The 136,522-nt window shown below is 43.8% G+C and overlaps 7 protein-coding genes and 1 long non-coding RNA gene across 15 annotated transcripts in view; 3 read left to right on the top strand and 5 right to left on the bottom strand.

Moving 5' to 3' along the window:
- Positions 1-650: 650 nt before the first annotated feature.
- Positions 651-8,238, top strand: LOC121720593 (gonadotropin-releasing hormone II receptor-like). Its single transcript, XM_042106870.1, has 4 exons — positions 651-704; positions 4,140-4,722; positions 7,244-7,445; positions 7,772-8,238. The coding sequence occupies exons 2-4, from the start codon at positions 4,183-4,185 to the stop codon at positions 8,170-8,172; spliced, it is 1,143 nt and encodes a 380-aa protein (XP_041962804.1). The 5' UTR covers positions 651-704; positions 4,140-4,182; the 3' UTR covers positions 8,173-8,238.
- Positions 8,239-29,141: 20,903 nt separating this feature from the next.
- LOC121720758 (immunoglobulin superfamily DCC subclass member 3) lies at positions 29,142-52,370 on the bottom strand. The gene is made up of 15 exons (XM_042107155.1): positions 52,296-52,370; positions 43,132-43,458; positions 42,524-42,829; positions 41,553-41,697; positions 41,055-41,185; positions 40,757-40,894; positions 39,684-39,842; positions 33,751-33,916; positions 33,248-33,498; positions 32,799-32,963; positions 32,305-32,493; positions 31,422-31,538; positions 30,820-30,949; positions 30,544-30,676; positions 29,142-30,147 (listed from the first exon to the last, which is right to left on the bottom strand). The coding sequence occupies exons 2-15, from the start codon at positions 43,211-43,213 to the stop codon at positions 30,037-30,039; spliced, it is 2,223 nt and encodes a 740-aa protein (XP_041963089.1). The 5' UTR covers positions 43,214-43,458; positions 52,296-52,370; the 3' UTR covers positions 29,142-30,036.
- Positions 52,371-58,174: 5,804 nt separating this feature from the next.
- exd1 (exonuclease 3'-5' domain containing 1) lies at positions 58,175-64,155 on the bottom strand. 2 transcript variants are annotated; one of them, XM_042108248.1, is made up of 11 exons: positions 63,735-64,155; positions 63,432-63,497; positions 63,193-63,226; positions 63,023-63,102; positions 62,801-62,868; positions 62,570-62,656; positions 62,326-62,430; positions 61,929-62,009; positions 60,443-60,586; positions 60,103-60,294; positions 58,175-59,810 (listed from the first exon to the last, which is right to left on the bottom strand). In XM_042108248.1, the coding sequence occupies exons 1-11, from the start codon at positions 63,862-63,864 to the stop codon at positions 58,686-58,688; spliced, it is 2,112 nt and encodes a 703-aa protein (XP_041964182.1). In that variant the 5' UTR covers positions 63,865-64,155; the 3' UTR covers positions 58,175-58,685. The 2 variants fall into 2 exon arrangements, with proteins under 2 accessions (XP_041964182.1, XP_041964183.1); XM_042108249.1 differs by having other exon boundaries at positions 58,175-59,807; positions 63,735-64,154.
- A 275-nt stretch (positions 64,156-64,430) lies between these two features.
- On the top strand, positions 64,431-65,949 carry LOC121721374. Its single transcript, XR_006034812.1, has 3 exons — positions 64,431-64,471; positions 64,649-65,235; positions 65,468-65,949. It is a non-coding gene; the product is annotated as an uncharacterized LOC121721374 (long non-coding RNA).
- A 660-nt stretch (positions 65,950-66,609) lies between these two features.
- On the bottom strand, positions 66,610-105,465 carry LOC121720611 (DENN domain-containing protein 4B-like). Of its 4 annotated transcripts, none has more exons than XM_042106912.1 (29): positions 105,277-105,465; positions 90,711-91,044; positions 89,101-89,353; positions 88,538-88,607; positions 87,869-88,038; positions 86,698-86,939; positions 86,219-86,285; positions 85,460-85,518; positions 84,441-84,585; positions 82,888-83,063; positions 82,419-82,519; positions 80,868-81,083; positions 80,285-80,430; positions 79,779-79,912; positions 78,706-78,820; positions 77,494-77,700; positions 77,145-77,273; positions 76,740-76,884; positions 76,414-76,560; positions 75,977-76,205; positions 74,912-75,197; positions 74,486-74,590; positions 73,851-74,026; positions 72,578-72,740; positions 71,729-71,968; positions 70,991-71,090; positions 70,501-70,669; positions 70,137-70,195; positions 66,610-69,701 (listed from the first exon to the last, which is right to left on the bottom strand). In XM_042106912.1, exons 2-29 carry the CDS (start codon positions 91,022-91,024, stop codon positions 69,556-69,558), a joined length of 4,509 nt encoding a protein of 1,502 aa, XP_041962846.1. In that variant the 5' UTR covers positions 91,025-91,044; positions 105,277-105,465; the 3' UTR covers positions 66,610-69,555. The 4 variants fall into 4 exon arrangements, with proteins under 4 accessions (XP_041962846.1, XP_041962847.1, XP_041962844.1 ...); XM_042106913.1 differs by having other exon boundaries at positions 75,977-76,202; XM_042106910.1 differs by lacking the exon at positions 105,277-105,465 and adding an exon at positions 96,874-96,926.
- Positions 105,466-105,646: 181 nt separating this feature from the next.
- LOC121721042 (CREB-regulated transcription coactivator 2) lies at positions 105,647-128,394 on the bottom strand. Its single transcript, XM_042107601.1, has 16 exons — positions 128,177-128,394; positions 123,732-123,833; positions 122,990-123,103; positions 122,483-122,544; positions 121,045-121,113; positions 120,286-120,386; positions 117,322-117,348; positions 117,103-117,182; positions 116,922-116,971; positions 115,536-115,768; positions 113,575-114,074; positions 112,449-112,847; positions 112,038-112,388; positions 110,152-110,232; positions 109,751-109,952; positions 105,647-109,494 (listed from the first exon to the last, which is right to left on the bottom strand). Exons 1-16 carry the CDS (start codon positions 128,348-128,350, stop codon positions 109,292-109,294), a joined length of 2,748 nt encoding a protein of 915 aa, XP_041963535.1. The 5' UTR covers positions 128,351-128,394; the 3' UTR covers positions 105,647-109,291.
- A 1,108-nt stretch (positions 128,395-129,502) lies between these two features.
- On the bottom strand, positions 129,503-132,120 carry LOC121721238 (zinc transporter ZIP1-like). Of its 2 annotated transcripts, none has more exons than XM_042107988.1 (4): positions 131,865-132,120; positions 131,123-131,422; positions 130,893-131,023; positions 129,503-130,627 (listed from the first exon to the last, which is right to left on the bottom strand). In XM_042107988.1, the coding sequence occupies exons 2-4, from the start codon at positions 131,259-131,261 to the stop codon at positions 129,905-129,907; spliced, it is 993 nt and encodes a 330-aa protein (XP_041963922.1). In that variant the 5' UTR covers positions 131,262-131,422; positions 131,865-132,120; the 3' UTR covers positions 129,503-129,904. The 2 variants fall into 2 exon arrangements, with proteins under 2 accessions (XP_041963922.1, XP_041963923.1); XM_042107989.1 differs by having other exon boundaries at positions 131,123-131,379.
- Positions 132,121-135,223: 3,103 nt separating this feature from the next.
- creb3l4 (cAMP responsive element binding protein 3-like 4) overlaps positions 135,224-136,522 on the top strand; it is a 5,459-nt gene continuing 4,160 nt past the window's right edge. Inside the window, exons 1-3 of one of the 3 annotated variants that reach the window (XM_042107955.1) lie at positions 135,224-135,283; positions 135,436-135,571; positions 136,453-136,522. The exon at positions 136,453-136,522 is cut by the window's right edge and continues 50 nt beyond it. In XM_042107955.1, the coding sequence (XP_041963889.1) occupies positions 136,456-136,522 (67 nt within the window). In that variant the 5' untranslated portion in view covers positions 135,224-135,283; positions 135,436-135,571; positions 136,453-136,455. The other 2 variants (XM_042107954.1, XM_042107953.1) reach the window with 2 other exon arrangements.

The raw sequence follows: 136,522 nt of genomic DNA, 5'->3' as shown, positions 1-136,522 counted from the left end.
ATTTTAATTGTTTTGCTTGATGATATGCTCCACTGCATTGTATTTGAAGTGCATTAACATTACCAAGTGTTTCTTTCATTTTAATTGAGTCCTTCAACACACATTGTTATCAGTTGTTGACTGCAAAGGGTTCCCAAGTGCAATCCTATTTCCCGAAGTTAATTGTGTGATGGGTTTTGAATGGAGCGTTCGCTCCACTAACGCTCATCAGAGCTTCAGCACTTGCACGAGGACAGCTCCGCGGTGTGCTTCACAGCGCTCTCTGAAACCATGAAACCAGAGGAGTTGCCTAGGCGCTACAGCTGATGCGGCTGTATGGGAAACCGTCTTGCGCGTAGGCTACTGCACAGACACTAGCCTACCGAGCAGAAGAGCCGCAGCCTGCGTGGAGAACCGAGAACTGGGGAGGAACACCAGAGTCACAGTTACCGGGCGAAACAACAAGAGAGTTAAACATGTACAAGTGTTATATCTGGGACCATAGACGGAAATTATTACCCGGGAACTTGCTTGGCAGAACGTAGAAGCCCACGGCGCACGAAAAGACTCGAGAGGAAAGACATTGCGGTGAAGTGTCATTGCATACCATGTGGAAATATCGAATTGATTTTTTTACTTTATGCGAAATGCTTTTTAATTCAGGAAATGAGTTCTGGTTCCATTGATGATTTAGGCTACATGAAAAGACTTCAACAGAGAACAAGGTGGGGAATCAAATATGCTTTTCAATTTTGTATAGGCTACAGTGTATGTTTGTTTTAAATATGCAATGTCTGAACGATGTCTCACTTTTTTGAAATAACACTGCTTTATGTTATGTGTGAGAAGATGCGTCAAATGAACTTGAGTAACCATTTTTTGCACCACCAAAGCAGAAAAAGGTTTTACCGGTTTTTAATAATTCATAACTCCGAGTCACTGCTTTACGAGGTAAATTGCAGAGGAAGTAGTGATGACAATTAATCAATTGCAGTGTGTCAAGTCAGGGAAAAAATTCAACACATTTCCAGAAGCTATATATTGTAGCTAAAGGTTAAAGGACTGCTTTTCTGGAAAGTTTACAGTGTTGCAGTTGTATTTCTGGTGATGAGTTCATGACCAATGGGCGAAACCTGATTCCATAAGTGTCCTTCAGGCATCCTTCAAGGTGCCTGAAGACGTAATTGCAGTGGTCAACCAAACGTAATGAGCCAGCTCCTCAACAGTTACCCAGACCATTGTACTTTATCAGGAATCTCAGGGTCTGCTGTTGCAGTTGTTGCATCATTACTTTGGATCACGCTAGTAGGCTACATCTGTTCTTTGCTGTCTTCATTCAACTGTGTTCTGTGAATCAATCTTGTCCAGCTGCAGTTTAATGATAACCTAGCCCCTTGAGCCGTGGATCTGCCCAAGGTTTCTTCCTTGGTAAGGGAGTTTTCCTTGCCCCCCCCCCCCCCCATAAATGCACAAATAGGCTGACACCAGACATAATTTCACTGCATTTCTTACTTCCAGTAACTATGTGCATGTGACAATAAACTTCCTTGTATCCTTGTACCTAACCACGTATATACCTAAATTAATAACTAATAACCCTTAAAAGCTACATGAAGTTCGAAATGTTCAATCATTGTCAATTTCCATACAGTGATATTTATGGAAAATATGTAGGCCTGCTGTATTTTCTCTTACCTTGTTGAAAGTGGGTGCAAATGAAAGAATTTGCTTAACATATATGCATAATGTTAATTATAATAATAAACCTCAAAGGAGGACTATCCTCAGTCTGACATCCTGTTCATTCTACTGAGCTCAAAGGCTGAAGAGATGGATGGCTCTATTGTGTGCAGTGCACACAACATGGTAATTCAATCAGGAGTGACTCATGCTTTGGGCCTTGATGTATCTCAAAGTATTCACTCATGTAAATAAAAACGTTTTAACAACTGGACAGTATAGGCTACAACAATGGGTTTCTAATTGCAAATATTAGATTAGATTAGATATGCTTTATTGGTTGTACTTTAAAATCAGTGTAATTTAAATGTAAGGACTTGTCTTTTGGTCACAGACCTCAGGGTGAATTCCACTGCAAACTAAATAACTGATCCCAAAGAAGAACCCACTGAAGAACCAGACTTTGTAGCCTACTGAGCTGAAACAGTAATGTCAGTGTTGCAAGTGAAGCCTTTTAGTGGAACATGAAAAGACGTTAGGCCCTGATGGATCTACAACAGTGGGTCTCATTGGCAGTTTTATAGAAGGTGTCAGACAGAGGACATACTGAGACTTTTAAATCTCACAGAGTTAAGGCTGACAGGACTGACAGGTTGTCAATAATAAATGACTCAACCAAAACAGTGAGTATGTAGTAGCCTGGTTAGCACACAGACCTTCTCAATTGTATTTGAGAGTGGGTCTGAAAAAGGTTAACTGACTTATGACTTCCAGCAGGGGCGTAACTAGTAGTGAAATTAAACTTAAATTGGTGCATTAAACTCTCACTAAATCTTTTCAGAAGTAATCTCGTCAACAAAGGTTTTAAATGCAGTTGTTTACTCAATTCCAAAGAAATACACAACCATACCGCACTGGCGATTGCATTTGTGTGCCCCTGTTTTAGGGGCATTGGAAATGGGCTTCAATGACCTCTTGGCCAGACGGACCTGCAGAGCCAATCCCAAATTTGGCAAAGGTTCGAATGGGTATTCCCAGACTAGGGATGTAGAGATCAAATGTGAAAAACATTGACGTTTTTAAGTGTCCTGTTTCTATGCCTCTTCTGGTGATCATAGTGTGTTTCAGTGACTGCAGGTGAAAAGGCTGCTGAAAAGGAAGCCACCTTCCTTCTGTTCTTAATTATCTCACTCATTAGTGTCAGACAATGGACACCAAAGGATGTGCTTACAGCCTAATCTTATCGCCTTTGTCACACCCCATCTCCCCTTTGTAGGTCAGAAGGGGGTTGAGTAAGACTTCCTAAGGGAGGACTCTCTTGATCCAGCCCTTCTTATTAAAGTATTCATGAGGAGATGGGTTGAAGGAATGAATGGGTTGAGCTTTTAGGGTGATACCACGTACAATGTGCTGAATCTCTACCCTAAGATTTACAGGAGCCCTCTTTGTGAGGTCCATGTAATCTCTTCCTTTTTGGATTCAGCATATCGAAATATTGAAATTTATAACCATCTGTTTCATATCTCACAGATGGAAAGCCACATGACTAAGATAAACAGTTGCACTCATAGCGTAAAATTAAATCAGGCCAGCTCGCATCGCATCTTAGTTAACCAGTGATGGATGACGCTAACTTTTCTCTTTGGTTAAGCACTACTCAAAACAGTTCAACAAAAAGCCTCTAAAACTTGACCTGGAAACATTTCCACAGCTGGTTTTGCCACCAGACTGGCACTTCATTGTAACCTTAATTACTTAAACCGAGACACTATTGTGTTAACTTTATTTGGTGTCCTTTTAAAGCTGCAGTTGGCAAGATTTTTTTGATCATATTCACTGAAACCAACACTATGCTCCGACAGAACAACATAAATCAGCCGGTTTCAGAAAAAACCTGCACTTCTACCTCCACCTAGAGCCACAGCTCCCGATTCTTCTGGTCCAATCGGAGCAGGGCTGTGTGAGATCTGACTGTCAATCACAGTCTGGTGCAGTCTGGTGCGCACTGACAAGCACAAACTCGGTGGTAGTAGGGCAGAGGCATGAGAGTTGCAAACATTAAACATTTTGGCTCCTTAATCTGTCAGACTTGCCAACTGCAGCTTTAATATGTGATTTAATATCCTCATATATTGCATTTCCTCTCACGGAGTGAGCCTCCCTCACTGCAATGCTCAGACATCAGTCATTTCTAATTATATGCATTCCTAATGCCAGTTGCCAATGCCATATTCCTAATGCCAGTTTTTCCTTTGTACATTGAAGTTTTTAAGAAGCAAGGTCAGACTTCTAGACTTTAGATAAGATGTTCTACTGAATTGGTTGTGTGCATTTTCACACACTTAAAGAAATGACAGACAGAGGCGAATGAGATATGAGACTTCACTCAGTTTAATTTAGTCTCTCAAGCAGAGAGATCACCAGGACGAAAGCCTCATTAACCTTTAGACTTATCTTTCTCCTCCCACATCTGGGTACAGCATTTGAAGGGTTGAGAGGGAGAGAAGAAAGCGCACACTCCAGATGTCCGGCAGCGACTCACCCCCGACCCTGACTCCCGAAGAGGAGCCGGTGCGCTATGTCTCCATCTCCAACTCCAGCACCTCCCAACTGCCCCCTCTGTCCGAATGGGAAACACCCACGTTCACGCGGGCAGCCCAGTTCCGCGTGGGTGCCACTCTGGTCCTCTTCCTGTTCGCGGCCATCAGCAACCTGGCCCTGCTGGTCAGTGTGGCCCGCGGCCGCGGCCGGCGTCTGGCCTCACACCTGCGCCCGCTCATCATGAGCCTGGCCGTGGCCGACCTCATGATGACCTTCGTGGTGATGCCACTGGATATGGTGTGGAACGTGACGGTGCAGTGGCATGCGGGCGATGCCATGTGCAAGCTGCTCTGCTTCCTCAAGCTCTTCGCCATGCAGGCCTCGGCCTTCATCCTGGTGGTCATCAGCCTGGACCGGCACCACGCCATCCTGCACCCACTGGACTCGCTCAACGCCCACCGGCGCAACAGGAGGATGCTGGGGCTGGCCTGGGGCCTCAGCCTCCTGTTGGCCTCCCCACAGGTGGGTACCGGCCAGCTTACACCGAAGCCCTGAAGGGATGGTCAGTACAGTCTTTTAGGACTGGCCTCTCCATGTCTGATACAGATATGACTGTGTGAGCTGTGAAGGTAGTGGCCAATTATCCTGTTTTGTTGTGTGGCGTGCAAAACTGGGAGAGACCAGTTTTACCTCAGTTGAGTTGTTCCTGATGTCTCCTGTGCCAATGCATAGAATGTACACCTTCTTCCCATCACACTATGAGCATGTATGGTCCAGATTAGAGTGACACTGATGAGGACACACTGCATCTAAAGAAGTACTGGTAAGGAGTCATTTTACATCTCAGTACTTAATTGAAGATGTATAGCAGCATCAGTCATTTTGTCATAACAGCTGGGTAAGATAATGGGGAAAACAGTCTATAAAGTTGAGTATGGAGAGAGAGTAAGCAGAGGTGCTGCTTTTTCTTTTGACTCCATCCATCAACTGCCACAGGAATCCATGGCTATGGAAGGTCTGTGCAGTGGCAGTTCAAACAGGTTATTGAAAACACTTGTGGAACCTGCCTAAGTGTCTGATTGTGGATGGACTGGTATGGACATTGCCAAGGCCAGGGTTTCAGTTCCCCTTGGAGTGAGTGACTGCACTGACCAGTCCGTCTGTGGCAGTGTGCAGTGAAAGGCAGCACCTAAGGGGGCTTTGTCTGTGGATTCCAATGTGACTGCTGGGAGTCTATTTAAAGCTGAGGAATTCCTAGAGGAGCAGTCAGAACGGCTGACTGGTCACCGTCATCTATGGAAGTGGTGGTGCATGCATTTTGATCAAAAATAGACACCTTGCCATGTTGTTACTCCCTGAATGTGTGTACCCAAGGGCTTGGTGTCTAATTCTTCATAACTATCGCAGAAGTAATTGGATCATTGAACTGATTGTGATGAGAGAGAGTGTAATGGGCTGCTTAATGCTCCCACTGGAGATTGATGTATTTACCATTGGAGGTGCACACTAAGGAACATTTTTAAGTAAATGGAAATCTATGTGACTTGACAGGTTTGATAGATGAATGGAGTGTAATACATTTTGTTTTACAGATTTTGCTAATCTGTCTAAAGTCTATTTCGTGCTTACACGAGTACAGAAATGCCAGCGGTCAAAATGTCACTTTGTGATTCCGCATTGGCGGACAGGTGCGGTAACCTGGAATCTTGTGAAGGTCGTGGCATGCCACCTCCGCTCCAAAAATACTCCTCGTTATTTACGACTAACCTCCCTCCACGAACACTGACAGTCGGTCTACGTTGTGACATCCACCGGGTTCCTGTGTCTGCATGGTTAACTGAGACCCGTCATTGGGCTGAGGAGAAAGGCAGTTTGCTGTTCACCTGATGCCACTAATGCAGTGCGAGGCTTTTTGAGGAGGTCTCTTGGGCTTTATGTGTGACGGAAAAACAAGTCTGAATAGCAAGGAGATTCATCACTAAAAATAGAAAAAGATGAAAGGAAAGGCTCAGGAAAGGCACAATTTTTCAAAGTCAAGTCAAAAAATTTTTTTAATTTGGGATGATTAGAGTTCATCCAAAGACTTTTAGTAAACAAATCCTCTTAACATGCAGTAAAGTTATGTTCTCTAGTTATCTAGAGCTGTATCACTTGACATCATTAAATCAAATGCCTAAATCATGTCTGATTATAAACCAGTGGCAATTAATACTTTGTGATCACTCTCTCCCATAAACACACAAGAGATAGATAGATAGATAGATAGATAGATAGATACTTTATTGATCCCCGAGGGGAAATTCACAATGCTGAGAGATTTCTTTTTTGGCGATGGTTATTGGCTGACGTCAAAGGGGCCATTAAACCACAACCCCTGCCCTGTGTGAGAACAATTTACGAGCCCTTAGAGACAAATGATCTTCATTCATTGACTAGGACGCAGCCGAGGAGGTTTACGTTGGTTGTGTGTGCGTCTCATATCCACACCTGGTGGGTGGGTGGGTGGTGGAAGGTGATTCACTAAGAGTGTTGAGCCTCAGGCAATTTCACCCGTAATGTAATATTCAGGGTAGAGGCAGTGAGTGGGGAGGGCATGGCAGGAGTTATGTAATAGCCTACTGTACCCCCCAACACTGCCTCATACAGTCATGGACCATGTGACTGTGACTCCCCCCTTCCCCAGATCCACTTTCTGAGGCTAGATCCTGGATTTGGATTATGGCCTCAGGGAGATAAGACAAACAGTGGGGCTCGTCAGCCAATTCCAATTCTTAAAAAAAAAGTGTGTTGCCCCCAACAGTTCAAATTTTTTTTTATTCAGTCATTCAGTTTTTAAGACATATTGAAAATAGTTTTTTTCTTCAAAGCTTTCCATTCTGCCAAAGTATATACAGGCCACCATATCTAGATGCAGATGGCTATATTTGAATAGTGGTGAATAAGTTTGAAACAATATCCCTTTTTGTATTTTTTTCTTTGCTATTAGAAGCCATTCCCCACTCTTATTGTACGATAAACCCTGTGGTTCCTTCTTTCTTCCCAGCTGTTCATCTTCCGAGCCATCAAGGCCGAGAGAGTGGACTTCACCCAGTGTGTCACACATGGCAGTTTCCAGGAGCGATGGCAAGAGACCGTCTATAACATGTTCCACTTCATCACACTCTATGTCATACCCCTCCTGGTCATGAGCTTCTGCTATACCCGTATTCTCATCGAGATCAATCAGCAGCTCCACAAAAACAAAGGTAAATATCTCTCAGCAGATGAATACACCACAAACCAAACGTACCATATTTAGATGTTAAATATAGATTAATGTGGGGTGCTGTGAGCAGAAGCATCTCTACCAAGTTCGGGTCCAAGTGTCCACTGGGACGATTCCACCCCATGGTCATTTCCCAATCCCACCCCATCTCCCACGTTCATCCAGTCACAATTAATTGTCCTGTCTACATAAAGGGAAAAAAAAGTACTTTAACAAATATTGATTAATCATTGTTTTGAGATGAATGTCCCTGTTGTTGTTAGTATTTATGGCCCATCCATTTTATTGACTGATGTTCCTTTTCAGGAGGTGAGTCATGCCTGAGACGAAGTGGGACGGACATGATCCCCAAGGCCAGGATGAAGACACTGAAAATGACCATCATCATCGTCATGTCATTTGTGGTGTGCTGGACGCCCTACTACCTGCTGGGCATCTGGTACTGGTTCCAGCCCAAGATGCTGCGGGTCACCCCAGAGTACGTCCACCACGCCCTCTTCGTCTTCGGGAACCTCAACACCTGCTGCGACCCGGTCATCTACGGCCTGTACACGCCCTCCTTCCGTGCTGACCTGGCACGGTGTCTACGCTGCTGCCGCCGACGTCCAGACGCCTCCCCTCGTTCGCTGGACCGCCTGTCGGCCCGACAAGGACCCCACAGTGGGGAGCAGGAGTCAGATGCACCCAGTGTGAAGTGCCAGCAGTAGATTTTACCCTTCAGAATTATGGATGTTAGAAATGGAGCATGCGGCTGTGTATTTGTAACAGAGCAGAAGGAGCAAGCGCAACTGACATTTCTTCTGTGTTCATCAAGGAAAAAGCAAACAAGCCAGAATTTCCAAATGAAGAGTTTCTTACCCGTGGTTTGGTTTCTCCAATGGAGAAATTTAGAGGATCAGTCTAAACACAGAAGGCTATCACCCAAGTTAAAGGTTCAATACACTGTCCCTTAATTTTATAGACCCTTTTAATCTGTTCCTAGAGGGTTTCTGGTTGACACATTTTAAACCAACGTAGATACTTCAAAATGAAAATGAACGACAGAGTTTAGTGTAATTCTTGACAAAATATCCACTTTAATTCTTGTTTTTTATTTTTGTAACCATTAGCTCAATGTTGTTTTCTGTGCCACCGGAAATGCCCTAGGGATGCACATGTTTGAAAGGGTCTATAAAAGACTCATTTCACCACTGTATTATGAATGTCCACTCCGTGATGGTCTAAAGAGTTGCACAGACTGAGGAGGATACACAGGAGAATAAGTTAGTGAAATACATACAGTGCCTATAAAAAGTATTCACCCCTTTGGATCGATTCACCCCCCTTTTTTACAATAATTTACAAAAATCCCATCTTCAATGTCAAAGTGAATGCAGATTTCTACAAAGTAATGTTAATGTTCTGGCTACAATTTTACCATGAAGACAAAAGAACACTCCAAACAACTCAAAGAAAAGGTTATCTTCCTTTCTCTTTTGATCCCGTGAGGGAAATTTGGTCTCTGCATTTATCCCAATCCGTGAATTAGTGAAACAGACACAGCACACAGTGAACACACAGTGAGGTGAAGCACACACTAATCCCGGTGCAGTGAGCTGCCTGCACCAACAGCGGCGCTCGGGGAGCAGTGAGGGGTTAGGTGCCTTGCTCAAGGGCACTTCAGCCACGGCCCACTGGTCAGGGTTCGAACCGGCAACCCTCCGGTTACAAGTCGAGAGTGCTAACCAGTAGGCACTGCTAACCAGTAAGTCACTGAACATCCCCTGGAGTGAAATCCATCATTAAGGAATGTACAGAATATGGCAAATGTGTAAATCTGCCTAGAGCAGGCCGTCACCACAAACTGAGTGACCGTTCAAGAAGAATACTGCTGGGGGTGGCCACCGAGGCACCTATGACTCTGAAGGAGTTAAAAGCTTCAGCAGTTGAGATAGGAGAAACTCTGCATACAACAAATTGCTCAAAGTTCAACAAAGTTCTTCACCAGTCAAAGCTCTATATGGGCGAGTGGCAAAGCTCATATTAAATCTTGACCAAAGTTCGCCCAAAGACGTGAAAGACTCTAAGGTCAAATGGGAGAAGGTTCTTTGGTCTGATGAGACAAAAATTGAACTTTTTGGCTATCAGATAGATGCTATGTTTGGTGGACACCTCTTCCAACTTGACAGAGCTTGAGCAGTTTTGCAAAGATGCAAACTATGGAGTAGAATAGCAGTATCCAGATGTGCAAGCCTAATTTAGGCCTATCCACGCAGATGCCATGCTTTAATTACGACCAAAGGTGCATCTATTAAATGCTGACTTAAAAGGGGTGAATATTTAAGCAATTTTGCTATCTTTTTAGTTAATTAACAGTACTTTGTAGAAATCTTTCACTTTTACATTAAAGAGTGGGGTTTTGTAAATTGTTGTAAAACAAAAGCCAAATGAAATATGACATTTTTTGAGATTTTTTATTTTATTTTATTTTTTTTTGGGGGGGGGGGGGATATTTTAATAGGCACTGTATATATCCTTTGGAAAAATACTTTGGGTTATACTCTGCCAAAATCTACAATTCTGCTGCACTAAATTGGAATCGTTACCCTGTGTCAAACTGAGGTGGTTGTAGCCAAGTTTCATTTCATTCACAACACTTGCATGGATGTACTGTATAGGATCTGTGAACATATGTTTCTACATATAGCATTTGTGCATTATAGTGCATACATACAGGAATGTACCAACTCCTCTACTGTTTCAGTGTTTATTAGACATCACAATCTGATCAGAATGTTGCTTCACATCAGATGGGAACGTTAATAATCGAGGATCTTTGTTTTTCCTTATTCACGTCTACATTTAGCCCCTTGGTGGGTTATACCAGAGACAGTTAAACTAAAGTATCCATGGTTATACTCTACACATAGCTGAAGATAAATTGATTTGCCCTCACTTCAGAGACAGATTCATTTTTATTCATTAAGAAAAGAAACATCCCCTTTGAAGATTTCACATACAGGACATCTTTGCATAATATCGTGGGAACTACAACATATGTAGGTCCTCTGTTGCTCTAGCCCTGCCGCCTTTAACAGATGAAATAGGAGAGTATGACTTTATCATTTAGAGAGCAGCTCTGTGCCCACATTGTCCTTGTAAAACATCACATCAAAGGCTATTGTGAATCCACTAAGCAATTACATTTGACCTCTGTTATCAGCCTTACAGTGACTGACAAAGCACATTGATTTACCAACCAATAGACTCCATTCAATTAATTGATGGAAAGCTTCTCCCTGTTTTAATCAGATTATTCTGAGACTGACTTGAAACTCAGATGTACAAATATCACCTGTCTTTTCATGCAATGCATGTTAAATACTGACATGCTGAAGTTACAATAAGGATGTATTTTGGCTAAGAATGAGTTATATACAGCATATGCACATGTTTTATATTTGAATGTATGGTTTTTCCTCTGTTGAATGGAATTGACTATTTTTGTTGTTGTACAATTGAAGTCTAAATAAATCAATGCTGAATTCACCTGTAGTCACTGATTCTATTCATCTGTTTGCTATATTCTTCACTCACTCACTCATTCATTCATTAAGCAGCCTTTGTCGAGGCAATGTAAATTCCCTGACAATAAACGCTTCACTGTTCCACTTTAGTTATGTGTGCATGGCAAGGTGCTCAAGAGAGTGAGTGTCATGGTGAAGGTGCAAAAAGTAGTCCAACATTAGTCCAACAGTGCAACAGTGCAAGAGTAAGGTCTAGAGACCAGCATAAATAATATGGACAAATAGGAGAGTAAAGTATAATGTAGACAAGGTAAAATAACAAACTATTTCAGTGCAAGAACAGGTTGAGGTAATAGGGTTATAGCCATTCATTCATTCAGTATTTGCAATCCCACTTTGAGTGATGCCTTGTTTAAAGCTTTCTCTTCCCTCCCCATCATGCATTCATGGGTTTTTTTTAAGTCCTTCTCATGGAGGCATCGCTCTGAGTCTCATAGCCGCTGTGAGAGATTGATCCTGCAGCAGAGCAGAGCTGATAGAGACGGGGAAAGTAAACACAGTGGTGGACAGAGGCAAAGCGGCCTGTCTGATGGATTGGCCATGAGTGTGAGGTCTCCGTTATTCCTTCTCAGTTATTAAAGATATCTCTCTCTCTCTCTCTCTCTCTCTATCTCTCTCTCTTTCTATCTCTCTCTCCCTCTGGCTCACTCGTTCTCTCTCTCTCTCTCTATCTCTCTCTTTCTATCTCTCTCTCCCTCTGGCTCACTCGTTCTCTCTCTCTCTCCCTCTCTCTTTCTCTCTCTCTCCCTCCGGCTCACTCTTTCTCTGCCTTCTCCCTTATTCTCTCACACAGGGCCCTGAAATATCACTGTATAAATGACCCGATAAATCTTCTGCGTCTGAAAATAGAGCTGAGCGAGTGAGACTGGGTGTGTGTTTATGTGTGGGGTGTGTGTGTGTGTGTGTGTGGGGGGGGGGGTTGGCCGGGGGCAGGAATCATTGAATCTAGTGACTGCTTAGGAGGCTATTAGTGACAGGTGGGGGTGGAGGATACGTTGCATCTGACAGGCAGTGCAGGAGAGGGTTTATGGTGCCGCCATTGCTTCAATCAACCCGCGACGGGACAACAGAGAGGCCCATAACCCCTGTCTTATCAGCTGAAGAGCCAGTAATAGTTTCTCATCGGAGCCCAGTGTGTCGGCCTTATCGCTCTTCTCTCGCCACCAGGAAGCAAGCCACAGGAGTGACGCTAATTCAAAGCACAGGTGGTGCACTTGTTTTTTTCTTCTTCTTAATCATCACTTCTCTATCTCTCCTTCTCTCTCTCTTTCTCTCTGCATCAACGGCTCTTCCCCTCTTCAGCCTTCCTGCTTTCTCTCTGTCCTTTCTGCTCCCCCACCTCTTCATCTTTCTCTTCTTTTCTCTCTTGTGTTCTTTCCATCTCTCTTCTCATAGAGTAATCACGCTAATGATCTGATACTTCAAACATTATAAGTAAAGCAGCAGCTCCCTCAAGGCAAACATACCTCAAAAACATACAGCTCTTTACAAAAACAAACAGCTCTCTTGAGTTAGCCATCGAAGCTGCAAAGAGGATTTCGGGTTACTAGTCCCTCAGAGCTGAAACACACAACATACCTGAATTTAACCAGCATCACACTAAACATGCGACCCTCATCTACTGTTCAGGAAGGCATCTTACTACTGTAAACTGCCTTTTCTGAGTCCTCTGTGTGTACATGTGTCAGGAGGACGAGGAGGAGAGAAACCCCAGTGTGCTCTGCAGCAAGACACCAAATGAGAGGAGAGGGTGGACAAACGCCAGGGGATGAGGGCTGCTGGGTGTTGTTGATTACAGAGCTCAACTGTGTCAGATGGAGGAGATGGAGAGTGAAGCAGCAAGCTGTGCGGGGGTGGGGTGGGGGGGTGAGGGGGATGGGGGGGTTGGTACACAGCCGGGAGACTCCCCTGTGTGTAATGAGACCCGAAGATGCGAATGAGAGGCATAACAGGCTGTTTCTCATAACAAGTATATATATGCACTCATTCATATAAACACTCCTGGTATGTACACACACACGCACACGCGCGCACACACACACACACACAAACACACAAACACGCACGCATGCATGCACGCACGCACGCACACACATTCGTTTCTTTATCTAAATCCCAATGTAAGGCATTTATCCATGAATAATTTTGGATGTATTTGATTGGCATGATGTGTGGTCCGATATCCCTCAAGTATCACGCAATCCAGACCATCAACAAATTCATTTTAATTTTATTCATAGGACATATCTTACACCAGTTAAACTTCACCATATGAATATCATTAGTGACTCATCTTGTAAGCTCTGTTCTTTGAAGGCTCAGGGCACATATCTTCACATGATGTGGGACTGTCCACCGGTCAGTGGATTCTGGAACAATGTTGCATCCAAATTGTCTGACTTGGTTCAGGAAAGAATTCCTGTGTCTGTGTGTGTATTGATTTTAAATAACTTGTCAAATTCTAATCTCTCGAAACTGAGTAAGCGTGCTGTTTTTGCTGGATTGACATGCAGCAGCCAAGAAAATGATTGTAACCCATTGGAAGCCACCTCATACTCTTTCTGTTAAGGCCTGGATCCTTTCCTTTCTGGATGTTGTATATCTGGAGCTTTCAACGGCCCGAATTAACGTGCTTCAGATAAGACATTAGATTTTTGGCACAATCTCTCTAAATCTTTGAAAGATATGCTTTAAGCTATCCAGCCTTTTCCACACTAGTCTGCTATGTTGTTTAGTTCCCTCTGTTTTGTCTATGTCTCCGTCTGTATGTGTATGTTTTCGATATTGTGTCTTTTGTGTATGTACAGTTGTTTTTTGGTTGTTTTTTGCTTTGTCATTGTTGTCATTGTTATTACAGTATGTGGTATGCTAGAACAGATCATTTTGTATGTATTATGCCACATGCAATGCTCATTGAATTGAAATAAAATAAAAATTTGATCGCAAAAAAAATTATAATTTTGGATGCACCTGTTCTTGACATAGGCTATATTTGTCAGTGTCGTTCAACATGGGCACACACTCAAATGCAAGAAGTCATTTTTAAAAGAAAAGGGTATGTTCTGATCTGTTTTATATTGATGCCATTCTGTAAATGCATACTGTACACACATGCACTCATTCCCTTCAACTGCCAAATCCATCCCTGCTTTGAAAATGGAGAAATAAAAGGTTTTTATAATGCATTTCATCTCTAGCTTCATTAAGATCATGACCAGAGAACTGCTCTGGAGTTTGGTGGACATCAGCTCACAGAATCCACATCTGGAAAATCAGCATCCTGACAACTCACCGTTGCCTGATACCATAGCAACTTAGAATGTTAAAACAGTTTAACAAAAAGGTATACAGGGCCACTGTGTGCCATCAAAGATTCTTTATCAACCGTCTCTGGTACCATTGTGTTTAGGTTTCACCAATTACCAATTACCTTTGTGGCAAAATTGGCAGTAAAATCAATTCTCCTCTCTGGATCAGTTGAAATGAGAGTGAGTCTTGGGCACAATTTGATTTTTAACTGACTTGCTACATTTCCTTTCATGTATTTGTGCCATATGCCTCCATTTTGACGATAAAAGATTAAATATATATGCTTAGTTAGAATGTGGTATATACTGTAAATGAATCAAGTTTATTGGTAGCATTACTTATATAGTTTTCATATACGTTTTGGAAGGCCTAGATCTCAGAACTTGTAAGTCTTTTGGTTTGAAGTGGTTGCTAAAGGGAGCTTGGGAGACTTTAATATGTAATTGCTCTTTTTGAGGTCACTCACTTCAATAAATCATGCCTATAATGATTCGCATGAGAACCGCATCATCTATGCATAAAAATGCATCTCTCTGACCCAAGAGCTTCTCTCACAAAATAAATGACACACTTTCAACACACTCTTCAGACACTTCAGTGCAGCATCAACCTCTGTCAAATACAGAACTTTGAATAAATGACAGTGTTTAAATGGGCACTATGATGTGAAATAATTAGCAGTATTCAATACTTTTTAATAAGTGTATGCACCATTTTAATAACTGCCAAATAATTAATCATTAGTGTCATGTTACATTTTGTGACCATTAGCTGGTAATCATAAGACTGAATACTCACAAGCAGTTTCAAGACCAGTCATTATTATGACCGCCGCGCAGCGAAGCGGCGGTCATATAGGTTTAGTCAGATTTTTTTTTTTTTTTTTTTTTTTCTTTTTCTTTTTTTTTTTTGTTTTCTTTTTCGCATGCCCAAATTTCCGTCAATGATTCCCGGGACACTGAAAGACCGGGGTACACGAAACTTGGTGGACATGTAACCCCACATGGATAGCATGGAACCATCGTTTTTCATTTTGATCTGTAGCCCCCCCGCTGAATTGGACCCCCCGAAAGGAGGGTAGGGCAGACACAGTTTTCTGTGAATATCTCGAAAACCGTAGGGTTTAGGAGGACCATTTTTTTTTGTATGTTGATCTCAAGGGGCCATGTCAACCCATTCCATAACCACTCATTTCATGTATAGCGCCACCTAGTTAAACACAAAAAAGTAAAAATGAGGTGGTGTAATTGAAGGTATCTGTGACCTAACATAGTCAAAACTGCACGAAATTGGAAGTGTAGGATCATTATGACACCCTCTGTATGCACGCCAAGTTTTGTGGAATTCCGTTCATGGGGGGCCACACAATAAATTAATTTATGTTACTATACACCAACTGGCCTGTAGGTGGCCGGAGACAGTTTTCTGTGAATATCTTGAGAACCGTAGGGCCGAGGAGGTCCACCTTTTTTTTGTATGTTGGTCTTAAGGGGGCATGTCAACCCATCCCATTACCACTTATTTCATGTATAGCGCCACCTAGTTAAAAATTAAAAAGCAAAAAATTAGGTGTTTTCATCTCAATATCTCTGGCTGACAAGGTCAAAACTGCACGAAATTAAAAGTGTAGGATCATTATGACACCCTCTGAATGCATGCCAAGTTTTGTGTACTTTCGTTCATGGGGGGCCTTACAATAAAATAATTTATGTGTACATTTAGTGACGTACACCAACAAGGATTCCTGGGACACTGAAAGACCGGGGTACACAAAACTTGGTGGGCATGTAACCCCACATGGATAGCATGGAACCATCGTTTTTCGTTTTGATCTGCAGCCCCCCCGCTGGACTGGACCCCCCGAAAGGAGGGTAGGGCAGACACAGTTCTCTGTGAATCTTTTATGGTATGTTGGTCTCAAGGGCCCACATCAACCTGGCTCATAATCACTCATTTGTGATTTGCCCACCCCCCCCCCCCCCCCGGTCAAAAATGAAAATGCAATATTATTCTGCTTTAATCGCCCCTATCTTCAGTTAAGATGTTCAGAACTGCACCAAATTGTATGTGTATGATTGACCTGGCATTCTCTGGGGGTCTGGGGGTATGCCAAGTTTCGTAGAATTTCATCCATGGGGGGGGCTAAAAAAATTAGGTTATGTGTACATTTAGTGACTGTACACTCATTGGCCTGTAAATGGCGGTGCACACATATAAACATGCACACACACAGGCACCCACATACTATCGGTATTAGAACGGCCGATACATAATTACAAATTCAATAGGATCAAAAGAAAGCCAAAATATTCATCATCATCATCATGGCTGCATTTTCAGTATTGGCGATAAGTAGTCGTTTGTCCACTAGATGGCGCATCGTTGCAGTGAGACGTAATTTTTTTGGAAGTTAAAAGTGGGTTGAAAAAATAATGGACACTTCCTACAAGGACTGTAATTTACCGCAGCGAACATCTAATAAGGACAGGACGATGTTCACATGAAGTGTAAGTGAGGATGAAGTGAGGATGTTTATCGGACATGCTTGGTTTTTACTGCAGGTACGTTAATCTTGTAATATCAATAAGGACCTAGGTAATGTTACCGTTAGCGTTGGTTGAGTGATGGAGGCCCATTTGATTGATTGCATTTGTAGAAAACTATAAATGCGGTTATACCAAGCAAATTGATAGCAGCACTGTTTGTATCTTTCGACTGTCATTTATTGCACGTGCTACAAAATCATTCTGTGCAATGGAAGATTTACCAACGTTACACCGGTCTGATACAGTTTTGCCTATACATGCGTGAGACTGAGACGCCTGTTTATTTTGTTTTAAGTGCGTGCAGGGTGTGAGAGGGGAATCGATGTGCTTTGATTCCAGCTTGGTAGTTGTAGTCTGTGAAATTAAAAAGCACGTGTGTGTGAAGTATCCAAACAATGACACCTTCATTTCATTATGGCTGCTTTAGCAACACACCCTAAGCTACTGTGTAGTGGGTCCCATTTAGAAGTGGCTACTTCATTCGCGCTTTCCTTGACTCATGGAACTGCGTGAATGTTATTACAACTTTTCGCCACGATATGGCAGTTTAAGTCCGCTTGATACTGTAAGTCGTAAGCCATTGGTTTCCAAAGGAGATTTTATTTGTGTCGCCAGCATAGCCTATTGACAATTTATGTTGTAAATAGGCCTACCTTATAATCCTACCTGTAGCTTAGGGAAGCTAACCGCTTTCTATTAGGATCTAGTTTGTTAGTTACAGTTTTGTCATAACTCCCTAATGCATTTTTGCATTTAGAATAGCCAGAGCGTGTATATCTCAATCTGAAAATTAAACAATATCGGGTGCCTATGGACTAGGCTGGGTGAACCCAGCCTGATCTGCCCGCTATTTATTTTTTGATTTCTTAAAAGATTGAGCTTGGTCTGATGAAAGCCAGACTAGCCATGGACCTCAGTTACACAATGCAAGGGAACATGAATCGGCCTATATTTGCACGAACAATAACGGACAAAAGCTCTTCAACTTTGGCCCGTTAAAATGTGTATGAACAGTCTAGCGACGCATTTCATCAAGGCCCATTTGGACATGTCAGTTATTTGCACCACTGGTTAGATGTAAAACAGCATTTCGTTTCAGACTACTGTTACTTAATTTGTGCATTAACAATAACGTTTCAGACTACTGTTACTTAATTTGTGCATTGACAATAAAGTATTACATGAACTAAAGATGACTAAAATCTTATGTAGAAGAAGAAATATTCACAAAAAATCCATCCATCCAAAAATGACCTTTGTTTTTGATAGCTGTTGAAAACGGCATGGAACTGGCAGAGATGTTTTTGTTTATAAATACATAAAAAATAAATAAATAAATAAACAACATTATGCTGATACCTTTTGCTTTTCCCAAATACAATGTAGCCTACAGGTGTAAGTGACCTTTCATCAATCCAGTTGCAATGGATGAACTGTGATGACCTGACCTACTTGTGATTGTTTAGAGATTTTAAAGGTTTTATAACAATGCTACATCTTCTTTGGCTATTCTACAATCTATTCACCTTTTCAGCACAAGTAGGCTACTTTCTGTGCAGCCGCACACACACACTCAGGCATGCCAAACAAGCATACACAAAAGTTTCAAGAGTGGGGGATGGAGTAAAAGATGGAGACAAATTGAAGTGTGATTTATTTTCGCGGAATGGATGTACAGGACTGAGCGGCGGTCATATTTTGTACCGCTATGCGGTACATCTAGTTTAATCAGGTGCTGTGTGTAAAAAAACCTATATGACCATGTGAGTAGCAGCAGTCATATATATTGTAATGGAGGTATATTTAGAGGTGGCATCGGTCAGAATTTGGCTTGACCACTGCACTGAGATCAGACTTGGTTCCAATGTCTTGACACAACCTTGGAATATCTGCAAAAATAGGGCCCACAGACGCACACCCACACATTATCTCTCTCTCTTTCTCTCTCTCTCTCTCTCTCTCTCTCTCTCTCTCTCTCTCACACACACACATACACACACACACACACACACACACACACACACACACAGCCTGATTAGCTATTAATTACTTCTATCCCTGGCTGGCTTGTAGCTGATTAAACGGAGAGGATGTTGAGGTGGTGAGTATTTGACTCATCTCTGTGGATGAGGGGGAAGCAGGGGGTCTTTTACCAGCTGTGTGCTGCTGAGACACACGGACACCTCTCCATCTGGGCTTTTCTGGGTAACAGCCACTGCCCAGCTCAGTGGTATAACACTGGATCACTCTTGCAACCCATATTTAGGTAGTTTCCAACATACAATGGTACATACATGGGGGCAGCCGTGGCCTACTGGTTAGTGCTTCAGACTTGTAACCGGAGGGTTGCCGGTTTGAACCCCGACCGGTAAGCACGGCTGAAGTGCCCTTGAGCAAGGCACCTTAACCCTCACTGCTCCCCCGCGCGCCGCTGTAGCAGGCAGCTCACTGCGCCGGGTTTAGTGTGTGCTTCACCTCACTGTGTGCTGAGTGTGTTTCACTAATTCACGGATTGGGATAAATGCAGAGACCAAATTTCCCTCACAGGATCAAAAGAGTATATATACTATATATATACAAACAAATAGATGCGCAGACATATAAAGATGGATGGAGGGAACGTACAGTCTATGTACAGGATGTAGAAGTAGATGCACAGATGGGCAGAAAGATGGATGAAGTGACAGGAGGGCAGACAGAGGGAGATGCCAGACAGACGGAGGGTTGACATTCATCAACATTGTGACGTCTGTTTGTGAATCAGCACAGATCATGTCATAGAGCATGAGGAGCATCCTGTGCCAGACTAACGCGACACTGCTGCTGCGGCACCATCAGAATGACACCAGAGACATTCTGTTTCAGGAGGAGGAAGGCAGCACGATCACAGATCGGAGCCTCTTTGTGCCTTGTGGGGTTTTTTAGGGGTTTGTTTCAGCTAGTAAGACATTTAGTTGTACTGTATGCTTGTAAGCAATGGGACAGTTTATTTTAATCTCAGTACAGTGGTGAGTCTGCTAAGATTCACAGAACAGTGTTTGTAAATATTTCCCTGGAAAAGACTATGAAAGGTCATTGCTATATTGAGCTTGTCTCAAATGATCCCTGATCTTGCTCCAAATCTTCATTGCTAATTAACATTCATGGAACTATAAGCATAAAATATTGAAGTAATAGCCCCAAACGTATGCTAATTAAAATTTTCAGATGTTCAGTATTCAGTGTTGCTCATTAATATGTGGGATCAAGACAACCACAGGGAAAGATCATTATTCTTTGACAATGTAAGCTCTACCTTGGATTGTGTGTGTGTGTGTGTGTGTGTGTGTGTGTGTGTGTGTGTGTGTGTGTGTGTGTACATTTATGCTGTTCATACATGATTGAAATTAGGTGATTCATAGATATGTGTATACACTTTGTTATGTATGAGTGAGAGGGCTATGTGTGAGTGATAGTATACACAGTATAGTATGTACATAATTAAAATGGGATGGTTAATAGATAGGTATTCCTCCAAAGAGAAGACTAGAAATAATAATAGAGCTCATATTTGGAATAGTTATCTTAAATATAATCTATTGTCACTAAGTGGAAATGTTTTCAGCCTTGTAACTCTAACATGAGCCTTTAGATAGAGATAGATAGATGCTTTATTTATCCTGAAAATAAATGAAGCCCTTTCAACAAACAGCAAAGCAAACAGCTACAGTTCACTGTCTCCTCCCCACATTCAACACATCAAACCTTCAGGAACTCCTGTCAATTGTATCCTCTTACAGGGATTTGGTCATCTTTCAGTTAAGTAAATAATTAAAGAAAAACAAGACAAGATAAAAACAAGACAAGATATGCAGAGATAGCCATGGCAATCAAAAGCGCATCCTCTTGCCGGGCTGAGAGCCATTGATTGTGGACAGATTAAGAGTCCTACTTTCAAACAAATGCATGACAAGCATGGAGCTGCCCTTGGATAGATTTGACAATTGACACACACACACACACACACACACGCACACACACACACACACACACACAGATTTTCTCAGTGTTGTAGCTGGACAGTTCATACCACCCCTGCTGTTTTTTCCCACTGCCAGGCACCTCGTAGAACCTTGCAATTCTGCACACACTCAAAGCAAAAGCAGAGAAAGACCAGAGCTGCCTGGCGACTGCAGACTTTCTCCCCTAGTTGGTCCACTACTCAATCGCCTAGTTGGTCCACTACTCAATCGGTGAAGGAGGTGATCTGGATCATCATGTTGATCATAAGAGGACCAAGGTAATATGGTGACCGTCTACCATGTATGAAAAATTCAGGCGAATTGGACCAGTAGTTTTTGAGCACACACACACACACACACACACACACACACACACACACACACATACACACAGAGGGATGAACAGGCAAATGTTACCGATTACAATATCCTCCATTGCCCTATAGTGAAAGTAAAAATTGGCACCAGTGTGTGACTGAAGAAGCTCTAATGTGCTAATAATGATTTAATTTCAGTCTTTGCGAGTTCAATCTTTGTGTACTTCTTAATTCTGTTGGAGTATTTCATTTTGACACCATTTGACTGATATTTTTATGGGAATGTAGTCTTGAGGGCAAGTGGTTTGACAGAAGCCTTTCACTTGAACTCTTTTGCCTGAGGCTTCTAAAGAGGACAGCTGCATTGCGTGCCATTTTTTGGTGTGTGTGTGTGTGTGTGAGAGAGAGAGAGGGAGAGAGAGAAAGAAAGCGTCTACATTTCTTAATGATGAGGGCAGTTGTAAAGCACTGAGGGCTGCAGTATAAATGATTCAGCTGTAGAAGAGCAACAAACGCCCCTGATCTGACTCCCTAAACTGGAATATGGCTGCCGCGTCATTTCTCTCCGTCCAAATGCGAGTACCTCAGCCAGCAATGCTGGCTGACATCCTATGCGACAGATGAAAGGCTAACCATTTTGCACTGCCTTTGTTAATGCACTGAATCACAAAAAAATCAAACAATGCAGTTTTACATAATGCATATTCATATTAGTGAGAGATCATCAATTTGCATTGTATGGAAGACCACAACATGATTGAATAACAAATCACATTCATTCAAATTCCTACAAAAAAATCAAACAATGAAGTTTTTGAAGTTCAGTAACTAGGAATTCAGGTGAAACTCATCATTTGTAACAAAAACTCAAATGACTAATTTATGAGTTATTTATACATTTGTAGTATGAATGTAATTATAGCCTCAATATGGCATTGGTTTCCATCAGAACACCACAAGCAATGTGAAGTGACAAGAATAAATGCAAAATGTTCTTGTTAAGTCGATCGGTGACATTTCGTTTGAAGGTGTGTGCTCTGTCCTGAAAGCTTCAGAGACGAGACAGTCGTGTCATTGCTGCTGAGGACCTTTAGCTGCTCTCATGGTGTTGTTCAGAAGCTGGGCCCAGTGTTTAGTGCTGCAGTCCCACAGGGGATTCAGTCCTGCCGACCTCTGTGGATCCTGCCAGATACAATCACCATCCAATAATGCTTCAAAACTCAGCTCAGTCAAGAGCAAGGTTTGCACGTATAGGGGCCACTGCATTGGGAAACCATCAGAGAAAACACATGTGATTGGCTCTAGATTAGGTACTGCCTAACAAGTGGAGATAGAGGCTAATAGAAATAAATGATGCACTTATTTTTGAATGCTATATTTCACCAAATCACTGACAGGATGGAATCACAAGTGACAGTTCTATTAGTAAAAGTGCAGCTATCCACACTGTTTAATCATTCCACACATAGTTGTCATGGTAAATGGATTTCATTTCTCCTAAGCGCAAACACTGGTGAATAATGCAATTGAGTTGTATTGTTATTTGTTATTGGCAAGCAATAATGTAAAAAAACTTCATCAATAATCTTTAGCATATCCACCACCTCCTGTCCTCAAAGCATACAGCTCACTTCTTCCATTCCATGTTGTGTCAGCATGCCATATCAACATAATGAACAAACAGAAACACTGGGGTCAGCGATGGAGGGGAGTCGCAGGCTGGGCCACAGTCCTCCTGGTGAATGTATTCACGGGAGTCTCTGAATAATGCATGCTATCGCAGAGAGAGGAATGAGAATTCAAGGTCAACAGAGGAGAAGGAAGTCACATCCTGCAGGGGGTAATAAGCCATCACAGAGATACGGAGGTGTCCAATTACACCTCCTCTCACAGAATTATCTGTCCACCTTCTTCTGCTCGTGTTTATGGGCTAATTTAGCGGCTGTGAAAGCAATGGCAGTGAAAGGCTTTATTTACATCTTCCATAAACAAGTGCTGCTGGAAAGAGGCCGTCAGAACACAGGAATGCATATTCATATTAGTGAGAGATCATCAACTTGCATCGTGGAAGACCATAACATGATTGAATAACAAATTCCACATTCATTCAAATTCTACAAAAAAATCAAACAATGTAGTTTTACATAAATGTCACTATACCTCTGGCATGGGAAGATGATCCACATCCTATGCTTACAAAAAATCTGACTTGGTACCATTGCTTAAGCTCAATTTGTAACTTTTGTGTCATGCAGTACTCTCTGAATACTTGTCTGAAAAAATGTAACTTCATTATGGTAGCCGTGAAAGGTGAATACAACTCCTGGGATCCAAACTGGAGGAGACCTCTGACAAATTTAATGGCACACAAATGAGTAGTATGTCTTATAGGCTTTGTCGATGCGCCTCCTTGAGACCAACATACCACAGACATTTCTTAATCTTGGGTGCAACGGTTAGCAAATTATTCAGCAAAAACTTATTTTGGTCTATACGGCTTTCAGGGGGCCCAGCACAGGGGTTGGGGGGGCATGGCCCCCAGGAACCAAAAGCTTCTATTACTTATCAGCCTATGGGGGGGGTCCTCTGAGAGGGGGGCCAGAGACTTTCTAATGAGGAGACACAGCACTCAAAAAATCCTCCATAGAAATGCATAGAGTTAGTTTGGGCGTTGTCTACACATATCCCACCCTTTCCTCGGCAAAACGTCAACATGTGAATAGATTGAGCCAATCATGTGGTTTGATGTGAATACACTGAGCCAATCAAATGGTGTGTTGTGAAGACATCATGCCAATCATGTGTTGTGAACTCGCCGCTGGAACAAGGTTGGTGTCATGAAGCCTTGCGCACGCGCATTTCTGCCGAATAGGATGCCCGATGAATGCCCAAAAAGCATTGCAATATGGCCGCTGAGTGGAGGGACTTGCCTAAAAGGACTTTGACTGCGCTAGTCCCAGCTGTGGTCATAATAAACATACTGTATTAGCTTTCTGTGTCAGTAGACGCAAGTGTTGCTTGCTTGCTTCTCATTCCTCAAACGTTCATGGTGTTGCTATGAGGAAAACTGTGAGTGGTTTGGGATAGCTTAGAGTTCATGCAGGTATAATTCCATTGTTTTAGTTAAGAATTTGCTATTGTTTTTGGTGAGGTTGCATGATGTGGGCAAGATGATGACGTTCTCATCAGAGGGCAGGTTTAATAGGTAGCAGAGAAGCACACCCATACCCTCTCCCTGTCAGACGTCTACAGAAATAATTGCCTGAGGGCTTAACAAACTCGGAACACCCTGTCATGTTTGCTGACTTGGTCCAATTCTGTGGAGTTAACAGTGAAAGGAGCATTAGAGTCTCTCTCTCTCTATTCCTCTCTCTCTCTGAGTTTAGCCAGAGGGGTAATCAAGGATCTTTGGTTTAGCCGTTTAGACGGAGACGCAACCCGGGTCGTCTTCAAAACTCTACACTCTGGAAGGAGTCTTCAGATTTTTGCGTCTTCAAGCCCCGATGGCGGGGTCGCCGTGTAAACGAAAGGCACTTATGATAAAATATGTTGTTATCTTCCTTCGCAATCGTTCTCGTATAAACGGCCCCTTAGTGTTCACCTTCATCTCTCCACAGCTGGCGTCTGGCCACGTCTCCTCCCCACAGAGATCACCTGGGGGCCCGGGGGCCTCACGCCAGCACATTACCCTACAGCAGCTCAGTCCAATGACATTTACACAATGCCTGTCTAAGTCTTGATATCACTGGGCTGTCTAGCTGTCTGGACTTCTATCAACAATGTCTATTTCCTCTAACATTGTTGGGCTTCTCCGCCTTCATGGATTATACTGGCTTTTGATATAGTCTGCCGTTGATATTGATGTTGATTATGCAGCGTCATGCTATTCTATACACCCAAATTGTATATCTTGTGAAGACAATGACAAGGTGATGGCAAGACAAATTTCTAGTTTATGGTCTTTATTTTATTTGGTTCACAGTAGAGGTGTCATTTTAACAAAAAATAGGATAAGGAACAGAGAGAATGTGACAATAGAAAAGTCTGTTTGACCTGGAAAGAAATGTATCAAACTTTCCACAGTTACCAGAGACCAGAACGATATGCAGCAGTTTCTGCATGTCATGATGGAATCACACTTACTGGTGAAGACAATAGGGATGTACCGACACCTTCACAGATTCAGCTGTGCATTCCTGGGTTGACAAGTTTTGATATTCACATGTTCCAAAATAGTGACTGTTCAAATATCAATTTGACAGGATCTCATTCATGAGCACAGCTGATCTAGCCATTCCTAACGGGAGCAAAGACTAGTAAAGAAGTAACGAGTAGCAGTTGTAATAATCACACTGATGTCAAGGGAAAGGTCTCTGGTTACTTTCAGTTGAATACCGTACAATTAAATACATCTTCCATGTTAGTCACAGAGGAACCAACTATAAAGCAGTTTAAAGCTTTGAGTTTCAGGGAAAGACACACAAAAAGGAACAACATCAGAGAAAAGAAAATTACACATATTAAAGCATTGCTTTTCTCATTGGTACAAGCATTCAATTTCTAATCTTCTACAATTTTCTTAATTGTTTCTAATCCAGGGGATGTGTTGGGCAAAAGGTTGTTAAGTATGTTACTTCTGTGTTGTTGAAATCTAAATAAATGGCTTATTTCATCCCACTAGCAGCATTGAAAATAAAGTTAATGCATGAACATATCTGAGATGTGACTGAGGAAAGTGTAAGTGGGCCCGGGTGTGTGGAAATTGGTCTCCCAACACTCATATACTTAAGATCTCAGTATCACACGTATGGCTAAATCCTATATGGCTTCTCAAATCAAGTGTTACGTTATAGAGAAATCAGTAAGCTGTGAGCTAATGGAATACAATAAGGAAGCCTTCAAAGAAGAAAAGTCCTTCAAAAAGTGGCATTGGTGAAGTAGAGTTGTAAATTCCACTGCATCACAATATCAGAAAAGCTGTGTTGTCTAATAATACTAATTCAAACTGCTTCTATATTCTTTAATTTTCTTGAATTTTGGCCACTGAAAATTATGTGTGATAAGAACAAACTGAAAAAGGCATATTGTGTCACATAAAAGTGCCACATATCCTCATTCACAAGCCTTATGTCATACTACCTTTTGCCATCAACACACTAATTTATTCATTTCTATCCCAAATATTCGTATTTACCTCAAACGACTACAGAGAAAACAAATGGAATGAGGGAAAACCAACAGAAAATCAGAAAGTAGAAGGGAAACAAATGACAATAATTATAATATTAATAACAATAACATTTTAAAAATGAACTTATTAATATGGCAAATTTGGCAATATTTCCCATTCACAGCAGAATAAACAATCGGTGTGTGGGAAAACCATATAATAAGGAAAGCAAAAAGAGTTCTATAAACAAGAACAGCCAATTATTTTTCTTTTTTTTTAAGAAAGTTTTTTTTTGCTTTTGTCACTTTGTTCTGAAATGCAGGTGTATAAATCTGTGTGTGACTTCTTTTGGCTTAAATATCTATTTTTTTTTTAAAAAATCCCACATTCTAAAATTAGAATAACTGCAGCAACCTTGATGACAGAAGGGAAGTGTTGTGCTTGGTGGGGTGCGGAGGGGAACTGGGTAACAGGACCTCCCCTCACACTGCAGTGCTGAAACACACACACTGCTTCAAATGGAGGCAATGAGAGGCTGTGACTCATGACTGCCTGACAGGAACTTGGATGCAGTGTCTGTTTGAGCAAGCTAGTCTGCTTGGGCTTAATAAATCTCCTGAAATTGAAAAACTATTTAGCCAGGGGATGCATCGCTACATTAGGGGAATATTGAAAAGGACTCTGCAGAGTGTGGGCCTGGCAAATACAGACCAAGCAACAGTAGACAGACGTATCTCATTCATTTCACAAATCTGTTTCCCTTTGTTTCAGCATTGTCCCTCCTGTGATCAATGTTTGGCAACTGTCAGCAATCCTGGGAACACTAAAATACACAGCATGTAGCATACAGCACCGCATACTAATAGTTGAAATACACAAACACACTTCTGTGCTTCTGTGGTGACATGAATAAAATGGACATGTTGGTGTTAAAGAACATAATTATTTGGTCATAGTTTCGCTATTATTTGACAGTTATTTGGCAATATCAACTCCATCAACATACAGAGAAAAGCAATTATTATTTTCTTTCTGACGCAACATATGAAAATATATATTTTCACGAGTTATTCTTCAAAAGTTAGACATTAATTTTAAAACAAACAAAGTCTGTGTCATCCATCAGAAATCGACCATAAAAGAGACAAGCGCAAAGACTTGGAAAAGCTTATGTTTGCACTAATCCATGTTTCAATGCTATTAGTATCTACAAGGTATGCACCTTTGGCTTTGGTTAATGGTGGTATGCTATCCTTTAGCCTCCTGGTCTAGACATTTAGAAGTGATGGCTACACCTGAAAACATTGGAATGACACCTCATTAAAAACAGTAGAAAAAGGAAAATAACATTTTGAAAAGGAAAAGGAAGAAAACCATAACAATTTAACTTCTTTGGATATCACTCAATATGGTTTTCGCTGAGCTTTTGGAATGGTTGGTTAGAGAGAAGTCTGTAAATCGAACTAGCATCAGAATAATGCCCGGTGTTTTTCAAAAGCAACAGTACTGACAAATAGTATAAAGAAATAAAATCCCCATGGAAACCTAACCAAAGGCTTAGGGAAAATTCTTCAAAACAACATTAAGTTTCCAGAACAAGAAAACAACAGTTTAAAAAAATCTCATGGGCAAACCAGTATTGTTTTATCTTCTCTGAAGACGCAGGAAAGGGCAAGAATGCATTTTGGTGCACCAACGCTGGTGAAAGGCTTTCTTTCATGTCCATACTTTCCTGCTTGTATTTGTGTGTGTGTGTGTGTGTGTGTGTGTGTGTGTGTGTGTGTGTGTGTAGACAATCTTATTCAGTAGCTTCTCCTGGCAGGCTGTGTCCCCTAAGAGTGTCATCTCTGTCATAACACGACAATAGCAGCAGGTATGTCGTGTGAGTGTGTGAGTGCGTAAGTGTGTGTGTGTGTGTGTGTGTGTGGAACAGGTATTCTTATGGGACAGACATGTTGTGCAGATCTGCTATTCATTTCTGCCTCTCCTCCTGCCGTGAAGCGTAGGAGGGCGTCCCAGTCGAGAAGAGCCTCTTGTAACTGTGTTGAACCAGCCGCACAAAGCTTCCCAACTGACAAGATGGAAGATGTCAGAGTTGCCACTCTGAGGATGGGATCAATGAATGCTGTCAAAGAGCACTTCACGTCTTCAGCTCACGACAGCAAGGTTGGACACAGCAGCTGCATCATCAACATGGGACGCAGAGGGGAAAAAACATGGCTGTACACATCACATGACCCTCCTTGGTTTGTCACCGGATGCCCCAGATCCATGACAGCTGGCAGTGGCTAAGTGAAGACTTCCCAGAGAGGCAGGCTCAGGTACAGCTAGTGGTGGCAGAGGCAGGTAGAGAGAGACCCTCTCTACCCAGACTGTGGTAGCTGACACAGAGCACTGGCATTGGCTTGGCAGACAACAAATAATAATTAAAAAAAAGCAGTAGGAGGCAGAAAGACACCCAGGGCTTTTGGTTGAGGTAGGTATGCTTGACCAGCAGCATTACAGGCAAATGGTTTACCTTGATAGCTCCGACATTCTCGTCAGGCTGAGGTAGCTATCTTTGGAGGTAAAGAGTTTTGGTGGGCAGGCAGCGAAGGGGGCAAAAAGGGAGGAAGGAGAGGAAGAGACGGGAGAGGAAAGGAAAGGGTGGTGGCTGTGTCGAGAACTCCTCCAGACCAGACTGCCTCGAGGCTAATATGGTGAGACAATCATGCGAGTCAGGGTCCATAAGGCTTTAGTAGACCCATCAGCAATCTACAACGTACCACTTCACTTAACGACTACCATCAGCTAATTGAAAGCTGAACTAAAACCACTAAAACAACTGAACTGAAAGAGAAAAACTGAAGACTCATCCATTAATCGTATCAAGTCACGCACATCCAATAATTTGTAGAATCTGTATTAGTATTATTATAAACTCTTTAAAGGCCTCAGTATGTCTGTATTTTTGGTACAACCTGAATGTTGAAGAGTACGGCACCAGTGGCAAGAACATTTCTAAAGCGAGCAGGTTTTCAACAACTATTTTGGTTTTGACAGACACATCCTGGGTCATGCAGTATGGTGGAAGAAGAAGCGCAACGCTCATTACCTTCAGAGACAAATCATCAAGATGTCACCTTCCATTTTAATAATTTAAATGAAATCTGTTCAGTATAATGAGATACTGTGCATTGGACTAAAGAGTGTTTTGAAATCACACTTTGGCTTCAGACCAGAAGATCTGAGGTATTTTGAAAAACTGAACACTGCCTGTCTCCTCAGGTACTCCTATTACATTCATAACATTAAATGGTTTGAGGTACAAAGTACTCTATTCAGCCCATCAGGTTACATGCGCATCTCTGGCATACCCAGGATGGTCCAGAATAAGATCCTGCTCTCAATATCATAGACGCAGCTACAAGAGACTGCTCTCTCTCTCTCACTCTCTCTCTCTCTCTCTCTCTCTCTCTCTTTATCTCTCTTTCTCTCTGTATGGTCAGACTACTGCAAGGCTAAGGCTTTGGTGGGCAGTGGATGTGGAGAAGCTCTCACTGTGTACGCAGCCACCAGGGGGGTTAGGCAAAATACAGTGTGTGTGGGGGGGGGGGGGTGGGGGAGGGTACGGGATAGGTTGGGTGAAAGGGGTAAAGGGTGAGGTTGTGTCGTTGCCACCCCTAACCAGTGCCTGTGCCAAGCTGACCGCCTGGCTGCTGCTCAATCAGGACCTGGCACTGCGCCAGACCTGGCTGGGCCTCTTCAGTCCTCCCCTGACTGGAGTTCTGCCTCTGTGAGCAAGAAACAGAGAGACAGAGAGAGGAAGGGGAGGGACAGCGGTCAAGGGCTGCTGCTCAAGCATCATGTCAACAGATGAAGGGCATGCCGTTATCTTTAGTGTTGTGTACAAGTGAGGACCAGGGAGCTGTACAGGGAGTGTATCATGATATCTGTAACATTCTAGGAGTGTCCGTACGGTGTGTGTCTGTGTGTGTGTGTTTGTGTTTGTGTTTGTGTTTGTGTTTGTGTTTGTGTTTGTGTCTGTGTCTGTCTTTGTCTGTGTATCTGTAGGGGAGTACATGAGAATGAGAAACAGAGAGAGAGAGAGACAAAGACAGAGGAAGAAGGAAAGAAGGAAGAGAAATGAATAACCTAAGGTGTACAGTATGTGTGAGGTTGGTCCTTACCTGCAGCACTAACTCAATGGCCTCTGTGGGACAGACTATTCCTGGTTTGGGAACCACCTCCCTCAGCCCCACCTGTCCTCCCCCTGCTTGGGGCAGAGCCCAGCTGTCCTGGGTCCCCTTCCTGCAGAAGAAACTGCCCAAAGAACAGCACACAACGTTACATTTATGCCATGAAAAGGGAAAAGACATCAGCAACAGCAGTGTATCTTAACTTAGTGCTGTAACCTTGTAGTTTGTCTGTAGAGTTAGTCTCTATTTTTATTTTTATTTTTTTACCTGCGGCGGTATCCAAACATGAGGAAGAGCACACAGAAGATGATGCAGGCCATGCCAATGTGAATGCCAACCACAATGCCAGTCATGGAGCCGTCGCTGTCCTGCTGGCAGTTACACACACTCTGCCCTCCTGCATACGCACATCAGAGAGCAAATATGTCAGAACAGTGTCGGTGCTTGTTGCATTAAATTCTGCAGGCTATCTAAGAATGCTTTGCATCCAACCTGGAATTACAGGGTCCCCTGATGGTGTATCATGTTGAGGCACATTTAGCAGTGTCAAAAATATCCTTAATTGCAATCAGTGTTGTGTAAACAAACAAGCACTACCAGGGAACACTCAGGATGTGTGTGTGTTGTTTTGCAGAATGACTCAACATTCAGAGTAAGCAATTTGGATGAGAGTCAAAGCACATTCGGTTGAAATGAGTGCACTTAAAATCCCCCACAGTGAATCCCCATTAAACTGCCTGAGAGGCACTAACAGCACTGCAGGATCAGAAGTTGGAGGCCATTATTGCTATTTCAGTGCCCCCTAGTGTAGTATTAGGGACAATACACCAGATGTTGTTTCCCATAAGGTTTAGGCGATTACCACCTACCATTGGAAGCCTTGGCGCTGGTGCCGCTCTCAGCCAGAGATACTAGTCGCTTGTTGCCGATGCTGTCCCCGTTGCCATTGTAGGCCACCAGCTGGATTTCATACACTGCTGCAGGCTCTGAAAGAGTTTTGAGAGCCATGTTAAAATCAGAACTAGAATTCACAAAGAAGAACTCAAAATGCAGCAACGACCTCTGATACATGAACATGGAGTGCATGCTAGAAAATCTTTTTTTTTTTAAATAATGCATTTATGTCACAACATTTTTCAGGTTGCTCCATAAAGTGGTAAACAGACACTTCTTAGGTTCATAGCCTTTGTGGGTTGTGTAAACTAAAAGGAGGCTATGGGGTACACTGACTATAAGATCATTAGCGTGTTCCAGCCACCTACTGGTGAATGCATAGAACACAACAATCCTATGGTTTGCATACCCTATAGCAGTGTTTCTCAATCTTTCAGACCAAGGACCACTTAACCAATAAAAAAAACCTCACAGACCACCTAGCTAAAAAAAAGTAGACCTACTTCAACAGTATATTACACAACAGGCCTACTCACTGAACCACCTTGCTTATTGTCTTTGCACCTTGCTTATTGTGTCAGAGGATTCATATGATTTAAACTGGCATAGCTTACATAGGCAGTGTTGCAGACCTGTTAGGATTTACATACAAGTTGGTTCAATATTGCAAACAACTCATTTATATTATATTTTACCACGTCACGGACCACTTGGGATAGCTTGCGGACCACCAGTGGTCCCCGGACCACGCTTTGAGAAACACTGCCCTATAGTCTCGTTTGGGCTTACAATGGCCACCGTGTGAATAAGGCGTATTGGTATCAACATTAGAAATGGGTTTTGCTTGGCTGGACTGACCGAGGTGTGAGATGGTGTGTGTGTTGATGTGGCTGGGAAAGAGCTCCTGGGCCTTGAAGTCCTCCTCGGGCACCATGCGGTGGGAGAGCTTGAAGCCCTGCACCTTCCCCGGCTTGCTGGGCAGCTCCCAGAACACCTGCATAGCCGTCTTATTCAGCACCTTGGTGAAGAAACTCGGCATTGTGGGAACTGTGGTGGTGGTGGGGGGGGGGGGTAGAGAGGTTATAGAGGGTTAAACAAAACAAAAGTAAATAAACAATGAAGCTGAATGATATGAAATATAGCAACAGATATCAAGTAATGTTTTTTTGGGGTGCTGTTCGTGGAATAGAATATTCAATATTTACAATATGCCGTAAAAGTAATTTTATTTACTTATTATATTCACAAAATGCATTGTCAGTGTCTCAGATAATACCCTCATATCTCCATATCAACCAGAGCACACAACAACACTAGTGAAAGAGGGATGCAATCAGGAAACTGCTACATACCGCCCCCTAGTGTTGTGGTGATGATGGTGTTGGACTGCTGGCTGGCCCCCAGTGGAGAGTAGGCCTTGAGGTAGATGGAGTAGGTGGTGGCTGGCTCCAGGTTCTCAAACTCGTGCTTGAAGGTGGTCTTACTGACTGCCTCCTGCAGCTCTTTGCTGTCGGGCTCTGGCAGGGGAGAAATAATAAGGGGCTGAACAATGACTGCTTCAGGAGACAGAATTAAAATCACATTTAATATCGCATGTCGGTTAATATCGACATTAATATCGCATGGATTCTGTGCGCTCTTTTTTTCCTCTTTCCATCTCATTCTCTCCGTTTGTAAATCTGTGAATATCCTTGGGATTTAATCATTTCTGTTAGTCACACACACACACACACACACACACACACACACACACACACACACAAAGACACAAACACACACTTTCTCTCTCTCTCTCTCTCACCTCCCAGCATGCGGATGTGAAGCACATATCCAATGATGCCGTCGGTGATCTCGGGCGTGGGCTGAGCCCAGGCGACCTGGAGGCTGGTGGTGGACAGCGGGGTGGCTATCAGGTCCTGGGGTGCCTGGGGCAGGTCGTTGGACATGGACACGGCCAGACGGGCACTGGCCTGGTTGGTGCCGGCGCTGTTCTCAGCGATGCACTGGTAGATGGCCTCATCTTCTGGGGTGATGCGGGTCACAGCCAGGGTGCTGAAGGAGGAATGAGTGTGTTAGCATGCCACTGAATAAAGGCAAATGGCACTCTGTTGATATGTGTATATTAATGTCGCTCTATTGTTATAGTTAATTAAGTTGATGAATACATTTAATTGAGGCATTTGATAAGTTAGATATGAGTAAATTTCCACACTGCGATAATATGGATCTTTGCCGATGCAGTGTCATACTAGGTCACATTATCTATTTACCAGTAGCAGGATAGCTACTGTATGTGTGTTGTACCTGTTGCTGTTGGTGAGTTTGACATTGTCTCCTGGGGTTAGGATCTTGCCATTCTTGAGCCAGATGAGGTGGGGCTCTGGCACTCCCTGGGCTGAGCAGGAGAACACAGCACTGCCACCCAGTGGTCGGGACACAGACTGCGGCCACTGCAGGAACTCAGGGGGAGCTGAGAGAAAGAGAAAGGGAGAATATAAAACGCCTGAGATGAACTTCCATTGCCTTGATGCACTAGCCTAAAATATGCACTAGGGGGCAGCACAGATGTCTCCTTTCACTGTGAGAGAAACAGAGGGTGTAAAGCTTGTGAGTCGTCAGGAAGGGAATATATTATAAAAAGGCCAAGAGTAGACAACTGGTGAAGTTAGTGTAATGTTTCAAATGAAACTGAGGTAAAGTAAAGTGCACCAGAACACCATGACCCTCTTATGCCTTTCTTCTTGATTCTCCAAATCAACCAAGCACCGCAGAGCATCTAACCTCAGACGTTCTTTAATTGCAGTGGGGCAGTCGTGGGCAGTTATGGGTCCAATTATGGGGCAGTCGTGGCCTACTGGTTAGGGCTTCGGGCTTGGAACCGAAGGGTTGCCGGTTTGATCCCCAACCAGTAGGAATGGCTGAAGTACCCTTGAGCAAGGCACCTAACCCCTCACTGCTCCCCAAGTGCCGCTGTAGCAAGGCAGCTCACTGCTCCAGTGTGCTTCACCTCACTGTGTGTTCACTGTGTGCTCTGTGTGTCTCACTAATTCATGGATGGGATAAATGCAGAGACCAAATTCCTTGTATACGCAAGTATACTTGGCCTAGAAACCTGATTTACATTTATAGTGTTGATCTGATCATTTAAGCTACTGTTCAAATAACAATGGACACTGATTCAAATGCAGCCCAATCTGCCTGATTACTGGACCCCAACCAGTGACAGCAGTGCGGCCTGAGCTCCAAATTAAGGCCAAAATTGATGTGCGCTGCTGTCGAGCTCCCATGTGACACCCACCCAGCCAGCCAGTGTGGGGGGCAGATGCCTCCCCTGCTCTCATGGCCTGACACCCCTCTCAGCCGCGGCATAATGGGAGCCGGGAATCTACGCGCAACCTGGAGCATCCACATCCACATCCACCACGCCCACCACCACCACCACCACCAACGCTGCCTCCGCTACTCTCATTGTGATATACAGCCACTGACTGGCCCTCGTAAAACTGAGGCCTCTCACAAGCCCATTGTAAGGACTCTGGGAAGAGGGGTCCAGGGGTGAGGGGATGGGGGTGTTGTGGAGGAGGGGGCAAAGGGGTGGGGGTGGGAGTGTGTGTGTGGATGGAGAGGGGACATGATGGGAGGGGGTGGGTCTGATGGGAGGCCTGTTTGAGTGGAGCCCATTAATCACCTGCAGGATGGATTTTTATTCCCCTTCACCTTCTCTAAGCTCTCAAACCCGTAAGGCCCTTCTTTCATTGGGCCGCTTGGAAAAAGGGACATTCACACAGCCAAAGACTCATCAAATAATGCGAGGTATGGTGCTTTCTTTAGGGACGGGATTATGCACACAAGTGAGACCAATCCCATTCTCTCCATCTCTATCTCCTTGGAAGGATTCAAGAGAACATAATGGTTTTGTCCTTGAAAATCCCAAAGATGCCAATTAGCTCAGGTTCTAAACCCACTGCTTGAACATGTCAACGTCAACATCAACATCATGTGTATCCCTACAATCATCACTGTGATCTTTTCCCATTAGCAGGCAAAACCCCACACACGTACACAGGAATAATCAAAACAACAACCTCTCCCATGTCATAATGACCTGTGGAAACTGCTCTGTGGTTGATAATGCACTCTCCCCTCTGCATTCATATCATGATGTGGAACTCCCTGTTATTAGTCCTATTATGTACTGAAGAGTTTCAGCTGTCCATTCAGACAGCATTGTCTGCTTGGCTACTTTTCTCCTGCACACCTCTAGCTAGCAGGACACACACACACACACACACACACACACACACACACACACACACACACACACACACACACACACAGACAGACATATACTCTAACACACACACATACACTCAAAAAAAGACACAGTGCTGGCTGACCCGTTGGGGTTGTGTCCATTGTGAGTGTGTTTGCAAACGGAGGCCTCTTCAGAGCGAGAGCATGAGCGTGTGTGTGCGTGTGTGTGCATGTGTGTGTGTGTGTGTGTGTGTGTAGAGTGCGGGGGAGCTAGGGTGAGGGAGCAGGTTTGCTGGTTTATCCACTAGAGCAGGATAGATGGGTCCATTGTGAGTGTGAATGGCCACCACTTTAGGGTTTCTGAGCATGCCCAAGCTGGACGACAGTCTAGAGAGCACTAGTGGAGAAGGGGGTCTGTGTCTGGTAACAATCCCATTGTGTAAGTAAGTGTGTGTGTGTGTGTGTGAGTCGTCATGCTGTAAATCTATCTCTTCTATCTCTTCAAATCCTCAAGTGCACTTCACACTTGAACTGGACCAATACCATCTATTACATGAAGAGATGACCAAACAGAGGTGCAGGCAAAGCAAGCACAGGCATTGCTTCCCTTTGTCTTCTCAACAGCAGAAATCTGTGTGGGTGTGTGAGAGAGTGTGTAGTGTGTGTGTGTGTGTGTGCCTATTCTGTATGCTACTGCCCATATTCATCCGAGTCTAAAACACCTCTATGTGTCGATCCTAAGGCCGCCACCTTTCAGTTGTGTGACTTTGAATATGACTCCCTGCATACTGCTCCGAGGCTTTGCTGAGCCCCCTCCGGGCCATTCTCCCATCCCTGAGTGGGAATCTCCAGGTCTCACTTCTGGTGTGAGAACGTGGGTCGGGCAGGCCTGGGAAATGGGGGGGATTTGCAGAGACACGCTTTAGAAATAAGCTGTTGTGCAAACACAATGGTCGGCCCGGATCTGCCTTTGTCTCTCAGTGGTCCAGCCCTTAACCATGAACTTGGCTGTCCCCTCTGTTTGCCTCTCCCCCCAGCACAGCACAGCAGCACAGCTGACGGTGGGGTGGGGTCACAGTAACGGGGTCCCTGAAGACCCTGGTGACAAGGGTGTGAGGAGGGACCCCCCCCCCCATTTTGTATCAAGAGCCATCAATCACACACACGCGCACACACCCTCCACCCCAGAACCTCAGCCTGCTGCAACCAAAAGCGCCCATCCACTCCCTAGGCGTCCCACCCACCCCCACCCTTCATCCTAGCCCCACCCCCTCTGCACGCATGGTTTCCTGGGGGCCTTCTGTGGAGAAGGTCAGGGGTCAGAGGTGAGGGGTGATCCTTCACTCAGATGCAATTATTCCACCTCCCCCTCCTCGCTGCTTTGCCTCTATTCTCTTTTTCTCCCTTGATTTCTCACCACCACACTCTTTCTGGTGCACACACACACACACACACACACACACACACACACACACACACACACACACACACACACACAGCTCTTATTCACCTATAACTACCCATCTAAAACTCTCCTTTTCCCAGAATTTAGAGTGTGATAACTAAGCAAATGGCAACTCTTGCCATCCAGGTTAAAGCATACGTAGGCCAACACGTCATTTGTCTTCCTGTCCTCTCATCTCATCTCATCTTCTCCATTCGCAGATGGCCACCAATTGTCCCTTCCCATATTGCAACATGCCAGGTCAGGGTGGGTCAACTCACACATGCTCAGCTTGTGCCGACCCAACACCCAAATCACCATGACCAGGGCCAGACAGGATCAGACGGGGGCCAAATATGGCCAGACAGGCCAAAGGCAAGGTGCAGAGACAGGGCAATGCACGGCTGTGTGAGCGTGTGAACGTCTTCTTAAAATCACGCTGCTCTATTGTGTCTGGACTTGCATATGCTAATGAGGCCTGCCCTGATATTAAACACTGCTCAAGTTCATGGTCAGGGTGTGAATATGACAGAATTCATAGAGCAGATGGTTTAATATTGCAGGCCTATGCAATTCAGGAAAATGTCTCATGAAATCCCAATCTAATGCCATCAGAATGGGAGGTCATAATCTGTACAATGTTTTAAATCCGTTGTGGAACTGATCCATTGGATACTTCCACAATTGGAGATAGTCATTTAGCCACATGTCATACATGAATAGCCAACATTAGCCAGCATTAAGCATTATCTCATACCTAGATATTGTCTTTCATACCTGGACATATACTGTCAGAAAAATATTGATGCGGAGAATAAAGTTTCAATTCTGCATTTTGCTTCTCTGCTCTGGTTTTTACTACACTCATTTCCTGAGGATAACTCTCTTACTTTCTCTGAAAAGGACCAAACAGCTGATTGATAATATACAAGTGTGTGCCATGTTTAAGGCAACTCCACTTTAAATGTGAGAGAGCAATGGTCAGGCTCTTTGTTTCTTTACCAAAGTCAATCAATAAATTAATGAATACATTAGTCAGCACCTCCTCCAACAGAGGGGTGAAGCCAAGCGCCAATATGATTGTGAAAGACTGATAGTGAATGATATTGATTGACTGAGCAAGAGGGAATGGACAATGAAGCTTAAATCTAATGGATACAACCACACAGCCTTGAGAGAACCAATATGTGCTACATGTGAGCATGTGTGTGTGTGTGTGTGTGTCCATTTTCTTCATCTCTTTCTCTCTTTCGCTTTCTTAGTGTGTGTGTGTGTGTCTGTGTGTGTGCATGCAATAACCAAAAAAACCCTGCTGCAACAATATGCTTCTAATAAGAGTGTTATAGCCCTTTGGTTATGGCATGTATCTGACAAACAGAGATTCAGCAAATCAAATGACACACATCGCACATCCTACAACAATATGCTCATTCACCAATGCCTTCAACCACAAATGAAATTTCACATTTTTCACTACAACACCAGGAGTAGGGACTGCAGGGGCAATATAAATGGTGTCAGAGTTGAGCTGGGTAATTTCAGCATCAAATCCATATAGTCCATTATCTAGGTCCAGCTGGATCCTAGCGTCCACCATTAATTATAAAATGGGATCTGGGCTGGGCTAGTCCCCTTTGGAAAAGGTCGAAGGTCATGGGGGAAGGGCTTCAACTCACCCCTGAGGTCACGGTCACATCCAGTCCAGGTTAATCTAGCCTGGCCTGCCTGCATTCACTGCCCCCATCTCATTAATCCCCCCTTCCGTGTTACCTGTCCGTAAGTGTGTGTGTGTGTGTGTGTGTGTGTGTGTGTGTGTGTGTGTGTGTGTGTGTGTATGTGTGTGTATGTGTGTGTTTTTATGTGTGTGTGTGTGTGTGTGTGTGTGTGTGTGTGTGTGTGCATTGTATGAGTAAGATGGTTGAGTGGTTTGGCTTCAGGGACAATAATGACCACAACCAAACTGAGTGCATCTGTAACAAAAGACTAGCTCCTTCTGGCAGTAAACTACACAGTTTGAGTCAGACAGAGATGTGCATCCTCTTTGCCCATATTATATATATATATATATATATAATGGTCATCTCAGACATGGAGCAAACATACACATCCCTTAATGGTCATCTCAGACATGGAGCAAACATACTGTACACTAAGGAATAATGCCTATGCTTTGTTCAATGCATTTCTGAAGCTGAGCACTGAAAGAATTTAAGTAACTCACCATTACAGTATTGTGTTATGTTATGTCCAAAAATATGAAAGTACTCTGTGTAACAATATAAACAAAAGCAATCTAACAATATACTGTATATACGGCTATATCCACATACCTAAAGTGCTTATAGTCTCTAAATGTACATATCTAAAGGATCTTTCACACTGCTCTCAGAGAAGCTGTCCAAAAGAAATGGTCAGACAACCTGAACCTGAACACCCCTGACATCACAGCATCTTTCTAAATGCGCAAGCTAAATATATGACCTGATGTGTAGATACGTGTCTCAGGTCAAACTTTGGGTGTGTCGACCGGAGGACTTACCTTGAACAACAAGCCTGCCCAGCGCCGTACGCCTCATCCTGCTCCCGGGCCTGTTGGCGGAGCAGACGTAGACCCCCGAGTGCTGCAGCGACACGTCCGAGATCATCAGGTTCCCCGTACCCAGCACCTGGATGCCCTCCACTCCAATGGAGCGACCATCTGCTCAACGGAGGACCAGAGATGGTTAGTCTCAACATACTGACCACTGACTGATTTCACAACACCACTCTGTTTTCATAAGTCATATCAAACTATTAAAGATGAGAGAATATCCATCATGTTGATAATATCTGCTATGATGCACTGTACACATAAACACTAAGTCCTAGTGTTTACACTTAGATACAGAAGCTAAACTTATATAAATAGATATGTTGCAATTTGGTCTAGTCTATCTACCACTAGATCACATTCTCATCTCCTGTTTCTGAGTGGAGTGTCCAAATTATGGGAGTGACCAGACATTTTATAGCAGAGCTGACTGACAAAGTTCAGTTTGATGGAGAAACTCCTCCCATGTTGTGGCTTCTCTCTCAGAGGCTCTAAGTAATTCCCAGTCATGAGTGTCCACCTGCTGGTTCAGCAACGGGGCTCAATAGCTAATTGAATGGGCCAAAACACAGGGTGGCATTTTTGGGATTCAGTGACCAGTCAAGCTGCTGTACACCATACTGGCAATTTGCTGGTCACCAGTCGCTTGTCGCTTCAAAAGTGAAAATATGTTTATCTTTGTCTCCAACGGTGATTTCACCTGTAATCATTGAGTTACATGAATATCCCATGGTCTAATCTCTTGCAATCAAAATGGAGCTTCAGTCGTCTTGTCTTGTCTTCAGTATTCTTGTCTTGCCTTACTACCACCTATTATTAGTAGTATTTATTGTTGTAGTCTTAATTGTTACCCAAGACCTCCTCTACATTGTAGCTTGAATGCTATTCCTCATTTTGTAAGTGGCTTTAGATAAAAGCGGCTGCTAAATAAATACATGTAAATGTAATTGTAAATGTAAATGTCTTATGTGTGCACAGTATACAGAGTGCTGTGAGGTGGTTGGGTAAAACGTGTCTCTTACCCAGTCTACTCCAGGACACGATGGGCCGGGGGTTCCCTGTGGCGATACACTCCAGAATGGCTGTCTGGTGGACGTTGATGGTCAAGTTCTGGGGACCGGACAGGATCACCGGGTCCTTGTAACTGCGAGATCCCGCAGCTGCAATAAAAGAGAAAGAGAGAGAGACAAACAGAGACAGAGAGAGAGAGAGAGAGAGAGTGAAAGATGATAAGAAAGACAAAGAAGCTTATATTACAGTAACCAGTGTCTCAGAGGAGCCTGCTGGACGCCGTGCTCTTTTGAGAGGAAGTGGGATTACCGGTCACTATGAACTGGGCCTCGTGGCTGTAGCGCGTGTTGGCGATGTTCACAGCCATGCAGCGGTAGAAACCCATGTCTGCCTTCCGCACGCCGGTGATCTGCAGGATGCCTGTTGGGAGGAGAGTGTACCTGCAAGGAGGCAAGAAAGAGAGATATATGAGACTGCAGCCCATGATGTACACAGTGTGTGTGTGTGTGTGTGTGTGTGTGTGTGTGTGTGTGTGTGTGTGTGTGTGTGTGTGTGTTCAGAATGGCCATCCTACCACTATAGCATGTGTGCTTGAGAGTGGGTGTACTTGTGTGATTGTGTGTGTGATTGTGTATGTGTGTGTGTGTGTGTGTGTGTGTGTGTGTGTGAGAGAGAGAGAGAGAGCGAGAGAGAGAGAGAGAATGTGTGTGTGTGTGTGTGTGTGTTTGTGTGTGTGTGTGTGTGTGTGTGTGTGTGTGTGTGTGTGTTTGTGTGTGTGTGTGTGTGAGATGAGGACTTGTATCTCACCTGCTATTGTCCGTATTGAGGGTGGTCCTGTTCCTCTCCCAGGTGATACTGGCCTCGGGGATTCCGTTCACAGCACAGTGGAACCGAGCCACACCTCCCTCGTCCACAGCCATGGACTCTGGGTGTGTGTGAAACTTGGGCAGCGCTGTTGTGTTATGGGAAAAAAAAAAAACGAAAAGACGGGCACACAAAAAGAGAGAAGCTTATTTATATGCATGTCCAAACCCGGCATGAAACAAGCGCACCCTCCTCCTCCTCATATACTTAATCAGTTCATGGCCATTAACAGAACAGTGAGGCGATTTAGTGATCAATAAAGGTTGGGGCAGATTTGCCAAATGAAGGAGTATTTCCATGGCAACCTCTTGCCTAGTCAAAGCAATGGCAAGGAAGACAGCAATCCCATAAGCCCCCTCTGGCCCCTTCAGTCACTTTATTTGACCATGGGAAGGGTCAGAGGAGAAGAGGTAGAGAAAAGGTCGTTTGCTCTTCAAAGGGGTTTTAGTGTGAAGGAGAGGACATTAATATCCACGGCAAACAGAGGAGTTGCTACCATAAAGTCAAGAGGGAGGGAGGGAGGGGGCACTGTCAGGTGTGATTTAAAGCCGTGAGGTGAGGAAGAGAGGTAAATACAAGGGCATTCGAAAACAAACATCCTGCTCAAATAATGTCACATTTACAAGCCCAGGGAGTTTGCTGGTGCAGCCATGTCTGCATAAAATGTACAGGACATATTTACTGCTACTATTTTTAACAACAGTTGAATAAAATCAGATTGTATATGCTAGAAATGGCTGACATAACATAATCCATACATGTAGAGCAAATTCATGAGAGTTTTTTTTAAATAGCTAACTGGGGTAAGCAAAGCAATAAATATATTTCAAGGTAAAACAATGCATGCACACAACCTCCCACACACACACACACACTCGTTCACAGGTTGGTATTGATTTCCCCCCGATACTCACATGCAAGTTGGACGCGGGCCTTGCGGCTGACTAGCATGCCGTAGCGGTTCTGGGCGGCGCACTCATACTCGCCGGCGTCCGTCTCGTTGCTCTCCCTGCGCTTCTGGAAGCTGCGGATGAGGAGCGCGCCGGTGGGCAGCACCTCCGTCCTCACGCCCAGGGGCACGGCCACTCCGTTCCTGCGCCAGGTGATGGTGATGGGCCCCTCGCCCTCCACCTCACAGTCCAGCATCAGTGGACGGTCCCGCACGGCGATGACATCACTGGGCTCCTTCAGGAACGCTAACTCTGAGGCTCGGCTAAGCGCTGGGGGACCAGAGGAGAGACACAAAGGTCAGGTGCTGGACATTCTCTCACTGTCACTTAAACGTCTGCACCACCATCCTCTAGGTATCTTGTATTGTATGAATAGATAGTATTTATTGTACTCTAAGGTCTCCTTTTGCATTGGATAAAAGTATTTGTATAAAAGCGCCAGCTAAATGAATACATGTAAATGCAAATATATTGTCAATAGAAATGTATTGGGAAAGGCAGATGGCCAATAGCATATATCACATGTTAAACTGCTGATGCTGATGATACAGTTGATAGATGCAATCTCATACCGTGGATTGTAATGGAACTGCTACCATTACTATGAACAGGGTTCACTTGGACACCGTGGACAGGCATGCTGATGATGGTCATGTGATATCACGGATGACGGGCCTCCATGTCGATAGTGGTGTTAGGACATGGAGGGGTGCAGGTCTTGACATGCTGATGACATGATGATGCTACTGATGAATGGCGGAGCCCTGCGATGCAGTGATGCCATGGCATTGGGATGATGAAGAGGAAGATGAGGAAAGAGATGATGTCAGCCTCGGTGGTGGCATGCTGCTGATGAGGGGGAGGCTTGAGCAAAGATGGATGGGAGTGAGGATGACCTGCTGCCAAACAGCACAAAGATGTTACCATCGGCATGGAAACGGGAATGGGGTTAAGAGAGGTGGAGAGATGGAAGGGATGTTTGAGATACTAACCCCGCTGTCACTAAACTGTAACAAGGCTGATACTTAATCTAACACCACTCTGCTACATGGAAAGAGATCCTATGGCAACGTGTCTCATGTTCCAGAGGGACTCACACAGTTTTACGGCCTCAGCCACATTGTGATTCTGAGGGTCTGGCTGGCCATGTATCTTCGGTTTATGGAGCAATAAAGACTTTAAGGACATAGCTTTACGACTTCCACTGATAATTAGAATGGGAGGCAGGAATGCAGGGGTCATATTAAGAGAATTGATTACAGACACACCAGGCCACTCATCATTGATCAGGAATTTTTTCCCCATTCATATATTATTCTGAAGAAAATGACCTAAGGCCAGAGACACAAAGGAGCGTGTAATCACGGCAACACCAATTAGGGGGTTAACAAGCTCTATTAATTACACACAGAAGGTTGTAAAGGTAAAGGGTAAAAAGCCCTATCATCCGCCTGACCATTTAAAGGAAAGGACATGCTCTTGAATAAAAATGCATTTGCCTTTGAAGATGCTACCATCATTTCATGGAGGACAGTGAATTCCACTTTCCAGTGGTTCTGTGACCAAGATTAAGTTGCTAATGTTGTTTCAATGAGACATTAGTGTCTAGAACTATGTATTCCAGTCATGCAGATGACAAATGTACAGGGCTCAGGAGGGAGGAGGTTCCCGTCTGGCTTCCTTAATGCACAATCAGATACTGCCCCATGGCAGGCAAGGCTTCGGCCATTTGCTTAATAGCACCTTAATTTCAGATGGGCAATCACTATTATTAATTGGAGATTGAGAAAGGGCGACTTCATTGGAGTCACATGAGGCTGGATCTCACAGCGCAGACCTGCAGCTTAAAAGCCTGTGAAAGAGTTAGTGAATGAGGGTTAAAGGCATGACACACTAACTCATTTCCCACAAGGGCGTAGAGGGACAGAGTGGATGTGAGAGCAAAACAGCAAGACAGAGAGAGAGAGGGAGAGAGGGAGAGAGAGAGAGAGAGAGAGAGAGAGAGAGAGAGGCCGACTGCTGGGTGCACTGGTGACAGCTTCATTCTAAGAGGGGACGGGGGTGTTTGCATTAAAAAGTGGGAGACAAGAGCACAGAAGGGGGGCCCACAAAATGGATGGAGAGGGGACTGTTTGCGTCCATTTTTTCTTCCAAAGGCGAACTTGCACTTGACTTTGCCTCAGCCTGATTGATGGCTATGTTAGGGACCCCCTCCAAAGAATCCTGAGCCCTCTCATTCTCTGCGAGGCAACACCCACCCCTCAACCCCCACCCATCACACCAGCACCAAAACAGTTTCACAATGGACCCTGAATGCCATAGAGCCACTGAAGCAGAGAAGGCCACAACAATGTAAAAGAGGTGGGGGATATGTTGTGGTGACAGGGAATGTAATGGTAGAGGTGACGGGTGGAGGTGTGAGCGTGTGTGTGTGTGTGGGGGGGGGGGGGCAATTGCATCAAGATGAGGGTAGTCCAGTGATAGCACCCAATCCTAGCCCCACCCCCCCTGCATCCAGTCCCATCAAGCTCTAAGGCACCCCACCACCAGCCCACCCCACTTTGAGGAGACCATCTGCCCCCTTTCTGCGTCCCTTTCTACTCCTCCGCCTCCGTGGAGCACCCCCCTTTTCACTTGAACTTGGAGGTGACTTTCCCATGCCACCCAATCACTCAGACTTCGCCCCTGACCCATCACCGCCGACATGCCCGTCCCCCAATTCTCTCCACCATTTTGGGGGAACCCTCTGTTCTATGAATCACTGACTCAGTTCCTTGACCTTTCCTAGCACCCGGCACCCTGGTCCCCCCTTTCCCAGCGAACAAAAAGGCCAGTGCACTTGGATGTGGACTTGAACTTGAGCACTGAGATGTGAAATTGAGACCTTTTCACCCTTCTCCATGCTTTCTGATGTCTGAACTCTATGACCCGTCTGCCTTCATTGACACAGGCTGAACGGGAGCAGCCCTGTTGTGACACCATCACCCTGCTTCATCTAAAACCACCTCTACAGAGTCTGCTCAAAACAACCACATCAGGCACCATCTAACAGCTGTGTCAGTTCCATCTGGCAGAACATTACCAATCTAAAAGGCAGCCTTAAGCCCCAGTGTCTTCCCAAGTTGAATCCTGGAGGCCCAGAGCTCATTGAATAGTTTTCATTCTCCTCCTGCTCTTCCACTCCCGACAAAGATCAGCAGGCTGTGGCCAAGGTCTTGATCAGGACATCAACATTCAGCTATTAATGCACTGCTGCCAGCCCATGGGATTGAGGAGATGGAGCATTTATCTAATGCTACCCACACATCAGACTTTGACAAATTTGGGAAAGATTCTTAAAGATTGGAGTCTTTTAACTAATGAACCCCATTCAAGCTTTACTCAAAAGACTACAATCTTTCAAGAATCTTTACCATCTTTACCACCAAGTATTCTGGTGTAAGGATGGCTTTAGAGACAAACACCAACTCCAAAGTCAGAGCTCCACAACATTTGGCACCAGTCCAAGACATGCTGTTTGAGACCTAGTGCCTAAGCTTTACGACTTTGTGTGCCAATTTCACTTTCTCCCTCTCACACTGCTCTCCCCTGATCCGAAGCTACAGTCTGCCAAAACAAACAAACGCCACAACTACACTGGTTTGCTTTTCACACTAATAGAGCGCCCAGCATGTACAAGTTCAACGGTCTCCATTTCTCAGTCTCATTAAGTACACATTTTGATGGATCCCAATTCCCAAAAGCTTCTAAATGACGGAATAAAACAATGATGCGATGAAACAGAACCCATTTGTGAAATCCCAGTTATTAAAATGGGGGACATGGTTCCAACAGGATTAAGAGCTGTGTTAAAGCTCCGTTCAGTGCCAAACCATGGTGCTTAGCACGACTTTCAACCGCTTTCAACTTTCATCAGCGTTCACGAGAGACATAGTCATCTACTTCTGCAAAGTCCCAAGTGAGATCGGAGGGGACATGGTTCCAACAGGATTACAGGCTGCCTTACAGCCCCAGCCTGTGCCAAATCACCCAACACATCCCTGCTCTTAACTCCTCATCTTTGCATAAGTGTGTGTGTGTGTGTGTGTGTGTGTGTGTGTGTGTGTGTGTGTGTGTGTGTGTGTGTGTGTGTCTGTTTGTGTGTCTGTGTGTGTACCAGCATGACTCTCATACTGCAGGTTTGGGCCGTGGCCTGGCCCACAGCCCCCCGAGGTGCTAGCTGACAGCTCGTGTGATTCAGCTGTCCTGAAGGAGGCCTGTGTCACACAGCGAGCTCTGAGGACCGTGGCTTTTGTGTCTCAGTGGCTCAGTGAAGATTCAGGGGCTAAGCAGCAAACAGGCCCAGGATCTCACAGAGGGAAGGTGGCTCTTTGGCAAAGCAAGGGCCATTGCTGCTACTTCATATGGTGAGAGGGTTCAAATGAGTGTGTAAAACAGCAGTGTGGGGTGAAATCCGAGGATAAGCTAAGCTACTCAGTCATCCTTGTTATATCATATGGCTGGAACAAGGGAAATGTCAAGGGAGTGCAAAAAGTTGCAAGTTGGACCTGAACATGGACCTTGTCAAATCAAGGACCCTTGTGGAACTGCCCTGGGTTTTTTGTAAACATATACATATAGGTAGCTTCCATTTCAGAAGTGTTACCTGATTGTCGTCATTTGAGCCGATTGTTAGCTGTATGAACGACCGTCTTTGAAGAAAAATACACATATATTCACACTGAGCTGCCCTCACAATAAGCGCTGAATAAAATGGAGCCTTTGTCCAATTAGACTTGCTCTTGTCTGTCTGCAGTCCCAGCTGTATTCTATGCATTGAGAATGCAGACACCCCCATCCACTACTAAAGCCTGATAGGACCTTCATGACCCTGAGTGTGACTGAGTGATCAAGTTTAGGGATGAATTCACCACCCATCTGGGTGGTTATAATGACGAGAGGGGGTTCTGGGGGACCCCAAAGTCTGTCCCCCAACCCCCATCCACCCCATCCACAGACTGTGACCCTTGGATCCTAGAGGTCATGAGAGAGTTGGTGGAGGGGCTGCGGTTGTGGACAGCTTGCGCATGGCCGCCAATGCAGCCTCCTCCTGCTCCACCTCCCCTTTGTTTACGGCCCCCCAGACTGGCCGTGAACTTCAAGGTCTATTGTGGCCACTGCTAAACTAAACCCCCATCCCCCCCCCCCCCCCCCCCCCCACACACACACACACACACACACTCCCTCAGAAAAGTAAAATAGGCTTATGGGGTGACAAAGATAAGGTAAACAGCCCGTAAATCCTCCCATTGAGTATATGGGTTCACTGTCTGGGTCTGCAGTGGCTGGATGGAGGGGGGGTGCAATCAACTTTCACAAGCATTTGAAAATGACATGTCTGATACCCTCGTCAATGTCATTCATCATGACAGGCCAGGGAAAGTTTTAGAGAAAACCTATCCTAGTAGAATCTAGGGTGATTTAGCACACACACACACACACACACACACACACACACACACACACACACACACACACACACACACACACACACACACACCTTTTTACAGTGCCATAAAACAAGATTGGGTTAAATGCATTAAAGAGATGGGCAAACCCAGATGGCATTTATGGAACCATAAAGGCTTCATGGGGGAGTATCATAAAAAGAAGCAGTGAGACATCACTAAGGTGAGAGCCGTGACAAAATTCAACATTTGGAATGCACTTGGAATGAACGCTTGGTGTGCAACTCTGCTGAGTGTGCACATTGACATAGATGATAACAATCCCAACATGGGACCATGCAGTGTAATATCTAAAGACTGAGTGGTTGGGTTTTGCTCGGTCACCCATGTCTTATAACAGGCCCTGTAGCAGGCCACTGGTGGGCTGTGATGAACTAACATGTTCAGATCAATTATTTTGATCCACAAAGGCAAACATAAAAAAAAAAAAAACAATTAAGAACAATTGTATCCACATGCCTAACACTTTTCAAGCAGTGCTACACATAACAACCAAAATTATGACAAATTATAACAAAAAATGGAATGAATGAATATTCCCATACACCATTCATTGACAATAAAACCCCCCACCACACACTCTCTCTCTCCCCCCTAATCTCCATAGCAGTCAGCTGTGAGGTGAACTGAGACATCATCTGACTGCAGCCCATGTAGATGAATCAGAAGGGGAGGGTGTGTGTGCAGGCCTGCGACGGAGGCTCAAAGCCTTCCCACAGTGGGGGACAGTCAAGCCCAGGGTGGGGCCATTGTGTCCCTAATGGGAGTTAAAGTCCCTGCTACTGCTTTGCTGGCGCCATGCTCCCCTCGCGCACTGGCCCACAGTCCCCCAGTGCCGTCTTCCCTGCCTATTGTTTAAGCGTGCGTCCTCATTAAGGCCGTCTGCTGGCAAATTAGAAGTTTGTGTAAACACACATCCATTTCCGATTGGGACTTGCCCCAAATTGTTTCTGACGCCCACTTCTCATATCCTGCCAGCCCCCCCCGGTCACCCCCCACTCCCACAACCACTCTTTTAGAGGCTGGCACAATTACAATTAACAAGCAATTAAGATGGTCAGCATTTGTGGCAGGAGGAGTGATAGACTGTGATTGCTTAAGTAATGTCTTTTCTGGCTTTCTTTTTTCTGAAGCTACAGTGGATACCATGGGACACAACCTGAACCACAACCCCAACATCAAATCTGAACTTGAACTTGACTAAGGTCTCTGCCAACAAGCCATATAGTCAATTTCCAGTCCCTTTGTAATGTTTATCACCTATAGCTCTACTCATACAGGTCAACATTTACCATATACTTCACATTGGCATTAACATCTGACTGTAGACACACCTTTGGAAAACATGGAGAGAGATCTGAGAGAAACACTAAATATGTTGTTGTAAATATGTATCAGAATTTAAAAAAACATAGCCGTATAGCAGAGTGATATGCAATTTTACTTTAGGAGGCCAAAATCCACCCTCTAACCACAAGTCTTATTCAGATAACTACAAAGGCCTCATGTGTACAGCCAAGTGTGCATCCTTTTTCAGTGTTGTCAAGCTGTTGTTTTTCTTCTAACAAAGTTTAGAGAGAGTCAAACCGAGATGGCCATGTCTGCAACTTGGAAAAATTACATCAGAGTTGCCACTGCACAGACTGCACACCAGTTCTTTAATATATACGTCACCATATAGGCCTATAGCTACACAAAACCATCAGAACATAAGGTGCAGGAAGTGCATGGGACACGAGTAATTCTCAAAGGCACTAGCAATAGGTTTACTCTCACTGTGCTTTATTAAAGGATTTCAAAATATTTTATTGTACACTAAAAACAGAAAAACTGCTGCCTATGCCTCAAAGTATCTGTTTTCTTCACAAAGTGTCACTGATATTGTGTCTGGTGCAATCCGTTTTTTGAACATCATAAGTAACACACTGGAAGGAATTATTTTTATTTGGCTGCAATCACTTCAATAAAATCCAATCCTCTGGCATTAACGTTAGAGAGAACACCACCAAATCTATGGTTTCTTTGGTACACAAACTGTGTACAACAAACTGTGGGACAACTGCTGTGTTGTCCCAATCTGAATCCCACAGTGTGGATAGTCTGTCCCCTACTTGGTATACATCGTATACAACCTCAGCTTCAATAGCCCCTAAATGTATTCCTTCAGGGAGGCTACCATGATTCATTCACAATGGGTCATGCAGAATAGAGATGCTGCCTGCCTTCCTAGCAGGCTCCTGTTTGGGTTTCTAATTCTATCTGTGTGTGGATCTTTCGGATTAGTGCCATGCAGTCAGAGGGGAGTCTTGTTGGTTTTTTAAGTTTCCTGCTCTATGACTTACTCTCTGTGCCTGGAGCATTCAGTGTTTGTGTGTTTGAGTTGACGGTGCGAGGCAGCTGGCCAGGGATTACTGACGGCCATCCCTGCGCAACCCCCCTTTGAGATCTCAATCAGGGGGAAAGGGCCACAGTAGTGTCATGGAAATGAGGGCATAAAAGTATGGTGGTGGTGGTGATGATGTGTGTGAGTAAGTGTGTGTGAGTGTGTGTGTGTGTGTGTGTGTGTGTGGGAGGGTATGGGGGGACTGTCTGGGTCAAAGTCTGCTCAGTCGACCTCTAGGGTTGACCTTTGCAGATGGAGTCCTCCAAAAACTTGAACTTGGAAATCAACTTCAGCTATCGTCAATCAAACCAACGCAACCCTTTCTTCTGCCTATACCATTTCAATAACACACTTTCCAGAGGCAAATGTGTCATGTCTGCATTTAAAGTTCAAATGTAAAACTAGTCTTAGTCAAATATACTTGACAACATATTTGCAGAGTATTCAATTCATCCTCACAGCATTTTCACAGTAGCATATTTCATCATGGCCATAATTTCACAACACTGAGAATAAGTCCTAAAATATGTGAGAAATGAGATGAGATGAATGAATATGTCCTCATTTATATATATGATTATAAACTGATGATAACATGTCCCTAAAATCAAACTAGGAATAGCCTCTCTAACACTGCCAGTGTGTTCAGTCAGCTATAGCCTATAATGCTTAGCATACATTTATAAACTTATACACATAGCCTATATTATAATAGTGTAGAAGTAGAAATTTGGAAATTTCAAAAAAGAGGACGTGGGGATGTCGATCTATAGCCTATAGACTAATGTTTTGTCTACAGTATGTTGCGTAGCATGAGACTTCTTGCAGCCAATTTCAGCCTCTGCAGGCTTTAGACGCCACAGAAACCAAATTAGCCTATAAGATGCAAAATATAAAATGTAGCTTTCAAATTCAAATGGTCTGATATCTTCATGTCAATTGTACAATATATCGCAGTTTATATAGGCTATTTAGTTTGTTTACATGTTGGCAGTAGCCTATTCAAACTGTTGTCGAAACAAACCTGTAAATAAGAGTTGTACTTGGTAGCTCGACATTGTTAAACGGGGCATTAATTAATCTTAATTACCTCAGCCTGTTTTCCTGTGAATGAGAATGAGGACTGACGCACGAACCCGAAACTAGACTGGACGTGTAAAAGTTTATGGTCGTGGAGTGAAAAATCATGAAATCGTATGCCTAATAGGTTACCAAAATCATATCAGTTGTAATAACAGGCCGTGCATGGTATCACACTCGCATTCTTATTACAGTCAATAATTAACAAAGTTGCGTAAAAGGCCATTGGAGTGAATCTTGTTATCCAAGTCATCTTAGGGCACCTATCCACATTGTCAAGCGAAGCGCTAACAGCAAGAAGGTGGAGCGATACTGTTTTCTGCGTTCCATTTACAAAGAAATAAAAAAAAACGCAATCTTAAGAGGCTACTTGTGATATGGCGAAATAATCTCTCGAAAATATGGTTCAAATAGGCTTAACTAAAGATGAAGACGCAGACAACTCATGACATCAGATCATCCTTCGGTATGATTATTGGTTGCAATTCATCTATAAAACACTTAGAATAGACTACACTAAACCATTATGATTTCAGCACCGCAATATACACACAACTCCTCAGCCTACTTCACCTGAACTGGACAAAGCATATAAACACTACCATTCGCTCACCTTTCATTATAACGCAAGGTTCTAGCAATGCGATTATTTTTCTTAGGACAGTCATCACACAACTAATTAGACAAGAAAGTAGGCATGTGGTGTGACGAAATGACTTCCCAAAACTCGCAATTCCAAGCTTGCATATTGCTAAATTCCATTTACCTGAGCAGATGACCAGCAGGAGAACCAGAAAAGTCGTTGATCCTCTCATGTTTAGATATCCTTTTTTTGCAATCGTCTCAAACGTAATCTGCGAAAATCTTTGAAATAATTTTCATCTGCCCTTGAAATTAGTTTTCTCTTTAAATAAAAACAAATAATTTCATAAAAAATAATTCACATAACAGGTGGTAGTATGTTTCTAGGACGGAGTAGGATAAATTATCGATATTAACTTAATAGCACATTTTCCAAGTTCTTCGTTGCTTGCCCAGCGTGAGCCAGCAACCCGACTCGTCCAAGGCTTCTTTCAGAATAGCCAGGATCTTTTGGTGAACGACCCAAGCGCACAACGCCAGAGATAATTAATGCGGCGTTGTTGTTGTCTCCTTTGACACCCGCTGCTGTGAATGGACATTGATACCACAGCACTGGCGAGAGCAGGCAGGTTTGTGTAAACGAGCCAATGACAGGACGGAGGCCAGTCAAGAGGGCGGTGCCCTGAACTGTCCCCCTTCAAATGAGCTTCACATTGGGCTGTTTCTCATACTCTGAACCTCAAAATTACTCGCGTTATATTTCTTTGCCAAGCCTCTAACATCAGCAGTTAAAAATACACTTGTTTTGGGCAAACCACTGATAGGCACAGATCATCACACAGCTTATATAACCATTCTCCAATCAGAGCTTGCAATGTCCAGAATTACTGATGTGATATAACAAAAGCAATGCTTAAACAGCTTAATTTGAATCTCAAGAAAATTAAAAGCTCAGGTGAAGGGGAGGAGGTAAAGGTGAGGTCAAGGTCAGGAACTAGACACTCTGACCAAAAGATCAATAGAAGTGTCCCATTTTTTATAGCCTGTCAATAACAAGAGCTGTAAATTGACCCTCACCTTAATTAGAAGTCTCATGTGTGAAAACAAACAAACCATACCATCAGAAGCAAGACCAGTTCATCATTAAAGCCAATTAATCATTTATAATCAACACCTCTGACACCTTTCCTCAACTAGGTAAAACTGTTAAAACCTAGGTAAAACCTATCAATTATTCACAACAGCAATAGGAATAAAACAGTAGAACATATACACAGCCTTTAACAATAACACAGAATGAATTTATACAGAATCTTTTTTATCGTGACTTTAAAAAGGGCCATCTCACTGCCCAGCAGAGAGAGAGAGAAAGAGAGAGAGAGAGAGAGAGAGAGAGCAGCACGCCTGGCTTATTTAGGCCGAGAGGAGCTGAAAGAGGAGCGCTTAGGTCGCCGAGTTGTTGAAATGCTGTGTGCCTCGCAGCATGACAGGACAGCCAATTAACAAGCATTAACATACGCAGTGGGGCACCACTACCATACACAATGCACGCTCCTTCACAAGAGAACAACAGGCCAGCAGTGTGTTTTTCATTAAGTGGTCCCCCTGTCCCTCCAAAAAGACACGCAAGGAGAGATCTAATTAGGCCCAAGTCCAAACCACAGTGGCCCACCTATTATACACCAAACATATCCGAAATAAACCACAGGCTGTTGGAGGTGGAGGTAAGGGGGACCGTGTTTTCCCACTCACGGTTGGAGCAGGGCATAAATCCCCCTCATCTCTGTCGGCCCCCTGCAAACTTATTAGCAGCTACTTCATAGCTCCTCTCCACACATTCCACATTTGTTGGAAAGTAATTCAGTTTCCTAAGGATTTGGTGTCTTAAGATAAGTAAACAAGGAAAGAATAATAGCACTAAAACAGTTTAAACTCACATATCACATTGTCCTTTCCCACTTTCATTAGAGTAAACATCACATATTGGTTACAGTAGAATACCTGACACTGAGGTGAATTTAGCAGGCTATGTTGTATGTAGTAGTACAGTATGTTAAACGTTGAATGCTGAATGTCATTAGGTAACCGTAACAGTTTCTTTAGGGCCCAATAAGATTCAAGCTTCATATCTGGATGTCTGTTTGTGGAGAGAATTAAAAAACAAATACATCTAAACATAAGAGTAGAACAGCATTGTGAAAATCTTAAGTGCAATATGATCTCTGAACAGTGAAAGTGAAGCTCTGTAAACTCTGAAATGTAATAGGCCTACTTATAAGAGGATTTGTTTTTCTCACACTGGGTTCTGTAATCAGTAACAATGGCAACATAGTCCAATACATAGCCCAGGAGTATTATGTAGGCCATCTAAAGATATTTGCATTCATATTAATTATTCTGTGTGCATTGTACACTGCTGGGAAGGAGCAGGCAGGCTCCAATAACAGCACTTATCTTTCAGTTGATGCTGATTCTGTTTGTCATTCTTGGTCTCATTTCATCTAAATATATACAATTGTCTACTTCTTATACTCAAAGACTCTTTCTTACCGCATTAATGAGTGGTCTAATCACTATTGCTGTCGTTATATCATTATCATCAGTCTAATCTGAGCTATCTTTCAATAGAAACATTTGCATATTCTGCAAAATGTTTCCCACTTTCTCCAACTGACAGCTTCAGTTTTCCCACAGTTGGACTCTCTGAAGTCGCCGATCCCAGCAGAGGCTCTCCATCCTCCATGCTAATTATCTCCACTCTAATTGGAAGTGCCGCCCAACCGTCACTAACGATGAGGAAATAACGAATGGGGACCATCTCACCCAAGATGAGGAGCTTCAGAAGAAAAGTGTTCCACCAGCTGTAAGGCCTTAAGCTCTGTCTTAGCTGCAGAAGGATTCCGTATGGCAAGATCCTTCTGCCTGAAGGTCATTAAATGAATATGTGGATTTATCTGCTCCCACCAAATATCAGTAAAGAGAGCAGTGTTTACTGTCAATAGACTAAAGCTGCTATTTGCATACACAAACATAAACAGGTGAGAGGTTGGTCTGTGGACATCTCAGTAATTATATTAAAATCATAGATCACAGAAGGAATGTGTAAGTGAGTATGATCAATGAGGTGAGAAAAAATCATATACCAAATGCCAGTATTGGCCCACCTATAAAGGGAAAGTCATAGTAAAGTGTAATTATGGTATTTGACAATTACAGTGGGATTGGTCTTTAAACATCTCTATAATCAAATTGGGTATTCTATTCTCAATGTCATGGTATACATGTGATAACTTGTGCAATATGAACTTGCTGTTGCAGCTTTGTGGAACTCCAAAAGGAGGTTTACAAGTTTCAATTACTTTTTTGGCCACTACAAGAACCAAAACGAATAAGTGTGATTTTCTTTAACCGGTGTCGATTTGCAAACCCAGAATGTCTCAATGACTGAGCAGGAAACAAAGTTCCCAAATCCAAACAACACTTCCTGCCTCCAGAAGGTTCTCAATGCAGTGCTTAATGAGAACTGTTCATTGGCCCCTTTGGTTTGGTAGCATGATCCACCACCACTGCTGGATTAAGTGTTCTAGGCTGCCCATGGCTATGCAAAGCAGTAGCCCCTTATCCTATTAGCTGCATAATGGCCTTTGGACGGCTCACAGGGCGATGGATCACAGTGGCCTAATCTGAGCTGGCAAAGCCTCCTCCCTCCCTCTCCACACACCTTTCACTCTATCACTTTCACAAGCTGTTGACTCCATTATGTCGAGATGGAAGGGAGCTGGAGGAAGGGAAAAGGATGTGGATTGGCAAGGGCAGGCTTGGTAAGAATTAACTAATCGCAGAGCACAACAATAGAAGTAGAAACAACACTGTAGATGATACAGTAGGGGCAACAGGGGAAATGACTAAGAAAATACCCCTTAATCTGTCAGAGCCAAAGACGTTTTTGAAATTAGTGAGCGAAATTAACAGCATGTAATTAAATGTTGTAAGGACAATTGACACATAATAAAACATGCATTAAACCTTGTTCTGACAGTCTACAAAGAATTATTGTTTTTCTTTTTTTTTAACTTTAGAAGGCCACTAAGAACGGGTGTCATGATAAATTGCTGTAAGGAAAAAAACTAAACTGCCAGGCACTAAGTGCAATGTAACAGATGCCATGACAGAAGCGAGTGCACAGGGTCTACATGTTTCAGCAGGGCATTTCGGGGCGAGAGAGAATCACACTGATTTGTTGGTGAGTGCGGAGAGGATTTTGGGCCTTTATGTCACCCTGTGGTGTAATCTGTGTGCCCAGTTCATACAGTACAAAAGAACCTCAGGGACACTTTCATTATCGGTGTATAGAGAGAAATACATTTATCCTTGGAGGGCTGACCCCTCTCTGAACCCTACCTGCGGCTACGAGGAGCCCATACAGCTCTTTCAAAATAAAACACACGGTTACTCTGGCAGGCTGGCAACATCTCAAAAATGTGAACAAGCCTCTTCATCACAACCTTGTTTAACTGGCCCTGCTGAGCAGGCGCAACGGAGACTTCCTCCAGGAGGAACATCATGTGTAGAAAACGATCCTATCACACATTCAAATAGGTACTCTTTCAAGGTGTGTTTTGATGAAAGTGTAGTTTTTTTCAATAAATCAAAAGTTCATTAGGTTTTGTAAGTTTGTACATCATATTTCTTACTTGTCACTTGTATGTTGTTGGTGTTTGCAGTCGTAGTTCTAAAGATTTGACATGAATGCCAATAATCATGTAACATGGTTAAATCAAAAGAAGCCTATTGAAAGGTATGTTTTATTTATTTTATGTGATTAATATGATTTTAATAAGAGCATGCAGTTTCATAAACTCCAAAGAGTTAAACATATCAACAATGACAATGACCCAATTCTTAAAAAACGAAATATACATTTCAAAGAACAAAAAATGCATGCTCAACAGTGGCAAGACTCCTTAGACACGTGTACCGACACGCTAGGAAAAAAAGATCAATTGCATCTTGACCACACTATTTACGAGGGTTAATTAATCAGGATATTAGGAATGAGAGTTTGAAAGGCTGAAAGGTTCCCATTCGGAAAGCACAGGAATTAATCAATTACAGAGGTGTTGTGAACTGGGGACTGGGGCATTATCCAAGTACATGGTTTAATGACAAACCTGGATACATTAACTCAGAGTAAGAGGTAAACATCCTAAAAGAACAACCTTTTGTTTTGCTCAGAGAATAACGCTATAGGTCACTTTAGGTTTGGCACTTAACCACACTACCTGGAATATCCTCCTGAGGGGTACACAATGAAGCAAGATGATAGTGGTATGCTGAGCCAAAATCTAGACGCGAGTTCAACTTCGGCAGTGGCGAACTTTTGCAGAAAATGTTCTTTTCTTTGAAATTTCAAAGTTTTTGTGTAATCATTTCAAATTGTTTGCACTAAACTTTTAACAAACATAGAGTAACAAGGTAGGTAATCTCCTACGTCTGCCTGTGTAAGCTCAACACACTACTAATCATACTTAGTAAATACCACCCCCCCCCCGACAGAAAGATGGCACTTCACTATTTGATACATCAATATTTACAATGATTACTTAAACATAATGAACAAGCAGGACAAACATAACAGAGTTCTTGCAGCATAACTACTTGGACTCAGATATTTGTAGGACAGTTTGATGTAGACAGGTTTTGACTGAGAAAACAAAAAAAAAATCATATGCTTTTAGGCCCATGAGGAAAACTGTTACTTTATTTTTCTGTCCATGTTAACATTTCTTTAATGGATTTAGAGGGCCCAGGCACGTAAGCAAACCCATGAAATAGGGCTGAGAGAGCGAGAAAAGTGTATAAATTGCCCAGCGGTTCTGAGAAACATTGGTTATTTATCATGCCATCATTGACCTCATTTTATGTCCCGAAGCATTTTCATATTATGACAACAAAAACTTTGGATCTTTAAGCTGAATGTGTTACCTTGAGAAGACTATATAACTCTACAAAATTATACTTTTAAAGAATATAATAACAAATATACGAAGTTTCAACTTATGTAGAGAGAAATTTTTATTTTTATTCAATGTATGGTTTTGAGCTTGAGCTTCAAAATATGGTTCGGAGCTTTAGTGATTGGCAAAGCACTAAAATATGACAAAATTAACAAAATATGATTCAATGGAGAAGACGATTAAAGGCTACTGCAGCACTTGTGCAACTAGCTCTAGAGAAGCGACAGAGGACTCGTATCTTTTCTCAAGATAACAAATTTGCTTTTGTACAACCTTCTGCTCCCCTTTAATGGCAAGGAAAGCAACACAGGTACAGCTTGAAGATATTCTTTCTGAAAACATTCTTTCTGGTGACACACCATAAGAAAGCACCAGAACCTTGAAACGGTCTCCAATTAGGTAACTTCTCTGCATCAAGAACAATCAACTAGTAGTAAACAACTGGGCCAATTCAGGGCCAATTTAATGCTAAAGAGCAAAACAACAGGGAAAATAAAAAAAATACTAAACTATCACCACGCTGATTGACACCCATGATTCCTTATCAACTTCCCAACTTAGCTTGCCATTCTGAAGGAACTGAACGCAAGACTGAGAGCAGACGGGCGGATAGGACCTTTCTGCAAGACCATCTCTTTGTCAAGAGGGGGCGTCGCACTTGGTTTACCTGCGCCAATCTTCTGGGCCACCCCTGCCATGGCGGCCATCGGCTTCAAGGAGGCGTCGGAGGAGGCGACCGAACCCTTTGACCCTGCTACTTTACTGGTGGGGCTCGGTGGCACTATAACAGTGTGCTGCTGCACCTGGTTGCTGAAGGCAGCCCTCTGTAGCTGTAGGCCTCTGCCCAGGTTGAAGTAGGAGCCGATGCTGGACTGACCGGCACCCTCTGCAGCCGTGTAAGTCGACTGGGCCATGGTGTCCATGACGACCTCAAGGAGACGAGCTGGGGAGGAAGATGCAGAGCTCTCTGGGGGAAATGTCTGGGGCCACTGTTTGGGCAGTGCCTCCATTTTCGGGGTTGCTGTGGAAAGGACTCGAGGCTTCATGGACAAAATGGTCTGAGCAAGTACCGGAGTTTTGGCACCCTGGCTTTGGTTTGGAGGGTACGAGAGAACAGCTTCGGCGGGGAGATTAACAGCCGGTGCATTGCCAGGGTGATGGGTGGGTATGGTGATGCCAGGGGTGGGTACAGTGATGCCAGGGGTCTGGTATGGAGTGGGGAGTTCAGTGCTGTTTGAGCCACAAGGAGTGGGTGCACAACCAGTTTGAGCCACAAGAGTCGGTGCATGGGGAGTCATTGCATGGGGAGTCGGTGCATGGGGAGTCATTGCATGGGGAGTCGGTGGATGAGGGGTGGATGTATCTGGAGTATGAGAGGGAGGAGTGGCGTAGGGTGTGGGTGTCGGTGTGGGACTACCAGAGGGTGGCGTGGGCCCGTGCGGGGCCTCGGTGGAACCTGCTGCTAGTGGACTGGACTCGTCATGAGAGCTGGTGTGGGAGTGGGACGAGGAGGCCTCCGCAGCCTCCGCAGAGGTGCTGGAGTTGGAGTTGGAGCGGGGCATGAAGCGCACCAGCCGGCCCTCAGTGGTGGAGGGGTAGTATTCCAGCGCCAACGCCTGCCGCTCCTGCTGCATCTGCTCCAGCTCACACAGCTCGGGAGAGAGCTCTAGACCGCTGTCCTGCTAGCACACACACACACACTTCATTATGTACATCACAAACATGTAAACAAGTACATACAAGCCATATTTTCTACAAGCATTCTTACACAAATGCATCTCTGTTGTTTGGGTAAAATTTCCTATTCCATTTTATGGATGTGCATGACGTGACCTTCCTTGCCAGTATTATGGATGTGCATGACCTTCTTTATGAATTTATAAACCATTTTATTGTTTCTCTGAACCTTTGTCCATCTAAACTGTGCTTTTTTGGGGAGTTAGAAATCTATGCTGCCCTCCTCAGTAGCCTCACCTGGCCAATGTCCTGCATTTGCACTGGCTGGAAGAGGACGCTGGCCAGGTAAGAGTCCACCAGGCTTGTGTAGTCGGACAAGAGGGCACCCAGTAACATCTGACGTAGCGGTAGCAGGTGGATGACTGACAGAGCCATGAGCTTCAGCAGCGGCTCTGGACAGGGTCGCATGTACCACACCTCGCGATCTTCCTGTCAATCACAAAATACGGCCAATAGCAGACAGTCCTAGACAGAGGGGGACATCCGCCTTGCCCTCAATGCCGAAACAATACCACAATACACTGAGAACGTTCTTGTCAAAAAGACAGATATGCACACTAATTCCTGCACATATTACCTTGGAGAGTCGAGACTTGATGTTGAGAGAGGACAGGTGAGAGGCCGGCATGCCCAGGTGGAGGCTCACCACCTCCTGCATGGTGCTGACCCGGTCTGGGATCAGTCCACCTGTCTGTCTGTAGAAGTGCAGGAAATCTGCTACCTGGGAAGGATCAAATACATCCAGGAATGGTTAAGGGCACGTCATTCACCCCAGTTACCCCCAGTGTACAATCTGAGCACAGATTTAGCAACAGATTCAGACTTGCACTGAGAATGTACTGTATGGTGTAAAATGGACCATGAATAACACTTTAATGTGATTAACAGGAACCTGGACACCAAGCTGAACAGCTCTGGTAAATATTTAAACAGTTCATGATTGTGATTCGTTTGAGCAGGCAAAATAAACATTTGTGCACAAACCGTCTTAAGGATATTAAACTTTAACTTTTTAGTGACCTGGGGTCACCCAGCACCCCATCAACACCTAAATGACTCCAAAATAGTTGGAATCGTTTTGTGCTTGGTTTGTGCAGGCATAATAAAAATTTGTGCACCATTGTTTCTTGTGTTATTAAACGTTATTTGCTGGCGAGTGACGTCAGTCAGCACCCCAGTAAAACCCAAATGACTCGAAATTTGTTGGAATCGCTTGTGCTTCGTTTGTGCCCTATTATGCATGCATTTATTAAAAATATATATATTTTGCCTGCACAATCGTGCACAAACGATTCCAACCATTCGAGTCATTTGGGTTTTAATGAGGTGCTTGAGTGAAGTCAATCACCAGCAAATAACGCTTAATAACATAAGAAACAATGTTGCACAAATGTTTATTTTGCCTGCACAATCGTGCACAAACTATTCCAACTATTTTGGAGTCATTTAGCTGTTGATGGGGTGCTGGGTGACCCCAGGTCACCAAACAAGTTAAAGCAAAGTCCTTTTAGGCAAGTCCCTCCACTTGGCGGCCATATAGCAACACTTTTTGGGCACTCGTCGGGCATCCTATTCAGCAGAAATGCGCGTGCGCAAGGCTTCACGACACCACTCTTGCTCCAGCGGCGAGTTCACAACACATGATTGGGAAGATGTCTTCACAACACACCATATGATTGGCTCAGTGTGTTCACATCACACCACATGATTGGCTCAATGTATTCACATGTCGACGTTTTGCCGAGGAAGGGGTGTGATATGTGTAGACAACGGCCATATTGATGTTACAAACTAACCCCATGCATTTCTATGGAGGATTTTTTGAGTGCTGTGTCTCCTCATTAGAAAGTCTCTGGTTAAAGTTTAATATCCTTAAGACGGTTTGTGGACAAATGTTTATTTTGCCTGCACAATCATGTACAAACGAATCAAAATATTTGTATTCATATTTTCATCATATGGGGTGCCAACTTCACACAGCTCTCTAACCTTTATGTTAAGCTCAAACAAAGTAATTCAAATGTTTTTGAATGGATAATACTTGGACTTTATGTTGTCTATACCTGTGTGTCAAAAACATTCATGAGCTTCACACCATATAGAGCAATCAGGCAAGCAGCCAGTCTGCGACAGTCATGGGCAACCTAAACAAAATAAATAAATAAAAACACTAGTGATATCAGTTACCTGCAAGGGTGTGTTCTATTCTAACCACATCTAAAATGCAGTTTTAAGTTTCCATGAGGATAAATATGAACTTCATGCTGTTTAACACTTTAGAAGACAAGTCAAGTAAACTTTATTTATATGGTGCATTTCGTACACAGAGGTCCAGCATGTGCTTTACATAAAACACAAGCAAACAGGAATAGTTCATAAAAGCATAGAAGGGCAATAGTCAAAGAATATTTAAAAAAATAATAATAATAATAAAATAAAATAAAAATGTTTATGACTGACCTTCAGTATGCGGTCATTTGCAAGGATCTTGGTCAAACCATTTTTGAAGGCAATGGCCCCAAGTGCCAACATATCAAAGAGGAAGACTCTGTTCTTGGTAGCAATCTGTGGAAAAACCAAACAATTAGGCAATGAAGATCATGTGAATATCATTTATCATTATATAGCCCAAAATGTTATGATTACTACATTCTAACCTCTTAAGCACACCTGCTCTAAACATGGTCAGTCTCAGTTCACCTACCTGAAGCCAGCAGAGTCTCTCAAGATAAACGCCTCCAATTCCATCAGCTCCCACGCCGATGACCTTCTGCCGCTGAATCTCCATTACCTAGAACAGTGGTTGAGAGCTTTTTAAGACACCAGTTTTGCATATTTGGAAATGAACAGGAAGCATGAATCATACTAGACTAGTAACTAGAAGATCTAAATACTAAAAGAAACATAGGGAAATAAAGTAAATATGGCAACATACAGCTGGGAGGAACTTCTGATGGAATTCATTGATGACAACATAGTTGACATATTCATCATCATCTTTCTCTGATAAAAGAGAGAGAAACAAACCCATGGAAAATGCTTAACTGACATAGTTTAGTAGGCAATTTAGAACTTTTTAAATAATGTCCGAATAGAAAACAGCTGTGACATAGTGACAGTGATAACTACGCTAACTTGCACACTGTAGCCACCTCACCTTGCAATATATCCAATTTATAAGGCTGATATTCGGCTATGGTCAGGTTCCCTTCTCCATTGACTGCCTCCGTGTTGCTTCTGTAAAAAATATCCCCAAAAACAATCTATTAACTAACTATTTTATTGGAGTATGTTTCGCCCAAAGAAAAGGACAAAAGACAGACTTACCCATTTATATGCTCTGTGCTACGAAGAAACTCCACTGCACACAGAAACAAGAAACGTTTTTAGCCAGAGCTACAGCTAAGTGTCTTTTGCTTCGCTTCACGTCACGAATGTGGCTAGTCAGTGGCTAGCTAGCTACATAGCAAATCTTACAAAGGGATTTAAATGTTAATTTGTAAAGCGATGAAAGTGTTAGCGTTAATATAATTTTCTGCCACAATTGCAACGTTTCTCTCACTTACCACCCAAAATTTCACGTCCGTGAAAGTGTCTCACGGCGTGTTGTCTGCTACTTTTGATTGCTTTCACTGAAACATAGCATTGGCATAATGGTTAACGTTCGCATGAAGAGATCCCATCATCATTATGCCCAAAAAAAACTTTCTAACATCAAAAGAACTGGGGCTGATTCAAAGAGAGCAGTCAGATAGCTGTGCATGTTCTTCTCACACAAAAGACACATGCGTTAAATTAATTGTCATAAAGAGACACACAAAATTGCAAAATTGAAACGTTAGCTACACTGCATTTCGAAATTACGTTACCATCTTCCAAGATTATGGTTTTGTTCAGGATACGTTGAACAACGCCGATGAAAGATTCATCGTTCGTTTTTAATTTAAGGCGCTTCCCTTTCAGAGATTGTAAAAACTGATAGTCGTCAAGCGATGTCATTGCTTTTACTGGCAATTACAGATAGTACAGCTAGGTAGTTTTGATAGGAAAACACGTGAAATGTTATCACACCCGCCCGCAGCAAGTAACGATGAACTCTACACCTAGCGGTTGAGGATGGAACCCTTGCTAAGGTCAAATGATAAAATCTGAATCCTAACAACCCCACAAACAAATACACAATGCTTATTTTTATTCTACGAAACTAAATTATACTTGAATGAAACTAACATTTTGAATTTCAGCTATTTCTTTATGATTTAACTGACTGGCATGTGGCATGACCTTTCAAATTACAACCTCTCAGTGCTGCTGAATGGCAAGGCCTACTTTTTGTAACCTAAATCATCACAGCCTTAATCGCACAAGAATGCAAAAACAATAACCCATGTAGAATGAGCATTCGAAATATATTCATAGGCTTTATATTTGGCGTTATGTATTCTGCAGAGTGCAGACTACCACTTATAGCCGGTCACATCTTCATAGGCCTACAACTTTTTCTACCACTCGTCCTACTGTGACGTTATAATGTCATTGCGTCATCATGGCCTATTTTGCGCTACATCAGAAATGGTGCGAGGGACTTTGGCTATATGCTAATAAGGTGAGGGCCAGTAGTAACCTATAGATTATGTTGTTGGAGTCATGTTTTATTTGTAGCTTTTTAAAGGGAAAAAACGCTTTTGAGTCTACTGTTGCATAGTCTTTTAAAATTGTAAGCTTTATCAACACTAATTGCATGTAGATGTTGTCATCTAATAAATATTTCTCCCTGAGACAGATATCAAATCACTGTCAAGAGCACAGCTGTGTGTGGCTGTGCATTTAAAGAGATTGAGATGGTCTTTACAGGACACGTATAGATCATATACTCTGGAAAGGACCAGTCAGGTCAGTCGGTCAGGAAGGACTACTGAGATCAAGAGAAGACTGTTCTGGGCGTATTCTTTGTCTCCCAGACCGCTATCACATTCAGAGAGAAGTGTCGGCAGTGTTGTTGAGGTAATGGAGGAGATGATGCTGAGAAAACTCGGCTGCACACTCAAGGGACAGGGGACAACCAGTGCTAACGTTCAAACCACTCGTATAATGTCAGAGTTAAGGAGACTGCAGGCCCAGAGAGGTCATGAGCATGCCGTGTGGCAGGCTGAGCTGCAAAAGAAAGAAAGACAGATCACAGCTCTCAAGGAGGAGCAAGAGCGACTCTTGTTGCTTCTCTGGAGAGAGAGGGAGCGGTACAGGAATGAGAGGAAGGATGTAGACAGGGACAGAGAGAGAGAAAGGACCGCGTGGAGGGAGAGGATGGATGACCGAGAGAGACATGTACTGACGACCGTCCTGGCTGTGACAGAGATGAAACTGACACTGGTGAGGAAACAAGCAGATTGATGAACAAGGTCAGAGAAGGATTTAGATTCTGGTCTTCTGCAGGGGTTGATTAATGTTAAGGGGGAAAAAAGCCTTCTAGTTTATGTGTTCTAAGGTAGTGTGTAAGTATTAATATGCATAGACCTGAGCTTAATATAGTGGATCACATAAACAAACTAAACCATCAGAGAAAGTTAATTTATTAATTTATAAGTTATGACTGTTTTCTCAGAATTGGTCTGCTGGTCCTGAAGTTCAACAGATAAACACCGAAACAGTTCACAGGGAATTTCAAAGAAATTACACAGGGCAGGCAAAGAAAAGATGGCCGATGCCAAGGAAGTTGGAGAGAGGTTGTAACTTGGGAGGACAGAAATGTAAATATGACATGACTGAGTCCACTTCAACCTTAACACCAGTTATGGTAACAGATATGATAAAAGCAGATGAGCAGGAGGCACTAAGGGCACAATTGCTGGAGAGACTGAAAGGGAGAGGAATAAAAGACACAGAGCAAAAGGGATATGGAGAGGGGGTCACCACTGGAGAAGAGAAGGGATTCTGGAGTCTGCACGGGTTTAGTTGGTTTGGCATCACAAGAAAAAACACATCACATGGAAGGGAGTCTGGGGAAAGAGTCCAGTGTGAGAGTGCATGTGTATGTGCAATTCAGGCAATGAGGCAAAAATAAACAAACACTGATTTAAAATCAAATTTCAAACACAATTTTCTTTTCAACTGAGGCTGATCAGAGGTGGTGTAAAGGCACTGGTCAGTGTGTGTTAACTGACGTATCACAGTGGAACACCTGTATACAGCTTGGGGGTCGCCCAAGGATTGTCTTCACCAGCTGCTCCCAAACACAGAAGATATTGCTGCCTTGAGTGTCCATAGTTGATAAGGTTAATATGAGGAAATAAGGTAATACATAACAGGAATAAGGTACGTTACCAGTTCAACATCATTACAAAACTATACAAACCCTATTTTTACCATAGACCATTTGTTCCATCATATTTCTAAAAGCTGTGGCGAAATGACCATGTAGACCTGTAAGGATGTGACACTGTGGTTAACAGTTAAGGTTGAAATCTGGGAGGAAATGAGGTAATACTGTTCCATGACTTCAAAGCAGTCTGGCCTTCTGGCGGTGTTCACACTGACCTCCTATAACATATTGGCCAAAAAACATGACATACTTGAAGCATATGAAGTGAAGTTAGTGTACCAAGAGGTGTCAACGCGGTACATAATAAAGACAAAAGTGAGCTGGGGGTAGATAGGTTTTTATATTTTCTTACAAAAAATAAACAAAAGAAAATAAACAAAAGAAATTCACAACATAACACCATATAAATTACGACAAACACAATAAACTTTAAATACAGCTCTCTTTACTTCATTTTGATCTTTTAACCATAAAAAATAAAAACTGACACTGGAAGTCATTACCTCTTACAAGTATCCAATGGACAAGTATCAACTTATGGACAAGTATCCAGTCCATTGCATCAAAGCAAACACAGTGGCATTTTCCCATGCATGATCTAAGCTCCCTTTGGCATAGTCCGCCCTCTGCTGGTCATGACCATTTATTGCAGTTTGTTCGACTTGGCAAATTTTGCATTGGGGTGGGTTGAGGAAGGAAACAAACTATATATTTGCAATAGTACAAGATCAAGGTTCTTACCTGTGATCTTCTCTTTACAACAAGTATAATATATATAATGGTGTATCAGTGCCATAACAATATGCTAATTTGCTCAATTTAAGACTAAAATAAAGTGTAATGAATATCATTTCCTCCCAATTCCCATTAAACATTATTCAGAAACAAACAAAATCACAAATCACAGCTTTGTTTTTTCCCTAGAGCAATAAAACCACAGTAAAAAAAAGAGGGTATCAAACTTCTCAACATCATTCTCAATGTCCAAACATGGAGATGTGCACTTGCTGCTGGGCTCCTCTATGGAAAATGCTGTGACAATAAACATATTCACTATGGTTATTTAGCTTTCAACTGTGGTACTGAAATGACATATTCCTTACACATCTAATTTAGTGTGTTCACTAATAAGATGACAATTAGGCTCAAAATATTATGGGTTATGTAGTCCAGACCAACATATGGAGAAAGTCAACCTGTGAGTTTCCTCCTCTCAACATCCCTAGCCAACAGTAAAACGTAAACTTTATTCAAATAATGAATAAAGTTAATCAGTCATTGCTGCTGTTCAAGCTAGTGCTGGGTTGATTTATATGTGGAGGAAACAGACACAATATCAATAACATATAGATGTAGGCATCTAAAAAGAGCACTGAAAAATAATAATGTTAAAATCTTATTACAAGTCAGTGCCAAAAAACAAAACAAAACAAAAAAGACTGGCACGCTTATCCACTGCATTAAGCCCAGCAAAAGGTTCTAGTATTGACCATGAGGTGCAGGTGCATTCTGGAACACGTGCAAGTTCTGAGTTCTGAGTGGCTTGGAGTAGATTTGATCCTAAGGTGCTTCCCACATACAGTCTAGACACATACAAGTGAATGTAGCTGCTGAGATGCCTATTTGGGTAAGCCCAGCGGATTAAAAACAATACAGTCCAACGACAGTCACAGTGGTGAGAATTCTAGAATTCTCTAGCATTAAAAGCAGTGCAGTGGAAATGTGGTTTTCCCTTTATGCTGTCAAAAAAAAAAAAAAAGAGAAACACACACACAGAGATAGGTATAAGACAAATATATATCACACATGTTTACCATGAGTACTATACCAGTAGAACAAGGCAAAAATATGCATAATGCCACGGGAGACAAAGTTGTAGGTGACATTGACAGGTGTGATAGTATGCCTCAGCCAAGTTTTCTTCCCCCTCTCTTTGCCTTTTTTGTCAGTTGTCTTCTGTATCGCTGTGAGCAAAGCAGTGTCTGAATGACCAGTCAACACTCCTGTCCCACGTCATAGTCAAACCGACCGACAGGCAACCAAACAATGCAAAAAAATAAAATAAAATCTAGCAGTCCTCTTTAAGTGTGTGTGTGTGTGTGTGTGTGTGTGTGTGTGTGTGTGTGTGTGTGTGCGTGCATGCGAGAGAGAGAGAGAGGTCTCTTGGTTTGAGGTCACACCGAGTGCTGATCTATACCCGACCTTTTTGTCCGACCATGGAGCATCGCCTCCTTCCTCACGGTTTCCTCTGCTTCAGTGACCTGGTCCACACCAAACTCTGGACATGGGCCTCTCCTCTGCCCTGTGAAGGAAGCATCCCCGTTCCCTTCCTCAGGGGCTGTCAGTGTTTCTCTCCAGTCTGAACTGAGGGTCATTAATAAGAGTCTGGTTCAAATTGTCCCTGTACTGTATTATCAATTTAGACCTCCTCTCCCCAGGGCCTCCTCAAGGATGCAGCCGACAGCCTGAACTCCACACACACAAGCCGTTGTGTCTTGTTTTCTCCTGGCAAAAGGCTAGGATGGCAACAAAAGGTGGGACTGGGGTTCAAAAAGATGAGGGTAAAAAAGGTGAAAAGAAATTAGAGAACAAATTGTTGCTGAAGCCCTTGCCCTTCACAGTGTGCTAATAGCACGTTCCACCCCTTTTGGAACTGACCAAGGACACATGAGGTCCAACTGCCCGGCCACTGTTTGTCCTTAAGTAGATAACAGGTTCTACTTTGAAGGCAATGCAACGCGTGTTTGATGTCCATATGAGGTGCATAGTTTAGGATTGTGTCTGAAGCACAAGCCCACACGAGAAGAGTCCGCAGAATGCTTCAGGGCAGAAATACAAGGCAGCACAAGACTACATTTAAGGAACTCAGGTGTGAGAGACCGATAAGCTATGCCTATACTTTGCCTGACCATAGCCAAAACATGGCAACTGCTAACCTGACACCTATAAAGCTAGTCTAGTCAACTGTAATCCCTCTGTAATCCAAAGAATGACAACAAACAATGGCATCACTTCCAAAGATTCTACAAGCCTGGCAACGGTTATGTTCTTGTTGTGACAAGGACAATCTCCCACACTGATGGCCAGGCAAAGCCGAGAGATCGCAATGGGAAAAGCCAGTTGTCATTCTAATTCCTATTCAGTTGTACTGGCAGCAGCAAGGTAAGCTGTTTAGAGTTTGGCCAAGACTAAGTGTGGTGTTGCCGTCTCTGAAAAACACACTGAGGTGTTTAGGCAAAACCAGGCAAATCTGCAGGGGCAAGGTGAGGGCCTTCATGTTGAAGTGGTAGTCATGGTGATGGTGATGAGGGAGAGGTCTAGCAGGCCCTGGTGAGGAGGAGGAAGAGGAGAGAGTGTGCGGGAGGGAGTCGTCAGCACTCAAGAGGAAACAGAAAGCAGCGTCGGCAGTCCACGGCTTTGGGACTGGGCGGCTGTGCCCGCTTCCGTCGCAGCTCGTCCCGGCCCACAGAGCCGCTCAGCCGAGAGTAGGCCGTCTTGTACTTCTTATCGAACGCCGCTGCGCACACACACACACCAGAAACAAAAACAACAATAAGCAATCAAATCGAAGTTTTACATTTATATGCGTCATGCTACTTGCAAATCAAAGGACATTAGCAATAAGTAAAACTGCTCCAAACACAAAAGCCTTGTTTACGAATATTTAAGTTAGTAATCAAGACAGTTATGAAATCTACCAAAATTGGAGATTCGGGGACTTCAGTATAAAAACTAATTATGTACAAAAATGTCAATGTTAAATAGAATGACTTGTACAACAACGAAAAAAGCAAACTGTGGCCTGTAATTTGGCAGGTCATCTAACGTTTGAAACTGGACTTTCATCTGTTGGCATGTTTTCCCTTGCTAGTACATGTTCCATCTGATGCATCCCTCTGTCAGGCAGGCACCTCTTTTATCTGCTTCCAACATTCACAGCATGGCAACTCACCGACATGATCTTTTCCCATAGCAGCCAGGGTCAGGAACAGGATCTCTCTGTACAAACTCCTAAACGCAGACAAACACACGAACATCAGGCACCACACTTTCACTGGGGGTTTAACAGCTACTGCAACTCTTGTCCTCGGAAACTCTGGACAGAATCTGCTAAAATTCACAACTCCAATTATTTCAGATAACTTTAAAACAAATGTACATCATTTCTGTGTTGTTACTAAAATACATTGCATAAGTACTGTTTAGAGTGAGGAAGTGAGAGTGACATGGCATCACAATGGAAACTTCTGTGGCCGTGACCCTGACGGGAATGAGTGGGTCATCCAAGATTATATTTAATCACGGGCAGCGCTCACCTCTGGATCCGAGGGTTGCCCGGTTGCTTGCCGATGGTATCCAGTAACAGGGTGACCGCCTTGTGTACCTCGTTCATGCCGACCCAGCGTAGCACTTCCTCCAGGAAGCTGAGGGTGAAGGGGTGGTTGTGCCTACGCCAGCTGTGGTTCCGCAGCATGCGGACACCGCCTAGAGAGAGAGAGAGAGAGAGAGAGAGAGAGAGAGAGAGAGAGGGCAAGGAGGAAGGGAAAAAGGGTGAGAAAAAAAAAGGTTGAAATAAAAGGAGCAAAGGTCAAACACACATGAAGGATCTCAAATCGAAAAAGGAAACAGTGGGTTTGGCTTCAGTAATCATCACTGTGTTGAAATCCATTGCATACACAGCTAGGACAGCATTTCTTCTCTGCCACTTGCTACGTTTCAGCCATTCCCCACCTAACACTAGCGCCACACAGAGCAGGAAAGGCTGCCACACAGATGTCAGAAATGATGAGTGAGCTGGTCTCTTACTGTGTATTCTCCAGACGACGTAGAGCGGAGGCCAGAAGTCTGTATCTGGCGTCAGAGTGTCCCAGAGAAGCCTGACGCGCACTGCAGGGTTCTCTATACTCTACAACAAACACACGGCATCACAATTAGCACTCTCACCACATGCCTGCGCACGTCTACTCACTGGCATAGTCACTGATCAACCAATCGTAAATGTCAATGAGAGCAAGCTTGTGCGTGAGGCTTCACCTCAGCCATAGCAACAGCATCTTTGTCAGGACTTCTTGCTTTTCCTTAGTAAAAGCTGCTCCCTGTAGCAAAATGCTGCATAATATTTGCTTTAATGAATTAATTCATTCACATAGTATTTATGCACTCAATCACTTCATCCCTTCATGTAGACAGTGGCAAGAAAAAGTAAATGAACCCTTTGGAATAACATGCATTATTAAGGTATAAAATGTGCCTTTTCTTTGAAGTGTCCTTGACCTTAACGAATAGATGCTATGGAATGAGCTCAACAAAGCCATTTACACCAGACATCCTGACAATATGGCTGAACTAAAGGAAGAATTGGCTAAAATACCTCCTGGACATTGTGCTTTTTCTACCTGCACTATGAGTGTTTTATGGGTGTTTTCAATACATGACATGAAAGATAATTTATCATGTGTTACCGTAATAACTTCAGCACATTGTGTTTACACATCAATATTATTTCCCATACCTGTGTATGTACCTGAGTGTGTGTGCCGTTACCTGCGTGATGTGTGCGGCGAGCTGTGAGGAGCGGACGAGCTGCAGCAGGTTGCTGGGCAGGCCCAGGCGCTGAAAGTACCAGACCAGGTTCCAGAAGATGATGGAGTGGCTATCCAGCAGCTGTGGCTGCGAGAGCACGGCCTCGCCCTCGTTCTCCAGCAGGCTCTCCAGCTCCTTGCGCAGCACCAGCGGGCTCAGGTAGGCCACCGTCACCAGCGGAGGTCCGCTCACAGACAGGCCCTGTGGAGGCGAGGCAAGTTCGTTTAAATAGCGCATTTCATACACAGGGGTAAGTCAACGTAGCCTCGTAAACCAGACTCTTGACTTTGCTTCTCTTCGTGCAAAGAGTCTGGCCAGGCGTCATTGGCAAATGTCTTCTTCCTGGCGGGTGGCCACTTGTTTGAAGTTTAAAATCATTGGAGTTCCTTTAAACCAATCACTAACGTTTGGTCATGAATAAAATCAGGGCTCAACTTAAAAGTAACTGCTCTTAGCCACACCCTCTGTTCACTGGTTGGTTGGTGGCTGTTGGTTGGTTTTCTACACCACATCTGTGCCAGTCTAAACTGCCCAGGGACTACGGGCGGAAACCTACATGCCTAACCAGATTCTGATCTGGTGCACAAAATATATATATTTCCATGCTCTTATCGCACTAGCTATATTGCACTGCCCTTTTCTGATTTATGTTTGTCATTGGACTGCAGAGTTGTCATTTTCTTTTGGCTAAAACTGCATTGTGTATGTAATATCCAGTAATTATTATATAGAATGAAATTGAAGCCCATTGATTTCATCAATGCAGTCACCTTGTTAAGTACTGGAAGTGGTGGCTAAGCTGGGACTTACGCTGGTGGTGTTGCTGCTGCTGCTCTCTGAGTAGCCGCTGGTCTCCGAGCTGGAGTCGTCACTCAGGCCGTTGGGCAGCGGGCGCTCTGAGCCCTCTTGACCACCAGGGGGCCTCATGGCGCTCTCCACCTCATCCTCGGCGTTCAAGGTGCTCCTCTCTGAGCTGGAGTGCAAGCATTGTCTCATTACACACAGAAACCTACAACACTCTTATGTCTTGTACATTATCATAAGATATAAAAAAAAAAAACTTTTTATTTTTGTGATTTGAAATGCTCAAAATGCACTTTTAAGTTGGTGTAGGAGTCTTGTGTGCAGTGTCTGTCCTTGGCTATCTGCCCTTGATTCAACACATACACTGAGCGTCCTGTTTGTAGATAGGCTTGGCCTGCACAGGCGGTTTAGGAGTCACATGTGGTCACAAGGAGTTAAGACGACTTATCAGTAAAGGGTTAAATGGATTAGAAAAGCAGCTCGCGGAGATAAGTGAGGAGAGCCTACGGCACAGGCACATCTGTGTCTATGCCTCACTACACTGAGGAAATGGAAAGTTACATTGCGTTTGTCAAAGTGATCTCCTTCTTTGCCTCTGCTCTTTACTGAACAGGTTAAATGAGTCACCAGACTGCCACAGGACATGAAGCGGAAGGAAGTTTGACCACAGAAACAGCTGATCGGCAGGTGTGGTCCCGTAGCTTTTGTCTTCAGGGTACATTTGTAAGATCTGAGAAAAAACACCAAATCTGGCACACTGAGTTTCTCAACAGGAGGTGACATTGTGAGCCACAGTGCTCTTCACTGGAGGAGTGCACCAGATATCGTGTAGCTCTCTGGTCCTTTAGACTCACTCCTGAGCCTCTTTAGGCTCCATACGCAAACTTTTTTCAATTCTCACGTTTAAATGTAATTGTATATGTGGCACTGATTCAGATTTTTGAGAGTATGTGAATCAGATTTTAACTTAAATAAGTGAGATAAGTGAGAATTACAGCTGAACCACAACGAATCTCCCATGTGCAAATACGCACTGTGCAATGTGCATTGTCTAGTTCTAGTTTTTATATTTGCAAACTGATTACAAAATGACAAAATATTTTATACAATGTTTCTAACTCATTGACAGGAGACTGCTTTTTTGTATATGTATTCAAAGACATTCACCCAAAACAGTACTTGATATGTCCATACTTTTCCAGGTCGGGAAAACAGTACTTCATATTTCCATACTTCTCCCAACTTTCCAGACCTGCAGAAAGCGAGCACCCTGGATTACCTGCTGACGGGGCCCAGGTCGCAGATCTCCGCATTGAGCAGCGGAACGAAGGTGGCCGAGCAGAACGGGCAGCTGGAGTTCAGGTTGGAATCATCAGACGTCCAGCCCGCCATGATCTCCTCGTCGTACACCAGGGAGTTGCAGCTCCGACACAGAGAGCAGCTTGACATCAACACCTGCAGGAGGATGGATGGATGGATGAATGGATGGATGGATAGATGGATGGATGGAGGGCACACCGTTAGGAACACATTACACACAGCAGCAGCTGTCTTGCATGCCGAGGCTGGACTTGAGTATAGTTTATTGTGGTGTCTATGGTGTGATGCTATGACAAGAAAATGAGACAGAGAGCAGGCCAACACTAACAGTTAGGGTTGAATGGTGTTCTTCTAAACCCAACTGGACCTGATATCAAATAGTAGGACTCCACACTTAGTAGTTGCATCAACAGCTTGATGACTGATTCCAGGGAGAGTGTACAGTACCATAGCACTGTTTGCACACTAAACCAGGGCAGTGTAAGACTACTAGATTACAAGCACTGTAAAGCACATACAGCAAAGTCTTATCACTATTCTATATTCTGGAGCCTGGTCTGGTACTTCCAGTACTTTCTCTTCAGATGCTTTTACCTCCAGTCCAGCTCCCTCTGGTGTGGGGTCCCAGGATTTCCTCAGCGGAAAGTTCAGACCGGGCGGCTCTGTCAGGTCAATGTCACTTCCGACAGACAGTGAACTCTGTTTGAGAAGAGGAAACGACTATTAAGTGTCTGTCACTTTCATGGGACACCGAGTAAATATTTGCATTGTAGTGGACGCACATCTAACCGCCAATCTAAAGCTTAGCCGACAGCATGTGTGTGAAGTGAAAAGGGGAAGAAACAGATAAGGAAATAAGACACAAAAGACAATAGACGCAAGACAAAACAAGGCTGTCAGTTAGTCATTAATGAAACGAACATCCCTTTTTACACACGCACGCACGCACGCAAAACAAAACCCACCTAACAACAACATGAACAGCTCTGTTATACACACACATACACATACACACACTACCTCAGAGGTGGCATTGACCAGCCGCTCCTTGGCCCTGAGCAGGGTCTCGGTGACCTGCGCCTTGCGGGCCTGCCTCCGCTCGGCCGCCTTGTTCCCCGGTCCGGAGCCGCTGCCTCCTCCTGGCCGCCGCTCGTCCACACTGGCCGCCCGCCGCACGAACGCCCGGTGGCGCGTGGGCGTGAGCAGCTGCTGCAGCTTCCCTGCCAGGCCGCGGCTCGGCGACGCCACATGGTTGTAGTTCTCGTCCAGCGTCTTTCTGCTCAAGCTATCTCTGGCATCCGTCGACCTGGGAGAGGAAAGGGGGAAATAGTTTCAAAGCAAGTACATAATTCACTTTTGTTTGTATTCCGATTCAGTATCTTCAACTCAATATTTAGAACGTAGTAGTTTCTATTTTGTTCCTTTTGATTCATTGCATATTATTTCACCACAGAAAAACCCTCTTACTCAGTTACACACTGTTTTTTTTTTAAACAGAATTGCAAGTTTACACGCACTGAACACATATCGGAGCGTCACCTATTTCAGCCCATGCCCTATTTCCACCCTTCTACGTGTATGTGTCATTTAATATTAATTTCTATACAAACCAAGATGGCGGATTCCTAAAGAAACCAAGCACTTGGAGCTCCAGTGGAATTTTGATTTTGCGACGAGAATTCTTGGTCTAACCGTTGATGAGCCGAGTGAGTGGGCGGAAAAAGCACCAACCAGCCCAGCACCAAACTCCAAGCACGGTAAACAAAATCTGATTTTTAAGGCAGTAAATGCTCCAGATAAGTCCTAACCAAATTTTGTTCAAATCTACACACCTATGTCTACTGACAAATGTAAGGTTCATTTATCAAATGTTATTTTGAAGTATTAAAAACATTTTACGTTTTACGTTTACGTTTTAGAATTTTCGAATGAAAGGGGCGGTAATTGGTGCTTTTACGATACAAATATATACCACAAACTACACTGTGGCACTGAATATTTGGTTATACATTGATGATAAAAACGTAGTGTTGTTTGGAGTGCTGAGATGACCCCCACTAGGACCTCTGGTCCCGTTCCACTCACCTGCTCTCCCTCTCCCCAGGCTGGCACCTGCAGTGTGGGTCGGCCTCGGGCGTCTCAGCGCAGTCCTTGTAGAAGGTGGACAGGCACACCTGACTGCGCTTCACGAGGACCCCAGACGGAGGCAGCCCTGCGGGGACCTCTGGCGGTCCGGCGGGAGGTTTGCGGGACGCAGGGTCGTCCGCACCGATGGTGTTCCGGATCAACGCTTTCTTGGTCAACTTGACCTCTGCTAGGAACAGAGAGGTCACAGTCAGATGAGTTCAGAGAGAGGAGGCTCATATTTACGCGTGCCATTGTCTGTTTGGAGTGGATCAGCATAGCTCACTGGATTAGGCTGGGCATGTGGTGTAACCTAAGCCTGTGGTGGGTGTGTGTGGTACGGCGCGGCGCGGCGCGGCGCGGTGGGGTGTCGGTGTGGTGGCCTGTGTGCTACTCACGGTCAGTGGAGGAGCGCATGCTGCTGAGGCTGTTGCTCTTGGTGAGCAAGCTGGTCAATGATTCGTGGCTGGAGCTTTCACTCAAGCCGCTCCAGCTGTTCTGGCGAACCAGAGCAGAGTGGGGACGGGGCTTAGAGAGGATGACATCTGAGGGGAAAAAAACAGAAAACAAAAATGTTAAATTCATATTAAAATTCTAACTGCCTGTTTTTCTTAACACTTTGCATAACTTACAAAAGTTAGTTAGTTAATATGTTATATAAATGCATGTTTATGAATTCATTTCTTGATTGATGGATATTACATAGCTTTAGATTGCTGCCCACCTGATCTGGAGCTCACAGAGTCACTCTTCTGCCGGTGTTTGATTGGCTGTCTGAACTGTGCCACTGCCATTACCACGTTGCGCAACTTTGCCCAGCGCAGACGGCCCCCCTGACTGGTAGAGGGCCACTTACTCTCCAAGACAGCCTGAAAAATGACCTTCAATCTTTAACAGCACATGATAGTCACTTCACTTTGCCATTGTAATGCATATAAAAACATAATATTCCTATGTCTGCCTTTTATACAATACAAAGTCTTACTGTTTACCTTATTTTATTGTTATTATTAGGAAGATGAGGCATCATGGGCTTTAAGCTTTTTTGAGATCACAAAGTATCAAAAGCTTTCTTTTTTTTTGCTGAGATTTTAACCTGTGCCTATGAAAGCCTGATTCCAGCCCTCACCTTGTTGTAGTAGCCATAGGTGATGGTGTTGGGCGTTATGCCGGCCTTCTTCATCTCCAGGAGCACCCGCACTGCGAGTACAGGCTGACCGTACTGTCCACACAGCTGCATCAGGATCCGATAACACACCTGCAACATATGGCACGACCATGACACTGGTTATTACCTTCACAAAAAGAATACACCATCAGTGGTCACAAAAGCTGGTTGCTAAAAGGGAACACTCATTAATTAAAGGGTGTTAAGTTTTAATTGAAGGGTGTCAATTTTATTGAGCCTCCTGGCACTAGCGAATCTCTGGCATGGACACTGTGCATGATGGGAAGGCGAGGTCCTCCTCCTGTCTCACCTCGTCAGGCAGCACCACCTTGCGCGTCTCCATGTGCTTGAGCACCTCGTAGGCGGTATGCAGGGTGCGCACCTTGGTGCTCTCCGCACGGACAAAGGTGGGCAGGTAGATGAACCAGAGGCCGTAGCAGTGACCCAGCAGGCACTTGGACCACATATCGGGCACCGAAGAGTACTTCTGCGCCCGCTTCTGGGCCAGCTTGATCTCCTGCAGCACAGGATGACAGAGAGAGAAAAGACATCAAACATCAATATCCAGCACAATAATAAGCTGAGAGTGCACTCTTAGGAGTTGAATTAAAGCAGCACAATAACACAAGCTGGGAGTGCACTCTTAGGAGTTGAATTCTGCATGTTGACATTTTAATTAACACTAAACAGGTGAGAGAGAGAGATAAAGAGAGAAAAAAAGAGAGAGAGAGAGAGAGGAAAGGAGACACGGATGGGGCTAATCAAGAGGGAGGGACGTATGAGATAACAAGATGTCATATAATGGTAGTTCTGCATTTTGACATTTTAATTATAACACCAAACAGGTGAGAGAGAGAGAGAGAGAGAGAAAAAGAAAAAGAGAGAGAGAGAGAGAGAGAGAGAGAGAGAGAGAGAGAGAAAGGAGACACAGGTGGGGCTAATAGAGAGGGAGGGACAAGGGAGGGAGACAACAAGATTTGTCAAGTAAGGGATAATGTATAGAACGCCGGTCATTACTGGGAAAATAAGTCCCGACAGGGCGAACCGGACCCCGACGCGCAGCGGAGGTAATTATATATATAGCGGTAATTATATGTTTGCAGCGGTAATTACATCAATTTATTTACCGCTAGAACTTTGGGAAATCCCATTCAAGTCAATGGAGCGTTCTACTAGCATTGTGAAGAGCCGTATAATAAATAATGGTAGTTCTGCATTTTGACGTTTTAATTCTAACACAGGTGTGAGAGAGAAAGGGAAAGAGAGAGAGAGAGAAAGGGAAGAGAGAGAGAGAGAGAAAGGGAAGAGAGATAGAGAGAAAGGGAAGAGAGATAGAGAGAAAGGGAAGAGAGAGAGAGAGAGAGAAAGGGAAGAGAGAGAGAGAGAGAAAGGGAAGAGAGAGAGAGAGAGAGAAAGGGAAGAGAGAGAGAGAGAGAAAGGGAAGAGAGAGATAGAGAGAAAGGGAAGAAGACACAGAAGGGGTTAAAAGGGAGGGAAGAGGAAGTGAGGCCGGTCCCCTCACCTGTTTGGTGCGGCGTGGCGCGGGGCTGCTGGGGGCACTGCCTTTGGTTGGGACACGCAGCTGGTCGTGCGGCCGGTCAAACAGCTCTGGCTGCAGGATGGGAAACGTCTCATAGCTGCACAACGAGATGGGGAAAAGGGGCGGAGTTACACTGCTTAGGATACTGTTACTGTTACAGCATACAGCAAAGGCTACTCAAACAGGTAGTGACAGTTTAAGATTGAGATAAAAATAATTTCTGATTTCAATTCCTCATTTCACTTCATCTGAATGGGGAAAATGTCACAGCTATCCAGCTTATTCCTGAGCCAAACAATGTGCCATAACATTTCATTATACCGGAATACGTTTTTCTATTTCCAGCCGACCTGCGTTGTATTGATTTTAAGTGGTTTCATATGACGGAAGTCTGACTAAAAGCCATGTAAAAGTCAGTCATATATTATATAAAATATCCCAATTGAGCACAGAATTGTCAACATTTTCAAAGGATATAAGTTTAAGAATATTCAAGTTAGCCTACTGAGACTGCAATATGTTATTTATGTCAACAGAATGGACGGAAGATAGGTTTCAGGAAGAAGGTGGATACCAAACGGTCTCTAGCTATACATGAAGAGTTTGGTTCGAAAAAAGCTATATCCTCCATTTCAATGAATTTTCATAAATCATTTGTTTACATTTTGTTCTCCAGGTAATGTCAGTGGAACTGTAATTGGGTTATTGTTATTTGATCTTTACTCAATCAAAACAGCATAACTGCAATTTTATTGATATTACCTGAAATACACAATTAAATAACATGACTTATTATTGTTTTTAAAAATGGAGATATACTGTTTTGGAACCAAACTCTTCACATACTCTATGGATATGTGTGGGACATCACATTGTTACCAATTAACATTTAGAATTTAACACACCATTTATAAAAGAGACCTTCTGGTTATCACTAACACATCATTTAGAACAGACCTAATGATTAGCAATAGCTAAAATACTACTACAATATTTTACATCACTAGCGGATATAAACCCAATGCCCAGTGTGCTAATCCTGGCAGTATGCTAACCTGTAATGGGCCTGGCACTCGGAGCCATCCGCCTCCTGAGGCTCCTCTGGGGGCATGATGAAGACCGTGTGCTCCCCACTGTGGGTCTCATCCAGGTCCACCAGATGCACCTCCTCCGGTTTCTCCACATCCACCTGAGCAAGGTGGAGGAGAGAGAGAGAGAGAGAGAGAGAGAGAGACAGAGATAGACAGAGAGAGAGAGAGAGAGAGAGAGAGAGCGCGAGAGAGAGAGAGAGAGAGAGAGAGACATAGAGAGAGAGAGAGAGAGAGAGAGAGAGAGAGAGAGAAAGAGAGATTCAGGCAGTCGGTCATAAAGAATAATCGATAACGGTGAACAGGCCCTCTGGGAGGACAGATCATAGAGAGAGAAATGTACAGTAGCATACATCTTTTTTCCACACACTTCAAACACACTGAAACACCTTAACTCAACTCATGCATACCTGATCATAGAGGTTTGGAAAAAGCATTTGAATGAAGATAAAAAGTTGAATCATGGATCTGACCTTTTGTACACACTCATCGAAGAACTCCAGACTGGCGTGGCGGTCACTGACGAATGAGCACTCCTCTATGAACTGGGTGAACATCTGGGTCCTAGTAAGCTGGTTATAAAACTTCTGCTGTGTGCGGTCTCGAGACTTCAGAAACCCTACACAGCATTAAACCATTAAGATAGTTAGACTACGCTAGTTAAGACTCCCAATCCACAACCATGAGCTAAACATTGCGGCTGGTATTGGTATGTAACTAGGGCATAGCCTAGTTACATATACCAATACACATGTACATGCAGCGAGTCTTCAAAAAGATAAATACACATACCCACACTAGTAGATAACATAAACAATTGCAAAATACTTTAACAAAACACAACATTCACAAGGTTCTTCTGTGGTCTGGGGTCAAGCACTCTCCTAACACACAGACAGGAGGAATCAGTCAAGGCCTTGCAAAAAAGCTTTGGATGTTGCAATAATGACGTTCCCACAAGCTGTTTGGCGTTCTGGTTCAATGACTGTACACATACCACCCACCCCCACACTCACACTCACACACACACACACACACTCTCTCTCTCTCTCTCACCCTGTAGGTTGAAGAGGGAGCTGCAGTCGGTGGTGCGGTCAGATGGGGCCTGCGTGATGGGCAGCAGGTAGGTGCGGTAGCCCTTGAGCAGGCAGCTCATGAAGCGCAAGAACGCCTCCTGGATCTCCAGCTCCAGCTGCTTCTGCCGCCCGTAGATCAGGTCGTAGTCCGTCAGCAGGAACTCGAGCGTGGCCTCCTCCTGGCCCGGAGTACAGACTGCACAACACAACCAATGGTCAGATAGCGGTCAGATAGCTGTGCATCTTGAGTGTCTTGAGTTGACGGACATACCGTACGCTAACAACGTCAAACAAACAGGTCTTCTGAGCACAATCTGATCCAGAGAATATTCAACCATACTTAAATGGGCAGCCATGGTAGCCCACACCTGCCAACCCAAAAGAGATATTTTGAGTACACCTATGATGATTTTTTAAAATTATATATATAATAAAGCACTTTGTATGAATGTCATCAGAGTATGAAAGAAGCTCAGTAACAAACTGCTCTTGCTTATGGATATGAGGACACTACAATATCAAAAGAGTCAAGAAAGACAATGATTCAAAGATTCCATTGAATGATGCATTTAACTGGCATCAAGGCTTACACACACGGTCGGCGCCACAACGTGGATTTAAGGCAGGCGACCAGCTAATTAATAGCTGTTTTAGCTAGAAACACCAAAAGCTCAGTTTTAGAGAAATTAAGCTGAAGGTACCAATATTTCATCCTATTTGATTGATGTTCAAACTTTGATTTCTGGCGATCTGATTTTAATGTGATTCTGTTGGTTCTTGGCCTGCTACCTGGCAGCAAGGCACGATGAAGATTTTAGCAATTAAGAAGCGCGTCAAAAAAATATGGACTGGAGGAACTAAGGACAGAACTGGATACTTTGGGGGTTAAACTTGATGAAGACATGGATGATAAAAATAAAAACAAAAAGAAGAAAAGGGCTCTACAAAAGCTCCTAATACAGGAGCTGTCCCCCATTATGTTTCAGAAGGACTGAAAGACAAAAGTGACAAAGAGAGTGTTGAGGCCAGAGAACGGAGACAGGAAGGAGGCCGAGCGGGCAGCCCATCTTTGGCGTGCCACAGAGAACCTCAACGGCTCCATCCACAGGAGGAGGTCTCGAGTGGCAAGACAGCAGCAGACAGCTGACCGTGTGAAGGATTGACAATTACTTAACCACCAGAAACCATCAATACAATACATACATACAATACAATACATACATACATACAATACAAAATCTAAAAAGTCTCGCCGATTCATTTCTCAAATATATTGCTGCAACCTAAAGACTCATATCAAGCCATTCCAGTAAGGTCTAGATGCCAATGTACACCCTATGTTTTTATTTGTATGATAAAAAGTACATATTATCTGTTAAGATTCAAGTACAGTATGCAAAAATGTTGTTGAACCATTAATGAACATCACCAAATTCAACAGTGTCAATAGATAGTTTGTTGATAATCTGTAGATAGTCTGTGGGCAGTGTAACGTAAAGTGTGACCCATATTCCAAACAGGAAACACTCACTCTTCTCTAAGGTCTTGTTCAAGTTGGTGAGCGAGTTGAGCAACATCTTCCCATGTTTCCTTGGAAGTGATCTCCATGACAGAGGCTTTTTATCTTCCAATCTGTAAAAAGAATGAAAAACATTACACCAAGACTGACACGATAAACCTGTGTAATGAGAACTCAGTTTCAGTGTCAGTGAGTTCCCTGTAATTACTGGCATAACCAATTATTAATAGTATTAATATTACACCTGGTTCAGTTCACATGTGAACCACCAGCATGCTTACACTCCAAAAATAAACTCTCTCCTGAGCGATGACTTTTAAGAGCTTTTCTTTCCTAGCACCCATCTAGTAGATCAACCTCCTCCAAAAGCTACTTATTCACTCCAATCAGGCTGAAAGGCTAGTGAAACACCATCTGAGGATCCTAAAGATGGGAGCAGTCAGTGTAATTCTGGCCCTGTGTCTGAGAGAGGGGAACTCACTGGAATATGGTGTTGGTGTCCAGGTCCACACACACCACATCAGAGGGGGGGTCGTAGAGGTCAAAGTAGCTGGAGTGCACCCCTACGATGAAGGGCATGGGGGCATTGAGCACGTCGGCCAGTCGCAGTGGGCACAGCGGGATGTAGGGGCAGTGCCAGCGCAGAGGGAACGTCATCTGTGATGAACAGAGAGAGAGAGAGAGAGAGAGAGAGAGAGAAGGGGCAGAAGAGAGACAGAGAGAGAGAAAGAAAAGGAGGGGGAACAGAAAGACAGAGAAGGAGTGTTAGAGTGAGGTAGCATTGGATAAACGAGTAGAGGTAGGGGAAAGGAGTGAGGGATATGAGAAGGAGGGGGAGGAGGAGAAGAAAGAAGGAAGAATGATAAGAGGGAGGGGGAATGTGTAGAATGAAAGGTATGAAACACCAAAATGTGTGTGTGTGTGTGTGTGAGAGAGAGAGTGTGAGAGTGCGTGGGTGTGGGTGTGTGTGTGTGTCAAAGGAGGGAGACAGAGAAGGAGGACAAGGAGAGTGAACGAGGGCAGACATGAGGGGAGGACTAGATGTATGTGTGGGGGAGCGGAGTCAGACTAAAGAGGAGATAAATTCAGATGAATGACTACAAACAAGAACGCGCTCTTGCTTAGACTGGCAAAAAATGAAAAAGAGTGTCATGTCCTACAAAATGAAGCCCAGGAGATCCTGTTACTGGCGAAGGACAAGATATTATTAGGTTCTTAAGCCACCCAAAACCACAACCTGTGGAGACAGTGATAGTCAGGCTGCAAGTTCTGAGCGTGTAGTAACTGCAACTTCATACTAACAGGATCAACATAATTCTTTTTTTTTTTCTTTTAATTTACAGGCTATACAGAAAATTGTAGCAGCTAAAATTGTATTCATGCAATTTTAGACAGAAAATTAACATATTGTTTGAATATTAGAAAACAAAATCCAGATACACTTAGCCCATCCTGCACCAATCAGTACTTCATTGCCCCCATGCTAATTCCACACTGCACTACGATTGAGGATGCAATGTGTTACTTGGTGTTTTAAGCCCCCAATGTCTTCCAGGCAGCGCTGCATGGAAGGCACTACATATGGCAGGGGTTAGGGTTAGGTGCCTTGAAGTTGACGGTGGGGGCTTAAAACACAACGGGAAACACAACAAATGTCAGGGAACTAATCATTTTGCCTAATCACTTTGTTTTTGTTTCTATTTGACGCATTATTAAAATCCATCAAGCTAAGTGGAGATGATGCCTTTGCTCTTCTGGAGGCAACCGTGCTAGAGACAAATTTGGTTTTGGTCATTTTCAGGGTTTTTGTGTGATTTTATAAAGGGGGAAAACAATTTTGATCTTAACTATAAATTCAAGCACTTTCAATGACCTATGCACATTTACACGTATGTCTATTTTCAAAATCTTTCCAGGGCCTTGAAATAAAGGTTAAAAATTCACAAACTTTATAGGATTACAAGGACCTGTGGGAACTGAAACTGTGCTTAAGTAGTTTTATTCATAGACACGTGTCAGAGCGCTGGAACTCACAGACACCAGGGCCTCGGCGACGGAGGTGAGCACGTCTGGCCGCAGCGAGTGCAGCAGCAGCTTGTGCTCGGTGAGAACAGCCAGTAGCAGAGTGCAGGCGTTCTCCGGGCCCAGGTTCTGCAGCAGCTTCAGGAAACTGGCACCACTGGAAGGGGACCACACACAGGAAAGAACATCACTCAACATCAGACACTAGGCGTGGAAAGGTACATGGATTCCTACAGAACTGTTTTAAACAGTGACCGTCTGTAGGCTTTTTTGCGTGCCAGTAATCATAAGTAGGCTTTTTTTTGCGTACGTGTGTTTTGAATTCAAGTTTCCACACACACGTAATAGTTATAGCCGACCATACGTCACTGTAGTTAATAAATGGCAAAATATACATTTCAAACCTTTTCAAAACACTATTCCTGTGTACCATTACACTCCTATCATGGACTAAACTAGGATGTGTGTCCCGTGTGAACCCAGTGTGTATGTGTGTAAGATATTTTCTACCTGAGCACAGGAAGGTAATGCTATAAACATTCACATGTAAATGGAATGAGCCACAGGTAAATTCCATGAACTGACATAAGGTTAGGGTCATGATCTTAAATAATATGTAATTATGTCTTGTGCTGACAAAAAATAATGAGAACAGAAGACAGCGAGACAGAATCGAGAATATGAGATATAAGATATGAGATGGAAACAGAAACAGGGATACAACTAAATACATCCCTCTGCTCCTCAGCCCATGTCACACAATTACGAGCATTTGCATTTCTATTCAGAGACACTGTGGGAACTAAAAATAATTGAGGTGGACTAAGACTACACAGTTCCTATAAAGAGTTCCTTTAGATGAAAGAACCATCATGTGAGGATTTCCCTGGTCACCTCAAGACAACCCAAAGTAGTGAAAGAGAGGAAATGTGTGTGTGTGTGTGTGTGTCTGTGTATGTGGTGTGTATGAGAGAGAGAGAACTGTAAATGAGACAGGTGAACGAGTGTGAGTATGACAGCGTTTGTCTTACCTGAGAGGGAGGGGAGATGAGACTGGTTGGCACAGTAGAAGGTTGTCATAAGGGGACAGCTGAAAAAGAGGAAACCCAGTCAATAGATCGTCAGTAAAGTGGACTGTATGCAGACGTGGGACAGTTCTGTGTTTTATAATGGAAAGGATGATTGCATGCAGATCAATATTCAATCCATGCCATGCTTTGATTTCCAACACACTAGTCACCCAATCAAGCCCCATGTTGAATCACAATACAATCATTTTGACATAAGGTGTCACAAGTTCTCTGGATTTTACCTTTATTGTAGCCAAACCAGCCACTTATAGTCATGTTTTTTCAATTTGTCTAAGAGAACTATTGGCAATTAGGGAAAGGGAATAATATGTCTGTTCTCTACTGATTGCTTCATAGACTTTTTTTGCATTACCCAGACCTCTCAGCAAATGCTTTAAGTAGTCAAATGATCCTGTGGAAGAAGTGAAGTCACTCGTAAGAGACACAAGCAACAGAGCAACAAACACACCTGTAGTGTAGACAGCAATTCAGCTCAATTCTAGTGCATGCAGTGGAATGGAATGGAAATGTAGCTCTTTTGCTAGCCTTCAGCATGCTAAATGAGAATGAGCATAATGACTGTGGGGATGTTAAATAAAGTATGGGTGCTATGGGGCGAATCAACACAGGTGGTTATGAGGAGACAGTAGTATGGGACTGCAATTCAGTGTTGTGTTGAGTGTGTGTGTGTGTGTGTGTGTGTGTGTGTGTGGCTCTCACCTGCACAAGGATACGGGGCCGCTGGGGGGAGGGGAAGGGCACGTTGTGCATGAAGCTTGAGATGTGCCTGGGGCAGAGGACCACAAACGCAGAGAAATGAATTATACATCTCCAAGCATGAGCCAGGCTGGAATATAGGTCAAACTCCACTCATCGGTGGAGAACTTCATACAGTCTAGCACAGAGAATCCGCAGTGGCTTTTATTACATACACAAAACACATATATGTTATAAAAACACATTTAAAAATCAGAGAATATAACAAGAAGAAAAAAAGAGAATATAACAAAAAATATTCATAAAATTCCAAAATCTTTTTGTAGTACTTCAGTATTTTTTTTTATAGTACTTTAACATATTATGTCCATTGTCTCAAATCTTGTACACGTCACACTTCAACAACAGCAGTGAACATCGTCTCCTCCCTGCTTATACCCTGCACCGCCCCCCCCACCCCCACCTCTCTTAGGGCAACTCACTTTTCCAGGGGCAGCACGTGAGGGCCTGAGATGGAGTAACGGTAGACGAAGGTAAGAAACTTCTGGAAGACGGTGAAGAAGGGCCAGTGGGAGAGCACGCACACGCTCTTCTTGACCTGCACCGAGCGGCTGGTGATGGGCCGCCGGTCCACCACGCTCACCAGGCCCAGCCTCACCCGCTGGCGCTCCGACAGAGCCTCCCGCGGGTACGCCTCGTAGAACTGGATGGCCGCGCCGTACACCTGGGACAGAAGGGCGAACGGGAGGTCAGAGGGCATGCTAATGTGGCTGGACACAGTCTTGAGATGCATCGCTAGTCCTTGGGGGAGCTGAAGTGGCAGCTCCTGGACCATACTCAGGTCTTCGTGCCCGAGGAGACCCAGGTTCAATTCTGACTCAGTGATCATTTCCCAATCCCACCTCAACTCTCTCCCACACTGCTTCCAGTCACCCTCACTTGATGCCATTTGATTGCCTCACTTCAGCTAAAATTGCACGAAAATGTCAACAACCTTTAAGCAGAAAATGCAGACTGCACCTTTAAAAAAACTAATTGTGACCAGCGCAATTGTGACCAGTGCAATAGCGATCTACTGCAGCAAGCACGGAGGGTCAAGCTCTCCTGATCTACATGCAAATTATGACTGATGGAGTATGCTAGTGGTTGTGCAGTCAGCAACATTTCTAAAAAAATTATCAGTGGAAATCAGATACCTAAGAAAAACATCAGGAAGTCAACAACTTCCCAAATAAATTACATTTTCACAATTAGGAAATGTTTCTGAGGAGTACTGCAGGAATATTTTGTCTGACTGGGAACGGATGCATTATCAAACCCCATACAATTTATGCAATTTCAAATGTCTCATATACAAGGCATTTTAATCCAAAACAACTTATATTGCATAATCATAATCATGCCCAAAGAGTGTAGCGCTGTAGCTGCCTGGCTACTCTAGCTGTTAGCCGCAGCAACTCAAGCTAGGTAGCACCTAGTTTTTTTTCGTACCGACAGTACTCGGTGACCTCGAGAAACAGAGATTTATGTAAAAAAAAAGGCTGGGATTCTCCTTTAAGCAAGAATAAAAAAAATATCCAAACACGTCGTCCAACAAAGTGACCTTAATATCACTCAGCAAGCTGCCCAGGCGTTTCCAGTGGACACACGCACCTTGTCTCCAGAGGCACTGGTGAGGACGAACGTGGAGAAGACCGGGAGCTGGTACTTGGTGTTGAGGGGCCAGCTCTCTACAGTCACACCCATGGGCAAACAGAACATCGGCACCGAGTCCGGTAGAGGGAAGGATTCCAGGTCCTCCTCTGGGTATCGGTTAATTAGACCTGCAGCAACACACACACACACACACACACACACACAGTAAAAGGGTCTGGGATTATCATTATCATTGTACAGGAATTAATTACAGCTGACAAGAGGACATCTGTATCCTGCAACTTCCCTTTCTATCCACAACATGTCCATCAGCTCGGCAGCATGAGCTCCAATGGTTTTGTCAGATGTATGGAAATTGGGTCTTTTGAAGTGTGGATGAAGGCTTGTGTGGGATACTTTCAGATTTCACATAATCAATTGCTAACTAATTAATGATTAATAATTACTAATTTATTACTAAATCCCAATTCCCACCAAAGTCTTTAACTGTAAACTATGATCTACTGATATGTTTACATCCGACAGCATCTGTGTTTATTATAAATCAAAGACAACACATCTTTCATACTCCCCAGGATGATGGCTTGACACTCTAATGGACGCCTTCTATTCCCCATAGACTCTGAACATCCCTGTCGATACACACTGTGCTCTGGGGGAACTCACCTGCCTCATAGACCAGAGCGTTGGCTTTGGCAACAGCTCTCTTGTAACACAGGTATAACGCTGGACCCCACTGTCGAGAAAACCACACACAAGATTACAAACCTCACCCAGACTCTTTCCAGAAATGGTCAAGGGTCACACCAACCTTCCCATATCTCTGAGAGCCACTAGCCAGTACCCAAACTCTGTTTCAGTTCAACATTTGGCCTGTATCTCTTGAGGAACACAATGAGTGACAGAGGAAATGATACTTAAGATAGGCCAAAATAATTTTAAAGAGAAAATGGAACAATACGGCTAAAATAGTCTATATTCACTAATAACAGAGCAGGGCAGAAGCTAGTCATCACACAATGCAGTCATCACACAATATTATACCATTGTCTACACACAGCTTGACTAATTAGTGGCTATTATTAAAACAAACAAATCAGATACCCTCGAAACTTAGACTATTTTCACGTTACAATGCTTATCCCCATCTACTTGCAAGACATAGTGCCCAACTCTGAGGACAGATCCGTGCTGAGAGACTGCCACCGCGGCGGCGGAGAGTGACTCACCATGCCCGTGTTCAGATTCTTGTCCACTCTGCAGAAGGTGTGCGGCGCCACCTCCCCTTTGCTGGGCATGAGCAGCGAGATGTCGGTGACGCCCAGTGTGTTCAGGGCCTGCGAGTCCGGTGCCCGGCGGTACGTGAGGAACGTGCGGTGAGTGGTGGGGCTACCCGTGCTCAGGCTGGCAGAGCGACCGTACGGCGTGTGGTCGATGACCTCCCAGCCAGACTTGGAGGGGTCCTTTCCCTCATAAAGTACTCTGCAGAGAACATGGGTCAGGTGTCAAATTAATAATCTCAACAGATGGATATAAAAAAATGCATAGCCTATATAGTACAAATACTGCTAACCCCTGCAGTACATGATGATTATGACATCTATTAAATAATCATCTGTGTATTCCAATTGAGCTGCTGTTTTGTGACACAAACTCTCATACCAACATACAGTTAATAAACAAGTTAATAACGTAATTGGTAACGGGAGTAATTTAATGCTGGAGTCAGAGTGGTTATGTAATGACTGCACTGTACATTATAATTAAAATCGAGTGGCTGAAGTTTTAATGGAACTGCATGGCGTATGCATGTCTGTGTGTGTGTGTGTGTGTGTGTGTGTGTGTGTGTGTGTGTGTGTGTGTGTGTGCGTATGCATGTGGTACGCGACTAACTGATAGACCTTCTGATCGATAAAGTTAATAGGATTCTGCATCGCTGTTGTCATGCCAAAGAAATAGCCTATGCAAAAGTTAATTATCAGTAAATGACATCAAGAAAGGACCACAACTTTAAACCACTTAAATCCAACATTACTGAGGCAGAGTTCTTCTTAATTACTATTAGCCTGAAGTAAACGCTGTGCTACAGTTTTATATATGGTCACTTAACTTATAACAACATCCACTGTGCCACTACACACAGCATAAACACAAATCACTGTATCATGAAGATTCATATTGAGACAATGTGAATAACAAACAAACATACTATTATGCCCATATTAGCTAATCTAAAGGTTATTTAAGCACTGCATTACATAACAGGCATTTTAGATGCAGCTTTGTAATGCATTTAAGCGAACACTTCTTAATTAAATGGCCGAAAGTGAAGTATACCAAAGGCTTGTGTTCTGCTGACTCTACCTAAAAAGGCCTGTGCTGGTATCTGCTAAGCTAAGTCACCAGCACTGGTAAAGCTACTGAATAGTAATAATTAGCTGTACTATCAATTCTGTGATTCAAACAGCGTCATAGCACTGTTCTACATTTTAGATATAGTGTATTTCTCCAGCTGTCCTTGAATTTTGCATCACCTTCACATTCCTTCTTTGTAACTGTTGTACAGGCTAGCAAGTTCCTTTGGCAGTCACCTCTCAACCCCGGTCTCAACCTACCACCCGAATTCTGTCTTCCGTCTCTCCCTTATCTCTCTCTCTCACTCTTTCTCCCTGCCTTCTATCCCCCATAACTCTCTTCATCTCTCACTCCCATATCTCTCTCTCCCCCATATATCTCTCTCTCCCATACCCCCCTCATTCCTCTCTCTCTCTCTCTCTCTCTCTCTTATCTCTCTCTCCCCCATATCTCTCTCTCCACCCCATATTTCTCTGTCTCTCACCCCAGCTCCACGATGGGGGGCTTGTCATGGCCGCGGCGGTAGCACAGGAACATGTGGGGGTTGTTGATGAGGCCGGCGCTCAGCTCGGCCGGGTGCCCCCCCTGAGTCTTCTCGATGCAGGTGAAACCCTCGGGCACGTCTTCGCCCAGCCCCCGCGCGATCACCACCACGTCCATCACCGGCTCCACCGAGCGGCCGCCTCCTCCTCCTCCCTTCTGCTGTCCACCTCCATCGTCGTCCATGGGGGTCGAGCCTTCCACCAGGCCCGCCACCACAAAATAGTCCACCAGCTGAGGGCATTTCTCCTCAGTCATGCCGCCTTGTCTGCCCACCGCTAGAGGAGGGGAGACAGAGAGTGTGCAAGAAGGAGAGAGAGAGAGGGGTATAAGTATAAGTATATATACTCTTCTGATCCCGTGAGGGAAATTTGGTCTCTGCATTTATCCCAATCCGTGAATTAGTGAAACACACACAGCACACAGTGTACACACAGTGAGGTGAAGCACACACTAATCCCGGCGCAGTGAGCAGCCTGCATCAACAGCGGCGCTCGGGGAGCAGTGAGGGGTTAGGTGCCTTGCTCAGGGGCACTTCATCCGCGCCTACTGGTCGGGGTTCGAACCGGCAACCCTCTGGTTACAGGTCCGAAGTGCTAACCAGTAGGCCACGGCTGCCCCCAAGTGGGTGGGGTGGGGGGGGGGGGGCAGAGACACATAGACAGACAGACAGAGGGAGGGAGAGGCAGACAGAAATATACAGAAGGGGTAATGACAGGCAAACAGAGAGAAAGAGAGAGAAGGAGAGAAGAAGAGAAAGATAGAGAAGGAGAGAAGAAGAGAAAGATAGAGAAGGAGAGAGAAGGAGAGAAAGAGAGAGGCAGAAGGGGAGAGGAGAGAGAGTAAGATGGTAAGATGTGTTTAAAGCAGACAGACAAGAGGAAGAAGGAGAGAGGACATGTTAGGACAAGACAATACAAGCATCTAGTCAAGAAGGCATTTGTTTGTTTTGCACACTCTAAGACAGGTCAATAGTCAATAGGCACTTGCAGGCTTCAGTTGTTTCACGGAGAGCTTACATAAACCCAAACGCACACAGGCACGCACGGACACTCGAATGCACGATTCAGGCAGCACTGCATCATACACACTACTGTACACATTGGAATAAACCTGAATCAAGTGTAGTAAACACATCATAAGACTGAGTCTGACAACTACAGTATATTGCTTTTCTGAGGGTGAATCTCCACAGTAATGAGAAGCCTTGGCATTCCTCTCCCTGTTTCTCCACAGTCCACTCATCTCTCAACACCTTTCCCTCTCTCTCTCTCTCTCTCCACATCCCTCTCCTCCCCACTCCATTATGCTATCTCTACCCGGCCTGGGTGGATTTGTGGGAAGGGAACGTTTCCATGGCAGCATTTAATAACCAGCATGCCGTGGGAGGCTCTAACTGAGTTACATCCTCCTCGCGCTAGGCCGGGGCATATTTCAGAGCGCTTCGTTACAAAATCGATGTCTGATTAAACAGAAGTGCACAACAGGGAGGAGCGGTGGGGGGGGGGGGGGGGCAATGTGGGGAGCAATGGGGCAGGGGGGGGGAGGATAAAAATAGGATTGTGTGGGTCAGTGCATACCAGTAAGAAACAGAGGCGGACAGAGAGAGAGAGAAAAAAATAAGAGGGAGAAAAACTATTACATAATCCTCTTGATGCAGCTGCGTTAGAGGATTTGAGATTTGTTATGGTCAGCAATCCTTTTGGCTGCTGTTTCCACCCCAGCACGATTGATGACTGGAAGTGACCACTGGCCTCTCTCTTCTCTCAACAACCCCACCCACACACCCACACACCTCCCTCCCACCAGACTCTTCCTTTCTTTCTTTTTCTATTTCATCCCTCTATCCTGGGTTGTGTCCGTGAACCCCCCCCCCCCCCCCCCCCCCATGCAGTATAGATGGTGGTTGTATGGGGAGCACTAGTAGCACACGCCCAGCGGAGGAGGAGAAGAGAGAGAGAGAGAGAGAGAGAGTGAAAATGAAGGATGAGTAGCAGAAAGGGCCAACTCAGAAGTCGGATGACAAACAGGAAGTGCTCGAAACCAACATGTTTCCTGTCAGCACCCGTGCAGCATGGGGGGGGGGGGGGGGGGGGGGGGGGCGGGGCGCTTCTAAAGTGGGGAAATTGACATTGCCAACCATACTGACCCCAGCAAAAAAAAGAAAGATGGAAGGAAAAGGTTTAGCACAAACATGTGGCAGAGTACACAATTCTACTGACAGTATATCGAGGAATATGTACACTCAGTGATACGAGGCAAAACAAATCTAACACACACACACACACACACACACACACACACACACACACCAAGCTTTAGTATCTGCCATGGATCTGAATGAGGTAGCTGTAACAGATAACAAATAACTGACTTGTGTGGAATTTGCGTCTATAGAAATATGAGACTGTTGGGATGGGGAGCAAGTGTCAACAGGTAGGCTATGGAATCTGCCATGCGGTCAGGGACACTAAACTGAGCAGAGATTTGCTTTCCTGCTTGAACTAGTTAGGCTAACTATTCAGAAGTGAAATCAAAACTATATGCAAAGAGCAAACCATAAGCTCACTCTGTCAACAACCAAATGCCAACTTGACCAACTTAAGATGGTCACTCAGGTAAAATCCTTTTATAGATGACGCAACCAAAAATAGCATACATTGAGTCATCTTACTATTTCATCATGCTCTGCTCCTCCCTCTTGCTGTGGGGTCATTAAGTGTCAAATCAGACAGAAGGAACGTAAACATAGGAGCACAGGAACATGAACATCTATGTCGGAATAGCTCAATCTGTGATCATTTAGTGAACCAAGCGCCAATTTTGTAAATTCATAAATTCTACAAAAAGTTAATTACACTATTACAACTACGTCATATTTATCTATAGTACAACATAAACACTTTGTACACTAGCCTAAGTGCCCTGCCCACACAATGAGCTTCTTTCACATAGATTTTTATGTTCCTCCTAGCTAACCCGTACACAATTTAAGTCCTTTGTAATGTGTTATAATGTGCTTTTCAGGCTGTAAAACTGGAATAATATGAAGAGTTAAAAAATATGTAGACACAGGATTTTAACAGAAGCATTTCACAGGCCTTGGTTTTGACACCCATTCGTGATATAGACAAGGTCTGAACAAAATCTGAGACAGTGCAGCAACAGCCTTATCTGATTTGATACTCTCTGTGGGTCGAGCCTTTTAGCCTTGTCACTGACCAAATCTAGGGCTACTTCGGGTGACAGGGACAGGAAGTTAGCAGACACCCACGTTGCACTGTAGCCTAGTGAGGGTTATGGTCCCCACCCTTAGTACCGCGTGCAGCCATTTCTTTCTGCTGCATCACACGCTGTGTGCGTGTTGAGCTTATTACCGTCTCAGCAGTGCTGTCGCTGCTGGTGTTCATCACTCTAACGGTAGAGACAGGAGGGACGTCTATCAGGAAGGAGATGTGAGTCATTCATACAGCATTTGTGTGCTGTGGCAATACCACCAGAGTAGTACATGACTTATGACTTATGACTAACCCTAATGATCAGGATAAATAAACCCGAAAGAGACTTACAACATGGCCTAGTTATTTGGCAAAATAGCTTCTACTGTATCTAAAGCTTGACGCATTTTGTGATTGCAATCTATGCTAAACATATGGGTGTCAATCCAAAGGAGAGCATGCACAAAGGCCATAATGACAAATCTAGCTACAGCATCAGATAAACTGAAAACTGTGACCTCAAAACTGTCACATCAACACTTTTTTAACGTTCAGTGGAAGCCCTATATGTCTTTTGGTCTAGATCTTTATCCCAGGCTCTGTAGTCATTACAGAGCATCAATCAACAAACAAACAGAAGACCTGTCACCATGGTGAGGCAGGAAATTACATCATGATCGTAGTGGCAGAATGTGTCTTTCCCTCATTACTTAAAAGAGAAATGAAAAAGGAAGGTGGCCGACCACAAAACGTTAGCAGCCGCTCTTGGGGATTCACTGTTAACAGACGGCCACCTGCAGGAAACCCTTCTGTCATCCTAAGACTTGTGAAATGGCAAATGACGTGCAATAACTCAACTCATTTACTGGTTTTAAGTAGACTGGGTTTTCCCATGCTGCCTTACGCACACGATTTAATTCACGCTGCTAGGCAGCCTGGATTCCATAGACTTCGTTTTCACCTCAACGAAGGAACCAGTCACAGAACGGAGAGGGGGGCAGCAAGACGATGATGACACACCAAAGCCGTTATGAGCTACGTACAGACGCATTTGATAGACATTCGTAGCGCTCAATAAACGGCGTTTAAAACCAAGTTTCAAATACGAGAAAATAAATGTCTAGTTCCCAGACCCCATCTCAATGAGATGGGGTTTGGCGTTACCCACGCTAGGTTTAAGTCATTTAAGAGCACAATCATAAACACTTATACAGACCTAGTGTAATGGAGGACAGCTACATGCTACATACAGAACATGCTCATGAACATCTCAGGTGTATGGGACTGAGATAGAATTAGCGAGAAAGTATGTGAGTATGAGAGAGAGAAAGAGAGACAGAGAGTGTATGAGTATGAGAAAGAGAAAGAGAGACAGAGAGAGAGAGAGAGTGTGTGTGAGTATGAGAGAGAGAAAGAAAGAGAGAGAGACAGTGAGAGTATGAGAGAGAGAAAGAGAGAGTGTGTGAGTATGAGAGAGAGAAAGAGAGAGACAGAGAGTGTGTGTGGGCTAAGTGCAGCTTAACACACTGCCTAACTGCAGCAGTGGCTCTCTGTCTGTGAGCTGAGCAACACAGCACAGTGCTCCATTGGCGGCCCAGGTGTGACTGACAGATAAGAGCTCACCAGCCCAGCGGCCCACACACACACACACACACACACACACACACACACACACACACAGAGAGAGCCTCATCATCATCAGGGACCCACAGCAGCGCACCGCTTACCCGGGACAATCAACTCCATGCAGACATACACATCTACAGACCGCGCTAACATCCATCCCCTCAACAGCACACAGACACACACACACACACTGCATGATATTTCAGCAGTCACCAAAAGGCCTCAGAGGGACTAGCAGCAGCAAGAGAAGGAGAGAGAAAGGAGAGACTTCTAAGAGCTTTTACTTTGAAAACAATGTAGACTAGTGAAATCAAATAGGTCAGTTAGAAACAAGTCTCATAAATGATCATTATTATCTCTCTCTTCCACACCAAACACACACACACACACACACACGCCATATTATCTCATTTTAAGATGGCAGACTTTTTCAGACAGTTTAATTACCAAAAAACATAACACACCCAACCTTGCACAGCAGAGAGAGAGAGGGGGAGGGGGGGGGGGGGTCATCATGCTGTAGTTTGTGTTTGATATCTAATAAAACTAAGGCCTCCGTTGGTGCCGAGTGGTTTGGATTAGTGTGATGTTCTGAATGCTTCCTACTGATTAATAATATAGACCAGTAAAGACCAGTAATACTGTTGACTATTTCTGCCCAGACATGTGTCAAAAACTCTCACCATTCCAGGCAGACTTTGACAAAACAAACAATTTTAGGCAGTGATGCAGTGGTAAATTAAGAGGTGGGTAAACTATGAATTCTGTGATCACGGTGAGGTGGACTGTGCCATGCCAATGTGGCATCGGATTTTTTAAAAAGGCATTCAGAACATGTTTGATGATGGTGGAGGTTATTGTCTAATGTTTATAACAATACCAATGGTATTAAATGGTTCCTAGAGTGTTGATGAGTGTATATATTGTGAATGTGGATAATACAGTGTAATTTTTGAATGTTAAACTCTTTTGACAGGTGGGTAAACTCTAATAAGAGGTAGATAAACTCTATTTCTGAAATTTCAGAGGTGGATGAACTGTGTTTACTTGCGTTTAGCCTCCACTGCATCCCTGATTTTAGGGTAATAAACATGGTCATTAACATGAGGCCACAGGGCTTAATGAATGGAACTCCAATTTTTTGCAGTTGTCTGGTTTTTTACGGCTTTAGATAAACAGAGACGACTTAATTCCGGCAGCAGCACAGCCAGCCACATCCAGAAATAGGCTTCATCTCAGAGCTGTGATTAGACTCAAACCCACTCAGACGAGACGCTCCAGATACGACTGTTGTGGCTGAAAGTGCGAAGAAGACCACATCTCAATTATCAGTGCAAGCCTTCTCCACCAACAGAAGCCCCATTCAGCCCTGCACTGCCCTGGGGTGTGGCGGCTGGGTCAGCGGGGGGGAAACAGCCAGCTGGTACTCCAGCATCCGAGCCAACGTCCGTGGAGGAGCGCCACAACAATGCCACTCTGATGCCTTCACTGAGGCTCCACACAGTGCCACACTGTGAGCCCAGGCATGTGATGCCAGTCCACACACACGTCCGTATTTACACAGAGAAAACGCGACCCAGACGGGCAGGAGTGGGGCAGAACCTGAGGCGGAACAGAGAGGCCCGTTGACGAGATGATCACAGCACACAGCAGCATCAGACGCTCTGAGATAACAAAGAGTGGGCTGAACGTACCCTGGATGACGTGAGATTGAACGTGGCCTTGGATACTCCAACTCCTCTGGCAAAGTCTGAGGGAAAAGCTTCCCATTATAACACAGACAGCTTTGTCTGTATGAACTGCTGATAAAATATCAATGGAACTAGCAACAGAGTGGCAAGGAATGTAAGTCCAGTTGAAAGGCAGATCCTGCTATTTTTCAATACAGTGACTGACACTAACAAATTTCACAACTGACCACAAACAAATTCCAATGAATGAATGAGTAAATAAATGAGTTTCCAGACCACAAAAAATGATGGGACCGTGACTTCGTGTGAGATTTTTTTTATGTCACTTTATGTCACAATTTTAGTTGACACAGATGCAGTTAGGATGACACAGCTATGTATGTAATATTTTCTAACAATGAATGCCACGATAGTTGAAAGCAGAATCATCCATGCCCTTGTCTGGAGAACAAGCAGTTGACTCGCCAAATAAAGTGATAAAAGATGACTCAGACAAAGCCTGAACAAATACCATCAATCACATGATGAGCATTCAATATTCATCACAATAGGCAATGGGACAACAAACAAATGAAGAACAAAATAGGCCAACTGATTCAAGACAATGCCATGAATGAATTATTTGTTTACCGTGTAGCTGCAGGCGTAACAAGGATTACCACGGTCTGAGTGTCTCAGCCTTCTCAACTTGCTCTCAGTTGCATACAGTTGACTTCTACCACATCAGTGCAAAATAATCTCAAAGTGAAAGCCTGAACAACAACCTACTTGTGCAGTGTTCAACTTACACAGACCTGTGTAGGCAAAACTGTTGAGATCATAAAGACTACAAATGTGAAACTGCTCACAAATACACCCAACCCTGCCTCAATGTCAAACACTAACCACATACTGTATGGCACATTCAACACAGGCGCTCTACATTCTAAACTGGCTTAGCGTGTCATATAGGCCAAAGACCTTGCCATCAGAAACCACAGAGATCTATGAGAAGGACTGCTGTGTATTGAAGGACAGTCCACATTGCAGCATCCTGCATCAGCGATAAATGTAGCCTAGGCTTTCAGATATATGAAATATGATTAGTCCACCTGGCAGCCATTGACTTTGTAAAGCCTATGATGAGAGTCTGTCTCTCCTATCCCAACCAGCATTAGCCCTCAATAAAATCATTCTCTGCTCCTCTGAGTCGATAGACAGCCCAGCCTAGAGGCCTCTGGGTCTGTCTTCTTTCACACGGATGTGTTAATTCAGCTTGGGCCGGCGTTCTCCTGCCCTCCCTCATACTCTTTCACTTTTTCTCTCTCCCTCACTCACTCTTTCTCTCTCCCTCACTCACTCTTTCTATCTTCCTCACTCTCCAGTGTTTCCTCGATGTTGATTTGGTAGTGGCGGCCCCCCACGGTTCCATTTTCTTCCCCCAGGGTATCAGAAATGGGGCAGACGTACAATAGTCGCAATTGCCTTTCAAAATTCATTGTGCAGACCTGTTGTAGATTCTCCAAATATACAGCTCAATCACAACAGAAAATAATGCCTCATTGTGTGTGAATGGAGGTGAATACATATAATTGTTTTGTGTTGCAGCGAAGGGTCAGTTGTCAGTTCCGTGGGACAGGCCTGCCCCCACTGCTTAAAAAAATCCTACAGGAAACACTGCTCTCTATTTCATTCTCTTTCTTATTCTCTCCCTCATTCACTTTTACATTCTCTCAGTCTCTCCCTCACTCAGACACACACACACACACACACTTCCATTCTCTCTCTCTCTCACTGATGTTTTTCCTTCTTTACGCTTCTCTCATCCTCTCAAAGGAACTCTGAATCTCATTCATAGTGACCACTGGGTCCTTGGTTACCTGTCTGACTGTACCTGAGCGGCCAGATCTAGGAAGACTGTTAGTTGTTACAAACTTTTACATTTGAGAATGATTGAGGCTATCGTGCTCTTGGGCACTTTCAATGCTGCAGAATAGTTTTTGTATCCTTCCCCAGGTCTGTGTCTTCACACAACCCTGTCTCGCAGGACTACGGACAATTATCTTGACCTTGTGGCTTGGTTTTCACTCTGACATACACCATCAACTGTGAGACCGTATATAAAGAGATGTCTACCTCTCATAATAATGGCCAATTAATTAATTTAGGCACAGGTGGACTCTAATCAAGTTAAGTACATATATAGTTGTAGAAGCAACTCAAAGACCATTGGTAGAAGTAGAATGCACCAGAGCTCAATTGCAAGTGTCATAACAAAGGGTCTGAATACTTATGTAAATTGAATATTTCAGACTTTTATTTTTTTTTATAAATTTACACTCCAAACACCTGATTTTTTATGGAGTGTTGGAGTATTGTGTGTAGATTGATGAGAGAAAAAATAACTGAATCTATTGTAAGATGAGCCTGAAACATAACAAAATGTGGAAAACTTGTGAAAGGGTCTGAATACTTTCCGGTTGCACTGTATCGATCTATCTATCTATCTATCTATCTATCTATTTATCTCTCCCTCCCTCACTCTGTCATTCTCTCTCTCGATCACATGCATGCATGTGGTGGTCTCTTTCACTGTCAGAGCTCAGGAGAAAAAAGCTATTTCAAACAGCAGTCATCTCTATCTATTTAAAGCCCGCGGAGGACCACTCTGATGGCGATGAGGGGAGGAGCTCGGCTCGGGTAATTCTTCTGATGGACTCCCGTCAGTGGACACCACTCAGCCAAAGAAAGACTAGCACAACTTCACAATGTTCTTTTACAAAAGATAAGAACACCCACATTTTGGAAAATTATATCAATTCGAAAAGCCAATTACTTCAGATTGCCGGACAAGTGGAAAAATAATGGAGACAGTCATTTTTGAGACCTATCCTAGACATAGCATCATTTTCAGAGAACACCTCTCAGAGATGATGAGACTTCAAATTGTACCCTCAGTATGAGTTTTTTGTTTCCACTTGGAAAATATGTTTCTTTGGGCAACAGCGTGCACTCAAGAGAACTATCTGCAACTAAAAATAGCTAGAAAAGATTTTTATTAAGAGAAGAAAGACGTATAACAACTTTATCATGGGACTGATGAGGAGGAACTCAATGCTCAGAGGGTCTTGCACGCACACACACACACACACACACACACACACACACACACTGAATTTGGTAACAAAGATAGGTTGACAGACCTAGAGACTGCGGCACTGCGTGGCCATCAATTTACACAGAGCAACTGGATCTGTGTGTTTGGGTGGGGCAAGGTGCAGGGGTTAGAAGACAGCCAGGACAGGGAGAAATGGGAGAGTGCTAAATAGGCTATTTAAAACCAATGACAACAAACTGTTAAACAGGAGACTCTTTAAGCTGACAGTAATGCAAGCCACGCTGGTCTAATGAACTTAAAACAAAACTAAAATGAACACTGGTCTGCTTGATAGGGATTCTTTATTTCCCCCAATGTTTCAACAGTAAACTTTGCAAACTGTGCAGATTATAATACTCACATACAATAGAAGTGCTGAGAGAAAGAGAGAGGAGAAGAGAGGAGAGTAGAGGAGAGGAGAAGTGGGGGAAGAGAACTGAGAGAAAAGGGCAGTCAGTGGTGGAGAGACAGAGAGGGGGTAGTGCAGTTTATTTTCAGCCTGAGCCAGGTTAGATTTAGAACACAGGAGGGTGTCTAACCCATGCAGCAGGGAAACCACAGACAACAATAAGGCACTAGGCCCCAATGCCGACCTCCACACTCAGTATTTAGAGTGCTCTCCAGGGACTGTGGTGCTCTGAAATAGACCATTGCAGACTTAAATACTAGGCTACATAATCCAGCATGATTACAGAGGCAGGGAGGATCCACTGATGCCCATATCTCCGTAAAACTGACCGCACCAAGACAAAACTGCTAACAAGATATGCAATCCACAGCACCATTAAGCAGCTGGTGACCCTTGGAAGCATCTTCCTCCTCTGGTGGATCTGTCAGAGGGGATCAACAGGCGTTTTGGCATCATAAAAAGGAAACTGCTTCCACAAGCTCCACTGCAGCAAACACAGAGATGTCTGAAGCGGTGACTGGAGATATACAGCCGATGGTGTGAAGCCAATCAAATGAATTGGGTAGTTGCAGGAAAGGCTCCGCAGTGGTGGAGATTTAGCTGTACTGTAACGTCATTTTCTGTTATATTCTGCTCCTTACATGTTTACTCAGACACTGAATACCTTGTTTGCCCAATAATAACTATTTTAACACATGCATAAATCCTTCTATATCGTAACGTGCTGATTCACTAGGTGCAACAACCAACCCGGTCCTTGTAGACACTAATTACATTAACAATAGCGGCAGGTTCAAACACACCTGGCTCCATCGGAAACAAACGAGCCCAACAAGAGCCACTCGTGCAACTGGCCAATAGACTTAAGAATATCCAACATAGGCAGTCCTACACTAGGGATATATACACCTAACCTGGACATTCTACCAAATTTCTATATTCTACGAGTTCTATGAGTTTTAACAAAGTCCTTTTAGGCAAGTCCCTCCACTCGGCGGTCATATACCAACGTTTTATGGGCACTCATCGGGCACAGTCTTTGGGTCGAACTGCGCGTGCGCAAGGCTTCACGACACCAATCTTGCTCCAGCGGCGAGATCACAACACATGATTGGCACGATGTCTTCACAACACACCATATGATTGGCTCAATGTATTCATATCACACCACATGATTGGCTCAATGTATTCACATGTCGACGTTTTGCCGAGGAAGGGGTGGGATATGTGTAGACAACGGCCATATTGGCGTGACAAACTAGCCCCATGCATTTCTATGGAGTATTTTTTGAGTGCTGTGTCTCCTCATTAGAAAGTCTCTGGTTTTAAGCACAATCAGCGGGGGTGGCGTCAAACTACGGAGGCTGACGTGAGAAGAGGTAAAAGAAGAGGAGGAAAAGAAGTGATCCAGGCATGAGGCATCATTTAGCTGAGCATCAGGGCGTGTATAGGCCCTGCCTACCCCAAAACAACCTCCACCAGGGTCTGTTCTGTTGTGATTGGCAACACCTGGACTGAGAATTCCACATCGTCCCCCTCCACCCAAGATTGTATATGGCGGAGCAAGATATTTTATCAGGAGTCACTTCCGGGAATCCGGATCGCACAAGGTGGGGGGTCAAAATCCCCCTTTATGCAGTGCAGAGGCATTGAAGCCTATGGCCATACAGTAACTCAGAATTTCACCACATATGCTAAGGTCCTGGTTCTATAGAGTTAGGAATGGGAATTTTGGACACGTTTTCATGATCCTGAAACCCTTCTGACCATTTCAGGTACATTTTTAGCATTTTTCAGCATTCCAGTCTGGAGAAAATCAACCTTATATCAGGTGTGCGCCTGTTATTTATTCTGCTGCTGTTGGCCAGTTGATACACAGGCTATGCTCATCAATATGTCAACGACATGCCTCTTTAAACAGACAGGACTCAATCCCCATTTCGCACCCACATGAACTACAACAAACTATCTTTGCCTCCACCTTTGAGTACATTTGTTTCTATGGGGCCGACTTCCCTTTTCATGATTGACACACGTGCTGGGCTTTTTTTAGGATCATTTTTCACAGCTGCCTGAGGGACTTTCAACAAGACAGGCAGTGTCACTTCCTCATCGAGCCCCATCAGCTGGTGGGAGGAGAGGTAGAGAAAGGGAGAGGAAGGGAAAGAGAGAGAAAGAGAGAGAGTGTGTGTGTGAGAGAGAGAGAGAGTCCCAAAGTGCTGAGCCATGTTGGATGAGCAGCCAGCTACACCCTTTTCATAGGGAGCTCATTGCAAAATAGGCCATAGGGTAAGGCCACTTGCTGGACAAAGCACAAACCATTATAAACATGCATTTGTTCAGGAGTATCCCATATCCTAATTACATCAACTCATCGTATGGTGTTGTCAATAAACTAATGTTGCCATATCTGTCTGTTCCACAGAGAGCTTGACAAATTGCTGTGAACATGCCACTACAAGATTCACCTACCACAAAATTAAAGTGACCATATCATCAATCACAGGAATTTTACATTTATAACGTTAATTTGGCTGTATATTCAGCTCAACACTTACTGTAGCCTACAGTGAGTGAGGGCTATTGTACCAGTGTAGCTATAGTGCCTGGACCCGCACACCTAGATCTTCTTTCAGGGAGATCTAGTCTGGAACACCATAGTTCATAACTGTTTCCCTCAGACAAGAAAAATGTCAGGCCAATCAGCGACAAGAGGGGCAGACGAAACCAAAACTTATTGTGATAAACAGAAGAAGCAACACCTGCAAACGTTTATTTACAGCAAAGGTAGACCCACATCAATTGTTTCCTGGCTGTTGATGCTGTTTATTGTCAGTTTATAAAGTTTAGGCGAAGTAGGAAGTAACATTAGGAATCTCTGATCAATGTGATTGGTAAGGCTGGACCAAGGATTTCAAAGTTAGTGCCCACCGATGCAAGCGTTGAAAACGTTTCCCAATGGAGAATTCCCAGACTCTATTCACTTTCTGAATGAGTCTGGATATTTCCAGGGTAACAGTGCCTGGGCTGTTGCCACATTTGACAAGAGGTGGCAAGCCCCAGCAGTTTGATAATGATCTCACTGGGGCTGGGAATGTTCCTCCATACAGATACCCTTAGACAAAAAACAGGTCACACTCAAACAGAAACACGCCATCACAAAACACCACCACGATAGAGGGAAAACCAACCATCCAATCAGTGTTTAAATGATGTCAACAACATAGGGTGTTGTTACAGAACCAATTAGAACATTGCAGCTGCTCAAATAAAAGTGGATTGAGCCAGCGGTTTAATTGGCTCTAACATTACCTGGACTTGCTGCCTACAACTAGCTGCCATGTTGCCATCCAAAATCCAAGATGCCGAACAATTTGAGTGCATATTCTGGCAATGCATACTACGGCACCAACAGAACCAGCAAATATATGCGCTTTAGCTTTCAAAATCAGGGTTATAGATGTCCACGGATGTTCTTTGAATTTTACGCAGCAAGCATTATAGGGCCAGCAGCGAATTAATCCCATATCCTACCAGAGCTCAACAGCTGGTGACATAACAGCGTGGCAGTAATGTTAACACATCTCAAGACAGCTGGGTTTCTTTAAAGCACAGACAAATAACTCCATTAATATTTCTGCTCTCTTTGCTTGACTGTTTCGTTTAATGAATTTGTGGATACAGGCCGAGTATTGAGGTACGATATAGATGACCACCACAAAGTAGTCAAATTAACGGTCTCAACTTTATTTCTCGCAGTGGAGCTTCGTTAATTTAGCAGCAAAGTTTTGTGTTAGCCAGTAGGAGAAAACCCTGACAGTGACAATTCGACCATAACTACAACACTGCGGTGCATGACAATTCAGAGCACGCATCCTGTCCAACGCAACTAGCGGAATAAGCTAGCTTTCGCTTCACACCTATGTGAGCATCAAATGCAGCCTAACATAGTCGTGAACGCGTTATTATAAATTTCACAATTGATGTGTTTCTATTCAACTGCAGAATAGGTCAAAACCACCTATAGTAAACGGCAGAGTGATTGCTAAATCACCGGTGCTTCAGCGTCCGATTCAATTTAAATAAGATGTGTCACACACACCCCCATGTCTGTGCACTGGCTCGCGGACTGACCGAAGAACGTTAGCAGGCATGGAAAAATGTAACGTGCCAGCTGAAAACACACCACCAGCCACCTCGTGCGTATTGCATTTAACAAACAAAAACAAATAAGATACTTTGTTTATTGACCTTATTTTCCAATGCCGAAGTCTGAACATTGCCGTTAAAACCGGTAGTCTCACAGTCGCATAGTGTTAGCTGCGAGCTTGCTAGCCACCCAGCACACTAGACCAATGTTATCACATTAGCAAACAGTGCTGCTAACGAGACTTGCTAGCCAACATTAAACAATTTTTATGACGGCTTACCTCTTGATTTATTTTGACAGTTCTGAAAACACGGTGTACATGTCCTCTCTTGGACGGTTAGGTGGCGTTCAAACAATTCACATCCATATTTGTTCTCTTCAACGTCTTCAGGGATCGACTGTTGAAGCGTATGGTAGCAGCCTAGCAAAACTAAAATGTATGCCTGTCGCACACCGTTTCTAGCTGGTAGTTTCTTCGCTGACCACAGAAAGGCGCTACCTCGTAAAGTCAGCTGTATGGTGACTTCTTTGGTAGGTTGTAGCAGAGCCCGTCTACATTATTAGACATTCTCTGGTTGTAGCTTCACTCATACTAGAAAATATCCACATTATTATTTGGTCATGATTATAAAGACACACATAGACAACGCTTTATTTTGCTTGTTTATTTTTTTGTAAAATATCGTGGAGATACAGTCTTAAAAAACGTTTTGTTAGGTTTAAGAAGCACCTATGGTTTAAGAATATTATGTACAACAGACATGGTTTCCCTGGTTGTTAAAATTGTTGAAAACGAACAGCAACTGCTGTCAATATATGACTTCAAAAAAAGACAAAAAAGAAAAATGTACTGGTTTACACTGAAACAAAAAGCAAACTAACATTACTGCAACAAGTATAATTAATTTGATACAACGGCAAACATGATAAAAAATAAATCAGTAAATTATGGCCAATTTGCACATCCCTACAGCTTCGTCACATTTTCGCTGTTCAACAGCTACCCCTACTGGCAAATATTAAAACCGCAGTTATCATAATGAGGTTCAGAATAATCAAAAGGATAATCGTAAAACAATACCTCTACGGACCTGTATACAACTGTCGTGGGCCAAACAGTTAGTTCATTATGGTGGCACACATATTAACACAACCTGACCTCTTTTACAAAATCGAATGACATAACAGCACAGCACAAATCTTTAAGCAGTCTTCACACTTATAATGCCCCCTTCTGAGTGTTCTGTCTATAACCAATCTCAATGGACAGTATTGACTATTCATATTCCTTGAGACTTGCATTCCTATCAACCAACCAAGAACCAGAACAGAACACACAAGACACACATTCCCCTTACTTCACCTCTCACACCCTAAAGCACAGTGCGGCACCACATTTATGCTATTACTGAAATAACCACAAAGGGTCTGTATGACATATACCCCTAGATCACTGTCTCCGCTGCAGAATTACACTTAACATGAGGATATTAACGCCAGTGGCCTGCACTGGACTTCAGCTAGACAAATACTTCTTGGATCCATTAACCAACATTTTTACTCTTCTACACTTGCAAACAACCTGGCATGGTGACAGAGATAAAGATTTATCAACATGGAACTGGAAACAAATGAGCTGTTATGAACCTATGAACCACTTCATACAACACAGTCAATTGGCTGAGTCGCCTTCAGGCAAAATGTGACCCTTGGTAGCTATAACTGCCGCTCCATTTAGTCATTACAATAACTCTATTTAGTCATTACAATAACCTTCATTTCAACCGGAAACATCTGAAGGGTTAATTTAATTAACTTGCACTTCCAGGTTCTGTAGTTTGCATGATTCATTCCATCTCCTCTGCACCACCTTAGTAAAGGACCAAGAATGCATCGTTTCAGAACAATTCTCTTTATCAAATTCTAACGAATATCCATCTAACGATCTACGGTCAACTTCCACCATACACAAAGACCTGAACTCGACACATTCTTTGTGGAGAACCCATTACATAACTTGTTTGTTGAAAAGAGATATTGCAATGGATGGTGTGGAGGAAAAAAAAAAAAAAAAATAGTCTGTTTCATTGCCTTATAAACCACAGGCAGTTGAGATGAGGCATTTTCACAGTCCATGTCATAATGTTAGGAACTGAATGATTCCCTGGGGCGCACATTTCCTGATAGTTCTGTAAGACACAAGCCTTTTGCTTCACTTAAATGTATTTTAGACTAAGAAACTTGATAAACTCAAGCACAGAAAAACCACTGAAGGATGTGAAGGAATTAAACAAGCCAGAAAAAAATGCACAAGCACTAAAAAGATTACAACATGAAAATCAATTTCAAAGATGGCATTGTGAAATAAAAACATTAGACAACACACACACACACACACACACACACACACACACACACACACACACACACACCCACATTTATACCAATGGCAAAAACTGACAAAGCAGAGTCTTCCCATCACTCAAACCGATGATCTTTCAAAGAGCATGTTGCTTTGGTGCCTTCCGATACAACTATATAGGCTTCTCTTCCATAAATTATACATTTATATTCATATAGATTTATGTATAACATTTACATACATGTACATCAAGACTGACTTTTTTTGTCCAAAAATACATTTTTTTGTCAAAGTATGTACTAACATACTAATTTTGTTACACAAAAATAGGTCATTCTATGACTATGGCCTCTTTCAGGAATACCCATGTGCAAAAGCAAGCAGGGGCACTGGGCAGGTGTGTCAATCACAGTGACAAAGTTACCTGACAGAATTTTCTGGCTCCAAGCAGTAATACATGTTCAAACGAGTTGAACAATGCAAGATTTAAAAAAAAAAAAAAAAAAAAATAATACAATTATAAAGAAAAACAAAAACACTGGGAAAGTAACAACTACAATACATGTCAATAAATGTTTGGTCATTTGCATCACAATAATTTAGTACATAAATATAATTGCAACAGTGATCTGTGATGTGGCTTCATAAGGATGTTTGTTTTCTTTAAGACTGGTACACAGACAGGTGCACGTTTTTTTTTTTTAGGGGTTTGCACGCTTGAAACTTGCTTGAAGAGATCCTTAGGTAGGTCATGTAGAATGTGATGTTAATAAAATGCTCATGATAGCTCATAGAACAGCAGACAGTGAAGAGGACTGAGTAAATCCATTAGTGATGACATGCTCAGAGTCCTCAACAAACTGCCGTCAAAATAATATGTGCTTTTTAAAAGGTCTCTTCATTACTTCAAATTAGACATACACTAGTTACTGATGTGACATATTAACAGCATTTTTTAAGTTAAAATTGGGTTGCTATTTAAAACAAATGCATCATCATAGGTTAAAATGCATACAATTAAAAACACATACTATTCGTATAGATCACTAGTGACAGCATGGTCTTGCACACAGTGATTATTTTCAGACAGGGCTATCAGCAGTCTGAATCTGCGACATGCCAGCGTCTATGCTTGGCTGCATACTGCTCTTAAACCGGATGCATATAATGGCAGAAACAGTGTCGTGGCAATGGGGCTCTAAGGATCCCTTTATACATCTGACCCTCCATAGAGCATCAAGAGCTGGAGGATCTATCCTTCACAGGATCTATCCTTCAAAGATGCACAAGTTACAGTGAGACCTTCTCCTTAACTACCAAGTGACCCCTTGCTTTTGATCAGAAAGAAAATGTTCAGTGGTTCGGTGATTCTTGGTCATGTTTTGAGGCCTCTGAAAAGAAAACTTGGTGACATTTCAAGCATGTCCCTATCCAGGTTACACTGGATATTCTGACTCCAACAAGTCTTCAAGTTTAGCTGACTTCTTTTTGTCATAAAAGTGATATATCACATGCACTGATGCCTTTTTGTTGCGTTAAGTGCATTTGTTAACATGCAGGTAAGACCCATACAAGCTAATGCCTAGATTTGCATTGCTATCCCATGAGCGAGACCGCTAAGTGCCTGCATATAGCAAAACAAAAACAGGAAAAATAAACAGCTGGATCATTCTTATTTTGACATTAAAAAGCATTGGTCCCATTCTTGAACCTTTAGAAGTCCCCCCCTCCCCCTCCCCCGTCCACTCAAGGAGAGAGAGGAGGATCCCCATCATAGGAACAGGAGCCTTCACCTCTGACCCGCTCAGTCCTAGAGCGGGGTACTGAGCGTTCTCGACCCACTTCTCCTCCGTCTTGGTAGTCCACTCTCCTGTTCCCGTGGGCTGCTCCTTCTGCACCTCTAGGCGGTGGCCCCCCACCGCCCCAAGTGCCGTCACTTCAGGCGGTCGGAGCGGAAGGAGTCCTCCACCGCCGGGTCGGCCAGCAGGAGGTCTCCGTCCGTCAGCATGCCCAACCCCTCCAGCGCCAACGGGTCCATTCGGAGCGAGTCGTCGCACGAGAAAGAGTCCACTTCAAAACCCGGCACGCCAGACAAAGCACTGGTGATCTCCTTTGACAGACCAGGTGGAGAATCTCCTACAGCACAGAGAGAGTAAGAAAAAACAGGAAACTTTCATGCAATAGCAAGTCATTCATTCTGAGTCATTCTCATGCGTTACAGCACAAAATCTTTATTGACTGACTGTTTGCTTTTCTAAGTCACACTTGGAAGAACTTAACATAACATGTCCAGTTAAACAGTTGCCATGTGTTTCTCCTTTTTCTCCATAACTCTCCGTTTATTTGTCCATTTCGTCATACACAACCAGCGGAAAAAAAGCACTGCCCTTACCCGTGAGTATAATGTTGGGGACGTTGTGCCGTCCCCCTCCACCATAGTTCTGGTTCTGGTTGGGGTTGCCGAGCTGGTGGTCTGCTGAGTCCAGAAGATCCAGAACCGCCTGGTATGAGCCGTCCTGTACTTTCCCGGAAGAGGAGCCAGTGCCCAAGCTATGGTTGAAGGACAGGCCCTCTACCTGAGTGTCCATGTTAAACTACAAGGACAAGAGAGGCCGGAGCAAACATTAAAAAACATGAGACAACATCATGGGAACACCTACCAGGAACAAACAGTAAGCACAAAACTATAATGCATGTTGTAGATCACCAACGCTAACATGACACACAGTCATCTAACATAAGTGTTCACCTGTATACAAAAAAACCCCATAAGAACCAGAAGGTTGTACCCACCTGCTGAGTGAGGTTCTGGTTCTGCCTGCCACCAAGCTGCAGGCTCAGGTACGGTTCTTCCAGCAGGGACAGCAAAGCATCCTGGACACAGACAGACAGACAGACAGACCGACCACAGCCGTTGAAGTCATGGAAAAACACTGAAGTCAGGATGAGGATGACTCAACCCTGCATCTGGGAATCTCTGTTCCAATAAAACCTAATAGCTGCTTTATGGCAACACCATTCGGCTAATCATGAAGCTCTTTAGCAGACCCCTATATAACGGGAGAGATTCTGCTGAACTTGATTATCGTTTTTGTTTTTTTTGTTTTCATGTCCTTTGAATGAGGTCACTGTCGAACAAACACTCCCAAAACACATACTCCCACACACACTCACATCAAAAGTTTCACCACTCTCACTGTCCCTCATTAGACCATGACGAAGTCATAAGGGTCATGCTCATAATATGGACCCTTTCAAGAGAGCATCATAGTTGGCCCCACAAGACTTCCTTTTTAACATTCCATATGTTATCTTAATGCAGAGGAAGTAGATTGGGGCCCAAATAGAACGTTCAAGCATTGTTTTTGTTTTTATTGTTGAAAGGGTCTATTACATAAGGGATAAAGTAATATAATCCCATTTGAGACTGGGGGGGGGGGGGAACGCTTTTTGGCTTTTGTCTAAGGGCTCACACACTCTCACGCAGGAGTGTGGCGTCAGTCCCTCACAGGCGGCGAGGCGGCTCTCTGATCAGCTCAGCTCAGTTTGCTCTGCTCTCCGCTCCTCTCCACCGTCCTAAAAATAGAGCGTCGCCTCAGAGGCCTTTGTGTGGTCCTCATTACCTCAGCAGGCTTCTCAACTTTCTCTTTCTCGCTCTCTCCCTCCCTCTCTCTCTATCACTCTCTCGGCCCCTAAACATACCGGGTGGGCACTCATCAGATTCGGCAGTGGCGTGCTGGGCACCAGCCAGGTTTGTGTTCAGATCCATTAGTTCCGTAGTTCCTCAGTGACTCATGGACGCGTGCAAATATAAAGCCAGTGCTGATTCTCGGTCTCCCTCTGCTCCAACACGCTTCTCTGAATTCATCAGGCTATTGCAAAACTGCTGGTGAGCCAAAGGAGGAAAATGACGCGCGCACACACACACATACGCACACACACGCACACATACACACACATACACACACACAAACGCACAGACGCGCACACACACACCTACCTTTAAGCAATATGAGACACGAGCCACTTTAACTTCTGGCTATAAATGGGAGGGGCCAACCGCCGCAGGCAGCAGACTGCGCATGCCTCACCTGAGAGAGGGACTGACGGGGCTTCCCCTTGCGGCTCTCGATTCACTGGTAACGCTCTCTACACCACTTCCTCTATCTTTATCGCCGCAATTAGCTCAAACTTTCCTTCACTCCCAACAGTCAAGACAAAAGCCAGCTGCTTTGCATCTCTGCCACAATCACTGCTACTGCATGGAGGTGAGGTGTTCAGCCTCTATGTAAAGCAGTGGCAGACAGCAGGGCACTAGAGATCAGTGCAACAAACGGGTTTGTGGTAATGATATGAGCCAGTGAAAACATACTTCAACCAAGATTTTAGAGCAGAGACTCCCAGAATCTAATCTTTGCTATAACGGTCCTGTACAATTTATGTACTCACCCCATCAACCACTGTATCGTGCTGCAATAGATCAATTTGCACGGTTTGCTAAATATGCTCTTCACTGTGATTAATGCATATATAATGTCTTCACTGTTATATAACATGTATAATGTGTTCACTGTCTGTTATGTATTGTAGGTCTAATGCATTCACTGTGATGTAATGCAGTTACACTATGTCAGCGTATTAAAATCTATCTTCCTAATGTAAAGGCACAGAAGACTCACATTATAGAGAAGATCATTGGCGAAAGACTGGCTGATCTGCTGGAGCTGTGGGAGACCCTGGTCCTGATGCGCCATGTGTTGTTGGCTGTTCTGCTGCTGCTGCTCGTTGCAAGGTGCCTGGGCGTCCGGCTCCTGCTTGCACAGCACATTCTGGCCTGACATGTCCATGCCACCCTGGTCCTGACCTTGCATGGAGTTGGAGGCTGGGCCTGGCCCTGTACTGGGTAGATGCTGATGCTGCATCTGTTGCTGCTGCATCTGCTGTTGTTGTTGCTGCATCTGCTGCTGCTGTTGTTGGTGCTGCTGTTGCTGTTGTTGTTGTTGATGTTGTTGTTGTTGCTGCTGCTGCTGCATCTGTTGTTGTTGTTGTTGCTGCTGCTGCATCTGCTGTTGTTGTTGTTGTTGGTGGTGGTGTTGTTGTTGTTGTTGTTGGTGTTGCTGCAACTGCTGTTGTTGCTGCATCTGCTGTTGATGCTGCTGCATCTGCATGCTCTGCGTCTTGCGCAGGTTCTGCTGGTTGTGCATCTGCAGCTGCATGGCTTGTGTCCTCTGATGCTGCTGATGATGCTGCTGCTGCTGCTGCTGCTGGTGCTGCTGGTGCTGCTGCTGCTGGTGCTGCTGCTGCTGGGCAGACTGGTGCATGGGGGTTTGCTTCAGGGGCAGGGGCTGGCCAGTCTGGGGGGAGCCCAGGCCTGTCTGTGGGGGGTGGTGGGAGGCAGGGGAGCCAGTCTGGGGCTGCTGGGGCTGGTTGTAGGGGTACGGTGGCAGCCGCTGGTCCATAGGAAGTTTGCTGGTGTCCAGAGGTACACCCTGTGAATCAAACAAGCAAATAAACAAAGCTGGCCCTTAATATTGGTTTGAACAGGTCATATTACCTTTCTGGGACACAAAAGGCATGATGGCACAGTGTTCACCTTACTTGACCTACCCTACTGTGTTTCCGTCAAATTTGAGTATGTCCATGGTTTTCTCTGCCACGGGGGTTCATACAAGGCATAACATTTTGGGTGTTTTATTTAACTTTTTTACACCTGTGGTGTTCACGAGTCAAAAATGACCAGCCATATATGTTAATGAGTGAGACCGCAGTATGTATAATTGAGTCCAGAAGTCCCTATTGATCAAACTGACTTTATGTGTGTGTACATAAACACGCATACAAACACTCCCCTCACTTCCCCTCTTTGCTTCTATGACACCCCCCACTTCCCCCAATAGAATCTTTTCCCCGCGGAGTTAATGGGCTCAAGTCAATGAGTTCAAAACATGTAATGCTCAATTTAACTTAAGTTGATAAAAAGGTCCATCACAATATAACGTATTACTATGGATTTACAAAAAACTAAAGGCAGCGTTTTTTTTTTTTTCAGCAAAGACTACCGTTTGTTGAAACTTCACATATGCAATGTTTAAAAATAATTATGTGATCCTCTACCTAGCACATCCATACCCCACTGTGCTATTTGATTGCTACTGTTTAGTGATTTCCAGGAGTAACATTCTGCTGCTGCTGGTGTGGCTGGCGTCTGGTGTTTACCTGCGTGATGGAGGAGAGGGTGGGTGACATGGTGGGGGAGAACTGCTTGGCGTGGTGCCTCCGGGCATCCGGGCCCATGGGTAGGATGAGGGGCGAGAGTTGTGCCCGCCGGCGGGGGGAGGAGCTAAGCTGGGTCTGGGGTGTCTGACCCTGGACCTGCCCATGACCCATGAGGGGCGCGTAGGAGCCCGGGCACGAGCCGGAGCCCTGTCCGGCGCCCGAGCCGTAGGCCACCTGCTGGAGAGTCTGCGGCTGCTGACTGCTGAGCGAGGAGCTGCTGAGGGACGAGCGCAGCGATTGGCTGCTGAGCGAGGATGGCAAGGAGGGGGAGGAGCTAAGCGAGGACTGCAGCGAGGGGTTGCTGAGCGACGAGTGCAAGGAGGTGGAGCTGAGGGAGTTGGGGAAGGAATGGCTGCTGAGCGACGACTGGATGTTGGGGTTGCTAAGCGACGACTGGAGTGAAGGGTTGCTCAGCGTGCCCGGAAGAGATGCCAGGAGACCTGAGAGAGAGAGAGACAGAGAGAGAGAGAGAGAGCGAAAGAGAGAGATGGCGGTGGGAGGAAGAGAGGGATGGAGTGAGAGAGAAGAGGAAAGAGAGAGGAGAGAGAGAGAGAGATGGGGTGGAAGAGAGAGAGGGGTGAGATAAAGAGAGAAATGGAGAGCAATGAGAGAAAGAGATGAAAGACAGAGAGAGAGAGACAGAGAGAGAGAGAGAGAGAGAGAGAGAGAGAGAGAGAGGATAGCAATGAGAGAAAGAGATGAAAGACAGAGAGAGCAGGAAAGAGAGTAAGAGAGAGAAATACACAAGGAGAAGGGGAGAGGAAGATGAGAAAGAAGAGATGTATAGAGAGATGGGAAGGAGGAAACATGGAGAGACAGAGCGCATGTCAGTATAACACTTTCATCATACACTTCCTCAGTGTCTCAGACACTCACAGGAAACACCCACAACCATTCCTCTCACTTTCTAAGATGCAGTGTACTGGCTGTTTCATGGACACAGACTAACATTTTAATGTTACTCAGCTAAAGGAAAGCCAGATTGTGTCTCAGAGCCTCAAGGGGATGATTCTGTATTTTTTCCCCCTCTCCAAAGACTTATTTAGGACATGTTTTATTGCATGTAAAATCAGAACGAGAAAAATCCCCAACACCAAGGGAGGTAATGTTATTCACAGACCGCAGATATACTAACATGCAAACGCATACACACACACACACACTCATACACACACACACACATACTCATACACACACACACACACACACACACATACACACACTTACACCACCACCACCCCTAAAAGCCAGTGACTCCACACCCTGACACACCGTTTCCTGTGTGGTCAGATGTATCACGTAAAGGAGATAAGGATGTCTGCTTTTTCCGATCGCACACTCACTCACTCACTCAATCACTCACACACTCACACACACTCTCTCCCTCACAAACTCTCTTTCTCTCTCTCTCACAAACTATCTTTCTCTCTCACAAACTCTCTTTCTCTCTCTCTCTCTCTCACACACATAAGTGGAACATGGAAAGTGTTGCTTCAAGCACACCTAAGTGTGTCAGTGGCAGCGCTGACTGGCCCCCAGTTTCCTTCTTCAGCACTAGTTTTCAAACTGTATCTGAGGCATCTGGTGAGACACCACTCTAAGGCCATTTTCATTTAGGCTGCTAGCAGTCACAGTTCACTCGGACCAGAAACGGGACACAGTATGACAGTCTCTTGGCAGAGGCGTTGTGTTCTTAAGCGCAAACCATCACCAAGGGAAAACAGCTTCACTTGGAACACAGGCAGGAAGTATTGTGAGTTTGAATCAGAATAATAGTCAAATACATAGCATTACACACATCGCCACACACACACACACACACAGACACACAGACACACAGACACACAGACACACAGACACACAGACACACAGACACACAGACACACAGACACACAGACTACCTGGGGAGTTGAAGGCGTTGCTGGTGTTGATGCCGAGGTGGGTGAGGGTGCTGGCCAGATTGCCGGTGCTGCTGCCCCCACTGAGAGAAGGGTAGCCAGGCTCATCCGGGTCCAGTGGCGTGGGCAGCGGCGGGGGGAAGTGCAAGCTGGACAGGTCCGGCAGGGAACCACCCGTGTTCAACGCAGAGGGGACAAGAGGGGTGCCGGACTGCTGGTCTGGGGAGGGGAAGATGCTGTGGGAACAAGACAAGAACCAAGACAGAATGAGAGGCAGACAGACACAAGAAGAGAGAGAGACAGAGAAGAGAAGGTAGAAGGTTCTAAGACAGAAAAAAAGGTAGAAAGAAAAAAAAAAGATAAAGAAAAAGAAAAGACGCCATGGAAAAGACAGGATGTGAAAAGGGGGGGGGGGGGGGGGTGTTGAGGATCAACAGGGAGAAAGAGATGAATGAGAAAGTCAGGAGATAAGAGTAGACGAATGAGCAAGAAGCAAAGGAGAATAGAAGTGAGTTGGCAAAGGAGGGCAAATATGGGAGAAGTAAGAAGACATTCAAATTACAGTTACATGAGTGGACAGGAGGGGGTGGATAGTGGGGGAGAGGAACAGGACGCTGAGGCTAGAGGAATGCGGAGATCTGATCCGGAGAGGGCACATAAGGATGAGTGGGTGACCACCTCAAGTAAGGAGGGAGGAGGAGGACGAGGAAATAAATAAAAACATGAGCGAGAGTTATCCGACAGGGTGACTTCAGCAGCCCAAGGCCAGACTGACGCACCACAACCCCTAGGGCAGGAATGAGACACACAGACACACACATTCTCCTCTCCTGCCCTCCCTCCACCGATCCCAAAACACAAATAAAAACTATAAATTAAACCCTCTCACTCTGTCTTGGACTGAGACAAGGGACTGCAAGAGAAGAGCTGCGTTAACGCTACTGAGAGGGGGGGGTGGGGTGGGGTGGGGGGGAGACTATAAAGTCATTCCTCTGGCCCACTCCCTTGGCTAGTGTTAGTCACGCCAGCGCTGCAATATGAATGTGAAAGAGACTTAGAGGTTGAGAGATGCTGGAAGGGCAGAGCTCATTACCAATGGGTGGTTTCGGGGCAAAATTAATGGAGATTTATAGTGGCCGGTTGCGTCAAGAGCGTCCAAAAAATGTTCTTTGCCAAGGGTGAATTCCGGCCTCAGTCGCCGACAACAGCCACGCTATGCACCACTGAGTAGAGAGTGCGGCTGAGTCCAACAAATTATTTTGGCTAAAACAGTGACATTGTTTACGTGGCAATATAAGGACTATATAACCATTTACAAACAAAGGCCAGACTGTTCCTGAATTGGATAAAGAGCCCAGGGCTTGGGGATTGACTAGAGATAAGACTTACGTGATGCCAGGAACTTCACAGGACTTGGGTCTCGAAGATGGCATCGGTAACTGTAGCACAGAGACAGAGTGCCTTAAGTATATATGGATGTCTTCACAATGTACTGAGTCTTGTACCAATATACTGAATCCAATATAGCAACATACTGAAACATGGGTACAATAACAGGCAGCATCTTTACCTTCTTAGTATCCCAAGGCTTCAGCAATTTTCCTTCATCAAGAACATTCTCCTCAATAGGGGGAACAGGGTACGGAAACACTAAACAGACAGAAGACAAGTTACTACATGAGTTCAGGCCATTAGAGTCCTTAAGAGACGAGCTGAACACATATTTGCACCAAACACTGACTGCATCGTCAGATGTTAATAAAGTAGAAATAAAACGAAGGTGACTCACTTCTGCGTCCATCTGCCTCAGCTAACCCTGTTGGATAAGAGACAACAGAGAGTCACAATGATATTGTGGCATTAGAAAAGTCTGACCGGATAGTTCTCCAAAAACAGCCATTTTCCTGATGGCCCTGTAACCACCTATGGCAATGTCCATGCCAGCATTTAAGTGGTTTCATTTAGATACAGCTGGGAAAATAAGTATTGAGCACGTCAACATTTTTATATTATACATTAAGTATATTTCCAATGAGGCTATTTGCATGAAATTTTCACCAGACATTAGTATTAACTCCGATAATCCACCGATATAAAAATAACCAAACATTAAAGTCCATAGGTAGAGTTATGTGTAATAAAGTGGAATGACACAGGAAAAAAGTATTGAACACGCCTGCTGAAATTTCTTAAATACTTTGTGGAAAACCCTTTATTCATGACAGCTTCAAGGCATTTCCTGTATGACGAAACTAATCAGTCACAGTATTCTGGTGTGATTTTGGCCCATTCTTTTAACCCTTAGAACCCTAAGCTGTTTTTAGGGCATTTTCACTACCTTTATTCATAAGGATTTATTCTGGTCATTGTAAGTGCCACACACACATATTATATATTGTTTTTTTCAGCAGAGTCTAGGCTATTTCATGTATTAGTACTAGCATTGATTTTATTTTGATTTTTAAAGAATTAAAATATAAAAATCATATTATAAAAATTCTTATATTTTGACCTGTATCTCACCACAGCAAGCTCATAGCTCTACATGCATTTCATGTGTGTGTAGGGCAGACTGTCCTGAAACGGGCAATATCATTGCCATGTTGGAGGGATAATCTGGGGCTGAGCAATTTACAGAAATATGTGGTGTGTGATTTACGGAAATAAATGGCATTTTTTATTTAGCGATGAAAAATGACCATTCTGCGCTCCATATCTGTGACACGAACTGATCTGACCTGACTTGACCCAAGTTTGCCTGTTAGCATGTGTGACTATGGTGTATGCACTCATGATGATTCTCAACTTTTTACTGCATTGCCATGAACAAAGTAAAGGCAAAAAAGGTGTTTCTTTGTTGAACAAATTGGGATGCAATGTGAGCCTTGAATTGGATGCCATGCAGGAATTTGCTAGGATCTCAAAACCGGATTATGAACATGTTTTGCCATAGAGAAACACACGATAGCGTTGGATTATAAACATGCTTTGCCACAAAAACAGAAAAAAAACGTGGGGTAAGTCCAGCTATATGAAGTTATTATTTTGCTGTCACTTCGCCTGTTTTATAACCCAGAAGGATGTATTTGGCATCAAATGATAGCTCTGTGTCTCCTCTTTCATCTAACATACGTGGCATATATATCCGATCACGGGTCCGCGAGTAATTACTCCGAGAGTAATGGGTGTGCAGCGTTGGTTTGTGTACATGACGTTAATATTTTGCAGTCACTTCGTCTGTTTTTATAAGCCAGAAAGATCGATATCCATGGTACCAATGGATAGCCCTGTTTCTCCTCTTTCATCTGATATGCTTGCCATATCTATGCGATCACGGGTTCGCGAGTAATTCAAACGAGAGTAATGGGTGCGCAGGTGAACACAGAGAAGTATAGACTTTAAATATGATGCAATTTTATTTAATTTCATGATTTTTTTCCATTTTCATACTTGATCGTACAGACAAGTGCGTAGTCTCTTTGGAAAGCCCCACGTCTTCTCGGTCATAAAATAAAGGTTTTATCTCGTTGTGATGAACAGTCGCGGAGCAATGTAACAGAGAAGAAAGGGTGTGTTTTTTGACGCACTTTGCGTCAATCGGGTTCTAAGGGTTAAACATAGTCCTTTAATATTGAAGATTCCAGGGGACCCTCTTGTGAATCCTGATCTTTATCGGAACTCCCCCTATTACCGTCGGTCCCGTATTTCCACCGTCTTGCGTGTATGTGTCACTTAATATCCATTTCTATACAAACCAAGACGGCGGATTCCTAAAGAAACGCAAGCACCCACACCATCGGTGTATCTAAATTAGCTATGTACCAAAAATTACATTTCACCGTGACTCCAAGAGCTATAAACAGTGTTGTAAGGCTGCGTGTACACATCCGCTTGGAGCTCCAGTGGAATTTTAATTTCAGTACGAGAATTCTCTCTCTAACCGTTCATGTACCGTTGAAACGGCGTAAATAGGCGACCCATCAGGCCAGCACTATAACTCCGAGCGTGGTAAACAAAATCGGATATTTCAGGCAGTAAATGCTCCCGTTAAGTATAAGTATAAGTATATATACTCTTTTGATTCCGTGAGGGAAATTTGGTCTCTGCATTTATCCCAATCCGTGAATTAGTGAAACACACAGCACACAGTGAACACACAGTGAGGTGAAGCACACACTAATCCCAGCGCAGTGAGCTGCCTGCAACAACAGCGGCGCTCAGGGAGCAGTGAGGGGTTAGGTGCCTTGCTCAAGGGCACTTCAGCCGCTTTCTACTGGTCGGGGTTCGAACCGGCAACCCTCCGGTCACAAGTCCGAAGCGCTAACCAGTAGGCCACAGCTGCTCCTAAACCGTGGATCAATGGACCGTGGACCAATCAAACCGTGGTTAAGAGGCAGGGAGTTACGGTAAGCATGGCATATCAGAGTAATGTCCAAAACCCACAAAAGCCTCTGCCTGATGTGTCCGTGTGGTGTTTTACATTTTACATTTACATTCATTCGTTTGGCAGATGATTTTATCCAAAGCGACTTACACATGTCGGGCCATTCTCCCAGGAGCAACTCGGGGTTAAGTGCCTTGCTCAAGGGCACAAAGGTGGAAGCTGGGAATTGAACCCACAACTTTTCTGGCTACAGCATGCTAGCCCAGCTCCTTAACCACTACATTACCCCCACCCCACGCTTTGTCTGACGTGACGCGACGTGACGGGGGTGGGGGAGGGGGAGGGGAAGGAAGGAGAAGTGGAGCTCACCGCTTCGTCTACCCTGAGGGGTGAGCGTGTGACCAGAACTGAATGGGTCCCCCGTCGGAGGGTTCATGACGCTGGTGTGGAGAGCAGAGTCCGAGTTGGTCCTGCACAGAGAGAGAAGTACGGGGGTGAGGAGGGGAGCAGATGGCAGAGGTTAAGAGCAAGACAATGTCGGATGGACAGAATAAGGTGGGGAGGATGGAGGGGTATAAAAGAGGGGGATGGTCACGGTTGAGGAATAAAGAGATAAGCATAACCGCACACCATGTGGATTGTGTGGGGGGGGCAAAACCAAAGAGAACAGGCGTAACAAGTTTTGTATGGGGATTTTTATGGGGACATTTACAGTCCTGGTTGCAGTCACTGAAAATCAACTTAAACATCAACTTAAACACCACCGTAAAGAACATCCTGAAAACATTTCGGTCTTTTCTTTAAGACATGCACAAAGTTTTAATAAGACAAACACCACTTGTTAAGACATAGACAAGACAAGACAGCCCAGTCAGATGAAACAAATGTGTGATATCAGCCCAGGGCTTTCACATCCCCCCTATCAAGGTCACAGGTGAAGTCATGACCAGGTCATTTCCCTATGATCGTAACCTTCTGGTTTAATACAATGCAGACAAGTGAAGCTAGACTTCATTGAAGTCTCTGGATAACTGAAGTTATCGTTGGCCATTATGTGTTGGTCACTGTCTGTCTTGTGGCTTCGCTGGGTTTAGCGTAGATGCAGAGAGAGCAGGAGGATGGATTCACCTGTTCAGTGCAGTGGTGGGGAGGCGGAACAACTGGCTTTTGTCCATGGGGAAATTGCTGGACCAGTTCCTTCGTGATTGACAGAAAAATGCCAGTTATTTTCCAGACCATAAAAGAGGCGAAAAAAATGATGATTACATCGTAAGCAGCAAGGGGGTGGGGGTGGGGTGGGGGGGCTCAGAGAGAGGGATACTGACATAAAACAGAGGACAAAAAGCAGACATGCTGCTCTCCCTCTCCCTACATCTGCCAAGGTATCATTCCTGAGTCGGTTCCAACAGTGCACAAAAAACAGAGGCTGAGTCAGAGGGTGAACCAGTGTGAAGGGAGTGGGGGTGTGTGTGTGTGTGTGTGTGTGTGTGTGTGTGTGTGTGTGTGTGTGTCTCACTACAACTTCTTACAAGAAACCTTGTAGCCTATGCATAAACCTAGACCTGCAAATGTTACATAACATGTGCGCATACGTGTGTGTGTGTGTGTGTGTGTGTGTGTGTGTGTGTGTGTGTGTGTGTGTGTGTGTGTGTGTGTGTGTGTGTGTGTGTGTCCATCCATACAACTTGAATGACATCATGCTGCTGTCCGGCCATCAGAATGAAGTGAAGCGAATTTACAGCAGCCGTGAATAACGGGCCAGCGCTGGCCCAGGCCCAGTGGCCAGACACTGCTGCTTGCTTCTGCTACTGGCTGCTGACGCGCCAGAAAGCAGCCCTCCGAGTCCTGAGACTTTTAGTGGCGACTGATTGATCACCTCCTTTTCCCAGAGCACAGCATCTCTTTCCCCACCGAGCTGAAAACACTGTTTCCATTTCCAAGAGTCACTGGCTGCCATGGCAGACAAGTGCTCAGGTTTCACCAGGGCTAAAAAAAAAAAAACCATGGCAGAGACAAAGTAGCACCTGATAGAATTTGATAGTGATGCGCAGGCCATAGGTGCTGCATCACTCTAAGTCAGTTTCCCCCTCTCTGACATTGGTTTTTGGTCCTTTGTTTTAGTAGAAGCGGAACAATTGCTGCATTAAAGAAAAGGATGGAAGAGATTTCGAAAAAAATATATATATATATACACAAGTCCTTCTTCACAGCTGATGAAAGAATGAAAGGAGTCAGCATGTCAAAGGAAGAAGAAAGAAAAAATAAACTGAGAATGCCAAAGGGGTCTTTTTGCAAAGAAACTCAGGGCTATGAAAGGGGAGAAAAACAAAAAAGAGAGAGAGAGAGAAGCTGAAGACAAGCTCTGTGGTGTTAGTCCCACTGGGTTAGTGCGCAGCAGCGTACAGCGCTCAAGATTGCTTAGCGAATGCGAGCCTGAGTGAGGCCTCAGAGACAGGAGAGCCAGCGAAATAACATGGCTAAAAGTGAGCCGAGCGGGGAGCTGTCCCTGGGGGGGGGGGGGGGGGGGGGACCGCCCGCACTACCGCACTCGACGGGGGCACCTTACCTTCGCCAGCTGGGGTCGGGTGGCGGAGACAGGTAGGCGGAGCTGCAGTGAGAGTTATCCACCTGAGAGCACTCGGTCAAGGGCGACATCTCACCTCATTAGAACAAACAAACAAACACACAACACAGCCCTGCTTCTTTCCTAAGTGTGGTTATCAGAAGATAATAGCAGTGCTATTAGACATGGCACAAACTAGCCTTTTCCCTTCTACTACTACTGAAGAGAAAAGATGGTTGGTTACTTTAGTGATTCAACTCACAGGAAAAGGTGGCGGAACAAATGTATTCATAGTTCCATATCATACAGTCTCCAACTCAGCTATTTATCTATTTACAAAAATGTGCTGCCGATGGCCCTCCTCACACCTTTTTCTTTGTCAAATAACACAAATCCATGATCCCATTTCTCTGAGAGCACATAGTACATGGCCGCCCTGGCAAAGAGCAGTGGAGTGGGCATGTGTGTGCTCTGTTGTGCTGGGAGCAGCAGGCTGGAAGGAAAGGATACTTGTCTCCTGTAGGGCCGGCTCGGGGAGATGAAGCGTCTGTCTCTCTGGACCCTCTCCACAAGGCCGTGGTGCCGAGTGGACCGGCTGGAGTCCAGGTTGGAATGGAACGGGCCCTGAGAGAGAAAGAGAGGGGGAGGGACGGGACAGGACAGAGAGAGAAAGAAAAAATAAAGAGGAGAGGGAAAATGAGAGAGAGAAAGAAAGAAAGAAAAGAGAAAGAGAGGGAAAAGAGAAAAAGAGATGAGGGAGAAAAAAAAAAGAGAAAGTGAAAGAGGGGGAGGTGGATGAGTGGGAGAAAGGGAGAGAAGAGAGAGAAAGATTGAAAGGGAGAGGGATAAGGAAAAAAGGGAAAGAGAGAGAGGAGTATAAAAGGGAGGAGAGAAGGGCCCAAAGAGGCACAGAGACCCAGGAAAAAAGAGAAAGAGAGACAGAGACAGAGACAGAGACAGAGACAGAGACAGAGACAGACCGAGCGTGAGAAAGACAGAGGGGAAGAGAGGGGTGATGAGCCATAATGAGCTGTTGTTGTCTGACTTGCAGCTGATCTGCAGGGAACTATCATAACGGGTGTGGACTCATTAGAGAGACACCATGAGCAACAACAACAAAAAACTTTTAAGGTGAGGCTTACACTAAAAACAAAGCAAGCTCAGGTGTATACTTTACTCAGCTCCGGTTTTTTTTTTTTTATACTCTTCGCACCACATTCCAAGATCAGCGCACACAAACACAGCGTCTCACCTGGAAATCGGCCGCGTTTCTTCCGATCTGGTTGACGTTTGGCAGGGAGCCCCCGTAGTATGGTCCCTGAGTTCTGGCAAGGCGCACCTTCTGAGCCTGAATCTGGAGAGCAGACAGACAGACAACACCCCAACATGAGTCACCACAGACAGCTACTAGTTACTCTGGTTTCAGAATTCTGCACTCAACACATAGGCCTACATGTGCACACTCTCTAACACATGCTCTAAAATTAGTCAACCCACATGAAACATGTCTGACACATCACAACAACCAAACAAAAAAAGGAGTACACTGAAGCCAGACATAAGTCATTCAGTTACTTTAGTTATGATACTAATACACTAGAATACAGAATGCTTCAGCCATGCCATAAGGCCATAGGTTACTAAGGGCCATCTGCTACCAGCCTGAAGTCACACAGGGCAATGTGGTGGCAATCAGTCAATCACAGTGGGTCACTCTGCTCACTGAAATTGTGGCCTGCTCCTGCTACCACAACACAAAGGTATGCTTTTCACCACAGAACCCAAGACTATCAATATTAAAGAATCATACATGGATGTTGTCAGTCAAAATTTCATCACAATGTTATGACTGGAAGTCAATAATGCTGGTAGTGGATTGCTGTCTGCAATACTCTGCAGTACAACAATCGCATCATCTCAACAGCTATGAGGGGAGGAGGCACAGATCTAGCAAATAAGTACCCACCAGGCTATACACCTCATTGCAAATAGCTTACTCATCAGCAGACCAGCACATTCACATAGCTCCCGCACAGACAATTCAGTGCATCAGTGAGGTACGGCCATATTATGCAATGAATAATTTCATTGCATAAGTAGGAGTCTAACCATAACTTATAATAAATAAGCATAACTTTGATCAAATAGTTTTGGCATAAATAATTAAGCTATGTTTATAATCATCCACTCTGCCAAGTATTAGAGGGATGGTATGCAGAGGTTTCCATACTGCATTGCAGGCAGTGTAATGTTATTGTTTCTCTGGCTGGATTTTCTCTGTTAGTAACCAGTGCTGCTGATAAACATCTACAACAATGCACTAAAAAATGTGACATGGTTTTCACTGAAACTTAGCCTAAATGAGGAGGACAACAAAAAAAATACTGTTTCAACACAGGGGATATTAAGAAGATAGGAAGAGACATTTTGAGTGGTGGGAAGTCCCTCAAGTAATCAACATTTCTCATTATGTTTATCTACAGGTTAGTTGGCTAAAATGCAAGCGCCACTGGCGTGAAGAGTCGTCTGTCCACATTAACTCAAGCGCCTCACTCGCGGCAAAAAATTACACAGAAAATACGCCTAATTTCAGCAACACATGGCAGGGAAATGGCCAGTGCCCAAGTCTAAAGCGGGACGGAGAGGGTGAAGGTCACCCAGGCATGGAGGCATTTCTTTTTGAATTTCTTTGTCAAAAGAAGAAATCGCTCAATCATGCATCCCTGAAGCAGCTGTCCTTCTATAGGCCATTTAAATCAAGCCTCCATAATGATGGGTGTTGGTATTTCTTAGTGTAGGGCCTATGGCCTTCCGGCATTATCACAAGCAAACCATTGTTTAACGTTTCCCTAGACCAATGGCATTTCGCATTCCAAATCAAAGCGAAAGGGCTGGAAGAAACAGAGAGAAAAGAGAAAGAGAGTGGAAGAGCATGAGCAAGGACAAAAAGACAGGAATAACAGTGACAGCATACTGCTTTGTGTTGCTGGCTGAAGTGACACTGGAACAACATTTGGACTATACATCAAAATGCAAGGGGAACACGAGGACACGGCAATGGTGCAGGGACCCATACATGACAATGGATGAGGTGGAGGAAAAGAAGGAGGAATGTGAGTGCAAGGACAAGACATACAGAAATGCCTGTGATATCAAATTAATTTAGATCAACCTTCACGGAGGGGCTTGCAGAGCCTAAGTCGAGAAGACTTCTGGGAAAGAGCAGCCTTTCAATGGAATGATTTATTCCATCTGATTTAATTATATTAGCAGAGGGAGGAGGAAAAACATCCGGATTTAACACAAACCAAGATTTCTCTCCACCACAATCCATTCTAGCATTTTACTTTCAGTGCAGCACTGACAGGTATATTAGGCTTGAATCAGGTGCTGTGGTGGTCACTACAGTAGTAAACTATGACATCTGTGAGACACTGCACAATAAGTTACCCAAGGACAAATTGAACACAACCCAATGAATTCTTTTTAAATATTACTGATATACCATAGAGATAGTGAAGTAAAAAATCGTACCGCAAACAAGCAACAACAACTACGTCTGTTCCAATAAAACCATTAAATACTGTAAATATTATGTAATATGCATGAGTTGTTTACATTAGAATTATTGCCCCTGATGGATCAAAGCCGACATCATGACAATTTAGTTCAGGCTAATGATGCTGTTAACTACAGTTCTTTCCATTACAGTTAAAAAGAAAACCACAGCTCTAAATATCAAATCCTCTACTGCCTTGAAACACACACACACACACACACACCTTTTCTCAGGGTCCTGCTTGTCATAAGACATTCTTACCCACCACCTATGTTTCCTCACATCACTTTGAGAATCTGTGAGGTGACAACTGTTTTCACTTGAGCATGGCTGCATCAGCATCCTGGATATGGGTGTTAAATCCCCAGTCCGAGCTTGCTGCAGCAAGAGGTCTGACAGACTGTCCATGTCAAACCAAGAAGAAGAGAATCCCTCTTCAAAACAGCAATAAAGAAAGTCTTAAGCTCAGGGACTGTGTGGGTGTATGTAATTTTATGGGCGCTGAGAGAGTGCACAGGCGCAAGGATAAGACAAGGAGAGTCTAGCCAGAGCATATAGTAAACTGTGTTTATGTATGGACCTCAGCAGACCTAGGCCTTGGCTACTCATTTAAACCACATTCAAACACAGGTCTTAGAAATCCTTGTAGTGACACTAAAATTATTTCATTTAGAATTAACCATGTGTCCATGCTCTAGAGAAAATACTGTGGAAGGCACCAATACACAACAATAACCTTGCAGAAAACCTTGGCCATGCTCCTTGTAAGTTACTTCTCACATCTTATTCTTACACCAGAGTCATTTTATTTCAATAAATAATCAATAAATCGCTCTAAATAACACTAAACATAGACTAATTCTACAAAAACATATATATATGTTATTATTATGTTGTTATAATGTATAGCATTATTTTGATTAGACCAGTAGATGCAGCAAATAAGATGTTAAATAATGTCATATTAGACACTTCGCAGATGGAAACAGGACGTACGTGCGGACGAATGATAGACCATCTGGTCTCACAACCCAACGTGTCAAGTTCGATCGCAACGTTGTTACATCTCAGAGGCAGTGATGGCTGTCTCTAAGATCATTTTAAATTCAGCCTGGCTCGGGAACGAAAATCTCGTTTAAAAGATCTGTCATTTGAGTGATATGTATGCATGTTCATATACATCTGCAGACACCATAAATTAATTAAACAAACAAACAAACAAAAAACATGAAGCCTGAGCATGCCCAAAGCCAGGTTTGAGCTTGAGTTTAGAATCCTGAGATGACAATGTTATTGAAACTGACACAGGTTGCTTGCTTCAGCTTCCCAAATCAGAGCGACAAGTAAGTGATGTGCCACTGATTTAGCCAACAACCCGTAACCAGTTACGGTTTCTTACTTATAAGTGACACAATGCTTTGCATGATTATGAACAAGTTAAATAACCGACAAAACGCACAAGATGTGTGAAAAAAAATCGCGCCACTGTTTCCTAAATAAGAAGACAGTAAACATAACAACTGTACGTTTCAAGAAATTAGCTTGTTGAATATATCCGTAGCATAACGTTAGCTAGCAAACGTTCAGAAAGCTACAAGCGATAAAAGTAATCTTGCAGACTAACAGGTAACAGTACATTTATTTAATTATAATGTAGGTTAAGAAAGTTTAACATTAAAGACAATGAGAGCAGTTACATTCTTAAGCAAAATACAAGAAGTTGTAATACGACTTGGTTAGAGTAGCCTACGCTAGCTAGCTAGTTAGTTAGTTAGCCTCGCTAACAAGTACTCATTCCTCATCCGTCAAAATAAAATAAGCAACTGGACGCTTGTTGATAGCTAATGCTAGACGCGTTTCTTCGCTAACGTTAGCGACAACGCCATGCAAAGTGTTGTACCACTACATTGCGTGGTAGGACTTGCTACAGCGACCTGTCAAAATTTCACAAGTTCTTTCAACATGCGAAAATGACCGATGATGGCCAATTGACACTTTTTCTACGTATCTACTACGTCCAGTGGTTAGGAAGCTATTTCTTGTGTTTGAGGTCTACCGCTAGCTAGCAAGCTTTCCACCGAATACCCAGGGAGGCCTGTCTTACCTCCAGCTCGTCCCCGGTTCCCTCCACTACTTACCCGAGTTGAAGTAATGTCCATCATGACCTCCTGAAACGCAGCAGTCTCTTCGGCCTGACGCTGAGTGTGCAGGGCTATTTTCTCGCTAAACTTTCGTGGGTTTGACACCCCGGATCCAGGACCTGTATTCGGTCCTGGTCCGGGTCCGCAGCCGCTTGCACTCGCAGCGGACATCTTCTACAACTCTGTGACTTCCCCGCAGACCGAGATGATCTGACTTGTGGAGAGGGCAAGAGGGGAGGAGAAAATAGAGCCATCTCGACAGTTGCCAACACGGCCTTATGGGACATGTAGTTTTTGGCTTTCTTTACTGAGCGTGTTGCCAGCAAATTATTTTCACCATCTCATTCTTGTCTGTCTCTATAGTCTATCTAATAGGCCTACTGAATTATGATGTCAGTTTAAGTTTAATTCCGAAACAATACTAGGTCTAGGTCTACTTCTTCACACTTTGTCTATGCTATGTAGGCTATGTAGGATCATGTTATCAGTTTCTTGCGTATTTCATCAACATGTGTGCACAATATTTAAGCCTTCTTCCTTTGTTTTGTGGAGGCATAATACCAGTGTTTGGAAACGCAATTGTAATAATAATCATTATTCAACCAGAGGCCTACTTTTTATCTGCAGGCCTTGGTAAGCATTTGTCCTACTATACCACTACTATTGTAATTCAGGTCTCATTTCACACGCTTACACAACCCCACAGAATGTCCACAGCTGCAGATCACTATTCTTTATTTAAATATGACAGAAGAAGTGTGTTAAATATATGTATTCTTTCGAAAGGGTCTCACACCTACAGAGCTCCTGAAGGACCATGGTGGGAATTATCTTTTTAGAGGTGGGAATTTACTTTTCAGAGCCCCTTTTGCATTCCCTTCCAATAACTTTTGCATTCCCACACAAAGTTAAAAATATTGCGAATGCAAAAGGGGCTTTAAAAATAGATTCCCACCTCTTAAAAGATAATTCCCACCACGGTCCTTCAGGAGCTCCGTACACACCTCATTTACTTTGTTTAAAATATTTTTTAAAACCTAACTGCTATCTATCAGTGAGAGATGATTATTTCTCAGTATACTAAGTGAAATGTGTATTGTAGCCTATTTACTTATTTTACACAATCCTGGAAGAACAGATTTTAATATTGTAAATTTAATTCAAATTTTAATTCAAATATTCACATAAGGTGATTGAGAGTGAGTGAGTGAGTGAGATGACCCGTTTGATTTTTTTATTTACTTTTTTTATTTTACCACATCTGAGAAAAGCCACTTAGTGGCCAAATGGCAATCCACTAATCATGTATGATTGAGTCAAATCAAACATTATATGTTTTATGGTTAAATTAAAGAGCATGTTAAAGGGCAGAGCATTACATGTTAAGTGTGTCATATAATAGTTAACAATAGCTGTTATTAAAGAAAACACTTGGGCAAGGACAGTCCACATCCAGCTAACTGAAAACCACCATTTTAACAATTAATATGCATTACAAAATAGTATTTCTCCTCTGTCGCTTTTCACAAACATTAGAGCCGATATGTCTGACAAGCTGAAAAGACAAAAACACATCTAATTACATCTCAGCCTAATCTGCAGTAGACCAAGGTGTGCAGGCTCCACTAAAGGATTGCATTATCTCAATTATAAATCATTATAGATCATTTCTTCTCCATACAAAAAAAAACAGTTCACAAGAGTTGTCAAATGCTATTCTGCCCTTTACAGTTTGATAAACAGCACTCCAGTCACGACAGCAAAACCAGTGAGCAACAGTGCCACCTTTGGGATGCGATCCTTGGGAGAGCCGAGCTCATGTGGCAGGATCTCCATGAAGGTGATGTAGATGAAGGTTCCAGAAGCCAGGCCTTCCAGGGTGGACCGAGCCAGTTGGTGCTGTGGCGTAGACTTCATCTCCGTCAGGCCGATGCCCAATGCCATGCCCAGTGGGGACATGATGGAGAAGAGCAGGAGACTCCCTACAACTGCAGCCCGTTTTAGCCGACTCTGAGCCAGCTTTAGGGAAAGGCTGAAGGCGATGATACTCTTGTGGATTAGCAAGGCCAGGCAGATTTCCAGGACCTGCTGCGAGTCTTGTTGTAGTCCTACTGCCAGGCCTTCAAACACAGAGTGAAGGGAGAGGGAGAATACCAGGATGAAGGCGCGGATGGCAGAGTGCGAGTTAAAATCAACATGGAGATGGACACCATCTGTGCCGGAGCCTCGCCTGCTGAGTTCTGTCCGTGCGTGGCTGGATGAAGCCACTTGGTGTGTGTGTCTCGGGTGGTCTTTGTCATGTGCTTGAATGCCAGACCCAACCAACAGCGCTTGTCTCTCTTCTGAGATGTTCCCAGACTCATCTCTGAGGGCTAAGACAATCTGCTCCATTACCAAGACCATAAAGAACCCCATGGCCATGATGAACTCAGGGAGAGGGAAATGCAGCTGAGAGATAAGACAAAGGGAAAAAAGTGAAATTTTACAGCTCACTTCCCCTTTTCACAAATAGGTACATGAACATTGGACCCATTATAAATTTAATGGTGCAAATAAGGTGTCTTTATGACATTGCCCATAAGTAATTTATTATTGTATTAATTTATGAAATGTCAATCAAAGTGATTAATTGTACTTATGAAGTCATCAACTCATCTGAGAACTATATTCTGATTTGTATTGTGCAACGATATTGAAATTATATATTCTTTACCGTAATGCCAACATTTTGGAATGCCCGGTTTATCTCTGCCAGATAGTCAGGGATGAGGTCCAATAAACAGGTGGCCAAAAACACTCCACCAGCAAAGCAGCTTACATAGCTCAACACTTTGTGTCGGATTTCTGTGGAACAGAACAACACCAAATGTTTATTAGGGACTGCTAAATTATGATTACAATTTGTATTTTCCCATTCATGGTTATTTTGGCCACTGCCATTACCTGGGTTTGTGCTCCAGCGTCCTGTGCCCCGTATGATGCACAAAGGGGCCAAGCCGAAGAGGAGTGTTGCTGAGAGCAGCACAAACAGGGCGCCTAATTTTATCTCCAGTCCGGGAATTGAGGCAGATGTCTCCTCCATTTCACAACAATGCCAAGTCAGGAAGCCCTTGACAAGAGCTCACACTCCTTTATTTATTTCTTATGTTTACCTCACCTCAAAGGAGTGCAAGAATAACAGCTGGCAACTTTCATTGAGGCTTAAATAGTGTAATAGTTATAATAATGTGAAGGGTAAACACCCTGCCAAAACAAGACAAAAAAAACAAAAGGCCTAGTTATCAACCTCTTGTGCTACTGAAATCCAATAAACATTCACACAGCCTTATAAAAACGAATACTCTTATAAGCACGGATTCTTCAGAGACAAGACAAACATAACTAAAAAGCTCTTATATTTTAGCCTTCAAGCGCTATACTATACTCTCAAAAGACAAAATGTAAACACACACTTACAAAGACAGAGATAGAGGTAGTATACATTCAGGTGCATGGGTGAATTATAGGTTATTAAAAAGAATCGCACAACGTGCGCTTGAGCGTTATCAAAGCACGTGTAGAATGCAGAGTGGTAGTCGCTTTAACAATGTTTGCTTTCGAGTTGGATGATAGAGAGAAGAATCAATCGTAAACACTTTGCCATGATCAGATGTCATGCTTGAAGAAAAGTTTCAGCCGAACTTACGTCGCTTCCTCCTTCCTTACTCTTTTTTTCTGATCACATTAAACCGTTGTTTTCAGATGTGTAGACTACGAGATATGGTTGGCCAACATTACTCGACGTCTGTTTAAAGACGATAGCCGTTTTTCATGTAGCTGGTGTGGTATTCGTTTTCGTTTGGGAAGAATGCCCTGGACCGCCTTGATCAACGTCGTGTTCCTGTTTTACGGGAATGTGTGAGTCAAATCACCCCCACATCGGTCAGCTGAGTAAACCGCAGAGTATGCTAGTGGGAGGGATCCCATCCCGAATACATTTTGGGCATATCTTCTCGGAAAGACATGTGTTCCAAACAATATTTGTTTTGGGTAGGCCTAATTAAAATGACTAGCCTATCATGTCACTGTCCGCTCAGCAAATAATTTGGGTAGGCTATTTGCCAACAGAAGATGGTCTGTTAGGCTATTTATTTACCATGGTCTGCAGTACAATATTAAATAGACCACTGCAATATGTTAAGCTGAATGTTAGGTCATTGAATTAGCCTTTTTTTTTTTTTTAATAAGATAGGCTACAAACATGCTCCTCATGTTTAGGCTTCTGTTTGTTCTTATGATTATATCCTGTAGCTGAATTTGTTAGTCTACACTTTATTATTATTCAGTAGAAGTCGCACCTTGACCTGGGAAATTAAGGATATTCAGGTGAAAGCTCCAAAATAATGACAAATAACAGTCATCACGTGTAATGTAACAGACTGTCTATGGTAGGTTGCAATCTTTCAAGGTTATGTACTGTTAGCCTGGGTGTTCCCATGCTGCCTTGCGCGCGATTTGATTCACGCTGCTAAGGCAGCCTGGAGACCATGGAGCAAATTTTCGCCTGAGATAGGGGACCAATCACAGAACAAGGGGGAAAGCAAGACAATGATGAGCTATGCACAGACGCATTTGATAGACATCCGTGGCACCCAATAAACGGATCTGGGCATTTTTTTTTTCAAATACGAGAAAATTAACGTTTGGTTCCCAGACCACGTCTCATTGAGAAGTGGTGGCGCTAGCCAGGCTAATGTACTGTTGCATTGACAATGGCTCTCTTTTCTGATGTAAAAGCTGATGGAGTGTGAAGCTAAACGTTCATTCATTTTCAACATAGTTATCTTTCTTAAACAATATAATGTTCTCATAGCCTCTTACAAGCTCCTAAATAGTAAAACAAATATTTTGTGAGTATAATAGATATGGGTCAAGTTTATTGTCATGTACTCAAGATGTAGTCTATATCATTTTGATGATCAATATCAGGTGCAACAGCTGCTGCACACTAATTTTTGCATGGGGTGTACATGATCAATGAACATAAACTTACTGTATATGGTAAAGATTCGAGTAAATGACATTTCTAATATACACACAGGAGAGATGTAAATTCCTAGTGCTGTAGGGCATTTCATCAAAGTCCTTGGCAAGTCCCTCACACTTTTTTGGGCACTTATCAGACATCTATTTTGGGTAGATCTTCGCGTGCGCAATGCTTCACGAATCACCACACTCCAACCTCGCTCCAGCTGCGAGATCACAACACATGATTGGCACAATGTATTCACAACATACCACATGATTGGCACAATGTATTCACATGTCAACGTTTGGTGGCGGAAGGGGCAGAATATGTGTAGACGACTGCCATGTTTGTGGTACGAACTAACCCCATACATGTACATTTCTTTTTTTTTTTTAAGTATATTTTTTGGCCTTTTTGCCTTTATTCAGATAGGACAGTGAAGATAGACAGGAAGCGAGTGGGAGAGAGAGAGATGGGGTGGGGTCGGGAAATGACCGCAGGTCGGATTCGAACCTGGGTCCCCGTGGGCACTTGGACCTGTACATGGTATGGGCGCTGTAGCCTGTTGCGCCTCTGATTTCACACAGCGACCCATGAACAACCAAGTTTACCATCAAAAACAAAATCACTAACAAATCAACCTTTGTGGACAAAACATCATCAACAGAATAGCCTTCAAGAGCATTTCACGTTATCAAGCAGGCACCTTCCCTCATGGGTGTTGTACTGACAAATTCTTCGTTCATAAAACATGCTGCCTCTGGGTCCCTGCCGAGAACAAAACTTAAAAGTTGAAATATGTGGAATCAGAAGCAAACCATCTGCCTTTTCAGAACCGTCAGTCAATTCAACCAGGGCCCACGCACTTAGGTCTCCAAAAATTCTGAAAACATTACCAGGTCTACCTATGTTACCCAGGAGACACACTGTAAAATTATGGGGGGGGGGCTAAGAACTAAACCATGTAGGAAGCTCAAATTTTGCATGCTGGTACATAAATAGAAATAGTACATAGCAAAATCGTCACGTTTGGTCTGGATGATATTGCATGGTCATAGCTGTCCCTCAAAGTTGATCAACATTTAATTGGAGTTTTTGGCTGGGCTCTGTTTAGGCCTTCAGAAGACACACACACACACACACCGGCCGATGACTCTTTGCCTGTACCTGTTGAGGCGTCCACAGGACATCACCAGCCCACACTGTCTACACTGCACTATATTTCTTGTCCTGTCTATGCATCACCTGTTTATACTTTGTATATCACATTGCACTTTTTTTGCACTTCTGGTTAGATGCAAACTGCATTTCGTTGGCTTTGTACTTGTACTCTGCACAATGACAATAAAGTTGAATCTAATCTAATGAGTTATTCTAATTAGCTATGCTGTATTGTGCTAATCAGACTGGATGGCATGCAGACAACACCAACAAAGGTCTGTTTTACACAGTAGGCCTATGTCATGTGTGTGCACAGGGTGAATATAGGGGGTCACAGATGGCTCCTCTCTTCTCCAGGATGTAGGCCAGTGCAGTGGAATCCTTTCAGAGATGATTTAATGTTCCCTCTTATAGAAAAATGTAAGATAACATAATAATGCATATAGACTTAGGCTACATGTGAATTGACCTAATTTTGTGAGAAAATGTTTAGCCATGGTTAAGCATAGCCTATGCTGCCCTATAGCCCAGGCCAGCCCGTACGCCCCTGCATGGTCCAGCAGACTAGGCTGCCTTCACACAACAGAACTGGAGGTGTCACATTTCAAACTCTAACTCTAATTAAAATGTACACTAAAATTAGTACATACGTCATTATGCTGTATGACTAGTTTGTTGATTCATTTATATATATATATATATATATATATATATTACTCAAATGGCCCAACACCAGTAATTTAGCCTACGTTCTCCTCTCTCAAACACCTGTGGATTGCTTCTGCCGAAGAAATGTCTGAATGTGGATAGGCCTACTGAATGATTTTTGAGACTCATCCTCCAGATTCTCATTGGTTAGATGAGACTGCATCCACCAATGAGAAATCGACAAAATGCATAGGTGGCAGTGTTGATAGATCCCGGATCCACCGACCGTAAGTGTCCCTGGGTCAGCTATACTTCAGCTGAAAATAATATTTTATCAGGAAACCCACTGAGATAGGACTTATAGCAGTTTAGTATACATAGACTCGTTGTACCAGGCTGTCTCGTAGCCTATTCTTTTAACTTCTTCCAAACATTTTAGGAGGAACGCCCCGCTTTGGTGCCATAAGGTTTCTCATTTGGACGTCTCAACGTGAAACAGGCTAAACGTAATGAATACATCCATGAGCTGCTACGTGCGTTAGAATAATCGATTCTCGCCGATACCATCGACAAAAGTAAGTTGATCATGCCAGGCAGGCTTGTATATGCCCTACTCCTGGTTTTCCTGTTTGACAAAGTCTGACTCCTCCTACACACAAGACGCCGCTGCTAAATGTTTCTCATTTCATCGATTTTCAGCTACTCCGACGAGGATTTTAGGGTTTTGAAACTATCATGGACAGCCTTATTTTTTCACGTTAGCCTACTTTATTTGAAACGACTTGTTGCTACCTATCGTGATGGAATGTCTGCTCACCAGAGACTGCGAGGATATGCAAGGACGACATGTCACTGTAGTATGTATTCATTCGGGGTTGTCTTGGCTCGATCGACATTTGGAAATACGGTGTTATTTCATTAAAGCTGTTGGTCTTTCATATAGTTGTTTCACTCTGTTTGGTCAGTATGGAGCCAAAAATCACATATGATGTACAACAACAATATCAGTAGCCTAACTATTTCTTGAAGTTGCAAATTCTGGTTCTCGTCAGATTAAAATGTGTGCTTTGAAGAACATTGGCCTGTAATATGTTATTAATGTGGACATAGACAACGTTATCCATGAGATAATGTTACTGTTCAATGGACAATCTGTTGCTTAAAATATTTACTTTGTACAAAGTTGAAAAGCTATTGTCCCATGCTGCCAGCTACCAGGATGCTGATATCCTCCTAGAATCCAGTGAATGAGTTCCTCCCTCATGCAACACACCTTGAACAAATGTTACACTTTTCTTCCTCTCCAATCTCCTTACACTTCTGGGCTGGATTTGAGTTTTTGATTATCGTATTAATTGATGAATTAGTTGATTGACTGATTGTTAGTTTGTTGGAGTTTAGCAACCTTGATAAAGATTTACAGTAAAAACCGGCCACTTTGTGATTATTTCCTCAGGACATGGATGCTGAAAATGGAGAGGTGTTTTTCAGGATCAAGGAGGAAGATGCTGTGATGGCGGAAGATC

This window comes from Alosa sapidissima, chromosome 10 (genome assembly GCF_018492685.1).
Source record: "Alosa sapidissima isolate fAloSap1 chromosome 10, fAloSap1.pri, whole genome shotgun sequence".
Classification (NCBI taxonomy): Eukaryota; Metazoa; Chordata; class Actinopteri; order Clupeiformes; family Clupeidae; genus Alosa; species Alosa sapidissima.
This window is presented reverse-complemented; position numbering and strand designations above follow the sequence as displayed.

Bases quoted from the DNA above. Each gene is read 5' to 3' on its own strand.
- LOC121721042 (XM_042107601.1), bottom strand. From the start codon at position 128,350: ATGTCCGCTGCGAGTGCAAGCGGCTGCGGACCCGGACCAGGACCGAAT. The intron at 123,834-128,176 runs GTAAGTAGTGGA...TCTGCTCTCCAG, and splicing joins TGGACATTACTTCAACTCGG to ATTCAGGCTCAGAAGGTGCG. The intron at 121,114-122,482 runs GTAAGGTGCCCC...TCAATCACGAAG, and splicing joins CCCGACCCCAGCTGGCGAAG to GAACTGGTCCAGCAATTTCC.
- LOC121720611 (XM_042106912.1), bottom strand. From the start codon at position 91,024: ATGACTGAGGAGAAATGCCCTCAGCTGGTGGACTATTTTGTGGTGGCG. The intron at 76,561-76,739 runs GTGGGCAGCAAT...TTTTCCCCTCAG, and splicing joins CTCTGTGAGCTCCAGATCAG to ATGTCATCCTCTCTAAGCCC. The intron at 72,741-73,850 runs GTAATCCAGGGT...CTTGCACTCCAG, and splicing joins GACCTGGGCCCCGTCAGCAG to CTCAGAGAGGAGCACCTTGA.
- exd1 (XM_042108248.1), bottom strand. From the start codon at position 63,864: ATGACATCGCTTGACGACTATCAGTTTTTACAATCTCTGAAAGGGAAG. The intron at 60,587-61,928 runs GTATAGACAACA...GATCCTTCCCAG, and splicing joins TGAATGTTTTTGACACACAG to GTAGCAGATTTCCTGCACTT. The intron at 59,811-60,102 runs GTGAGGCTACTG...TGTGTGTGCTAG, and splicing joins AAATGCAGGACATTGGCCAG to CAGGACAGCGGTCTAGAGCT.
- LOC121720758 (XM_042107155.1), bottom strand. From the start codon at position 43,213: ATGACCATCATCAGCATGCCTGTCCACGGTGTCCAAGTGAACCCTGTT. The intron at 41,186-41,552 runs GTGAGATACAAG...GCCTCCTTGCAG, and splicing joins CTCAATACGGACAATAGCAG to GTACACTCTCCTCCCAACAG. The intron at 32,494-32,798 runs GTATGTAGCAGT...CCACCACCACAG, and splicing joins CACCACAACACTAGGGGGCG to TTCCCACAATGCCGAGTTTC.
- LOC121721238 (XM_042107988.1), bottom strand. From the start codon at position 131,261: ATGGAGGAGACATCTGCCTCAATTCCCGGACTGGAGATAAAATTAGGC. The intron at 131,024-131,122 runs GTAATGGCAGTG...TCTGTTCCACAG, and splicing joins ACGCTGGAGCACAAACCCAG to AAATCCGACACAAAGTGTTG. The intron at 130,628-130,892 runs GTAAAGAATATA...CTTATCTCTCAG, and splicing joins TCCAAAATGTTGGCATTACG to CTGCATTTCCCTCTCCCTGA.
- LOC121720593 (XM_042106870.1), top strand. From the start codon at position 4,183: ATGTCCGGCAGCGACTCACCCCCGACCCTGACTCCCGAAGAGGAGCCG. The intron at 4,723-7,243 runs GTGGGTACCGGC...CTTTCTTCCCAG, and splicing joins TCCTGTTGGCCTCCCCACAG to CTGTTCATCTTCCGAGCCAT. The intron at 7,446-7,771 runs GTAAATATCTCT...GTTCCTTTTCAG, and splicing joins GCAGCTCCACAAAAACAAAG to GAGGTGAGTCATGCCTGAGA.